Below are 144,179 nucleotides of genomic sequence, written 5' to 3'. Positions count from 1 at the left end.
TATGGAAACACTAGAATTTATACTTTCCAAGTCAATAAAAATATTTTTCATATTTACCACATAATAAAATAATTTTTAGATAAATAAGCATAATAATGACAGTACTGTTTGCTTTCACATAAAATCAATTCTTTTAAGAGTTTATTCCCATTTACATCTTCATAAGATGGTTGGTTTTCATTTGTTATAAAACTATTTATGGTAATGTAGCAGATAACACTAGAACCTCTTGAGACTGGGAACTCTCAAAGAATTTAACAAAACTCAGTTTCTTGGCTTCCTACCTAGGTACAATAACCAAATTTTGATCAAGCAGTTAATCATGCTAAGATTAAACAATACTTTTCTGGGAAACATTTGTAAAGCACCTAAAATGATTGCTAAATCCAGCATCTCTACTGTAAATTCCCACATCAGCACCTTTCTTATCCTACAATGTGATCCTTTGTCTTTCAATCTATTCTCTTTCGCCATTTTCCTTACCTTTCTTGTGGTTTTCTCCTAGATTATATTCCTACTCCTCTTTCAAAGATTTTGCTGACCTTGGCCAGTTCTTTCTCTACATTCCAACTCTCCGTTTCCCTGACTACACCCCGTGAAAGCCTTTCTCACATGCTATTTCACAGATGTGCTGCAATAGCAGATGATGAGACCTAGATGTTCTAGGACCTGAATAATTGCTTAAATGGATGAATGAGTAATTTATGAGTGAAATAAATTGTTTTCAATTCTGACAAATTACTCCAAATTCGCTAGTAGTTCTCCATCTTCAAGTTTCTTGTAGCTTTGACATCCACTGTTGGCTTCTCCTCCTTGATATACTGGATTTTCTTTAATCTCTTCTCTTTAGTCACATTAATGCATTTCTATCAAGCTGCCGCCTTCTTAAGGTTTTTCGTATTGATTATAGTGACCCCTTAATGCTTTCCTTTCCATTTTTCTCCTCAACTCATCCAGTGTCCGGGTTCAGATTCTTCTGGGAACAAGACCTCCTGCAACCACATAAATGCACAGGAGACAGAACTTCTGACTCAACACAGAACAAAATAGAAGCTGCTTTTGTGAAAATTTCAAATATCCACTCCTTTCTAGAGCTAACAGGGGTGTACAAACTATGTCTACAAGCTCGGGAAATGGCTGCAAATTTTGTTTCTAGCCAGGACACCAAATTTTCACTATCTAGAGAGTTTTCTCTAAGGAAGTGGTTTTCAACCTGTGGGGCACGACCTCTTTGGGGAGGTTATATATCAGATATCCTGCATATCAGTTATTTATATTACAATTCATGACAGTAGAAAAATTACAGTTGTAGAGTGGCAATGAAATAATTTAATGGTTGGGGTCACCCCAACATGAGGAACTGTATTAAAGAAGAGTCACATCACTAGAAAGGTTGAGAACCACCGAGTTTAAGGTTGGGACCTTAGATTCTAAGGTCATGTAAAATTGATGAGTAAAAATGAAAATGAAAGTTAATTCTCCTTATCCAAATTCCATCATATTTCATATGTCAATAGCTCCTCAGTTTATCAAACACAGACCTTTCTTCTGCATATTTGAATGTCTTTCTTATTTTGATTTATTTTTGAAATAGGATCTTATATAGCCCAAGTCAGTCTCAAATGGAATTGCTGATCTTCCTGCCTTCATTTCTCAAGTGCTGTGATTACAGGCATGCCCCCACATGCCTGTATCATATCTAATTTCTTCTACATATCTTCCACTATACAGAGGAAAGACCTTATATTCTGATAACTTCATTATTTCAGTAGGTTCTTAGTGGTTTCTAGTTGGGGATATTTATCTTATTAGTCTTCCAGCTTGATGACACTCTGAATTTCTAAATGGGATTCATTGAAAGCTTGCAAGTCTTTGTATGATCTAGCTCCCAAATCTTCTCTCTAACCTTCAAATGAAAATTAGTCTCCCTGACATCTCATAAACCCTGTGCTTTCCACTTGACAGTCTGTCACCACTATAATTAAGCAATTATTTATTTGCAAAATGATCTGTTTTATATTTGCATCTGCCAGAATTACATTCACCTATGGAAGAGAGGACTGTGTCATTTTATTTGACCTTTTTATATATAGAACATATTGCATTATTTGGTATACAGGAAGCAACAGATATTTGTCAAGAAATATATGCAAACACCACCAGAGCCATTTTAGAAACTAAATGGATCTGGTTAAATATAGGTGGTATTGAAAAGGCCAGGAATAATGGACTTCAAATTCTTCCATGTAAACAGAAGATGAAATAACCATTAATTATTCTCATAATTTTATAGAGGCCTGTGTCCTCCACAAACATCATCTATCATTACCACTGGTACAAATCTGTTTGTCATTATTTCCAAAGGATAATATTCCCTGTTACTTACCAATTTGTAGCAAAATCTTAACTAGCCCATTTCATTCTGCTAATGGGACCTAGCATTGACTCAAACAGCTAGGGGAAGAAAGAATTTTTAAAGACAAAATATGAGTTTTATCCCTCTCTGTATTTTAAAAAGTGACATGACAGAAATGGTAAAATAAATACACCTGATCAAAATATAGTGGAATTTATGGAGACCGATGGAAAAAATCTTTATGTTGATTTTTTTTTGCCATGTATATGAAACAGTCATGACAGAGTTAAGGGTATTGTAACTATCCCAAGTTAAGCAGACCTCTGCCATGCCATTTCCATTCCATCCTTTAGTCAGTATTTATATACTTCTTCACTACTTCCTAGGGAACCATTAATCATAAGACAGCTGTGCTTCAATTTCTTCACCTGTGAAAGTGGGACAATACTATTCTTTTACCCATTGTGTATGAAATAAGATATTTATCTTGCCTGGCGGTGGTGGTGCATGCCTTTAATCCCAGCACTCGGGAGGCAGAGCCAGGCGGATCTCTGTGAGTTCGAGGCCAGCCTGGGCTACAGAGTGAGTTCCAGGAAAAGGCGCAAAGCTACACAGAGAAACCCTGTCTCGAAAAACCAAAAAAAAAAAAAAGATATTTATCTTACTGATAATCACATAGAATCAGTATCAACAAGAGCTATCAATAGCTATCTATCAACAATACCTATCAACAATAAATATCAACAATAATAATAGCTATCACTGTTTTGTTAATGTATAATATGTACAAATGGAGACTTAATAAAACAAGTGCAGAAGAGAGTGTAAAGAGGAGTGAATTCAAAAATGTCACATGTTGCAAAAAGTTTAAGGCTTAAGAGGGAAAACAGCAATTGAACAACTGAACTTGGCTAGTGGGATGTTAGTGAATTCAGAGAAAGTTGTGAGAGTAATTGAAGCCAGACAAAATTCCAGTGTTGGTAACCAGTTCTATCAGAAATTCTCCCTTTGTTTAAACATAAAACAGGTATCTACTAGAAGTAAAGCAAAGGATAACCAGACAAAAACCCACAACTCCAGAGAAGCTAGCTAACAAGGAAGACCCAAAGAGGGAGGCATGGATCGCCCTGGGAAGGGGAAATAGATGAGATCTCCATGAGTGAACTGGGGCTGAGGGGTGGTCAATGGAGGGCAGGGGATAGGGGATGAGAACATAAGGGAATGAGATGGCTGAACTGGAACAGGGATGGAGTGGGAAAGCAATGAGAGAGATACCATGATGGAGGGAGATATCATGGGAATAAAGAGAAACCCAGTGCTAGAGAAGTTGCCAGGAATCCCCAAAGATGATCCCAGCTTGGACTACTAGAAATAGTGGAGAGGGTACCTGAACTGAACTGGCTTGCCCCAGTGATCAGATCAGTGAATACCCTAACTGTCATCACAGAGCTTTTCTCCAATGACTGATGAAGGCAGATGCAGAGATCCACAGGCAAACACCAGGAAAACATCAGTTAGAGAGAAAGAGGAGGGATTCTATGAGCAAGTACATCAGGATCATGATGGAGAAACCTGCAGAGATGACCAAACCAAACTAGTGGGAACTTATGAAAGTTAGATCAATGGCTGTGGAGCCTTCATGGGACTGGACTAGGCCCTCTGCATGGCAAGACAGTTGTGTAGCTTGATCTGCTTGGGGCCCCCGGCGGTAGAATCAGAATCCATCCCTGGTGCATGAGAGGGCTTTTTGGAGCCCACTATGATGGGACACCTCATGCAGCCTTGAGGCAGGGGGAAGGGCTTGGACTTGCCTCTACTAGATGTGCCTCCCCATGGGAGACCTTACCTTCTTGTGGTGGATAGTGGGGAGTGGGTTGGGGGAGGAGGCTGGTGGGTGGGAGAAGGGAAGAGGGGGATCTTTGATTGCTATGTAAAATGAATGAAAATTTTTTCTTAATAAAAAAAACAGGTATTTATAGGTTAATCTCACCAGAACAATTTGCAGAAGCACCATGAACTCCCATTTATTATAGTCACTGCCCCTTGTGAAGAAGGTCTTTGCTCAATGATTTACCCAATTACCTGGACTTCAGCTACAGCCCACTTTTTTTGTTTGCTTTCTATTGCTGTAATAAATATCAAGACCAAGACCAAAAGCAGTTTAAGAAGGAAGGTGTTTATTTCATCTTCCAACTCCCAGGTCACAATCTATCACTGAGAAAAATCAGGACAAGAACTCAGGGATGGAACATGGAATAAGAAACTGAAACAGAGACCACAGATGAATGTTGTTTACTGGCTTGCTTCTCATAACTTGTTCATCCTACTTTCTTATGGCACCAGGGACCATTTACTCTGGGAGCGCACTCTCTTACATCAATCATTAATCAATAAAACATCCCACAGACTTGCCTATGGGTAGTCTGATGGAGGCAATCCCTCAAGTAAGATTCCGTGTTCACAGATAACTCTAGCTTATGTCAAATTGAAAAACAAACAAACAAATCCAAAAGACAAATCAACAACAACAACCACTACAAAAACAACACTAACAAGCATGCCCACTAATTTGTTGGTTATATACTGTGCTACTTTAAGCTCTCCACATTTGTAACCTGAATGTGACTTAACACCTGAATGACACATATGGCAAGCTGATATTTGTCATCAGGACAGCATGTGTTTCTTCTCATACTTATTTGGAATAGAACACAATTCATCAATAATATAATATGTGGGCAAATTCTATACAGAACACTCTTTATCACAAAAGTTTCCACTCTTGCTTGTTTGCCATTTTCCTCAACATCATGGACACATGTAAAGTATTATGGACTATTTCCTCTGTTCATATAATTTTCAAAGTACATCCATGACCAAGCACTAAGCAGGCTGTACAAGAGAGAATGATGTCCACCTCACCTACAGACGTGGTATCTCAACTATTCTAGCATAAATGGGAAAACTCATCATCATGGGCCCATAAAGATGATCTGACATGCATGGCTAAGTCTTTCTTCAATAACCATTCATATAGTCCCATTCCATAGCAGAGGATGCTCTAAAATGAGGAACACAAGTAAAACCCATCATTGAAGAAGCAAGGGGTTCTTGACAGCTCCAAGACTCCTCCAGGGACTAGGTTGATTTGGAATAATGAAGGTCAGCAGTTCCTTAGGACATAGTAAGACATAATTTTTCTAAAGTAAACCCCAGAAGAAAATTTGGTAGAAAAATAGAAGTGTCTTCATTTAGAGTCCTTGAGACAACACATCTTATCCCAAAACATGACAGCAGCGAGTTGTGACAGTCCAGGTGTACTGTTTACAGTGTTTGGCTAAATTCTCTTCAGCTCTTGTATTTTCTAACTTTCTAACCCTTTTGAATTCTAACTTTGGCTTCCAATAGTCACCTGGGAAGGCCTTGTCACAGGAATCCACTTCAGAAACTGGCTAGGAACTCTGCATCTTTCTGTTGTGACTTATTTTGGCAATTTTCAAATACTACTTATGGAAGAGATATTTCTGCTTTTCTCTCCAGGTTCAGAAGCTCTAGGCCTCGACGGCCCTCCAAAGCCACTCAAAGGGATTCTGTGAGCCTTCTACATATTGAAGTAGAGGTTTACATGTTACAAGCTCAATAGTCTTATCACTCACATAAAATTTTAATAAATATGGCAGCAACATAAGAAACAAAACAAACCTGTAAGTGGAGTAAAGCATACACTTTCTTACTTTTTAAAGAGACTTGGAGCAATTACCACATCATTACTTCTCAACCAATTGTCTTCAAGTTTAACAGATCTAAATTCTTCTCATATAAATTTAATCTAAAATAAATTATTTTTCTCCTAGGTATTTCTTTACAGCCTTATTTTTGTTTTTAATGTATTATTTCCCCATTTCATATATATATATATATATATATATATATATATATAACATACTTTTATCATATTCTATCCATTATTCTCCCTTATCTTCCTCCACCCACTGAACCCCTTCTTCTTCCTAACTAGTTCTCCTCCTACTTCCATTTGTGCAGATGAGAGAGAGAAAGAGTATGTGTTATGCTGCATATAATTAGAGTTGCTTGCATGAGCATGAGTGCTGGGTCATTTCCTTGAAAAGGGGCAACTTAAAACAATAGCTAAACAACTGAGGAATATAATTCTTCCTTTTCCTTCAGGTAATAACTGTGGAATAGATCCTTGGTGAAGGGTGGCCTCTTGAATCTCTCCCCCATTTTTGATGTAATGTTGATGGATCCAATTTTGCAAAGATCTTGTGAAGGTAGCCACTGCTGTTGTAAGTTCATGGGTGCAATAGCCATGTCATGCCCAGAAAGTAGCATATCACAGAGCTCCTTCCCATTCTCTGGCTCGTAAATTCTTTCCACTCTTTCTTCTGCCATTCTCTCTGAGTCTTGGAAAGGATAATATAGATGTCCCATTTATAGTTGAGCATTCAATAGTCATTCATTCTTAGGACTTTTACCAGTTATAAGTTTTGAAGCAACTGTTGCTCATTGCAAAAAATACAACAACAACAACAATAATAATAATAAATTTTAAAAGCTTTGCTGACCAAGGCTGAGAGTAGCACTAATCTATGGGTATAAACATAAACAGTTAGAAGGCAGTTAGATACTATCTCCATTTAGCAAAACAATTCTGGTAGGTTACTCCCTAGGGCCTGTAACATCCCTTGTCCATGGGCTCTTAATCTGATTTACAATACAAGGCATACATTCTTCCTATGGCCTCAAATCCAATCAGAAGTTAGTTGGTTACTCCCATAACCATGGGCCCACTGTTGTACCTGTGAACATATCTTGCCTGACAGATCACTATTATAACTTGCAGGGTCCACACCCACAAGTCTACATAGTAACTTAGGCAATATGAAAGCTAGCTAGCTGGGAGATTGCTTCCAGCTTAGTCAAGCTTGATTTCCCTGAGTTTTGCTATCAAAATGTGTGGTGTCTTAAGCAGCAGAGTCATATCATCTAGGTCTGATGAGAAACCAAGAGCAATTACAGCATTATATATTTTTATTTCCACTGTAATGACATATGATCTGGAGTTACATAATATTAGAAGGCTTGAGGGTTATAGACTGTCTTTCTGCTATCTCATTTCTTGCCCTAAATAATCAATTGCTTTCAATTATCTTTATTCTTAACACTAAATAGGAAGTATATTCTTTGTTTTTCAGTTTTAGATATTTTTTTATGATTTTCAATTAAAAATTACTTAGTGTCCAATGTCTGATCATTAAAACAATAACTTCTTTATAAGGAATTCCTTACAGTCATTTCCAGTATAAATCTTGGTAATACATTTTAATCGTTTCTCTCTTGTTGAATATCTAACTCATTTTCTCAGAAGATAAGTGGACGAATATAAAGCAAAACTTACATAATTCTGTTTCAGAAATCCAGGCAGCAAGATAACATTAACATCCTTGCAGAATGACATTTAACCTAGGAGTGACAATTCCTCTCTCTCTCTCTCTCTCTCTCTCTCTCTCTCTCTCTCTCTCTCTCTCTCTCTCTCGATCTATCTATCTCTATCTCTATCTCTCCTTCTCTCTCTTTCCCTGCTGCCTATAAATCAGGATGTAAGCTTTCAGCTCCTGTTCCCGCACCACGCCTCCCAGTCTGCTGCCATGCTTCCTGCCATGATGATTGTAAACTGTAAGCAAGCCCTCAATTAAATGTTTTAGTTGGCCATTGTATCTCTTCACAGCAATAGAACAATGACTAACACACCACTGCAGAGAGAATGAATGCCTCCAGTTGCTGCCTGTCTTGATATTAGGAATCTGAGGGTTTTAAAGAGAAGAGAGGAGTGATGAAGAGGAAGCATCGATCTCACCACACATCCTAGAGAATGGCGGGAAGAGTCAAGCAAGATGCTGCGGCTGAAGGGACAAAAATATGACAGCTTTTGAGTTCACAGTGATTTCTACACTTTCTCCTTTAATTAAAACAATCTGTATTAATTTTTTTATTTTTCAAGATTATTTTTATTTATGTGTAGGTATGCTTGTGTGAGTGTATGCCACACATATATGTATATGAGTATACGTATATGAGTGTTGCTTCAAAGGTGAGGAAAGGGTTCTGAGCCCTTGCGGCTGAAGATTCGGGCAGCTGTGGGCATCTGACTGATGCTCAGAACCAAACTCCAGCCCTCTGGAAGAGCAGCAAGGGCTCTTAACTATTGATCCATCTCTTCAGACCCTTAAAAGTGCCCCTTATGCTAAAGTTTTAAATTGCTGGCATTTTGATATTTAGAACTGCTTTCAGTTTATTAGTTAAAGATTAAAACACGGACCATGATGATAAACCACTCTAACCCCAGGTCTCAGAAAGCTAAGGCAGGAGGATTACAATTCATAAGCTTAACTGGACCTTATAATGAGACATTTTCCAAAAATAAACCAACCAATAAACAAAATTACAGTTCTAGATGCCATAGTAACAACAGTGTTGACATTAAACAGGACATACATGAGGTGTTTTAAGGCTCTAGCCTTTGCTTACACAGTGCTGTCCCATTATATCCTCTCAGCTTCCCCCACCATACCCTTTCCCAGTGAACCACAGAAATACTTAACGAAAGACTGGAGTAGTTTTCTCCTCCACAGACCAATTCTCCTCTGCTTATTCTTCTGGTAGTAGCTGTTCTATCCCTCCCTCCAGACTCACAAAGGATATTTTGCCTGTATTTCCACCCTCAGCTGTCCTAACTTACAGGTGTTCCAAGAGCCTTGTCTTTGACTCAACAAGCTCCTCCTAGGCCATGTTAGTTTCTTATACAACCTGTAGAGTTGATGCCGGAGAGAACTAGATAGTTAGAGGAGGTCAAGTGGGATGCCCACTATGACACATTCTAAAGGGAAGACAAGAAGAACAAGTGTCCTTTCTGAGTAATTCAGAATTGTTGAGGTTGCCTACTTCTGTGACTGGGAAGATAACTCATTTGATAAATGTGCTGATCATGAAAGCGTGAGGACTTGAGTTTAATCCTTAGAACCTTTGGTTGGGGGCACAGTGGCATGGCCTTGTAATCCCAACACTAGAGAGGAAAACACAAGAGGATCTCAGGGATCCCTGGTCAGCCAGCCTAGTCTACCTGGTGATTTTCAGGCCAGGGAGAGACTCTTATCTCAAAAACAGGGTGGATGGCACCTGAGGAACATGAGGTTGATCTCTAGCCTCCACACACACAAATTAACAAAGACATGCACACACATACATACGTAAACACACACACACACACACACACACACACACACACACACACACATCAATATAAAAAAAGGAGTCTATTGCCATTTCTGCACACTAACTTCTCACACTGGTCATAATGGAGAGCAGAGACTGCCCTTTCTCAAAGCTGTGAAACATCACACCAAGAAAATTCTAATAGAATACTATAACTCAAATAAGATGTACACTTTTTATTTTCTTCATTTAGGTTCTGTGTGGGAAGCTGAGACAGGAATTAAAACCAGAAGGTGCTTTATTGGGACAGAGAGAAGAGGTAATGGAGCAAAAAAAAGTGAGAAAGAGAAGAGTGACCAACTGGAGATGAATCGTCAGTGTAAAGCACAGGCACAGGAGTGTTTCCTGAGCAGGCCAAGCAGCTGGCTGGGACCATGTGTTTATACATTAATTCCAATCAGTAGTTTGTTAAAAGTTGTCTGTCAGGGGAGATGATAAACTCACATTTCATCACTCTGAGCCTGCTCTGGTGACTTAGGGTGATAAACTAGACTAAAGTATCAAGAGAGACAAATATACCTGGAGATGAGAGCTAGCAACTGGGCTAGGATGCACTGATGTGCTAAGTAGAACAGTATAGGCAGAGCACTAGCAGTACTGACCCCATTTATCGTGCCACACATGTTACATTGTGTACTGTGTGTCCATTATAGCCAAAACATCAGTTAAGTGCAAGATTACTATACATCAACAGTGTGATCTGTGGTGGTTTGAATAAGAATGGCCCCCATAGGTTCGCATATTTGAATTCTTGGTCATCAAGGAGTAGCATTACTTGAGAGGGATTAGGAGGTGCAGCCTTGTTGAAGGAAGTGTGTCACTGGAGGTGTGCTTTCGCATGACAAATGCTCAAGCCAAATTCAGTCTCTCTCTCTCTCTCTCTCTCTCTCTCTCTCTCTCTCTCTCTCTCTCTCTCCCTATTGCCTGCAGATCTGGATGCAGAATTTTCAACTATTTCTCTAGCACCATGTCTGCCTATGTGCTGCCATACTTCCCCCCATGATGACAATGAACTAAACCTCTAAAACTGTAAGCAAGTTCCAGTTAAATGTTTTCCTTTCTAGGAGTTGTTATGGTCATTCTGTCTCTTTACAGTAATAAAACACTGACTAAGACAGAAGTTGGTACCAGGGAGCAGAGTATTACTGTGACAGGTCTGACCACACTGCTTACTGGCAGAATGTGGACTTTGGGACTTTGGATTCAGAAATACTTTAACTGGGGCTTAATCAGCCATCCTATTGGGAGCATGGAAAATAGTGTTGAGGGCAATTTGAACTGTGGGGGCCCAGCACAAGAAGTTTCAGAGGGAACAATATTAGTAATGGCCTAGAGACCATTCTCATGATATTTTGGCAAAGAATGTAGCTGCTTTCTGCCCTTGCCTAAAATAATCTGCGTGAGGCTACATTAAAGAGTTTTTGGATTAATGGAGTTGGCAGAGGAGATTTCAATTCATCCTGATATTGACTATGTCGTGTGATTATTAATGGCCACTCCTAAGAAGATCTATAATGAAAAGGAGCAAGCCAGTAAGCAGCATCCCTTCACGACCTCTGCATCAATCAGCTCCTGCCTCCAGATTCCAACTCTGCTTGAATTCCTGTCCTGACTTCTTTCAGTGATGGACTGTGATGGGGAAGTATAAGTCAAATTAACCCTCTCTGCCCCAACTTGCTTTTTATCATGGTATTTAATCACAGCAATAGTAAACCTGACTAAGACATGATCCTTCATAATCTTTCTCCTTGTCTCCGTTATATTATATTATTCAGTTTAGAATTACTTCACCAGATGTTTTCAATAAAGATATTTCTAGGTATAGAACAGAGATGGCAATGGTTTAACTAAATGAGAGTATTACCCAGTAAATAAGTAGAAATCTAAATCACCTATGTCTGGGAAGTGGCTTGAATGTATCAGAGTAAAGCTTTTAACTTGGTATCTTCTAACATCTCATTTGACAACCTCTACACATGGGATGACATTTTAAAGAGAGGAAATTGAATCATTTATTCATGAATTTTTGAAGGATTGGCAGCTAGTAGCAATTTCCTCTGATGGCCAAGAATTCTTTCTTAATTTTTTTTTTCCATTTGTGAGTCTTCTGAGCCCTTACCCTTGGCTTTCAAATCTTAAAATGATCCAGATCACATAGATAGCCTGATTATACTAGCACCTATGTATCATAATTGTATTTAATGTTTCAACAACCCTTCACTTGTCAAAGTGATGCTCACTGGATAGTGCCTCTGTCAATGCAGTGCACTCACATCTTTCCAAGATGGAGTAGAAGGTCCACTCAGGTGGAAGCTGACAGTTCATATCCTGTCCTAGACTTACTCAAAATACACAGTGCCAAAAGGTACAAGACATTACGTTTTCAGAGTGAATTTGAGATTAGTCTTTAACAAACAAAACAAACCAAAACTTTCGAAGTTCTTCTTTCCTCTTTCCGGATACTCCAGAATATAGTTTCATGGAATCACTGCAAACATACTGTCTGCATGGATCAGTTCACACAATACATACAGGATAGACTTTTTTACCTAAGAAGGAGTGATGTTTATTCAAACAAAAGGGATCAGGTGAAATGAAAAATGGAGGGAAGTCTCAGAACATGATTCTGTTAGTCAATAGAAGTCTCTCCAGGAAGTCGGTCTACTTTGTTCTTTAGACAGAGTCGCCAAATTTACTTTAGATGGGTGATTACTTTGATTGTTAACCTCTTTAATGTCATAATGCATTTATTATTTGACTTTTGAAAAACACTTTGCTTCTTAGAAGTAGCACGTTGGCATTCTGTTCACAAGTATTCTATTTGCTTTGATACTCCATTTTGATTCACTCACTAATAACTGGTAGTTGCTTGTTGGGTATATTCATCAGTGTTAACTATCATAACAAAATGTCAGCAGCTAAAAGAAAGCTTTAAATGGCGTCAGTTTGTCTCTCCCAGTTCTGAAAGCTAGCAAGTCCAGGATAAGGGCAACAGTGCCAGTTCTTCAGTGAGGGAACACTTCCTGACCTGCAGGTGGCTGTCTTCTAGCTACATCTACATAATTTGTGGATGTAGTTTCTCTGGTCCCTCTGTGTTGTATGATTTTTTTTTCCAGGGCAATGTGAACAAATGTCTTACAGTGCATTGACAAGGTAACAAAGTTAAAGATTCCATCAAAGTCCAACTTGACAAAGCAATTGTTTATTGGAGTTACTTACAGGAATATGGGTAAAGGAATACTCACAGGAGAATGGATGACTCCAAGGTAGTGAGTTGCATCACCCAAAATCCAACTAATCATGGCTGACATATCATGAAATCACTGTCCTTAGAATTCACTGCGTGACTTGCAGGTTGTTCACCTGGTCAGAAGTCTCCTCTCCCTAGTATTGTTCACACAACTTTGAAGACAGGTCTTGTGAATTTTCTAAATTTCAATAAACTACCAACTTGTGAATTGTTTACTTCCTATGCCTTGTAAGTTTTGCTTTCTGAGTCTGAATGAGACCCCCTTCAGGGTTGAGTGTTTCAATTTGGAAGAAATTGCTACATTAACACACTCCCATTAAGATGCTTCCCTCGTGGACCCCTTCCCCTTAGAAACTCTCTTAAATTAACTATCCTGCAAAGGATACATTTCCAAATGCCATCACTTTGCATCTCTGACACATGAATCCAGATTTTGAACAGATGACACACACATTTAGTTCAAAACAGTGAAACTAAGAATAAACAGTATGATTCATGGGTTATATGTTTTCAAGGTCTTCATGTACTATATATCCAAAAATCAATAACATAAACATCACAGAAAGCTAAGGGAAAGATAGGCTGTTGTGTCCAATTTCTGTTTACTAGGTAGAAAGGGAATATAATAATTTCATGACTATTATAATTACATCTGTCCCAGATTTTCTTACAGTATGAAAACATAATTTGAGACTCTGTGAAAGAGAGGAGTATGTGCATTTATCCTTGAACTGTGGGGCTGTTGCTGCACTCTTTGGGTTTTATTCAGAATAGTGTCCTAATCAACCCAGCATTGCCGCCACAGAGTCTGAGTTGTCTGGCAGCTCACTTAAGCAACCAAGACTGTCGTGAAGCACAGGAGACACAGTCCTTTGCTTTGTAAAGGCTGAACTCAAGTGAAAAAAGGCATTAACTCCTCAGGAAACTATAGTGCAAGTGAAACACAGACTGGATGTTGTGAGAATATATGAGACACCAACATATCACCCAGTTGTTCTGCTGCAGGGAAGGCTAGCAGTTACCCCTGAGATGTGGAGGAGGTAAAAGTATATTCTAGTCAAAGGCACTGAGGAAAGAAAAATAATAATAACCTTCAAGTTGTTGGAAATGGCCCTTGTGAGTTACAGCATGATAAACAAGGACTATGACAACAAAGACAGTCACAACAGATGGGGCCAGCAAGGTAAGGGCCTTACAGGTCATGTTTAAGAATGGAACATTCTCTGAATTCACTATTGGGACCTAGAGAAGAAAATGGCACATTCTGAGTCACCTCCATATGTTCACGCTGGCAGTACTATGGAAATCATTCTTGGAAAATGTAAAGCTTGAAAAAACCCATATGAATATTCACGGACTGACTCCTTCACTTCTTCCTCCTCTCCTCCAAATCCAACTCCCCAGTTCTATCCCCAGCTTGGCGGCAGATCACAGGGCTGCAGCTTCTTCCTCCTCCACCCCATCTCCAGGGAATCACAGAGATCTTCCCCTCCAAACTTCCTCCAGACAGCTCATTGCTTTATCCCAGTCCCCAACTCTAGCAGGCACTCCCTGGGAACCCACCATCCACTAAGTCAGGGAAGCAGGTATGCTAAGGGCAGATCTTCACCTTTCCCTTCATTCCAACAGATCCAGTCCTCAGTCACATCCCCAGCTCTATAGCAGAACGCCTGTGGCAGTTTCCTCTTCCTCTCTGACCCCCACCTCCAACAAATCACAGAACGTCTCCAAACTTCCTTACCCCAACTCTTCCCCTTATCCCTGCCTCCAACACCAGCAGGCATTCCTTGGGAACATGCCAGCCTCAAAGGTCAGAGAAATAGGCTGACTACAGAGCTTCACCTCTCTCTCCTACCCTCTGAATCCACCTCCCGTGCCCCCAGTTGCATCCTCAAATTTGTAGCATACCACTTGCTGTGTGCGACCTCCCCTCCCTCCTGCCCCCATCTCCAGTGGACCACACAGATCTTCCCTAACAACCTTTCTTCCCTTAATTCATCACTTTATCTCAGTCTCCAACTCCAGCAGGCATTGCCAGAGTGGCCGAAGCTGGTAGCCTAACTGTGGATCTTCATATTTCCCTCCGCCCCTCCAAATCCAATCCCTCAGCCTCACTCCCATCTCTGTAGCTGACTAGTGGCTGAGGCCACCCCTCCTGTCTGCGCCCATCTCCATTGGATCATGCAGATCTCCTCCAACTTTCCTCCCCACTCTGATATCCTTGCTCCAACTCCCTCAGGCTTTCTGGGAACTCACAAGCCAAGCCTACCAGAGGAGCAAGCAGGCCAGTGAAGCAGGTAGGTGAGCATCAGATCCTCACTCTTCCTTCTCTCCTCCATGTTGAATTCCCTCCAATTGCCTACTCCAATTATCATCAGAGAGGCTTCATCCACCAATTAATGGAAACAGATACAGAGACCCACAGTCAAATATTAGGCAGAGCTTGAGGAGGGGAAACTGAGATCAGGATATAAATAATAACGATGATGATAGTAGTAGTAATAATAATAACAATAAATCTTTTTAAAAAGTAATACATGAGCTGCAGTGGTGGCCCACGCCTTTAATCCCAGCACTCTGAGGCAGAGGCAGGCAGATCTTTGTGAGTTCAAGGCCAACCTGGTCTACAGAGTGAGTTCCAGGAAAGGCACAAAACTACACAGAGAAAACCTGCCTCAAAAAACTAAAAAAAAAAAAAAAAAAGAAAGAAAGAAAGAAATATATGAAAACTCAAACAGTCAAAGGAAATGAATAAAACAGTTGAAAACCTGAAAGTAGAAATAGACTCAAAGAAAACCCAAACTGAGGGAAATCTAGAAAAGAAAAATTTAGGAACTCATAAAAGAACCTCAGAGGCAAGCCTCACCAACAGAACACAAGAGACAGAAGAGTCTCAGGCACTGAAGATAGATAAAATGGATACCTCGATCAAAGAAAATGTTAAATCTTAAAAAACAAAAAATCTAGCACAAAACATCCAGGAAATCTGGGACACTATGAAAAAGCCAAATCTAAGAATAACAGGAATAGAAGGAAAAGAAACCCAGGTCAAAGCACAGAAAATATTTTCAAAAATATCATAGAGGAAAAATTTTCTAATCTGAAAAAGGAGAAGTCTATCGCGGTACAAGAACACCAAATAGACTGGACAGAAAAGAAATTGTCCGATGGCATATAACAATAGAAACACTAAATGTACAGAACAAAGAAAGAACATTAAAAGCTGCAAGGGGAAAGCCCAAGTAACATAAAGGCAGACTTATTAGAATAATACCTAACACAAAACACAAAAAAAAACCCAGGATAGCTAAAATAATCCTGAATAAGAACTGCTGGAGGCATCACCATGCCCAATTTCATTTGAACTACAGAGTTATGCATATTAAAACATCATGGTTTTGGCACAAAACAGACATGCTGATTGATGAAATCCTATTGAGACCCAGACATAAATCCACATACCTGTGGACACCAGATTCTGCATAAAAAGCCCAGAAGTACACACTGGGGGGAAAAGGCAGCATCATGGTGGTGGTCTGTAGCTGGATGGCTATCTGTAGAAGAATGCAAAGAGATCCATACTTAGCACCTTGATGGTGAAACTCAACTCCAGATGGATCAAAGACTTCAACACAAAAACAGATACATTGAACCTAACAGAAGAGAAAGTGGGGGATAGCCTTGAACTCATTGGCACAGGAAAAGACTTTCTGAAAAGAACACTGTTGACACAGGCACTCATGTCAACAATAAATGTGACCTCATGAAACCGAAAAGCTGCTGCACAGCAAAGGGCACTGTCATTTGAACAAAGTGTCAGCCTACCCAACAGGAAAAGACATTCACCAACTACACGTATGATAGAGCACTAATACCCAAAATATAAAAAGAACCCAAAAAACTAAACATCAAGAGAACAAATAACCTAGTTAAAAAATGGTATACAGCTCTAAAGAGAATTCTCAAAAGAGGAAACCTAAAAAGCTGAGAAACACTTGAAGTAACGTTCAACATCCTTAGTCATCGGGGGAATTCAAATCAAAACTATTTTGAGATTTTATCTTACACCTGTCAGAATGGCTAAGATCAATAAAGGATGTGGAGCAGGAGGAACACTCATCCATTGCTGGTAGGAGTGCAAACTGGTGCAGCCACTATGGAAATCAGTGTGGTGGTTTCTCAGGAAGATGGGAATCATTCTACCTCAAGATCCAGATGCAGCTGTACCACTCTTGGACATATACTCAAAGGACATGTCATCCTGCCACAGAGACACTTGCTAAATGATATTCATTGCTGCTCTATTCTAATAGCCAGAAAGTGGAAACAACCTCGGTGTCCCTCAACAGAAGAACTGATAAAGGAAATGTAGACTTGCACAATGGAGTATTATTTGGCTGTTAAAAAGAATGAAATCATGAAATTCACAAGTACATGGATGAAACTAGAAAAAGTCATCCTGAGTGAGGTAAACTAGATCCAGAAAGACAAATATGGTATGTATTCAATTAAATGTGGATATTAACTTTTAAGTCAATGATAACCAAGCTACAATCCATAAAATCACAGAGGTTAGGTAGAGTAAGGGACTAGCAGGGATAGATAGATCTCCCTAGAAAAGGAAAATCAAATAGGTAGTTATGGATGGGTGGAGGGGGTGAGACTAGGATCAGAGGATCAATGGAGAAGGGTAAGGAAGAAGGGGACAGGGAGAGAATATGGGGAAAAACAGCTAAAATTAAGGAGCATTTGAGGGATTGTATGGAAACCTAATAAAGTAGAAACTTGCTAAAACATATACATATACAAAGGCAATCTAAATGAAATCAGCAAGTAGCGGGGAAGACCAAGCCCCAAGTGGCCATCTCTTGTCCCCAAATGAAGCTTCCAGTACTGCAATTAGGTTACATTTAATTGAGTTGTTAGCCGAAGAGGCCCCACGAGAACCCCCAAACAGCCTAGGCTGTTGCCAAAGCTGTAGGTTGCTCTCCATGAACTGAGAGCTAGCCTCCATTGCTTTATACAATACATACACAACTCCCACAACATGGATAACTTGAGTCGGTGCCTATCAAGAGCCTTTACCCCATAGTGCTATCATCTTTGGTACCAGAAGGTACTCAGCGTGATACCAAAGGAGAAATGTAAACACTAACCCAACCACAAAACCTTTATTCTACAATGGCGCCTTGTCTACAAGATATACTAGTGCAACGGTACTACAAAGTGTCAGTGGTGGCTAAAAGGAATGGAGGACACCAAAAAAGACAAAAACAAACAAACAAAAACCAAGGCTCTCTAAATCTAGAGGATCAAGCCATATATGAACTCACAGAGACTGAAGCAGCATGCTAAGGGCCTGAATGGGTCTGCACCAGATAGTGTTCTAGAACTGGAAAGAGAAGTAGACACCTGCCTATATTCCTAACCCTGAAGTAATCTCCAATGATAACCACTTGCAAATGAAAATTTACTTTCATCCAAAGGAGTCTCACTAGAGAAACAAACTACTTTTAAGGGTAGGGTACATGCCCAGCAGTAAATGGACAACAGAAAACAAACTCAATAGCATATTTGGAGGTTCCTTGTCTCATAATGTCACGTCAGGGCTTTTCATTTTTAAAAAGAAAAAAATTATCTTATTATTTTATTTTATTTCTATTTTTTAAAGATTTGTTTGTTTGTTTGTTTGTTTGTTTGTTTTATGTATATGGGTCCTCTATCTACACATACGCCTTGGTGCCCAAAGAGAGCATCAGGACCCATTATAGATGATTGTGAGCCACCATGTGGTTGCTGGTAATTGAACTCAGCTCCTCTGGAAGAGCAGCCAGTGTAGTGGGTAGCCATTCCAGCTTTGATCTGGAAGTTCCAACCCCCATTGAGACTTCGGCAACTGTCACGCCTACCAGGTGGGGCCAAGGGAGGCGCCTGGGGACCCGAGAGCTGGACCGGCGGTGGGGCGCTCTCTGTTGCGGGACCCTGGATAGTGGAGGTGGACCGAGCAGAGCTCCAGAGAACACCGCTGGACTGTGATACACCTTCCCCAGACTCCGCGACCTACCTATTCCTTAATTTGTAAGTTACGCCATTAAATAAATCTCCTTTTAACTACGTGGAGTGGCCTTGATAATTTCACCAATAAGCCAGTGCTCTTAACTGCTGAGATGTCTCTCCATTTCTATATTTTTATTCTCTATTTTTACTTTACAGGTCCTTTGTAATATTATAGCTTCCATTTTAGTAATTTTATGTGATTCCTAAGTGTATGAATGAGTACATCTCTGTTTTTTATGTCTTCCCTTTGACTCTTTTCCTGTTGCTTGTTTGTTTTACCCAATGTGATGTGTTATTTTTGATTATCATATTATAATTATCTCTCAGAATCCTGTTTGTTTTCTAATGGGAGTTATGAAGAGGGTGGATCTGAATGGGAGAGGAGGTGGGGAGGCACTGAGAGGAGTAGACAGACAGATAACTGTAATCAGGATATATTATATGAGAAAAAATATGCTTTCAATAAAAGTGAAAAATGAATATTCGAGTAATAACTGAGATGAAAGACAGGGGGCTGATAGTGTAGTGGTGATGGATGCCATGAGAAACTGGCATATGAGAAATGGTCACAAAGCAGGCTTTCCTAGCCCTGGTGACTGGCTGGATGGTAGTAGGAAGGAAGAGATATTCAGGACTCCAGCCCCCAGGAAACTGGACAAGTGTTACACCATTTACTAATGACTGGAAGACAGGTGTGGTGGCATGTATGTATAACTCTAGCTATTTGGATAGCTGAGTCAGAAATATCGTTTGTGTGTGTGTTGCAGAAGGGGGGTGGCCATGGTCTTTGCAACCACCATGGCCAGCAGAGTGTCGATCCATGTGAGGCAAGAAGAAAAATCAATTGAACATGACTCAGTAGCTGAACATTGTTTTGGTCTAGAGTCTGATACCAGAGAGTTTATTTTAGATGTATTTAGGGAGAGCACAATTTTGGAAAAAAGTTTCCTGAGATAATTAGCTCAGTCCTGTGTGTACAATAAAGCTTAAGACAAGATTCCTTTGAAACTCTTTTCAAAGTACACAGAGTACATATGATCTCTTCCATAAAGATGGGTTCTGTTGACTGAGAAACAACACTCAAGATAAGGATATAGGGAGAATGACTGAGATAAACATAAGATTCTGGGAGAGCCAGGTATGGTCTGGCCATACAGATAGATAGTGCAGAGTCATCAGGCTATCAACCACCTCTGCTTCATTTGTAAGGTACATGTGATATCTCCCATAAAGATTGGTTTTATTGACTAAGAAATGATGATCATGATAAAAAGTCTAGGGAGGAAGAGTCTGGGATAAACTTAAGAGTCTGGGAGTCAGGTGTGGCATGACCCTACAGATAGCATAGGTCACCACGCTATTGACTACATCTATTCCCAGCCTTCTTGGTGGAAATCAGGTTATACATATCCTCCTTTGGTGAGACAACCCCTGGTTTTTCCTAGTACTTATCTGTGAGCATAAAGACCTTTTGGCTTATACAAGGCTGGTCCATGCAACAAGATTCTTCCATATATCCCCCTCCTAAAAAATAAATAAATAAAATAAAATAAATTTTAAAAAATAAAAAAAACAGAATTTGAGAAGTGAGATGTAGGGTTTGTATATATAAATTGCTCCCAAGAAGTGGAATTAATATTCATATAATAATGACATTTATATTATCTCAACATCCTCTATGTTGCCACAAATTTCATACAATATTTGTGTGAATATTTATAGGGAAAAAAATCAAGGCTCAAATAAATTTTAAAAAATGCACCTAAGACCAAAAATGACAATAAATGATGGCACCAGCATCTGAGGCAGACGTGACATCTCTCACACCATTCTTACTGCACTCTGTCCCTCTCTCCTAGAAGCCACATTACCTCTTAGGAGAGGTAATCTCTTTAGCAGTAATGTCAGTGATTTCCTGAATGGTGTTCTGACAACCAGCAGGGTAATTTCAATCCCCTAGAGCTTGCTGTCTTCACTGACATTGCTGTTTCTAAAAGAACCCTGAAATAGCTCGCATAGCTTTCCTTTCAAAATATTCCACAAGTTGGAAACATAAACATATTTCAAAGGGAAACATTTAAGCACTCAGAAGCAAGCCCTCTTCAGATGACTAAATTATTTTGTTCTTGTGCTATGTTCATGACAAGATTGTCATAAAGTCTGTTTTCTAAGTATAGGTAAATCATTTGCCATGGGCAGGTCTAATGGTCTACTAATCTCCTGAACTCATTTTCTCTGTATTACTGTCCTAGCACTGTGACTTTTTGAGAGTATTATCAACTCTGCTATGCACACAGAAATCAAGTGAGATCCACTTTCTCAATTTGCAAAATAATAATGACTAATAGATATAATCTTCTCCATATCCATTTTCTTCTGTGTATTATTATTAAAAGTTTGTGTTGATTTAAAATCTACTTCAGAATCTAGTGCAGGAGATTCTGCAAAGACAGTTAGCTCTCACATGAAAGCTAACAGCCCCAACCTAGAATGAACCCTGACTTGTCGAATGATGTAGTATGCTCATGAACCTTGAAGTTCAATCAGGTAAAGACAAGCTACCTATGGCACCAGAAGAAAAAATATAGAACGTAGTGGTACGAAGTCCAGGTAATGTAAATATCACATAACTATAGAGGGATGAAAATGGGAAGAGCACCTACAGAAAACAGTGTAACTGTTATCATCAGTAATAATGGTAGTGATAGTATTGTTATTTTAGGACAGAATGTGGAGGGAATGCATTATAAATGATTACTCAAAGTTCACTATTCACCGTGTTTTTGAGAATTGAGAAATAGAAATAATTCAGATGAGGTCATATGGGCAACCTATGATCAGTATTATGAATGATAAAATCATTATGAAAAAAATGGTGAATTTTGTCTGTAAAAGTGAACTATGCTCTTTCATGGATGCAGTGAAATGGAAGGGAAAAATGGTTAATTATAGTTTTTTATTACAAAGAATTTCAAATTTTTTTTAAAGTAAGACAAATCTGAATTTCTAAGTATTCACGGTGGGGTGACAGGAGTATAAACAAAGCACAGTTATTACTTTAAGAGCAGGGATATTGCAGGGATAATGATGGCTCTGGAGACACTGAATATAAGAAGGGACTTGCAATATAGCAAATTTCCAGCTTTAACCTGTTGGTGATTGCAAAGAAGTTCACCTTTAATATTTCAACAAGCTAGCCATCTATTTGTGAAGTCTCCTATGTCTATATTTTATTTTTAAATGAAAAGTTTTTAAATTTTTCACTGCAACATAATTTATCTAAGATATAAAATAATTTTGTTATAATTATTTGAATAATTTCTATAATGAAGCCACAAGCCATATGATGCTTGGCATCTGGACTCTAGCTTTGAGGTGATCCATTTTCTAATATCGATGCACCACTTTAGTGAGGGAGGAATTTGCTCCTGCAGTGATAGCCTGCTTCGTGGCAATAATCAGAGACTGTTTAACAAGACTTGTGATGGCTGCTTTTCTGACTCCTCATTTGATCTCACATCTTGAACTACCCTTTTGAAGCAGACACTTGCTCATTCGCCATCATTCATACAGGAAGACCGCTGTAGTGGAAGGAAGCAAGTCCTGCAATCCCACGACTGATCTGTAGACAACTGATTTTAAGACTCTGGGATACAATAGTAATAATGACTGGAAATATCTTTTAAGATTCTGTAAAGTAGGAAAAAGCAATCAAGGTTTCGTGGAAAATAATGTAATGTTATGGTTACTTAATCTGACGATCAAGTCTTGGGAGCAATCTTAGTTATAGATTCATTTTAAATTATGACCTGAGAACTATACAGTAACTTCCTCTAGGGTTATTAGCTGTCCTCAGCATGCCTTTGTCTCTCCTTTGTTCATCCTCTTTAGAAGTCTGGCTTCATTTCTCAAAGTTCAAAACTGCATTTGGGTCTGTTTTAAAGGAAAGCTATTTTGGGCTCTTATATTTTTTACTTCACAAACCCATTATCTTTGTCTTAACGCAGAGAACTCCGGAGTAATCCAACTATCTAAAAGTTACTTAGCCTTAATATTTTTTCCCTCTGGGAATTCAAGACTATTTTGTTACATGGCCTAGATGAATCCAGGTAGTCTCTCTGATCAATTCTAATTTGCTGTTCTAGCACTGTGTGTTACTAAACTTGTAAAACCTACAACTTTTTTTTTAGAAATAGCTTGACAAATTTCAAAAATATAAATGTATTTTAAATTTTACAATCCTATTTGTTGCTATTCTTGAGTGCTAATTTTGCCAGGAATATCATGTTTTTGTACCCTGGTGTCTGATATTACAGAGTATTACAGAATCCCATAAAGCCCTGTTCAGAACAGGCAACACATTTATTAAGATTGCCTTTAGTAGCCTAGAAGCTCTTAATTTTATTCTGTGATGACAACTTGAGAGATGTGTGCAGTTTCTAAATACAAGAATGATGTGCATATGAAAGATATATTTACTTTAATATATGGCATCATGACAATAATGTGATGGGTGAATCAATTTTCTATACAGGTTGACAATAATATCTGTTATGATTTAGATATTGTTCATCCCCTTTGAAAATCATGTTGATATTTAGTGTACATAATACTGATTATTAAGAGGTAGGACCTCTAATCATGGCTTTACTTTCACACATGGACTAATCACTCACATGAATAATGAGTTAGTGAATTTTCCCATGGTGGATCTGCTATGAAAACTGATGCTTATGCCTTCCCTGTGCTTCTTGTGTCTATGTGATACCTTCTGCTTTCTGAGGTCTCTGCCAGCAACAAGTCCATCACTAGTTGTTGGCAATTGACTACAAAACAGAACCATGAAACAAAATAAACTTTTCTTCTTCAAAACATACCCAAGCTAGCACTGTATAATTCCCACAGAAAACAGACTGAGACAACGTTCAATTGGAAAATCAGAGGGTCTGGCTTGCCAACACAAATACATGCAATGATCAGGGAAAAGGAGTGCTATAAGTAACGTCTACTTGGAAAGAGCATTTAGAACACTGACAGACGTAACAAGCAGAAACCGTTTCCAGGTGCCTATGTGTAGAAATCCACAGAGTTTTCCTAGTGAGACCTTACTCAGGGTATGAGAATCTGAGCTTGCTTTATCACACAGGGCTGCATAAGGGGATGGTTGGACCACGGGCGTAGTTACCAGGTGTTTCAAAGGGTCTACAGTCAGCTGTACGGTGTGCTTTGATCTTGCAAGGGGGAGGTCTTTTGCCCCGCCCCTTGGCAATGTTACAAAAAGCCCTTTTGAAGAGGCAGAAGGTACTGTTGGGTTTTGATCCACGTCCTCCCGAAGCTATCCTGTGTTTCTGTCTTTCTCCTCTTTGCTATCTTTCTATCTAAAAGCTTCTTATCCCTCTCTCCTCCTCATAGGAGCCCTTTTAATAGGTGGGAGCTGGTCTCCCACACCTACACGCACCTTATTGACACGGGACTCTGAACAAATGTGCAAGGTAAAAAGGAGAAGAGGACTAAACCCTCCCTGTTTACCCAAACTGAACCCTGGCATGAGACAACTTACCCTAACATTCTAGCTGACAGCCTGGGGGCTCCCCCACAGGGCTGTACTCATCAGACGAATGTTGCTTTCTATGTTACAGAGGTCTTGAACAGACCATAAATGGACCTACTTCACCTCTACCCTAGAACTATTGAATAAAAATACATACCACTGTGATCCATCATTTTGTATGAAGTCACTGGCATTTCCTAATAGCTCCCATGGCTTCTCTACAGCACTATTTCTTCTATATCACTTTACCAACCCATGAAATTTTAATTTTGGCTGTGAAGGATGTTTATAATTCAAGCTGACATACTTGCAAGCACTCTCCACTATTACTCTGAAGATCTGCCACTTTGGCTGTCCCTTTCAGTATCTTCTGAGGTATATTCAAGGAGGACAAAATTGAGTCTTCCCTGCATTGTGCCACAATGCCAAGAAATGCCAAGCATAGATGATAGCATGGATTTGGGAAATATTTCTAAAGAAATATAAGTATGCTAAGTCGATGGTTGGGCATAAGTTGAATGAATAAATATGTGTAGCTGAACCAGACATTCTGTTAAACTGAATCATCCTCATAATGCATGGGTTAAATTCATACAATACAAATCAACCCTACCTTAAATATCAAAATAGGTATATCATGAAAAAAAGAATGGATTTCAAAATAAATGGGTCATTTTGAGATTGTGAAGGAACATATTACACCACAGTATAGAGAAATTATAACACCAAGATCAGTGGGCAAGAGGAAATGAGTGAGAATAACCTGAAAAACACTTTTAGATGAGGAGCATGTGAGGAACATTTTATTTAAACGTTCTCAAATTTGCTAAAATTCTCAAGATTGCTCCTTCAGAAACAACAGCAAAGCAAAGAGGTGGAAAGAAAAATGTAATGTCAGTTGATTTACTAAGCTATGAAAACAAGAAATTAGATTTATGCTTGATGTTATTTAATAGTAGTCAGCAGCAATGACCATAATGAAGCTTGCATATGAACATAGCCTTCATAAGGTGGAAAAATAAGACTTAGTCAAAACAACAACACGAGAAAAACCAATCATTTATAGCCAGACCTTTAAATTTTCCCGATTTTAGCCAGAACCACCTATATTTCACTAATCTAATTCATTTCTCCCTTCAAAGTGAGTTTATTTATGTACACAAAAGGCATGCAGCAAGTGCCTAGTGGTTGACTACACAGCAAACACAAGGTCTGTGTTAATTCCTGGTCACTGTCTTAATTAGCTTGGTTGGTATTGCAAACCAGTACTCAGGCATTATTAATCTTTCAAATGTGAGAGGAAGAAAACATTATCCTTTATGGGGAAGCAGAGGCAGAGGAACAAGAGTGTGAGGTTTGCTGTGTTTGGAAATATAAAAGGAAGAAAATAAAAGAAGATGGAAGAATAGAGGGAGGAGGAGGTGATAGTGGAGGGGGAGGAGAAGGAGACTGCTTTCTGTCATCTTAGATTATGGTTCTATGACTCTGTTCTTTTAAGATGCTGGTCATGCTAAGAAGCCATATGATAGATTTTCAAAATGTAAGCTCATTAATCTCCCTAAAATGCTCATTTGCTGCTCATTCCCTTAAACCATAATTTAGGTGATTTGTCTTAAAACATTTTTTTCTTGCTCTTTCTCTAATTCACCCCCTCTCTATCTAGTTTACTGTAATACTTTGGTATCTATGCACCTTCTGGAAATCATATGCATTGACCCCAGAACTAGGCAGAGCACCCCTCATGTTTCCACTTCCATCTTCATCTGACTGAGCTTTGGAAACCTACCCCTAGCATCATTTTCCTTTCCAGGCCACTGAGTCTCTTGCTCCATTCTCCCTTCATCCTCTTTCCTGAAGCTCCACTTAACTCCCTTCTTCATTCAGCTGAACAGAACAAGCGAAACACACACAACTGTAGCCTTCTCAGATTTGACAGGACAAGTGGGCAGTCAGCACACTGTTCAGCCGTCTTGCTGCATTCTCCTACAAAATTAGCTTTCTTCCTCACTTAGAAAACCAATTCACACCTTCTTTCTTCTGCTCAAATTTCCATTATCTCCTTGCCCCTTTCCCACTTTGTCCTAATTACCTTGCCTCACATTTCACTGAGAAACCACGAGCAAAAAAAGGTGGGGGAAGGAGGAGACACACACACAAAAACCTCTTCCAGCTTCAAACACCAGATCTGCCAAACTCCTCCTGTGCCTACAGATTCTGCCTCCTCCCCATCTAGTACAAATTCTTGACCTTTTGTGTCAGGAGTCTGTGGATCTATGATTCTTCTCGAGAATAGTTTTCTTAATACATAAGGTAAAATGTCTAAGAATACAGAGGAAATATTTACATTTAAGTCAGATGTAAAAATATTTTTAAACTTTTAATATGGGGATAAACATTTCTTTAACAATGTGCACAGGTCCTCTAATATCTATTTTATATACTGAAGAGAATCAGTCACATTCAAAGATAGTTTCAACAATTGTTGAAATTGTCAGAATTGCCAATTCTGCCTTGCTGGCTGCATTTATTATTAAAGGAAATGTTAATTAAAATACAGATATTTTCTTCTATCCACTCAAGTTCACAAATTCTATTAATTCTCTCTACAGAATACTTAGAAGTCCATAGACACCATGCACCTAGGACACAGAGCCCCGAGGAACCAAGCTCAATCCAACTTGAAAGTCTCTGAGGGGAGCAACCAAGGGTCTTACCCAGTTATACCTATGAAACACAGCAACCACTATCAAGGCACAGTAACCCTGACGGTGCCCTAGTAGCATGCATACCTCATGGTAACCAACAACTCTCTAATTATACTTAAGGTACATTCAACAAGAGGAAAGCCATGCCTGGTATTGAAAGCCTAGCAAACTACCTAGGACTAGTAAAGTCATAGATCTTGGAAGGCAGCTTATAACTACTACTTTACTAAACTGGCATCATCCATGACTAACATTCCAAATATTTGTCCTTATATCAACAGATCAGTGTAGTTCCCATCTTTCAACAAGAAAATTTCTCTTTGCAACAAATGGAGACCTATTGGTGGAAATATTAAGGCAACTCTATGTAGTTAAAAGGGAGGTTTATTTGGGGGGTAACTTACAAGTAAATGGATAGGTTACAGAGTCCAGGAGAGGTGAAGTGCAGTCCAGTGGTGTTCTCTGGAGAACTCTCCTCAGTCTACACCCAGCATACAGGATCCAGGAACCAAGAGAGCCCACACATCCCAATCCCAGGTCTTAAGGGCTCCTGTCTCAGCCCCACCTCATAGGTGTGACAGTTACTGGAAGCCTCAATGGGGGTAGTACTTCCAGGTCAAAGCTGGAACAGCTACTCCCTGCAGAGACCATTGCAGAAAAATACAACCAATCAAAATTCATAATTGTAGAACCCAATCCCAGCTGATACATCCATAACACAACTCCCGAAACTAAGGCTCAGGGATCATTGTGGAAGAGGAGACAGAAATATTCTGAGAGCCAGAGGATCAGGGAGTTTGCTGTGACATTGAGTCTTTTAGTAACATCAGAAGTTATGCCCATGAAGTCTCACCAACAGGACTGCCTAAATAAGACCTGAACAAGGATGACCCCAATAGACATGCTAATGTGGAAAGAGGAAGTCTTATACGGCCTCAATCTTAGACAAAGAACTGCAGGTGACTAAGGAATGTGAAGTAGGGGAGAAATAGTCTTTCCCAGGGAAAAGCACACCAAGAAGATAATCAGCTCTGTAAATATACACTTACAACTAACATTAAATGGACTGAGCAGTTTGTATTATATATATAACAACAAATAAGGAAAAAGAAGTCATGAATTTGAAAGATATAAAGCAGGATGAAGAGATACATTAGAGGGTTTGGAGAGAGGAAAGGGAAGAGAAAATGATCCAATTATATTATAATCTCAAAAATTCTTTTTGAATATTTAAAAGAAAACAAAGTATTTGTCAAATATGTTCAAAGAAAGACTATTTTTTAATCCCATACTAAGAAGTTATATGATCTAATTTTTGATATATAAACAGGAAAATGTTTATAACCAAGCTGTATGGAAAAAAAAGATATATTCAGGAGTTCTATAGTTTGGTTTATGATGTCCTCAACAGCCTTAGCCTCTCATTTGACACTTTTTAAAGTGACCAGCATAAAACTTGAAAAATTTCAGGTCTTAAGAAATCAAAAGCCATCTTAAAGAAAGATTTAAAAGGATTGTGACAGGTCAAGACAGTATAGAGTTTCCTCCATCTTGTATTCTTGCTGAGGCCATTTTATATTTAACTAAAATTTGATCTCCTTGATGGAGAATCGCGTGGGAAGTCACTCTATTCTAGGAACCCAAGGTCTAGATGCCCCAGCTAAGTTATCTTAGCTTCTGTTAAACTGCTTGCTTGCACAAAACCTATCACTGAAGCTGCCAAAGATACCAGAATATGCTTGTTCTGTTGCTTTCAAAAAAAAAAAAAAAAAAAAAAAAAAAAAACCTTACCCTAAACACTCAATGCTACACTTGGGTCCCAAATACCTGAGTGTAGCCCCAGGCAGCTGGAATAAAAATTTTCAGTTGGCTATAAACTGTGTCTAATAAGTCATCTCCCAGTAACAGGAGAATGCCTGGAATTTTTTTTCTAAAAATAACTAATTATAGCAAACCAAACAAAAACTAAATCCTGAACAGTAATTTTTAAAAAAGTACATAATATTGTTCTGAAACTACAGGGAAAAAAAAATTTAAAAAGTAAGAATATTATATTTGAAATAGACTTTCTAAGCAACTGAGATGGACTCCAGACACTGTTAAAGGTTCTGTGCTGGAGTGGAGGGGCAGGTATGTTGGGGGTGTGGGGTGGGAATCACACCAGATTGTAAACCATTGATACAAAAAATAGTAAGAACAGACTGAAATGGATTTCTCAACAAAATAATGAAATCTGCAAGACAATGGAATATGTAACAGAAATGTAACCAAGGCTTTAATTTCTTTAGCATAAAGTATAAGGAATGAGTTAAACAATTTCACAGACAAATCTAAAAAAAAAAGTGGGATGTTCAATAAGTAGTTCTGTCTCTTAAAAATTCACATGATAAAAGAACAGTAAGTGTGAGAGACTTGTTTTAAATTTTAAGGATGAAAGGCATAGAACATCCAAATATAGTAAGGAAGTCAGGGTAATAATCGAATTCTAATTTTTAAAAAAATAAGCTGTCATTTAAGATTTGGGGACCTGGGCAAAATTTGAATATATGCTAGACATACACTTATGCTAGACATTTGGAACATAACTTAGTCTCGGCCTAGGGAGATGGCTCAGAGGTTAAGAGCACTGGCTGCCCTTCCACAGGTCCTGAGTTCAATTCCCAGCAACCACATGGTGGCTCACAACTGTCTGTAATGAGATCTGGTGCCCTCTTCTGGTATGCAGGCATACATAGGATACATAAAAAAATAAATAAATCTTTAAAAAAACAACTTAGTCTTAATATTGTGTTTAAGTAAGAAATTATCTTTATTTAGGGATGAAGTGGCATGGTGTCTGCAACTGTTATTTTGAAGTTAACTGAGATTTTTTTTCTTGCTTGCACTTTTTTTTCCATGAAACATTCAGTTTATGGTGGTAGGAAATAATTTTATTCAAAGAATTATACATACTGTATAGAAGTTCAATGAGATGTATAGAATCTTGATCTGGTTAATTTTGGTGTGTGACGTTTATTTTATTTGCAACTTTTTTAATATTGAGTTGAAATTTTTTTAAGGAGTTGTACATTTTCTTGTCACATATCTTAGTCTGAATTCAGAAATGACATTGTGATCCACTCTGTACAAGTAAACTATTTATGGGAAAATACTTTAATTAACCTACACACAAAAGCCAATAAACAAGCATTTTGCTGTTGTTTCGCAGAAATCTTAAGTCTTGTGTCTTGTGATTCAAAACAATTAAATAACTAAAGTTCCACTAATCACACATTTCCAAAGTGTGGCTACATTTCAGGAGGTCTCTAGCATTTGAAATTTCAAAATACCTGCATACCCTAAATATCCCTTTCACTAAGTTTCATGAGCACTTCTTGTTCTGTGTGTAAGAAAAATGAGGCAGAGAAGCAGACAGACTAGATCTCACTGGTTTGAAGCTGCTTTGTTGGAGCAGCAAGGTGTGGCAGCCTTTCTGCTGGATGAAGATTGAGCACACTCAGAGGGACATGCATATATACACAAGTAGCCACCAGCAAGTTAATGCTGTTTTTTGTGGTTTAACTGGGAGCAGAGTGGGTTGTTGTCAATTTCTGGGCATATTGTTTCTTCGGGTAGAGAAGAATGATTATGCTAGGGCTACACCACTGTTTATGCCTAGGAGCTAGTGCCCAAAACAGCCTGACTCAGTTCGTCATGGCCTGGGGCCGCTGTTTTGAATGGAAGCCTCCTCTGGCATCAGAGTCTGTCACAGCAGCCCTTCAGTCCACTTCATAAGTTTCTTAAATGTCATCCTTAGTTCACACTGAAACAGGGACCAGAAGGACCAGATTTGGAGGCTGCTTTGGTGAGAGGCACGGCAAAGACATCCTCTGACTCCTGTTGGTGTATAGCTATAGTGGCGGCCTCCATACTTTTCCCATGCACCTTCGGTGCAGTGGGCCAAGGTTAAGTAAGCTCTGTCTTGGGATTAGTGATCTGTGACTTGTCCCGAATGCTTGTTGCAGCTCAATTCTCAATGCTGGTGCACCTGTACCACTTAGGATCACTGAATCAAGTTGGCTGGGAAACTTAATTACAAATTAATCACGGGAAAATTCCAAACAGGGCAGGTCTGAATGGAGGCGCCAATGGTGGGCATATTGTGGAGTAGATGGAAGATGAGTTAGAAGGAAGACTGGGTTGGCGGGAATCCTTGAGGGAGAAAGCCAGGCAGCAAGACTGGAGATTGGGACTGAGGAGGTCCAGGAGATCACCCAGGTGATAGTCTTGGCCTGGTAAAGAGCCCCTCAGATTCCTGACATTCCAGGTTTTCAGGAATCCCTATAGGTTGTCTAGACAGAAGCCTCTAGGCAGTTCATAAAGCTGTAAAAGTACTACAGAAGATGATTCAGCAGCCTGTGGTCCTGGCATTGGAAGGTGCTTGTGTCTTGGAAGGAGTGAGAGAATGGGGTAAAACTCCAGCTGCTGCTGTGAAGGAGAGGCAGATCCCCATCAGAATGAGAATCCCCCTCACGCAACTTTGTTGACCTCAGACTCATCACAGTCATCGTCACTCTCATCCTCTGAAAAGCCCTCAACTTCCTGACCCTCATGGGATATGTCCAGACTTGCCATTCAAAGCATCATGGCTCGAGGTTGAGAAGTCAGCTCCTTCACACTCTTTATCTTCTTGATTTTTCCGGGTATACCAGATCATTCACTCAGACCTGCCTTTCATCTTCAAGGCTGTCTTGCTCACTGTCATCATTATGCATAAATTCATCCCCCTCACTGGCTTCATCTCATCTGTCACTGTCATTGTCATCAATAGCACCGTCCATGACCTGAGGAGGACCATCTTCTTCACTGATGCTAGAAACAACATCATCATGACTGTATCAAGCAAGTCTGGGGCTAGAAAACTTGTCTTTTTCTGGCCTGTGAGGAGGAAGACCTAGAGCATAGCTCCATCTATGACCATGCATTTTCAGCTCAGGTGGAGGAAAGGAGGTTTTCTACTAGAGGGCCAACCATATTCTAGAACAGGAGAATAAGGACTGTTCTTGTTAGAGCTCTCTATGCTGTGATTTTTTTAAAAGCCCGGGGTGACTAGGTACCAGGAAGTGGAACGACCTGCATCAAGATGTCAGCAGGAGCATTCACAAGATACAAAACATTGTCTTCGTTCCTTGAATTTTTCATTAGACTTGTTTTTGGTCATTCCTTTCACACTTTTCTATATTCTAATTTTGTCTTTTAAAGAATGTCATGTACCTCTTTGTTTCTAGACACATCTCATAAAAAGAATAATGGTGTTTCTAAAATATTTCAGAAACTCATTACAACAGTAATTTATCATAAGAATTTCTGGTGACCTCATATTCTAGCCATAATTTTAAGTATAAATCTTATGCACACAAAGTCTAAAGCAGACAAAATACAGCCCTGATAAAAATATACATATAAAAAGAAATGTTAACGTCACTTATATAGTCTTCTATGTGCTAGACATTTACTGAAAATATACTTTACACATGCATCAACTCATTTCCTTTCCAATGATTAGAGATACATTTGCATGTAATAACTCATTTAATTCAACAAAATTCTAAGGATAATTTTATCATAGTCTTACACAAAGTATTATGCCTGGGATTACTAGACGGCAGGGACAGAATTCAAACTAGCAAGTTGGTTCTGTCATCCACGCACTTGATAAACACAGAATACAATGGTCAACTTTAATAAGCTGAACCATTGAGACCCAGAAATGGACAGACCTAGTCATACACTCATGTATACAAATCAACAAATTATAATAATTTTATCATACCATATGGAAAGCAACACTCAGCTCATCCTGTCAAAATGCTTCACTTTATCACCGAGTACGTGGAGATTTAGAGAAAAAGAATTTTCCCAACAACTCTAGGCTAATTTATGGCTGACTTCTCTCACACTTTTCCACAATATCCTTAATCACCTTAAAGTACATATTCCACCCTGGCTGCCTGGCCTGTACAAAGCTGCCTTTTGAAATTCCCCCAGCAACTCCTCACAGACATTCTCTAAAGCACTGGTATATCTTATACATGGCTGACAGTACTTTACTTTATATGACCTTACTAGTCTAGTGTCTTTGCACAACTAAAAGTGGCTGGAAGAGCTACATTCTATAAAGATACTCTCCACAGAGGGATAACTAGAATATCCAAAACAACCATCAAACTCCCCAGATGACTTCAAGTCGCAACCACCAAGTAACATGATCATAGGAAAAGCAAAAGGCAGAAGCCATGAAGCATCACCTTGCACAAGTCTGTCAAGGACTTGAGATTGAAAAGGAGAGCTGGTATTAAGAATATGGAGACCAAGTTGAAGGATCCAAGTGGCTACTCAAGACGGCCCCAGGACAGCACAGTAGATTTCAAACTAAAGTTGGGGGCCCAGATGGGGGTCAGTCTAGGGGCTTCAGAACTCCTTAGGAATTTATTAGAAATGAAAATTCTCAGCACCAACCGAGAGTAAGAGATTCTAAGTTGGGGTAGAGTCCAGTCAACTGTATTTATAATAATCACCACAGGAGATTCTGATGCTTACAGCCAAGTGGAGAGCTGAATGGCATTCCAGGAGTACTGCACAGAGGGTTACTCTCTTCCTTTACCCCACCCCACCCCACCCCCAGTCCTAAGCAGTAATATCCTATGTCCCGGAGTAGCCTAGAATTTCCATTCCTATGCTAATCTATTACCACCCTGCTTCCAGGGTTGAAGAATGCCATCTAGTTGATTTCAGTGAATTGTTTGAAATGTAGTTATTTAAATCTTATGATTTTTTTTGTGTACTTGGGTTTCTTTTTCTTTTATTCAATCATTAATTCAATATTACTTATTAACTCCTTGTTTTATGTTGCTGAAGGCACTTAGTTGTGAATATTCAAAACTTCTTATCCTGGTGGAACTTAGATATTGGTGAGAGTAAAAAGGCAAAAAAAAAAAAAGAGGCAAATTAATAAGAAGTACATAAATGCTTTGGTAAAACTTAAACACAGGAAATGGTAGGGTGGATGGAGCAGCATTTTCTGATTTTAACTGCGGTGGTTAGAAAGAATCTATATATCCATCATTTGAACAAAAGACTGAATGCTTTGTGGGAACAACCCTGTGTCTACCTGTGGAGAGAGGATCTGGAAGAAGCAGAAGCAGCCAGGAGGCCAGTGTGGCTGGAGAGCACTAGGCATTGAGCCAGAGAGGCCAGTGGGAGCCAGGTAGTGCAAAAATGTATGAATGACAGTAAAGACTCGGATTTCAGTTCAATAGCTTTGCAAAGAATGGTTATTTAAAGTCTTGGTCACATAAATTTTGGAATTCTTTATGAAATTAAATAAACCACCTAGCTTTTTAAGCATCATGTCCCCCAGAATGGTGGTCTGAGCTCGTATCTTTACAAGCACAATTCTAGGACAGCCCTCAAAAGAGAAAGAGTGTCCAAACAGTACCCTCAATAACCCTGACTACTTGAAAGAGAGAATCAAGAGGTAAATCTCTCGTCTGGTCCTCTGCAGATATACAAATTCTAGGCAGCATTTCACATAAAGGGACTTTATCCAAAGTGAAAGGGGCACAGAGGAAACAATTCTTCAAACAGAATGTATCACTGTGCTCAGAGGACTTAAAAGTTACAGTGTGAAGGTCTCTTGTTACAAGGAAGCTTCATGAAAATGTCCAGCTTGATCCAGCACTGAGACCTGAGTTCATCCCAGTGCCTGTGTTGGGAGGCAGGAGTGATCCTAAGAGCCTAAGCCTTTATTGGAATGGGGAGTCAGGACTGAAAACAGCAGTGGCATGCCCTTCCTGGGAGCTGAAATTACAGGACAGTGCAAACAGCACAGCTTGGGGTCTGTGAGCTGTGAGTGGTGTGGAAATGCCAGCACAGCACAGAGTGGATGGCAATAGGTACGGCTTTCCTGTAGTCAGTTATTTGGTCAGTGAAGCCCTTCCTGAGAAGGAGACACAGTTAAGTTAAAACCTAAACAATGAGAGGAAGCCAGCCTTGCAAACAGCTGGAATTCAGAAAAGAAAATAAACAAATCATTTATGATCCACAATAACTCAGGATTTGCATCATGACCTGTGGTTTTTTCACATCTAGTTCATGTAAATTGATTTTTAAAAGCCCTCACACTAGTGCTGTGGAAAGCATAGAGGAGATATTAGAGAAACTGGGTGTCAGGGAGGTTTTAAGTCTTGCCAAACACAGAATTTGCAGCAGTAGGCTCCCTGGACAGGCCTTCCTTATTGACTGATCTTTTGGTTACTATGATTTCAAAGAAAATTAATATTCTCAAGTCAAGAAACATCAGTGTCACACACAAGATTTAAACAAGAAAAAATAGATCTCAGTTACTTAAAGAATTCACCTTTAATTTTAAACTATGTTTTTAACTACTCTTGGCTTGTTTTTTGTTTTTTGTTGTTTTTATTTAAAATTTCTGGTTTGGATCACCTGTATGGGAAGATAGATGTTTATTGCTTTCTTATACTAATTATTGATTTGTGCTTTCTTCTAATTCCTTCTAATTTAAATAATAATACATCTCTAAATATTTACTGACTATCAAAGGATTTAATGGGCTGAGCTTTGGTGAGTTTTGTTTTAATTTGTGGGGTGTGTGTGTGTGTGTGTGTGTAAGTGTTTGGGATCAAAGCTGTAACTTCACATAAGCACATATGCTCAGAGAGCATTTAACACTATATCTATATCTATATCTATCTATCTATATCTATCTATCTATCTATCTATCTATCTATCTATCTATCTATATATATATATATATATATATATATATCCCCTTCCCTGGAAATTTTTAAAAAGAGGTATAGCCTATACAAATTTCCACTATAGTTTAGGCTTACATATTTTCCTTATGCTTGGATTTTTAAAATAAATATGTACAGCTTCCTAAATCTTGGATTACCTACAGTGAAAATATGCTTAATGATGAGTCAAAATTCTTCCATCCTTTCTTTGAGATGGGGTCTTGCTATGTGCCTATGTTGACCTTGAATTCCTAAGCTCAGTGATCCCACCTTAGACTCCTGATTAGCTGGGACCACAGGCATGATCACAATACTCAACTGTCATCCAACACTGATATCAGGACATCGTTCAAAGCTTGTTTGGTTTTTTTTTTTCCAATTTTTAAAGGCCAATAATACAGAGGGATATGTTTGCCAAGGCTTCTTTTATTCTCTGACATTTTCACAACATTGACTATTTAAATGAGGGTTCCTTTATCATTTAAAATGATTTATTTCTGGGAACAAATTTTAAGAGATAATCTTGTCATCCTTTACCAAATGAGAAATTATTTCTTTGTCTCATGGTTCTTAGAAAACTACACTAATATATTCAACTACTCTCCATCACAACTATGTGGGCTGTATTTATAAAATGCACTGGAACATAATATTTTGAAAGTATGGGATAAAATGTTTTCCAACTTAATATTGAAGCTGATGTTTTTGGCACAGTGTATAGCAGCATCCAGGAAAGCTTATGTTTCTTGGGCTTTATGAAAGCAAATCCCAGTCCATCACAGCAAGACCAGGAAAAATGAGGGACTGGGTGCTTACTACACAAAAACACATTGTCGTGTGTTTCTCTGACATTTTATAGGTCAAGGTATGAACTAATCATACATGTTTACTTTTTTTCTCACAAAACCTAAAAAACGCAATATGTAAAGAAGACATGTCTTCCTAAAGAACCTGCCCATTATCACTGACTTCAGTAATTCATGCTGGGACACAAAGCTACAAAATGTGATACTGGTATTGTCTTAAAAGGATATAGTCATATCCCATGGAAGCCAATTAGTGTTAAGACAGAAATTTTCTAAGCTATGAATTCTCTGGGCTGCAAGAAGATTGGTCTAGAGAATTTAATGGTCCAGAAAAAACTCATCTAATATTTGGAGAAAAATAGCAGAGAGCAAGGACATCATCTCTGAGTGTCTCCTCCAACACCTGAAAGTGTGATCTTAAGAAATATGCATTAAAAGAGACCTATACAGTCCCAAAATAAAACCCAGAATCATAAGGACATTTGTGAAATTTGTCATGCTCTTATTAACACAATTAAATACAACAGCCACCATCCAAGGACCAGCTCCCATTTACTTCTGGTTCAATATATTGTAGCTTGGAATTTAAGTGTTGCCTCAAAGATGTATGTAAGATAAGCTTAGTCCTTAGCCTTTTGCCTATGTAGTTGAAGAATTAGCCTGTGGGAGATGGTGGCATAATGAGAGGTTTTTAGGTCATTTGTAGCATGCTCTCAATGGGATTACTTGGATGCTCTTTCACTTCCCAACTGCAGTTTTGCTCAACTGCACATCTACCACAATATGCCACTATAGACCCAAAGCATGTGGCCAAACCAATCATCAACAAAACTTGAAAAATCTGAACTAAAATAAACATTTCCTTTTCTTAATTTATTGTTTCATATATTGGTTAAAGTAACAGAAAACGGAGTAGCACAGGAGTCTATGTCAATCCCATAGGACTCATTCACAGATCTTTTTGTCCCTTCACGTAAGAAAGGGCATGAGTTGCTGTCTCTCCAGAGAAACATACAAACTCTGAGCACTCAAGTGGTGGGGTGCTTACTGACTCCTTGTCTGGGGACAAAAAAAGAGTTGCAGATGACTTCCCAGAGCTGTTAGCGACAGGACTGAAGACTTGGCTGACGGTAGAACGCAAAACCAAGAAGAAAGAACTTAAAGAGAAACTATCTTAACTCAAAGCTAGAGTCATGTTGAAAACCTTCCAGTTGCTGAGCATCTGGGTAGTGACAGGAGAGTGGAAGAGCTACAGCTATGAATGCAGAGCAAGCGCAAAGTAGAGGAAGCTAGAGAGCAAGGCCAGGGGTGATGCCAGAGGGTGGGTATTCAGCTTCTTCCCTGAGCAGCCGAGACCTTCCAAGCAAGGAAAGGATGCCAAAAATATTCCACATAGAGAAGCAATAAGAACTTCCTCCAAATTGAATATATTTCTCAAGTAATTTTACCAGTGAGTTTGACAGAGGAGGGGACAAATGTTAGACTGTTTTGCATGCAGTTTCCTGTATGTAAAAGATAGCATGGTACTGTTTTGTTTATCTTTCAGGGTTAGTTAACGGGGTAAATCCATGGAGTCTATTTAATGATCAAAGGAATTTATTTGGGGGTAAACTCACAACCATGGGAGATTTATCGTAGGGTTCAGGAAAGCTGAGCTATGTCCCATGCTGAACGGCTTGATTCAAGATCTCAGCATCCAGAACCATGAGATAACAGAGGGCATATGTGCATCCCCAGTCTTAAGGGTCCAGGGTGGCCCTGCCCCAGGGGCAGTACCTCAAGGTCATAGAAAAGTGTAACAGCTACAGCTGCCTCACTTGGGGTGGTGTTTCAGGGCATGGTTCAAACAGTTATCCACTACAGTTAGTGTTGTCTTTTTTTATATTTATTTATTTATTTATTAAAATTATTAAAATTAAAATATTCCCTTACCTCTTTCCAACACTTCTCAGTTACCCCATTAATCTCATGCCCTCCATTTCTTTAACTGTTGTTATAGACACACACACACACTACACACACACACACACACACACACACACACACACTTGTGTGCTGTATGTTTGTGTACTATATATATAGGTCAGCTCTGGAATCAAATACATACAAGTAACATTATATGGGCTGTGTAGGTCATATTCATGATTTTTTTAAAAATATCTTTTCATGTATGGTTTTGGTAATGTTTGGAATTATAGCATTTAAAAGGGAACAACCTTAAAACAGTTTCCTTGCGCCGAGCGGTGGTAGCGCTCGCCTTTAATCCCAGCACTCGGGAGGAAGAGCCAGGCGGATCTCTGTGAGCTCGAGGCCAGCCTGGGCTACCAAGTGAGTTCCAGGAAAGGCGCAAAGCTACACAGAGAAACCCTGCCTCGAAAAAAACCAAAAAAAAAAAAAAAAAAAAACCAGTTTCCTTGGACAAGTAAGCCAGCCTCCCAAGTTCCTCCATTGTGAGTCTGGAAGTAAACCACCAAAGCACCGTGGATGGAGGCTGGCAGCCAGAGTTCAGCTTCACACCTCAATATCATCAGTATTCTGGAAAGAAATGCCATTGGGGGGCATTAAAAAAAATCAATAGGTTGGCCTTCCAGAAACTGTCTGTGACTATGGGACCATAAATTAGAGTAATGGAATAAATGTTAACTTTGAGCACTTATACTCTTGGCACTCAGTGCGGATGATTATTCTCATTTTCTCTCTCTCTCTCTCTCTCTCTCTCTCTCTCTCTCTCTCTCTCTCTCTCTCTCTCTGTCTCTCTCTCTCTGTCTCTCCTTTCTTTCTTTCTTTCTTTCTTTCTTCCTTCCTTCCTTTCCTTTCGTCCCTCCCTCCCTCCTTTCTTTCTTTCCTTCCTTCTTCCTTCCTTTCTTCCTTTCCTTCTGTCCCTCCCTCCCCCTCCCTCCCTTTCTTTCTTTCTTTCTTTCTTTCTTTCTTTCTTTCTTTCTTTCTTTCTTTCTTTCTTCCTTCCTTCCTTCCTTTCTTCCTTCCCACCTGTCCCTCCTTCCCTCCCTTCTTTCTTTTTCTTTCTTTCTTTCTTTCTTTCTTTCTTTCTTTCTTTCTTTCTTTCTTTCTTTCTTTCTTTCTTTCTTGTTTTGTTGTTGTTGTTGTTAGAGAAAGTATCACTGTGTAGTCCTAGCTGACCTGGAACCCCCTATGTAGACCAGGCTAGCCTTGAATTCACAGTGGTCTGACTGCCTCTGCTTCTGAGTGCTGGGATCAAAGGAGTGAGCTACCATCTATACCCTGATTGCAACCGTTTTGTTTTGCTTTTTAATTAAAAAAAAATGTATTTCCCATTTGAAAGATGATGTGTCAGAGGTGCAAGAGGCAGAGTCACCCAGGGAATCTGACCCTCTGTTTCTTGTCACCATACACAATGGCACCTACTCTGCTGCATGCTCAATGGCCTGTAAAACAGTATCATCTGAAAGAATCGTGCATCTAATGTGAAAGTCCATCAATGTAAGTTTATGATGTTTGAGGCCCCCATTTAATCAACAGTTTTACTGACATAAACTACTTTTGATTGAAGTTATAATCTTTCAAAGATCAATGACAGCTTTTCCCTTACAGACAAGGCATCAGTGCCACAGATTGCTTTGATAATGCACACAGGTCTGAATGTGTCTCTGAATGTAGCATTTCCTTCAATTATCTTTAGATATCTTCCTGTAAAAAGGAGACTGAAAGATTCCAATAACACAGAATTTAATTAGCATGCAATGATTTATAGACATGTCAGCATTTTCACCCACACCGTTTCTGTGTGAATGTTTTCTGTTGGAGTCTGAAAAAAACAAATGAAAGGTGAAGATGAACCTTCCAAAAGTGAACATAGGAAGGATAAAGTCTTCAGGAAGGTAGTCATGCATGCTGTGACAAGAAATCTGTGAAGAAAATGACTCATTAAAATATGCTGTTTATTAAAGACATGACTGTTTTTAGGAACGTGGATATATTTTCCCTATTTAATTCATCCTCAAAAAAGGTTAGCACTGTGGAATTCTGTATACTTTCTTTCATTTATACATTGAGATGTCCAGAGAAATTCTTTTAAAGTGGATCTGTCTGATTCCTTCCGAATGAAATTCTCTTTAGTCTTATAATCCAACTTTCACAACCTGCTTTATCATTTTCATAAATTTGAAGTGCAAGAAATAAGGATGACTTAATAACCTTAATAACAAGTATATGTATATGCCATAGAGAATTCCTTAATGAACTTTCAGGGTAAACTCACAATATTAAGCACAAATTATTAAACAACTGCATTATTGGCCCTTTTGCATACATTACCAAATAATACATGTAATGTAAATTATTACCTCTATTTTACAGATGAGGAATCCAAGTAACATTTCAGGGCTACTAAATAAAAATTCAAATTATCTTTTTTTACTTACTTTCCCTCATATATAAAATATTTCATCAACAAGAAATGCTTCTATCAAGCAGATATGCAGGACTTGGTGCTAAATTGATAATAAGTTCAAATGAATGACAATGACTGTAAAATATTGGTGTTGCTTAAATATTTCCTATGTACCAAACAGTATATCTAGCAATTTATGTGAATTGTCTCCTTTAACAATAAATATTAAGTGCAACAGCATGCTCCTATCCAATGTTATAAATTGGTAAAGACCAAAAACATTAAAACTTTGTCTTATTCCAAAGTTAAATATTTGGACTACAACACTATGCTACTTTCCCAAGATAAAACATGAAAATATCTGGAGAAAATTTGTCAAATTTAATTTTGTATTCTATTTTATAAACCTGTTAAAATTGTACCACAGACTCTTACATAACAACAGGAAAAACGTTTATGCTATAATAGAGTTAACAGTTTGGGGGCTGGGTCAGATGGCTCACCAGGTAAGAGCTTGTACCGCACTTGCAAAGGACAAGAGCTTGCTTCTCCATGCTCACGTCAGGCAGTTCACAACCACCTCTAAGTCTGGCTCCAGGAGATTTGATGTCCTTTCCTGTCCTCCCTGGACACCTACCTTCACTGAAAACCACCAGTACTCATCATTTCACAATTTCTGGGTCAGAATTCTAGATCTCCTGGCTCAGCCTTTCTCTCAATAGAGCTACAAAGAGGAGACTGAATGCCATCCTAAAAGTGGAGTGACATTTGAGCTAAGTCCCGAAAACTAAATACATGTCCACAAGAAGGGGAAGAGCTTGGCTGTAGATCTCTGTATCTGCTTCCATCAGTTACTGTATGAAGGCTCTATGATGACAGTTAGGGTATTCACTGATCTGATTACTAGGGTAAGCCAGTACCAACATCCTCTCCACTAGTGCTAGTAGTCTAAGCTGAGGTTATCCTTGTGGATTTCTGGGAACTTCCCTAGCACTTGGTCTCTCCCTATCCAGAAGTCCAGTTGAAGAGAGAGAAGAGGGATTCTATGAGCAAGGGGCAGCAAGATCATGATGGGGAAACCTACAGAGACAACCAAGCCAAACTAGTAGGAACTCATGAGCTTTAGACCAACAGCTGTGGAACCTCCATGGAACTAGACTAAGCACTCTGTACGAGTGAGACAGTTGTGTGGCTTGATCTGCTTAAGGGGCCCCCTGGCAGTAGAATCAGGATCCATGCCTGGTGCATGAGCTGGCTTTTTGGAGCCCAGTACCTGTGGTAGGACTCCTTGCACAGCCTTGATGCAAGGGGAGGGGCTTGGACTTGCCCCAGCTGAATGTACCAGGCTCTTCTGACTCCCCATGGGAGGCCTTACCTTGTTAGAGGAGGAAATGGAGGAGTGGGCCAGGGAGGAGAAGGCTGGGAGGTGAAAGGAGGGAAGAGAGGGGGATCTGTGGTTGGTACGTAAAATGAAAAGTAAAATAAAATGAAATGTTCCAAGAAAAGAAGGGGAAAAAGCATTCCAGATCATGAAAAAGGTATAGACAGAAAGGCACAATATATTTAAATAAACCGGGAAGGCTGGGGTGTTTATTTAACACTAAATAAATCTAAAAGTAGGTGTAGATTTTCAAATATGAAACTGAATAAAACAAACAAAAATTAGCATGAAAATGTAGAAGAGGCACCTAGGTGCAGACACACAAGATGCAGTTTTTTGTATTGTTGTTCCTTGCTATGTTTGAAAGATATAGACTTTGGCATTGTGTGTTAACCTTGTGTTAATTGAAATTGTAAGAATAGGTTGACTCACTTGGACAAAATAGCTAGGATATTTAAAGAGAGGCCTCTGTTTGGAACCTTATAAAACCAGTGTACAGAACATCTTAGAAACTAGGAGACTAAAGAAGTTTAAGAAGAAAAGAAAAGATAAAGGTGACAAAATAAAAACACAGGGGCAAATAAGAACAACCAACTACTCACGGCTGATGAAGTCATGGAACTTACAGGGGAATCACCAACTGCCAGTTTCCTAAATCAGCATAATCAAACCTGCATCCCAAATACTTATCCTCAAGCACACAGTTGAGTGTAGAAGATTCTTTTTGCAGCAGACATTACAGAAAGCCACAACCGGTCAAAATGTAGAGAAAAACTAACTGTGGGGCACCCAACCCCAACTGATAAATCTACAATGCGACTCTACACCTAAGACTCAGGGAACATGACAAGAGGGAAGGAAAGATCATAGGAACCAAAGGACGAAGAAGTCTGCTGGAAGACTGTGTTTCCTAGATATGACAGGGAAGGGAAGCCATACACATAAAATCTCATCGGTATAGTCATCTAAGCAAGACCCAAACAATCACACCACCAAGTGACATGCCAGTGTGCATGGGGAAATCACATGGGGCTCCATCCTAGATGGAGATATATAGTCAATTGATGCCTACTGAGAGAGGATGGGAATTAGCTTTCTTTAGGGAAAGCCCCCAACTGGCTGTCTAATCCCAAGTGGTCATCCCTAAGAGTATATACATACAAGTAACATTAAATGGACTCTATTTGTATATTTACTCATATATATGTAATACAATAATTAAATAAAAAAAGGCTCTGAAAAAAAGAGAGGGAAGGGTAAAGGATACAACTATATTTTAATTTTTAAAATATATATATGTATGTAACAACAATGACTGATAAAAGAGGTCTCGAATTTGAAAGAGAGAAAGGGGTTGTATGAAATGGTTTGGAAGGAGGAAAGAGAAGAAGGAAATGATGCAAGTATATTATAATCCCCAAAACTAAAAGAGATGATTTTTTTTTTTTTTTGGTTTTTTTCGAGACAGGGTTTCTCTGTGTAGCTTTGCGCCTGTCCTGGAACTCACTTGGTAGGCTGGCCTCGAGCTCACAGAGATCCGCCTGGCTCTGCCTCCCGAGTGCTGGGATTAAAGGCGTGCGCCACCACCGCCCGGCTAAAAGAGATGATTTTTAAACATTAAAAAACACAACCATGTAAGGTAATAACATCAAAAAATCAACTTTATAAGCAAGAAGGAAAAGATTAACACTAAAATTCCTGTCAATCAGCCCATTGTCAATATACGTATGGTCAGTCCAAATGCACTCCATGAGCAAAGTTAAGCAGTTTGTCAAATAAGTGGTAGAACCAAAATTTGAATTGCTGTTTATAAATAAATGTTTTTGACAATGTTGAATGTTTTCTTCTAAATTTCAATAGTTCACAAAAGTGCTCAACTATGTTTTTTAAAATCTATTCTAACAAAACTCTTTTAGGGGAGAAAGTTACTTTATTCAACAGTGTTGAGATCTTCTAGCTTCATGTATAACTGACTGTAGTTGGGACGTATGCTAACAGTCTAGATTAAGAAGCACATAGGATGCCCAATTGAACTATTCTCTAGGTAAGCAAGCCTAAACTTACTCAAGAGCAGTAACATCCATAGTGAGTGGGGAGTGGCACTTAGGGAAAGCTCTGCAGCGTGGTTTTGCTTTACATGATGATACAGGCAATGATAAATACCTCCTACTAGTGCAGTGATCGACACTGTAGTAGAAGGTCGACCGTTAGCAGCAGAGTCTGAGTTGCTGCTCTTCTTTTAAAACTGGTGGATAACTGGATGCTTTTTGTTTAGATTCCTTTTTTTTTCAATGCATTAAAATTTATCCTTTAAAAATATCCAGTTACACAGTACTAGTCCAAGTGTGGTATCTTTCTTCTTTAAAAACAAAACAAAAATGACAATAACAAAAACAGGTGCAATCATTGGAAGCACCTTTTGGGTGAACTCTCTATTGTCAAATCATACTACTGACAAAGATCCAAAGTATTTTCTAGGAGAAAGAGAGAGTGAAGTTCTACTACACTATTATTATGGAGAGGCTTCTGGATGAGAAGTAAGGTGGGACACCCCACTCTTTATGTAAGCAACCTAGGCAGAGATGGAGGCAAACTTCCATTAGGCAGCACAACTCAGAGCCGGATAAACTCCCTGCAGAGAGTTAGTCCCACACAGCGCAGACTGAGAGGGGAAAAGTTGGCCAAAGCACTGAGTTTAGAAAGAGAGCTAAACACAGGAAGAAGACAGACAAGGATAGTCTGAAAAGGCTCTAGTAGGTAGAGCCAGGGGCCATGTGTGACATTACCTATCGATACAAATAGAGCCCTTCTACAAAGGTGTCAGATCAGCTCAAGAACACAGTTGGCAGAGGCTACTCTCTTGCAGCAGTTCACTTCCCAAAGTGAATTTAAAGAACTTCTGTTGTTTCTTCATCAAATATTCGTTAGCTCCTGTGTTGAGGATTATCTAGTGACTGATTTTGACAAGTCGCTTCAAGAGAATACTGAAACTTTCATCCCCTTAAAACAGAATTCATTCAAAACATACAAAATGGTCTAGAATATTATTTCTTGTCACAACAAAAGGTTAGAAAGTTATGCCAAGTCACCTGGTGTTATGAAAAGGATTCAGGGGCTATTTTTAAAAGGCTCTCACTAATAAAAGATGTAAAACTTTATGTCAATAAAATATATAATTGTAACTTATAGGAAAATATTAAAATACTTATATTCATATGTTCATTAAATACTTTAAAATATAGGGGAATCAATCCATTTAGAAAGCTGGTAAACAAAGAGAAAGATTGAAGAATTTATCTGCTGTTTCAAAATGTGCTAGACTTCATGGTAATCCAGTAATTGATGTCTCTCACTTTATAATACTATCCAAGTAATGAACGAAGATGACAGGTAAAATATCACACTTTGAAGCCTCTATTGAGTTGATGGATCTAGGCAGTGGTCACCAATGGTCACAGATGTTATCAACAGGATACCTGCGAGACCATTTGAAAATAAGTGTACTGAAAAGGCTGAACTCCTGCTAGAAGTATGATATTTGAGATACTGCCAGATGCTCTACTCTCCACTTCCTGCCTTCACCCTGACTAATAAAATTTGTTCTCAATAGTGAGAAATATCTATATGTTCTAAATACTCAGTTCTCACAAAAAACCCTATGAGATCTCTTCAGCTCTGATATTCTTTCTACAGAACTAAGGGAAAAAATGAAGAAATAATAGGAATACAGCGCTAGAGCTGTATTCTTCCTTTGGGTTACACTGTCTCTCTGATGTGAATGTGAACACAGGGGAAGAAAGATGAATATAGAATAATGAAAATAAAAGGTAACTTCAGATTGTGCTAAAATGGGGTATTTTCCCAACAGAAAAGACAAGGGGTAGAAAACACTGGGGCAGCATTAGACTAATCCCCTGATGTCAGACAAAACCACTCATAGTAATACCATTAGCACAGATGACAGTTAGTTCAGGAATGAACATTTAAGACAATTTGGGCCAGTATTATATGATTAAATTTTAATTGTGAGATTTTTTTAAAGGGCATTCTGTGGTCTTCTAAAGGAAACTTCATTTTCCTGCATTCAGATGTTATCTTGCAGTGCCGACTTGGAGTCACCGTCATCCAGAGATTAGCCAGTCCTGGACCTTGTGTCAGTCACCTCATCTTTCTGAGGCTCAGCTTCCCTCTCTCTAAAATAAGACATTGGCTAATGACTCCAAAGTCCTTTTCTTTTTTTTTTTTTTTTTTTTTTTTTGAGGTAAACATTATCTTTATTTTTCAAATCAAGGAAATTAAGAGTACAGCTTAGCAAGAAAAGGAAACATCCTATCTGGCCTTCTGAAAGTTCAACTGTTTCGTTACCACATCTCAGTATATTATAGCTATTTTTAAAACACAAATCACAGGCTTTTTTTTTTTTTTGCACTTTTTTTCTTTTAATTTATTTTAATTTATTTTGCAATACAATTCAGTTCTACATATCAGCCATGGATTCCCTTGTTCTCCCCCCCTCCCGTCCCCCTCACCTTCCCCCCAACCCCCCCCCCATTCCCATCTCCTCCAGGGCAAAGCCTTCCCCACAGACTGAGGTCAACCTGGTAGACTCAGTCCAGGTAGGTCTAGTCCCCTCCTCCCAGGCCGAGCCAAACAATCCTGCATAGGCCCCAGGTTTCAAACAGCCAACTCATGCAATGAGCACAAGATCTGGTCCCACTGCCTGGATGCCTCCCAAACAGACAGCTTATAAACACCTTCAGCAACATAGCAGGATACAAGATCAACTCAAAAAAATCAGTAGCCCTCCTATATACAATGGACAAAGAAGTGGAGAAGGAAATCAGAGATACATCACCCTTTACTATAGCCACAAATGACATAAAATACCTTGGGGTAACACTAACCAAGCAAGTGAAGGACCTATATGACAAGAACTTTAAGTCCCTGAAAAAAGAAATTGAAGAAGATGTCAGAAAATGGAAAGATCTCCCATGCTCATGGATAGGCAGGACTAACATAGTAAAAATGGCAATCTTACCAAAAGCAATCTACAGATTCAATGCAATCCCCATCAAAATACCAACACAATTCTTCACAGACCTGGAAAGAATAATACTCAACTTCATATGGAAAAACAAAAAACCCAGGATAGCCAAAGGAATCCTGTACAATAACACAACTTCTGAAGGCATCACGATCCCTGACTTCAAGCTCTACTATAGAGCTACAGTAATAAAAACAGCTTGGTACTGGCATAAAAACCGACATGTGGGCCGGGTGGTGGTGGCGCATGCCTTTAATCCCAGCACTCGGGAGGCAGAGGCAGGCGGATCTCTGTGAGTTCGAGGCCAGCCTGGTCTACAGCGCGAGATCCAGGAAAGGCGCAAAGCTACACAGAGAAACCCTGTCTCGAAAAACCAAAAAAAAAAAAAAAAAAAACCGACATGTGGACCAATGGAATCGAATTGAAGACCCTGACATTAATCCGCACACCTATGAACATATAATTTTTGACAAAGAAGCCAAAAGTGCACAATGGAAAAAAGAAAGCATCTTCAACAAATGGTGCTGGCAAAACTGGATATCAACATGTAGAAGGCTGCAAATAGATCCATATCTATCACCGTGCACAAAACTTAAGTCCAAGTGGATCAAGGACCTCAACATAAATCCAGCTACTCTGAACCTGCTAGAAGAGAAAGTAGGAAGTAGTCTTGAACGCATTGGCATAGGAGACCACTTCCTAAATAGAACACCAGTAGCACAGACTCTGAGAGAAACAATCAATCAATGGGACCTCTTGAAACTGAGAAGCTTTTGTAGAGCAAAGGATACGGTCAACAAGGCAAAGCGACAGCCTACAGAATGGGAAAAGATCTTCACCAACCCCACATCTGACAGAGGACTGATATCCAGAATATATAAGGAATTCAAGAAATTAGACATCAAAATGCCCAACAGTCCAGTTAAGAAATGGGCTATAGAACTAAACAGAGAATTCTCAACAGAGGAAACTCAAATGGCCGAAAGACATTTAAGGAATTGCTCAACATCCCTAATCATCAGGGAAATGCAAATCAAAACAACTCTGAGATACCACCTTACGCCTGTCAGAATGGCTAAGATCAAAAACACTGAAGACACCTTATGCTGGAGAGGATGTGGAGCTAGGGGAACTCTCCTCCACTGCTGGTGGGAATGCAAGCTTGTACAACCACTTTGGAAATCAATATGGCGCTTTCTTAGAAAATTGGGAATCAATCTCCCCCAAGATCCAGCTATACCACTCTTGGGCATATACCCAAGAAATGCTCAACCACACCACAAAGTCCTTTTCTATCTCAGCAACAAGTTTATTTTGACAGCAAACGGGGAAAGTACACTCTTTCAAGGGCAAATAAAAGGACTTCTTGTTAATTTACTGAACCTTTGCAGAGGTCCCACAACTCCCTTTGTATTCAATAACTTTTAAACTTTACTTGGTGTCTCAGACAGAGGATAGTGCTCAGTTTAGGACAATTACCATAATATACAGCTTAATGTACCAGGTCAAATTTATTTTCAAATTTGATTGCTCATAATTCTATAATCTCGAGATGCTATGAAAATCAACAGTTTCTAAAGAGCCAATAAAAAATATTTTAAATACTATGAATGTCAATTTGTTCATGAAAATTTTATGAGTAAAGTTTTAAAAGGCTTCACCCTAGGCCTGGTAAAATGGACAGGTAGATGGTAAAATACTTTCTTTGTAAACATGAGGATCTGAGTGGGATCCTTAGCACCCATATTAAAAAGCCAGGTATGAAAGAGAAAGCCTGTGGTAGCAGTGTTGCAGAGGCAGAGATAAGCATTGCCCTGAAGCTGATTGGCTAGCCAATTCCAAAGAGTGGCTGGTTCCAAGTTCAGGGAGAGACCCTGTCTCACAAAACAATGTGGAGAGAACATAATGAAGAGACCTCACATTTACCTCTGGCCTCTTTACACATAAATGATACAGACCAACACACACACACACACACACACACACACACACACACACACACACACACACACAGCTTCACTCATCATCTTGGTTATTATAACACTTTAGACATGAAAAAACAAAAACAAAAATCTCAGCAACTAACTCTGGGGTAGTTAGAAAAAAAACTAAAGGAATCACAATTTTTCTTTTGTATTAGAGTGCATCTTGTACATATATATGTACTTATGTATATGTACATACGTACAATATATATTTGTTTATGTATGTATATTTGTGTCGACTTTGTTTTAAATAGTGGAAGCATTTATCTATGTTTAATTGAGTGTCTCACTCAAACTCTGCAAAAAGACATCATTTTCTTGATTATTTACTCATTAGACTCTTTATGTTCCATCCCTGATCTTTCTTAAATGAAAGTTAGGTTGGCACAGAAACTCATCCTATTGTGTTTTATGATAGTTTCTCCATTAGACTTCCAAGGTCTTGAGGGACACTTCCAAAGCACAGGCATGCCTCCAGATCTCCTTAAACAATTACTCATAGTCTACCTATTCCTGGGGCTGAAAAAGGCCCGGTCTCAGAACCACAAAATGGAGGCAGAACTGACTGTTCATTTTTCTAACTCCTCAAGGAATATTTTTCAAATTTCCAAGATCTCCAAAGCCCTATAAAACAAGATGTTTCTGTCAACATGAACTTCACGTAAACACTCTAAAAAAGTGAAATTCATTTCTAGAAACTGAAAGCCAATTTGGTTTCACAACAGTTGGTGTTGGCCATTCCCAATGCAAAATTCATTAGGTTAAATATGTCCAAGCAACACCAAAGGTTAATATCATAAATTAATTTATTAAAAAGTTTTCTCAACTTACAAATGGCTCTTGTGCATATTAACGAAACCCCCAGCTAGTGAATGAATTTAGCCGACTAGAGCGCCTCCGTCTCCACAACAAACCACATGCAGTAGCACACAGCTGAAAGCACTGGCACTTTAAAGGCTGTGGCAGCAGGCTCTTTGGTTTGAGTCCAGCCTTGGTGACATTATGAATTCTTGGCCAGGCTCAGAAAAAAAAAAAAGAAAGAAAAAAGAAAAAATCTAACTCAATTAGTCTATTTCTGTTACATTTCTGGTGTTAATTACTTGTGATTCTCATAAATTCATAAAACATTATTTTTTCTTCAAAAATAGCCTCTGAGTGGGTAACACCTGCCTAGCCCTGACTAACAAATCCAAAGGAGAAGTCTCATGCTTGGCACTGGGGTTTTGGCAGATAGCCTACATATGTTGGGGAAAGCATGATCACCCTTGTGTGACATGACTTCATTTAAACTATATATACATAGAAACACTTATATATGCTTGTATTTTCAGTAAGGTTATAAAATGTTTTCCTGTAGCTTTTTTCATGTTATTTTTCTCCTTCCTCTATCTCCCTCTGTATTGTGCCCCTCTTCCCTGACTCAATTAAATCCCCTGGGCATAAGAACACCACTGATTAACATGTTAATGTGGATAGGGAAAACTTAGCAAGCTCCCACCTGTGGATGGAGAGCTACAAACAATCAATGGCTGCAGAGAGGGAGGTTCAGTTTTCTCCAGGGTGAATACCCCGATTGTTTTTCTAATTCAAAGTGGTCAGTCCTCAAGACCATATGAGCCACATTAAATGGACTCAGCAGGTTACATATATGTGTGTTTATAACAACAACAATCAACTGAGAGAAGGACATGAATTTGAGAGAGAGTGGAAAAAAGGGCATAGGAGAAGTTGGAACGGGGAGAGAAAGGGATGATATAAATATACTACTCATGCATAAAATTGTCAAAAAATTTAAAACAAATGGTGATGTTAAATGAAATGGTTGCATGTTTAAAATGCAAATAGATCCATATTTATTGCCCTGCACAAAACTCAAGTCTTAAGTGGATCAAAGACCTCAACATAAAACCAGATACACTCAACTTCATAGAAAGTGAGGAATAACCCTGAATGAATTGGCACAGGAGACAATTTTCTAAACTCAACACTGGTAGCAGAGGCACTAAGATCAACAATTAATAATTGGGACCTCATGAAACTGAGAAGCTTCTGTAAGGCAAAGGACACCATGAATAGGACAAAATGGCAGCCTACAGGATGGGAAAAGGTTTTTACCAACTCAACTTCCTGAAGAGGACTAATATTCAAAATATATAAATAACTCAAGAAACTGCATATAAAAAAAAACAAATAATCCAGTTTAAAAATGGGGTACAGATCTAAACAGGGAATTCTCAATAGAGGAATCTCACATGGCTGAGAAACACAAAAGAAATGTTCAACATCTTTAGACATCAGGAAATGCAAATCAAAACTACTTTGAAATTCCATCTTGCACTTGTCAGAATGGCTAAGATCAATAACACAAGTGACAGCTCATGGTGGCAAGGACATGGAACAAGGGGAGCACTTCCTCATTGCTGGTGGGAATGCAAATTTTTACAGCCATTCTGGAAACCAATATGGCAGTTCCTCAGAAAATTAACAATTGATCTACCTCAAGATCCAGATATACCATTCTTGTGCATATACTCAAAGGACATTCCATCCTATCACAAGTATACTTATTCAACCATGTTCACTGCAGCTTTATTTGTAGTAGCCAGAAACAGGAAACAACCTAGATGTCACTCAGCTAAGGAATGAATAAAGAAAACATGGTATATTTACACAATGGAGTATTTCTCAGCTGTTAACAATATGGCATCATGAAATTTTCAGGCAAATGAATGCAACTAGAAAAAAAATCATCCTGACCTAGACCCAGACCCAGAAAGACAAATACGATATGTATTCATTTATAAGTGGATACTGGCCATTAAGTAAATGATAACCAAGCTACAATTCAGAGAGTCAGAGAGGTTAGGTAAAGAAAAGGGGTCTGGATGGGGTACATGGACCACCCTAGGAAGGGGAAATAGAATAGATTTTGTGGGTGGACAAGGGGTAGATGGGGACAGGAGTTGAGGTGTCAGGTTAAGTGGGGGAGGGTGGGATAGAGGGAGAGAGTGTGAATATAGGTAGATGGAATGGGGGGGCAGCTTTTGGGAAGGTGTATACCTAGCACAGTGGAAACTTCCTGGAATCTATGAAGATGATTCTAATGAGAAATTCTAGTAGTGGGGGATATGGAGTCTCAGCTGGCCATCTCTTATAGCCAGGCAAGGCTCTCAGTGGTAGGACTGGGTTGCATTTGCATGATTTGTTGGCTGTGGATATCCCCCAAGCAACCTAGGGTGACAATAGGGCAGAGGGTTGCTCTCTGTAAGCTGATGAGAGGCAGGGGAATTGTCAAGGATAACATCCACGCAGCTCACTGAATTGCAGAGAGGTTGGGCTGGTGCTGTATGAGGAGAAAAGATTGTGGGAGTCAGAGGGGATGTAGGACACCAGACGAACATGGTCCACTGAATTAACTAAGCAGGGCACATATGGGCTCACAGAGACTGAAGCTGCAAACCTGGGGCCTGCAGGAGTCTGCACCAGGTCTTTTGAGTGTATGTTGTGGCTGTTATCTTGGTGTTTTGTGGGACTCCTAACTTGGGGAGCATGTGTCTCTGACTCTTTTGCTTACTCTTAGGACTCTTTTTCTCCTTTTGGGTTGCCTTGCCCAGCTTTGATGTGAGGGCTTTTGCCTTGTCTTACTGTATTTTGTTTTATTGTGTTTAGCTGTTGTCTGTTAGAGGCCTGCTCTTTCATGATGGGAGACAGAATGGGGTGGTGAAAGGGGAGTTGAGGGAAGCTGGGAGGAGTGAAAGAAGGGGAAACTGTGGTCTAGATATATTGTATGAGAGAAGAATCTAGTTTCAATAAAAATTAATTAATTTAATTAAATGATGTAATTATTTTCCTCATTAAATAAACCAAAAAAAGGTATTGAAAATATCAAAATATTGTCCCACCAAGAAATTAAAGTTAAACTTTTCAAATAATTTTCAGTCTAACTGAAACACAATTTACACAATTTTAAGTGATGACAATGGGAACAGAGTTCACAGTCACTGACATTAACCATAACCAAGAGGAAACTCAAGTTAATAATCAAAACACCAAACATGAAGCTGTTTTCAAGAAACAAACAAATCCTGCTGTGAGTGCCAGGGGTTTGTCAGGGAGGTTGGAATAAGATCCTAAAGGTCAGTCACTCAGTGACAGTTGGTAATAGAAGAGCAAGGTCTAGTTCAAAGGGGAAGGTGCTATACTGGAACTATTTTTCCATTAACAACAGCACATTCACAATGTAAAATATTGTCCTATTTCAGTACATGAAGACTAGTACTTCTGTTCTCACTCCAAATCTAAAGTGACAGGATTCAGCTTACATGAATAAGTAACTTCAAACATCCACACTACTAGACCAAAAAAAAAAAAAAAAAAAAAAAACCAAAAAACAATCAAACATGCAATCTAAGAAACAGATAAAATTTTAACGTAAGTTGAGAAAAATGAGTAAATAGCAAAGCTGGTGCTTCGAATAAAGCAATAAAATTGTATTCAGTCCTATATAATCCAGAAAGAAAAATGTCAAAGCATAAATATAAAAAGAAGAACTTAGAAGTGTAGAAATATCAAACAAAAAATAGAAAAGTTCTCAGAAGATGCTTTTTCCAACTCATGCAAATATATTTGAAGCCCCAGACAGACTGGATCGTCTATATTTTTGACTCCTTTTCCCTTTCATTTCTATACTCCATTTTCTGTTTATTTTATCTAATACACATTGCTTCTATTGCATTTAATGTTTACTCCTCTGTCTGTCTCCTACAATGTGAGTTATTGTTCTGTAGGATGTATTTCCAACACATGCAATATTGTTGTAGTCTGTTATCCTAAAAATTTATTTTTTATGGCTATGGACTTGTCTGCATGTATGCCTGGTGCCCTCAGAGGCCAAAGGAAGGCACAAGATTCCTTAGAACAGAAGTTACAGGTGGTTATGATCCACAATGTGGGTGCTGGGAATTGAACCCCAGTTCTCTAGAAAAGCAATCAGTGCTTTTATATGCTCAGCCAACTCTCCAACCCAATGGTAAGCATTTCCATTTTAAAATATTTTTATACACATATACATATAAAGTTTCTAAAGTCATCTTTATCATTTGGTAAGCAGTCATTAATGATTTTACTGCTACAATGAAGCCATAAAACTAAGGCTATTTTGAAAATCATCTTAAATGTTTACTTATAAATATGTATGAAAACTTCATTTACCTACCAGATTATAGGTATGAAATTAATAAATTAATTTTCTTCATTTCCCAAGAGATACATTTCTAGAACAGCTGCTCCTTCCATATTGTCAATAGCAGTGCAGAAATGTTCCTGTGTTTCCATAGACATGCTAAATCTTGACATGATTGCACCTCCATGAGCTTGTTATTGGTTAAATTTCCATCTTACTTACACTCTTCATATACTTCCTGATTCTTGGAGTAGCTTCTTTGATAAATTGTCTGTTCTTACACTTGCCCCATTTTTCCATTGTGATAGTTGTCCTCTGAATGTTCTTTGGAGCAATTTCTTCAATCAGATACTAATTACATGTTTTTCTTTGGTTCTGAAAATTCCAAAAGCTATTTTCTTTGTTACTTCTCCATAAACATTTTTAGGGGTTATGTCTTTTGAGCAGATACTCTTGATTTTATTATAAAATTTTCAGTTATATATTTATCTTATAATTTGTGTTTCATGATTGTTACTTGTTTCTGATACTCTTTTTTTTAAGTTTGATCTTGTATGACTTGCATTCTTTTTTGTTATCATCCACTGAATATAGATTCCTTGACTCTTTCATTTATGTCACATACACACTGTAACAGTTTCTTTCCCTTACCCCCATGCCTTCTAAATCTTGCTTCTGCTGTCCTCACAGCACTTGCTAGGGCTCCCAGGGATTAATTAAACAAAAATATCAGCAGTGACTATTCTTGTTTATTAGGGAAGTAATTCTTCATGAATCTTTCAAGTTTCTGTATGTTTTGCTAGAAGAGACCTGAATTCCTATTTTTTTAAATTTATTTTCAATGTTATTTATAGAAAAAACAGTTTTAGAAAATAAAGAAACTATTTCCTTCCAAAATAAAGGGCAAGTTGGATGGCAGCCTTGGAAGACATAGTATCTTCCTCTAGAGTAAAAGGCATGTGTACATACTGCCCATTATTTCATTAATGTGCTTGCTTCTCACTATTTTTATTGCCTAAGCTCAGGTTTCCTCTCCTGCAACAACACTGCTATTCGAGTAGGTGAATACATGACCCTTTGCATATGCACTATGGTAACTGAGGCTTGAAAAACAGGTGAAAGAAAATGTCTAATGATATTGTTATCTTGTTTCTGACTCAAGACTCCCATGTCTTCTGTCCAGAAACTTATGATGTTATAAGAAGGGAAAATTTACAAATACTTGTTTGTAATAGCCCCCAAATGGCAACAGCACAGACATGCATATAACATGATATTGGTAAACAAACAGTGAAATGTTAATAAACTTAAATACTGTCAGTAAGGAGAAAGAACAAAGTGCTGTATCAAAGCTATAAATGAACCTCACAAATGCTGTGTTGAATGAATGAAGCCATATACACATCTTATCCTTCCTAGAAAACCTAACCATATACATGTTTGAAATCAGTATAGTGGTTGGGGTGGGGGACAGCAGTGACTGGAAAAGGCACAATGTGGTTTTTGACATACAAGAACTGTGACTTTTCTACAGATACAGGCGGGTTCATCCTGTTTCTTTTTACATAGAACCTATGTACACAGGTGAGAATTTACTGATTTGTGCACTTGCCATTTGACAACTTTCTTACATTCATGCCACACTTCAAATTCACAAAAATTTCACTTCAGGATGGGCATGATAGTACACACCTCAATCCCAGAACTCTCAAATAAATTACTTAATAATACACATTAGAGGCTTGGATAAAAATAAGAACAACCCAATTTCAAATTTGGTAGAATGGAAGAAATAATTAATGTCAGGGCAGGAATTAATAAAATTGGAATAAACAAATACATTAGTTTGTTTGAAAGGATGGATTCACTACTGAATTATCCCAACCTTATTTCTTTGCCTAGGGGACCAGCCTTTGAGCACAGGGTTCAAAGGGAAATCCAAAGTCAGTGTACTGTGACTTTTCTTTATCTGAGGGGGTAAGAGAGAAGACACTCACACACTCTCTTGATGGTTTCCTTCAGACCTTTTCTTTATTCTTCTGTATTCTTCATTATGTGTTCTATATTCTCTTTTCTTATCTCTATCCAGAAATATCCCTTATCTCTCTCTCCCTATGTTTTCCTTTTCCTTTATTTTTATTCTTCTTTGTTCTCTCATTCTAGATGGTTTCCTTCTAACTCTATTTTATGTTTGATGTTTTTCTTCTAATTCTTTCTAACTCTCTTACTCTTGATGTTTTCCTTCTCACTGTATCTTTATTTTTCCTCATTTTCTCATTCTTGATGCTTTCCTTTTCCTCTATCTCTATGTTTTCCCTTACAGCTTATATATCCCAGCAAAATATTTCAGTCACTATAAATATTACAATATGATTACATTCTATTTTTCAAATGAATGATTACAATGAATACAGAAAAAAAAGCATGTTTTCCATATTCCTTAACATGATTAAACATTTTACGTATTACAGACAAAAAACAAGTTGTCCCAAGAATTCACGTACATTCATACCGAAGCAACTTGTTGTAGATTAACAGTGTAGGCAAGCAAGGTATTCTTTTATTGGCAGGCTGCATTTTGTGGTCACAAAAGAAAGAACCAATCACTTTATTACTTATCTTAAAGGATTCACAAACCTAAACTTTTATACATAAAAAAACAGTCAGCCAGCTCTACTTTAAATATTTAGGGTGCATACCCACTCATCAGTAGTTTTTGTTTTTGTTTTTGTTTTATATCAGGAGATGGAGGGCAGAAATGGGTATAAGGAATTAATCATCACCTTTGGTCATTAACTAATTCCAGCAAGAAAGGCACATCAGCTAATGATAATTAGGCTGTTTTGTTCTTGTTCACTGACAAAGAGTTCCTCAACTATGTGCCTTTCTAAAACTTTAGATTATCTTCTTGGGTTTTTCACCTCAATGCTATTTGACAAAACATCTTAGTCCAATTTTATTTTCAAAGCCTTATTTCAGCTATGATGCACTCCAAATCCTATGAACACATCTCCCAAAACTAAGATTAAAAGAATTTAAGCTAGCTGGGCTACTGAGACTCAGTTGTTTTCTTAATCATTAAGCTAAGCCACAGTCTAGATGACTTCTCAATATAAATTCATGTGTTCTAGCTTGTGACACTTCCTTGTTCATATTTTCAATCATCAAAACTCCATTTAAACTAACATCATTATCAATTAGATGGTATAAATCAGGAAGAAATCATTTTCATAATAATCCACAGGTGCCAGGTGGTGGTGGTGCACGCCTTTAATCCCAGCACTCGGGAGGCAGAGGCAGGCAGATCTCTGTGAGTTCAAAGCCTGCCTGGGCTACAGAGTGAGTTTCAGGGAAGGCACAAAGCTACACAGAGAAACCCTGTCTCGAAAAACCAAAATAATAATAATAATAATAATCCACAGGTAAAAATGCCCAGTAGAACAATATATTTCCATGAGATAAGTACACTACATTACAGGCAGTGGGGCTCTCCACATACCCGTTTACCGCATACCATATACCAGAGAAAGATGGCAGCAGCAAACAGGAAGGCACAGCAGAAGCAAAGGACATTCTGGAGTTTGTGGTCTCAGGGCCTAGTCTATCTGAGAGTCACCCATCAGGGATTCGCCTCCTGGTAGGATGACACCCTGAAGTCAACTGCCATCAGCTGCTCCTCTGACATGGCCACCTTGAAAAGAAAACTATCATCAATGCTTCTCAAAATATTTCATAAAATGGAAATGAAGGAATGCTACCTAACTTGTATCTTGATCTATCTGGTTTTTATCCCAAAAAACTCCTGACTTTTTATTGGTAATGGAACAATTTAGATTAATGCTTCAATTCTTCTGATACCAAAACCACAAAGAAAAGAAAACTACAATTATAGAACTGTCTCCATTGGCAGAGCCATATCTGAACGGAATGGCAGAAGTCATAAAGCCAGCACAGCTGCTCAACAAAGATCCAGCAAAGTGAGCCACATGATGGCTGCCATGCTACCTTTGGTTTTCATCTCCACCTGTTACATACTTGGGGCACTTTTAATATTTGTACAATTTGGGGATATTGGATTGATGGAAAATTCCTTATGAATCACTTATTACTTCTCCCAGGAATGCTGCTTCTAAGCTTACCCAGGGAAGTCCTGAACCTACTATTTCCCACACACACACACTTTGAGGGAGATGTCCTTATCTACTTGAAAGTCTTCCTTACACCTTGGAGGTTGTGACACATAAAGAAGCCAGAAGTCTCTTCATGAGGCTATGAGACATTCTTGAAACATCTGTCCTTGCACTTACACAGGAACAAGATATTCAAAACAAAGTAAACTTTAAAATGTCAACATGATTCAGTGGGCTAGAGGAATTGTCCACAGTTCAGATTACAAGCTTCTTCCCACTGTGCACTCAGACAATTACATGGCACACAACTCTGCCCTACATAGAGACATATTGATGAGCAAAGTATGGAGTGGAAAGATGATAAAAGTATGAGGTGTCAGGACCCCTCTCTCTTAGAAAAGTTAGCTCATGTAGAGCCACTATAATGTCATATGTCCAAGGAACAACATAATTCCAGGATTAGACATATAGACAAATTCTATAAAGATATAAATGTGAACATTGATTGTATTATGCCAGAATTTGAATAATAACTGCAGTAGCTTTGGCCTGAGGGTTTTTTCCTGGGCACTATAACTACTAAGAGTTAATAATACACTGCTTGAGACATGGCAAAATGCCCAGGTGGTTGAGGATTTTGTTTTGGTCTAGTGTCCTTGAAGTAACCAAAGCTACCAGCCTGAGAACAGGCTGTTATATGCCTCTAGATTCTCAAAAATTGGGTTATGGGGTTAATGAGTAAGAATGACAACTCTGTTTATTAATGATGTCAAAACTTGAGGGAAAATGATTGGAAATGATAACTCTGTTCTGTCATAGTTTATTAATAATGACTAAAAGATGAGCAAAAGGAAGTGAAACACATGTCCAAAACAAAAAATGATATGATCTATGTTTTGGAACATCATGAATGTATCCCTACTTACTAAATTCTGTATAAATAAACACTCTGGCTGCTAGTCAGTCAGGCTGCAAGATTCTCCTGACCATTATGGCCTGGCTCACTTCCTTTCCCCACAGACTCCTTACACCCTCTGCAGGACCCATCTACTGCTGGGGATGGCTCCCAGCACTCCATGGTTAACACAGGTACCATTCTCAATGATATACTTACAACCAATTCAAGAGTTCATCAAAAAGCTGCATGATTTAATCTTAACACACAAAGGGCAGAAGCAGGCAGATCTCTGTAAGTTCTAGCTTAGCCTGGTTTACAAAGCAAATCCCCAGGCTATACAGTGGGACCTGGTCAAAAGAGTCAGGGGGAGGAAGAGAAAGGAAGGAAGGAAGGAAAGAAGGAAGGAAGGAAGGAAGGAAGGAAGAAGAAAGAGGAAAAAGATACAGAGAGAGAGAGAGAGAGAGAGAGAGAGAGAGAGAGACTCTTTCAGCATGGTCAGGTTGTCTTCATCCCAGAGATGCAGATGGTTCATCAAACAAACCATCAAATAACTCATCATATAAATTGACTCAAAGACAGAAAGAACACAATTGTTGCAATAGATGCAGATAAAGTTTTTGACATGACACAATTCATGATTAAAAACCCCTTTACAACAAAATTCCTTTAAAAAACTGAGAATAGAATGAACATATCTAAATATAATAAAGGCTATATATGATGACAATCTTATAGACAACATCATTTGAAATGGTGAAAAAGTCAAAGTGTTTCCAATATAATTCAGAACAAGATAAAGTTGTCTCCTTTCATCACTCTGTGTAAAGCATGAAAGCTTAAAGGGATAAGACAAGAAATAAAACAGATACAAATAGAAAGAAGTCAATGTGTCCTTATTTATATCTTTGTAAGGGACCCTAAAGACTCTGCCAAACCTCATTAGGTAATTTTCAAGCTGGGGTAGGGTTGGAGTGAGAGAGCAGTGACAGAAATCTTGATAGAGGGAGACATTATGGGGTAAGGGAGAAACCAGGTGCTAGGGAAATTCCCAGGAACCCACAAGGTCGACCCCAGGTTAGACTGCTAGCAACAGTGAAGAGGGTGCCTGAGCTGGCCTACCCCGGTAGTCAGATCGGTGAATACCCTAACTGTCATCATAGAACCTTCATCCAGTGACTGATGGAAGCAGATGCAGAGATCCACAGCCAAGCACCAGGCGAGTCCAGTCGAAGAGAGGGAGGAGAGATTATATGAAGGGGGGGGGGGGGTGTCAAGATCATGATGGGGAAATCTACAAAGACAACTGAAACAAGCTCATAGGAACTCTCGAATATTAGACCGACAGCTGTGGAACCTGCATGGGACCAGACTAGACCCTCTGCATACAGGAGACAGATGTGTAGCTGGATCTGTTTAAGGAGCCCCTGGCAGTGTAATCAGGATCTATCCCTGGTGCATGAGGTGGCTTTCTGGATCCCATTACCTATGGTCGGACACCTTGCTCACCCTTGATAAAGTGGGGAGGTGCTTGGTCCTGCCTCAACTGAATGTACCAGGCTTAGTGGTCCCTCCCCCGATGAGGGGGAGCAGAAGGAGGAATGAGAGGGGGATCTGTGGTTGGTATGTAAAATGAATTTTTAAGAATTTAAAATAAATAAATAAAATAAAAGACCCTGCCAGAAAACTCTTAGATCTCGTAAACACTTTCAGAGGAATGGCAAGATACAAATTAACAAAGAAAGGCCAGTAGTCTTACAAACCAGTAAAAAACACACTGGGAAAGAAATCAGGGAAATAATCTTTCTTACAAACTGCCTTAAAAGCTACCTTGGAAATACAGGCAGGTCATTAAAGGCTTTCTCCTCTTTCTCTTTTTACTCATGGACTCCAACCCATGGGATGGTGCCACCCACATTCAGGATTAATCTTACTTTCTTAGCTGAATTTCTCTAGAAATGGCCTCACAGACATGTCCAAAGGTATGCTTCACTAAGGCCAACATATTTGTTAATATAATCAGCTTGACCATCAAAATTAACCATCATAATGGATATCCAGATTTTCCAAAACCATCTGATACAAAGACTAACCTCTTCCAACTGGGTGGTCTTGGGTATATATAAAAATTATTTTGATATCCCTTTGATAGTTTTTTTTCTAGGCTATTCTATTCCTCTGGTCTATATGTCTATATTAGGCCAACGTTACACTGATAAATCTCTGTGACTTTGTAGCAAGTGTGAGTCCTCCAGCTTGGTCCCTTTTCAAGATTACTTTAACTATTCAGTGTCCCTTGAAAACCCACATGGACTTTCTGATCTGAAATACCACTCTGTTCCTAATTTTGTGTTGAATCTTTGGATCACATTATGTAGTACTGAAATCTTGCCAATATCAGGTCTTCCAATCCATGAGTATGAGATATGTTTCTATTTATATGACTTCTTCAATTTATTTCAGTAATGTTGTGTATTGTTTGTTGTTCATATCTTTCATACTTCATGACAAAAGAAAGGATCAGAAACTTTCTCAGAACAGAATCAAGTCTCTGTTTCTAACATATTAGAAGCTCTTCCCAGAGCAATTAGACAAGTATCTCTGGTTAAGGTAAACATCCAAATATTTTTTTTGGATGTTATTGTGAATTGGGTTTTTCATGTCTTTTTATTTTTATATCGTTGCCTGTTTGTACAGAAATCAAATGATTTTGTGATTTTTGTATAATGATATTTTACTGAGTTATTTTGTTTTAACAGAATTTTGTAGACTCTATACAATGCTGTATATAATATGCTATCTTTGAATAGAGATAGTTTTATTCCTTTCAATTTTTAGGGATTTGGTTTATTTCTTTGCCTAATTCTCGGAGTACAGCTTCTATTATTGTATTAAACAGAAGTGATACATGGAAAGTCTTTGAGTCTTTTAGCATGTAATATGATGTTTGTTGTGGAGTGTGTGTGTGAGCACATGCATGCATGTGCATGCCTGTATGTATGTGAGAGAGAGAGAGTGTGTGTCTGTGTCCTCATAGGCCTGGTTTGCTGTATTTATATTAATTTTTTAAAGATAAAAGGGTACTGAATTTTGCCAAGTAATTTTTTGAATAAACTGTTAAAACTAGGTATTTCTCCCCTTTAATCTTTCAATGTATTGTATTATATGGGGTGATTTTCAAAGAATAAATTGCTCTTGTGCTCCAGGAAGAAATTCTACTAGAGCATGTAGTGTGACACTTTTATTATGCTGATTATTTCACTTTACTAGTATCTTCCTGAATTTTTCTTTTTTAAAATCAATGTTCTGTAGTTTGTTTTCCCTCCTTGATATCTTTGCTATCAGGGTAATGTTAGTTTACTGAAACTTCAGCTGAACATGTTCTTATCCTGAAGAAGGTACCATGTGCCCTTGAGAAGCAGTACATGGTACTGTTATTGAGTTAAGTGTTTTGTTTATCTGTCATGGAATTCTATGTCCTGTTTCCCTATTTATCCTCTATCTGAATTTTTATCCATTGTTGACAGTGGTGTGTTAAAGTCTACAACTGAAGTTTCTTCTAATTCTGTCATGCTGTAGAATATTATTTTAAGATGTGTTATATTTGTTTATGCAGTGGAACACTTGTTTTAATGATGCAAAGATGTGTTTCATTCTTTTATGTTGCATTTATTTAACTCTGTGAGTCTGTGATACTTTGCCTGTCTAAAACATCTGATTGGTCTAATAAAGAGCCGAACGCCTGACAGCTGGGCAGAGAAAAAGGCTAGGTGGGGCTGGCAGGTGGAGAGAATAAATGGAAGGAGAAATCAAGAGGATGGAGAAGCGAGAAGAAGGAGAAGGAGCAAGAACAAGAAGAGGAGGACACTAGGGGCCAGCCACCCAGGCACCCAGCCACCCCACAGCCAGCCACAGAGTAAGAGTGAAAGTGAAACATTCAGAAGTAAGAGAAAGAGAAAAGCCCAGAGGCAAGAGGTAGATGGGATAATTTAAGAAAAGCTAGCTACAAATAAGCGAAACTAAGGCTAGGCATTTCTAAGAAAGAATAAGCCTCCGTGTGTTATTTATTTGGGAGCTGGGTGGAGGGTCCCCAAAGAACAAAGAGTAAAACAGCCAACAACACTTTCAGTTTTGCTTCATGTGTTTGCACGGTTTGCTATTTGTATAAACGTCTGTTCTTGTTACATTTTCTTGCAGATTTAACCTTTTAGCAGCACGTAGGTACCTTTTTGTTGTTGTTTGTTTCTTGTAAAGTCCTTTTGCATTTAAAGTGTATTTTGTCTGACACTAGAGTAGCTGTCCCTATTCTCTTTGGCCTCTAATTTCATGCAACATCTTTTTTAGCACCTTTTTTTTTTTATTAATTGTACCTATCATAAAACAAAACTTCTAAGAACACAGGGATAGGGTGCAAATGCAAATTGTATTACAATTCTCTAAAGATAAGGCAATGACTTTAAATAGACATGTCTTGATTTTCCCAAGTACTTCTTCAAGAAAGCATTGAATCTGCCATCCACTAAAGACTATTCTTTTGCAGTCAGAAATATAAAGAAAAATAATCAGCACAGTGATTTAAACAACAAATCCTGTCGGCAGCTGTCACCTGCGTATGAGGCCTCACGTTCAGTTTCCAGTATCAAAAGACAGTAATAATTCTCTCTTAGTAATTCCCCATCGATTTGTCATCTCTCCTTTGTGATCAAATGATATAATGATGAGATTGCTATGAAAAAATAGCATAAGCTCCAGCAGCTTTTACCATCAAAATATGGTTGTTTACAGTAATACAAAATTAGCCTCAGACATTTCTCCATGGGTTAAGGTTGTCATTTGAGATTAACATACCAAAAAATAGTTCCAAAGTTTTAAAGACCTTAATCAGAATCAAAATGAGTGATGACTGTCTGACCTTGAACTGACTAAGCAGGCCCAGCTGGACTTAAATTTATAGTCCCAAGTGTCTTGATTCTGACACCTAGCCCAGCTCTCATTCAGGATTTTAAAAGTCCTTCATGAATAATCACTTCACTGCATATATATCCCAAGCCCTGTGGTATTTGTACACAGTACATAGGCAAGAGACAGTTAGGCTACTGCCTGATAGATAAGGAATGGAAAAATGGAGGGCAGTTGCTTTCGTTTTGAACCCTGTTGCTGAATTGTAGCCCTACCTTCAACAAGTGCTTTTGTTGTTCTGTGCTCTAACTTCTTAGCTGTAAAGACCGGAAGAAACCTTAATTCCCCCAGTGAAGCAAGAGTTACTGAAGTAATTTCTATCAACTCTCTAAAGCTCCATGACACTGAATAAAAATACTCCAGGAGGCCATCGGCAATATTCCGACTGATGTAGGATGGATGAAATGTGTGCTGTCTCAGGAAGTTCTTCCCTAGCAATACCTCTGAGTTACTGCGCCTGACAGCATGTTTGCACAGCCAAGAAATCTAGAAAATAGGGAAAAAAATAAAGCTCACAATTTATCATCTCTATAAGCCTGGGTTCTGTCTCTGTAGAATCAGGTTCCAGTCCTAATTCCATCACCTATTGGCTATGTGCCTTTCTCTCTGCCTCAGTACCTTTGTGGAGAAAAACTAAACTTGATATTCATATGATAAGACTGTGAAATTCAACTCTTGAATGTATGTTATATATTTCAGAAGAATGCCTGCCATCATAATTACTATTGCCAGTGATATTAACAGTTATTTATGATTTAGATGTAAGTATAATCTATAATTGTTTCATTTATGTTGATAATAGATAAAGGGAGAAGAGTTATACCCAAATTTGCAAATGACTCAAAGATTTTACCAACTGGAAATAGACTGACGTTAAAATGATTGTCTTTCTTATAAACCTCATACAAACATTTATTTTTCTGGAAAGTACTGTGTAGTTAAGCTTTTGTTTGGCTTTCTAGTTCACAGTATCTTTCATAACTACTCATTACTCTGTTCTGTCTTTTGAATGAAAGCAGCCATTAACAGATACAAATGGATCGTGTGGTTGTGTTGCCTTTAAAGTCTACTTCAACTGCTTTGACAATCGAGTACCCTGAGGAAGTAAGTGCACATTCCTCTCACTCTTTATGTCTCAAATACTTTTATAATAATCTTTTAAAAATTATTTGTGAAATATAGTATCTCACCTGGTATGTTTCTGATGATAAATAATACTAATTCTTGTTTTAGCGCTTACAAATAAAGACATTATGTTATTTCATTTCGTCATGTTATTTTGTTGTGACAGTTTGCTTACTCTAAACTGTACCCTATTCAAAACCAGTTTCCATGTCTTAAACACTCAAGTGCTTTCATTGTCTTTATACAAATGTCTCTCTCTCTCTCTCTCTCTCTCTCTCTCTCTATATATATATATATATATATATATATATATATATTCCTCACTATTCAGTATGTGTATAAAACAAAACATTTAGTATTTAAACTGAACTTCAACTCATTTTCCTCTAGCTAAGATACCCAAAGATTTGGCCTAACTTTTCTTATATAAATTATACAAAAGATACCTCTCCCTAGTAACAACATTCATTATATTTTGTACCTTGAGTATGATTTTTTTATTTAATTAGTATCTAAAAAGTCTTATAGTACAATTACCCAGGACTAAAAATATTAATTGAGCAATATTTATATTTTACTAATAAAAGAATACAATTACATGGTTACTCCTTCCAGAGTACCATTCAGGTTTCTAACATTTAAATGTAAAAATCATAGAGTACATAGAGTAGAGTTAATTATAAATATAGCAGAAACATACAATCTAGGTTGTTTGAAAATATGTAAACAGTGGTTAAAGTACATGTTTCCTTCATCTGTAGCCTTCACTCCATTAGGCCAAAAAAACGTTCTTGATTATTTTAATCTTAGGTCTAGCAATTGTATTATGTGCTGTATGTGATGTAAAGGTTATGTCAAATGCCAAGGAAACAAGAAAAAAAGTCAAATACAGATAATGATGCTAGTAGTTTTGATATAATCTAGGAGGAGTTTTTTTCTTTACCAGCTATTTTTCTCTTGCCAACTGCTCAACCTCCTGTACATCATAGTCCTAGGAATGAGCTTCCTAGCTAGAGGAACCTTATATTTAATAAATAATATGTGCTCTCCATGCACAAAATATGATGCTTGGACAACAGGTGGGGCTGTGAACAAGAAATCCTAGGAGGGAGCAGTCTTCAGAGGCTGCTGTAGAACAATTATCCAGAATTAAAAATCAGCTGACTAATTAGAACTGCAGTGATGTGGTATGGTTGGAATGTTGCAGGTCCAGAGGTTAATTAGGCTATCTCAGGCTAGCTTTGTCCCCATGAATGGCCATTCCTGGCTCACCTTTCTGTTAGAACTATCATGCTTTGACTAATAGCTTAAAAACTTTTGGAATCTATTAAGTTAGCAGCCAGCTAGCTTCCACCAACTCAAAAGCTAGGAATATCACCAGATAGATAGCATCAGAGACCTATAGAAAAGAGTCTTCCATTTTGTTTTAACCACCTCTCTGATGAACCCAACAACGTGTTTTAAACATGCATTGTTTTATGACATTCTCTAATTTCTAAAGCTATAAAACTTTATAAAATTGTCACCATGTCACTGAGCCAAGGTCACTCAAATATGGCTGTGTAATAAATTCTCTTATTCTCCTTAAAAAAAAGTCTGCTTAGGAAGAAGTCAATAGTTTGCCAGTCTCCAAAATAAAATCAAGAAATCTTTCAAAGTAATTGTTATTTTTAATCTAGTGAGGAAAGATGTGAAGATGTGGCTTTAATTTAAAAAATTACTCTTCCAACCAAAAAAAATCCAATTACCATATTCCTCAGGACTAAAGGATGCTGCGCCTTGAAGATGGAAGATAGAGTGTCAACTAGGCAACAAAGCCATCATTCTGAGCATAAAGATAAGCTATGCCAGAGTGGAGAGTGGCACCCCCAGGGTGATGAGTGGCATCCATTCTGTGAAGGAAAAAAGAACACTTATCTCTGAGAACATGCTTAATGAAGTTTTAGTCGTTAAAACTGATGGCTTACAAATGTAGACACTTAAAGGTGTTTTAAACTCTTTTGTATAAAGGGAAGCAGTATCCAGAATGCCCCAGTGTGGGCAAGAACAACGGGCAGGAATATCACCTACGAAAGGACAACGTGAAAAGGGAAGCGAAAACTTCACCAGACTGGAATGAAGCCCTACTCACCTAGTTGACTACGAGTGTTTACAGCTCCCAAATGAAAAGATAAAAACCTAAAAATTAATATCAGAGCTTCTCTGTGTATCATTTGTGATAATGGCATTTAGTTTACAATATTATTCTGTTCTTCAGATTTGGACATGCTGAGATAATATCTCTGAAAGTTTATAGTTTAAATGGACCGTGTGAAAATAAAGTGCAAGGATCTCCGCGCCTTACACATGTCTTTGTTTAGTATCAAAATGTTATCATCTCAATCCTTAGACGTTTATTGTGTTGACTTCTGTATTATCCAGGATTCTTCAAAAGAACAGAACCAATAGAATGTATATCTAATAAAGGGTGGGGGGCATTTATTGGATTGGCATCAGTGATACAAACTGAACAGTCCAACAACACTGCCCACACACTAGAAAGGCAGAAAGCCCATTAACTGCCCAGACCGCAGAGCTGAATGCCCAAGTAGTTCCAATCTTGTGCTAAATGCCTGAAGGATTCCCAGAGAGCCACTGGTCTTCAGTCCACATTGAAAACTGAAAGAAGCCAGTTCCAATGTCAGTAGCAGCAGTAGCAGCAACATGATAGACGCCTTCATCATCAAGATGTGAACATGGGTAAGTAAAACAGCAGTGGTCTTTCAGTCCTGGGGGACAGTCTTCTCCCTTCACTTAAACCTTCCAAGAAAGGTCTTCCCAGACCAGCCTTGAGGTACCTCCTAATCCAGTCAACTTGAGAGTCATGAGTAACCATCATAAATGCATGGAGGCCAGAGATTATTATAAAGTTAGGAACTTGAATCTGATAGCTTGAAAACTGGCTGCAAGATTGACAAGGGCAGGCACTATAATGTTCTGTTTACAGAATGCATTATCTCTGAACAGAACTTGAATAATGAATTAATGTTTGTGATACATAATTCTAGTTAAAATAAATACACGTTATTTAAATCTTTATACTATAGAATAGATTCAGTCACACTCTTCATCTATTCAATGGCTTCACACAGCTCTCTATAAAAATGCTCCTACAGGGACAAGAAAGATGGCTCAGCGTTTAAGAGCACTGGCTGCAATTCTAGAGAACCTGGATTTAACTTCCAACACCACATGGCAGCTCACCTCACGTCATCTGTAACTTCAGTTCTAGGGGATCTGACCTCTTCTAACCTCATGGGCATCGCACATATGCACAGAAATACAAACACTCATACAAATAATAATAGTAATAATAATAATAATAATAATAATAATATAATAACAAACACTTCTCCAGGGCCTGAGAGACTACTTAGTGGTTAAAACACTTGTACTAAAGCCTGATGACGTAAGTCATCTGATCCACAATCAGGAAGAAAGAACTGACTCCCGTAAGCTTCCTCTAACCCCCACATATGCACCATGATGTACATGCCTCTCCTCCACACAACACAAATAAATATGATTTTAATAGAAAACACTGAGGATGGAGCAGTGACTCCGTGATTAAGGAGTCATGCTGCCCTTTCATGGGCTCTGCATTTGTTTCCCAGCACCCACATTGACCAGCTCACCACTACATATAAATTCAATATCAGGGGATCTGATCCTCTGATCCCTGAGAACACGTAACCTCATACACTTATACCCACACACAGATAAACATCCACATATATAATTAAAAATAAGGTAATTATTTTTGAAAAGCAACAAAGTTAACCCTCCTCCAGATAATTATATTTGCTATGTAGACAGGTGAAAAATCACACGACCATGGATAGGATCTGTGTCCAGAATTAACAGTGAATACTGATAGCTAAATCTTTTCTGTCTACCTTTTTACATTTATATATACACATATATATATATGAATATATATACACACATATATATATGTGTGTGTGTGCATATATGTATGTATGTATTCATTTTATATATGCATACATGTAAGTAAAAATGTACATAATAGAAATGGCTATACAGAAGAATTAGTTTATGTAGAGGAGATGCAGCTATTATCCTCTGTGGGTAACTGGGTGAGTAACTTGGGGAAAAAAAAGAGAGAGAGCATGGGATAGAGATGTTGGTCTGATGTTTCTTAGAGCTGACAGGATACAAGAAAATCAGTGTGCCAAAAAGCCAAAAACTAGGAATCTTGGGAAAGGGACAGATATTAAAGAGATAAGGCAGAAGTGATGCCCAGTTCACCAGGCAAGACAGAGCTCTATTCCCAAGAGAGTTAAGGAAATTGATTCAAAAGGGACCGTGGAAGTGAGATGGAGCTGTAGTGATTTTGATAGGATACGATCTTTGTGATGTAGGAGAGTTTGGTAGGCCTGAAAGGAAAGAAGAAAACAGACTATAGGTCGAAGTTACTCGAAAACCAATGTGGCAACATTTGTGTTTTGCTGGAGTTCCTAGGGAAGAAATTGATAGAAAGCTAAATGCTTTGCTTGTAACTTTTCGATAGGATTTAAAGCCTGACCAGTAATTCACTAAAGGATTTTTAAAAAGGAGTGGAAGATGGGGATGTACAAGTGGTCTCCTTCTGCTATGGAGGAAGGAGCTCCTGGGGTAGCAACTACCCCAGATGTTCTCTGTCAGAGTGGCCAAGGTTGCCTACAAGTGAGGGTGATCAGAGGCTTCATGTCAAATTACAGATTGATTGCCCCTCTATTAGTGTAGAAATTACTTGGGCCCATGGTGGCTCCAAATGTACCTTAATTCATGGTAACTCCTAAAAGCACCAGGAACAATGGGCTGCAGTAGATGGATATGGAGATAAAATAGTACAGTTAAGAAGGACAAAGGTTGTCCTAGGTATGGACAATAATCCCCTCAGAGTAAACTGTGTACACTGTTTCCTGGAAAAAAAGAAAGAAAGAGAAGGGGAGAGAGAAGAAACATCAGGGTTGGAGAGATGACTCAGCAGTTAAGAGCACTGTTTTTCTTCCAGAGGACCCAGGTTCAATTCCTAGTACCTACAAGGTGGTTCACAATCAGTTCTGGGGATCTGATACCTCCTTCTTACAATGTTTGTGAGGACTAGGTATGCACATAGTACACATAAATCATACATGCAGGCAAAAACAATAGTACACATAAAATTAATAAATCTAAAAAATATGTGTGTGAATGTGTGTGTGTGTGTTTGTGTGTGTGTGTGTGTGTGTGTGTGTGTGATGTGTGTGTGTGTGTGTGTGTGTGTTTGATCATTTAGCCTGAGGTACTTCTGAGGGAGAGAGAAATAGGCAATGAGAATGGCTATGGGGTTCAGGTGAAGAGTCTGCCAGACACTGGATAGAAGGTAACCAGTCAGACAGGTTCATATACTAAACCAAATGGCTTAAATCAGTCCCACCAAGTCCGTGGCACTGAGTAAATATATAGAGGCCCCATGAAGACTCCCCAGGATGAGGAACCCAGACAGTTGATAGAACTGATGGAATCTTTTCCTACAGTATCAGACTTCGCTAGTTAATATCTTTAATTTTGCCAAATATGAATAGATTAGATATTGCTTGATAACTGTTTTGTTATATGTAATTTTAAAGTTAAAACCTTCTTTTTTGATTTGACAGAAAAGGAGAAGTGCTGTGGAATGTCTTTCTGTATGCTGTGAATATGTGTTGCTCCCATGAACTAATAAATAAAGCTGCATTGGCCTAGGGCAGGGCAGAATGGAGCTAGGCGGGAAAATCCAAGAGAGATAGTGAGAGAAGAAAGGAACGGGGGTGGGGGGAGAGACACCAACCCACCATCCAAGGAGCAACATGTAATGGAACACAGGCAAAGCCACAGAACACGGGGCAATACATAGAATAATAGTAATGGATTGAATTAAGTCATACGAGCTAGCTAGCAAAAAGTCTGAGCCACAGGCCATACAGTTTGTAATTAATATTAAGCCTCTGAGTGATTATTTTATAAGCAGCTGCAGGACCTCAGGGCTGAGTGGGACCAGAGACTCTTCTGGCTACAAATGTCTCTAACAATCTCAAACCTGTTTCAAAGTCCAAAGTCTCTTTGGAGACTCAAGGCAATCTCTTAACTGTAGCCCCCATAACATCAAAATAAAAAAGCAGATAACGTATTTCCAACATACATGGCACAGGATATACATTACCATTCCAAAAGGGAGGAAAGGGAGCATAGTGAGGAAATACTGGAGCAAAGCAAGACCAAAAACAAGCTGGACAAAGTCCAAACTGAATGTCAAAACTCTCTTCAGATCATCAACTCCTTTCAGCTTTATTGACTGCAACACACTTCTTTCTCCTGGACTGGTTCCACTCCCTTTTAGCAACTTTCCTTGGCAGGTATCCCATGGCTCTGGGGTCTCCAATATCTTGGAGTCTCCAAGTTAATCCAGGTTGCCCCTTCACAGATTCATACAATGGCTTGTATTCTTGTATCCTTGACTCTAAGGCCAGAACCACGTGGCCAAAGCTGCCAAGTTCTGTTGCTTGCTGGGGCTGGACCATGGCCTTCTTGTTCAAATATATTTTTACCAGCTTTCTGTTTTCAATGATTTCCTTCACTGCCTGAGTTTAGCTGTTCTAGAACTTGCTCTGCAGACCCAACTGGCCTTAAACTCAGAGATCTGCCAGCCTCTGCCATCCAAGTGCTGAGATTAAAGGTGTGACCACCATGCCTGGCCCTAAGCTTTTTTAGACAAGGGCAGAAAGCAGATACATTCATCACCAAAATATCACAAGAACTATCTCTAGGCCATATATTAATATTCTTCTCCTCTGAAACATCTTAAACTGGGCCCCCAATTCAAACCACCCTTTCCATCACTGTCTTCCATACTCCTACTTAGTATGGCCCATTAAGGCCTGCTTACGGTGTCCAATTGCTTTACTAGTCCAAAGTCCAAAAGTGTTTCATATTCTTCTGAACAAAAGCATGATCTGGCCTATCAACAGCAGTACCCTACACTTTTGTACCAACTTCAATCTTAGGGTTTCTATTGCTGTGAAGAGACACTGTAGCCACTGTAACGCTTATAAAAGAAAGCATTTAATTGGGGCTGTCTTACAGTTTAGTCCATTATCATCATGGCAGGAAGCATGGTGGCATTCAGGCAGACATGGTGCTGGAGAGGTAGCTGAGAGTTCTACATCTATATCAGTAGGCAGCAGGAAGAGACAGTGAGTCACTAGGCCTGGCTTTGGCCACTCCCTATGAGTCTGTGAGGGCAATTTTCATTCAAACCACCACAGAGGGGTAGTCATGTCACAAACAGTGATTTGCAGAACTGGAGTAAAGACAACCAGGTACAATGGTATGTCTACCTAACATACAACCATCCTGGGGCCTGGTTAATTGAAAGAAAGAATGGACTGTTAAAACAACAGTTGATAAAATGGACATAGTATCAAGCTGCCCTCTAAATCTGTTTCTCTTTCATCATGGATAGTGCAGTTTTCAGACCTCATTAGATAAGTTTCTCAGTGCAGTGGATGGCAGTTAATACAGAAACTCACAGTGGGTTAAAGTTCAGAGAATAAGTGTGTTTGGTGTGCTCAGTCACAAATGGGACAAGTGTATCATGCCCATCACTGAAGGAGGAGCAGAAAGACTCACAGAAGCCAGGACTGAACATAACAGGACCACTGTAGTCCTGAACTCACAGCAGCTGTGGTTATATGCACAAGATCCCAACAAGAACAAGCCAATCAACATTCCAGCATGGAGGGGAAGGGACTCAGAGTCCTCAACTCTAGCTGAGGCAGTATTGACAGTTGGTGATTTCTGGGGAAGGGAATGTCAGCTTTTTAAATGGTGGGGCCCCTGGTAGGTGAACTGCACCCCAGTGGATGTTCCCATATGTATGAGTGTATGAGCAGCACTGGCTGCAGCAAGTTAACAAAAAATGAAAGGACACGAGGAGGTCATCAAGAGGTAGAAAGTTGATTTAGGAGGAATGGGGGATGGATATCATAAAATACACTGAATGCAAGCATAAAATTCTCAAAGAATTAATTTAAAATACTATATAGATTTTAAAAGATAAACAGCTGAGGTGCTTAAGTACAGAGGGCACCCTGCACTAGTGGGAAAGGGCACTCCTAGAGGCCATAAGCGTGTTAAATGAAAATCCTAGTGCCTAAGATACGTTACTTTTTACAGGTTGCTGACCAAGTAGGCCCCGAGGGCCCACAAATCATAAATGCTATTGTCATTGCTGTTAGTTGCATGCCAGAACTAGATAGGAAGATCCTATTACTGAAGACACAACACACTTTGGTTGCAGGACATGGAGAAATCAAGCTGGGACTGAGCTACAAGCTCCCTCCTTACAGGCTTATAGTGCCAGAAGGTACTATTCAGGCTGCTGGGAGAGCATTGTCACCAATACTACTGCTTGGCTATGGATTCTATGTGCTACAGTACAAAAACAAAACAAAACAAACAAACAAACAAAAAACCTAGACATATGTCTGGTTGTGCTGTAATAGTACAACTATCCTAGGAACAATAAACAGTTTGGGGCCTCACATCTGTCATGTCTAGGGAGGTCATAGGCCCCAGTGGAGAAGCAACTGCTACTATTTTATTAAAAAGATGTGACGTGCCCATCACACGGTCATCTAAACCTTTGTGCTTATGCCCATAGGTCGCTGTTGCTTTCAGTGGAAATCTACCATCAAAGGAAACTTCCTTTTGCAATACATGGTGTATCTCCAGAGACTCATAACCACTATCCAAAGTCCTAAGTGACTGTTAATGTGGCATAGTGGCCCATGCTTAGTCATAGACTAAAGAGATGGAGTGTTGCATAGCTGTATATTGGATCCCTCAGAATTGAAACATTCCCTCAGGAGGGAGGCACATGAAACTCTGGTGGTAATCAAACTTCTACACATCTAAGAAAGCTGAAACTTGCAAGATTCATGTGGACCCCTCCTTACCATAACAGGAGAAGGAAACGATTGCTGGAGAGGAGAATCTGGGCAGGTGGGCTGCCTGGAGAAGATTCTCAAACATGTCAAGCTGCCTGTAAGCTGTGAAGAGAGGATCAGAGCAGCTCTGTACTGGTCACCAGTGTTGGGGTGGGCTTTTCAATGATGCAGCTGCTTTGGAGCCATCCCTGTTCCCGTAAGTAACCCCAGCAGACACTCATTAGTTAACCAAGTTGGACTTTGGTGCAATCATTAGTTTGGCCTGCTGTGGGTTCCCTGACTGGGGTGGAGTAGACATGCATGTGTCGGATCTCTCCAGGGAGAACCTTTCTCACAACGGAAGCCTAGATAAAGAATGGGGATTTCAGCTATTGGCATAGCTTAAACCTCTTGGTGGTGATTTCCATAGTTCACATCAAGCAACAGCAAGTATTTGGACTAGTTTTGTACGCCAAAATCAAAAGGCGCTGTTTCTTGTTTCATATAAGCCATGCTGAGAAGAGAAGCTACAAATCATTTTGTTCCAACACTGAACTCTCCCCTTCTCCCCTGCTTCTCTCCTGCTTGCAGCTGACTCCTCCTTCCTGCAGAGCTCCCAGGATCACAGGCTGATTAAAGAACACAAAGGTTTGGTGGGAGCCTGAACACAGGCTCCCTATGACTGGCTGGCTCTGGTTCTCTCTCTCTCTCTCTCTCTCTCTCTCTCTCCTCTCTCTCTCTCTCTCTCTCTCTCTCTCTTCTCTCTCTCTCTCTCTCTCTCTCTCTCTCTCTCCTCCTCTCTCTCCTCTCTCTCCTCTCTCTTCTCCTCTCTCTCTCTCTCTCTCTCTCTCCAGCTGAGCTGAAACCTACCTGACAACCTCTGCCTTTGAATCCAGCTCTGAAAACAGATGCATCATTTTATTGTTCTCCCAAGTGATATCGCATCAGGCTAGAGATGCACCCACAGCATCCAGGCATGGGGACTTTGCAATCTGCCTGAGGAGTTTCTGCTTTCTTGCCTGAAATTTGGCGGTGGAAGGAAGTTTTTCGTTGATTTGTTTACTTAAAATATTGAAAAGTTTCTTACGGATGCCTGAAATGGATCCCAGTTTTAAAAATAGGGGTGTGTGTCAGATCTTTCTGAGACACGTCTGACCATTTCCTGCTGGACCAACCCATGGAACATCCAGAGAAACTTGGCAGGAGAAATGACATCTGATTTGCAACTCTCACGCTCTGAAAAAAATCATCAGACTGGTTGAAGAGGGAAATTAAAATATTTAAGGACAATGTCTTTCCTCCTCAGCAACTTAACCAATGACTCTAACCTGTGGAAAGTAAGTCATAATTCTACGGACCTTGTGAATTCGACAGCAACTCTGACCCTTTCTCTTTTTGCCTGATCTGTTTAATGACTCTCGCAGCTCTGGTGGGCAGCATTTTCTCACTGTTTTCCCTGCTGACCATGCAACACAGAACTGTTGTGTCCATGCTTGTGGCTTCCTGGTCTGTGGATGATCTCTTGAGTGTCTTGTCAGTGGCCATCTTCATGTTTTTGCAGTGGCCCAAAGAGGCTTCCGGGCTACTTTCAGTCTCTGTGCACCACCTCTGCCTTACTGTATTTGTGCCAGGGCCTCTCCAGCAACTTGAAGGCGACTCTTATAGTCTTCTACAACTTTTATACGATGCACAGGACAGTGGCAAGTCAGTCGGCCCTCCTTGCGATCAGGACAGGTGCTTGGTGTGGCTTTGACTGTGTGGGCAGTCAGCCTGCTGCTGGCCGCGCTCCCGCTGTGTGGCTGGGGCTTCTTCCGTGCGCACGCCCTGGGGCTGCTTGACCGACTGCTCCAGTCCCTATGTGCTGCTCCTCTTCGCGGTGTACGCTTCCGCCTTTGGGCTCCTGGCTGTTCTCTCTGTCCCTCTCACTCACCAGCTGCTGTGTTCCGAGGAGCCGCCAAGACTCCACGCCAACTACCAGGAAATTTCCCGCGGCACCTCCACTCCTGGGACCCCTGCTGCTGGGGGAAGAGTGCTCTGTACGTCGCCAGAGGATGTTGCTATCCCTGCTCTGCGATGCGCTGGGGGATGCTCCCCGAGCTCCGACATGGTGTTTGGCCCAGGTCAGTCTGCTGCCTCGGGCTCTGGAGCCAGCAGGCGAGAGAATCCCGGGACTCCCCATGGCACCAGCAGCTTCCCTGTGAGCCTGGCACAGAAGCGCTTTGCTTTGATCCTAGCGCTGACAAAAGTCATCCTTTGGCTGCCCATGATGGTGAGTACATTTATCACGCGCGGGTGTGTGTTCTGAGCCCAGATGCCGGTTTAGGGAGTCACCCAAAGATGCGCGGATAAGTCCGCTTCCAAACACATCTGTTGGAGCTGAAGACACGCCTGGAGGAAAGCAGTTCACCTGGGAACTAGTTAGCCACCAATCCTTGGCTGCTAAGTATTTCTCAATCTGAGAAGGGTGGAGAGCCTTTTCGATCACAGGAGACTTGGTTTTCCTTGATCATGGTCAAAGATGTTCTCTCTTAAGGCAAAATCTGGGCGTATTCAGAAAGAGGGGGAGGAACTGAAAGGGTTTTTCTTTCAACCTTCTCTGGCCCAGTTTTATCCCTTGTTTCCTCCTGCCTGGTCAGGACACCGCCCACATCCAGCACCAAGAGGCAGAGAGGTGTGATCCAACGTTGTGGGGGGGGGGGGGGGGGGGGGCGGGGAGGGAGGGAGAAAGGAAGGAAGGAAATTAGCTTTTGTTCCCGGCGTCTTGGAGTAAGATGGGAGGAGAGGTGACAGCAGCGCTTGCTGTGACCAGCGCAGCACCAGGGTGGAGAACTGGAAACAAGAAGTAACAAGTCCTTTGGAGTTTCTAGTACAGGTCCTACCGGTTCCTGCCCCCTTCCCTGAGTAGTATCTCTAGGTTACAGATTGCCTGACTCCCGGGCTAGAGATTTCAAAGGGCAGCAGGTGTAGTCCGAGCATTCAGAAAGGAAACCACTAAACCCTGTCTGCACCGGTACCCAGAGGTGTGACCTGTCCATTCCCAGGATCCTGCCTCCAAAGCCCCGCAGTACAGCCCAGAAGCAGAGCTCCTATTGATCAAAAAAGGGGACTTGGATAGAGGTCATCAACAGAGTGAGGGCTGGGAGAAGGGCTTCGAAAGTGGAAAAGAGGAATGATTTAAGTCTGAAGTTCTTTGCCTTTCAGATCCACATGGTGGTAAAACACGTGGTGGGGTTTCAGAGCCTTCCGGTCGATATGCTCAGCTTTCTACTAACCCTGCTGGCCAGCATTGTAACCCCAGTGTTTGTCTTGTCCAAACGCTGGTCCTACTTGCCTTGTGGCTGCATCATCAACTGCCAGCCAGATGCCTACTCCGTTGCATTCGATGGGAAAAAGTGTAAGTCATCCACAGTGGCAGAGGGGGTACTCTATCTACACTCAAATACAGCAAAGTGGCCTATTGAGAAAGTTAGGAGGGCAGGAAGTGAGGATCCTAGGACAGATGTACATGGTAAATAATGAGAAGAAATGATAAAAATTTTCCCTTAGTGTTGGAGTAGGTTTTAAACAACCCTAAGAGGTATTTATTCATTCGTGACTTCTTTTAGGTAAGAAAAGGGGTTTGAGGCAGGCCCATTCAACTCAGTCCTTTGATGTCAACATAGATCTTTATGTTACCACCTTCCTCACTTTTAGCCTAGAGCAGAAAATCAATCCCTCTTCCTAAATCTACATATGAGGAGCAGCATTGCTGAGCAGCCTGTGTTTGAAAAGAGATAAACTCCCCAAAGAGCTTAAAACTCCCTCCCTGAGCTACAACCCATTCTTATTCAGTAGAACAGTAAGAAGGATGGTTTCATTATTTTGATGCCTATTTTCTCCTAAGATACTAGAAAATGTTTGTAGCATGTAAAACCTTGGCTGAAAATAGTCCCCCAGTAAATGTTTACATTGTTCCCCAGCTGTTAGAAACACCTAACATCCCTAACACCCATCAATGAGTAAAAATCCCCAAGCTTAAAAAGGGGTGGGGGTTTCTGGTTGCCCTTGTTTTGCACCTGAGAGTCTGCCCATGCTGTTCACTTTAAGAAGTTGTTTATGTTACTAGAAGAGAGGAGAAAGGGCAGTTGTTGCTGTATTCAGAGGTGGCAGGATTAGATAGAGTTGGCCTGACCATACCATCTGATTAAAAGAAAACAGTAGGATTCCCACTCCTCTCAATGAAAAGATGGCATGGGTGGAAAACAGGACAAGACCTAGAATGAGCTGTATCTTTTGATCTACTAAAAATGAAAGGACATTTTTGTCATTCTAGACGAAAGATATGCAGTAGACTGAATAAACCAAATGATTCATTAGTGTTTGATCAATTAACTTCTGCTAATTGTCCCTCACTGAATAAGCAAGTATATTTCCTTTAACTGAAAAGAAAGATTACATCAAAACAGTTCATTTCAGACTACTTTAGGGTTGTAAATATTAGAGAATATCAAAGTGTTTTTCTGCAGCCAATTGAATAACAAGGTTATCTTTATAAATATTAATTACTGACCAATTTCATGTATTGATTATATTTAAACTGTAGAAGATCTAGATATTTTCCAGTTAATGAATATGTTTCCATTGGTAAAAATATCTTTTTTTGTTTTATTGGTAATAGATGTCAAATTTATCTGTCTTTAAAATAACTATATATCATAATAATGATGTGTTTATAGAGATTAAAAACTAGAGTAATGACCACAGAAACAATGGTAATAAATTATATGCACAATTTACAAAGGTATATAACAGTAAGAAATTACTTACATGTCGGTTCTAACAGCTAACAAAGGTTATCACTGTGTTATTACATTAGTATATGATTCTGTCTTATAAAATTGAAGATTGTGAGGGAGGTAAGCTCATGCCAGCAGAGATGAAGTCTCTGTGAAGTGGGTTAGGCAAACATTAAAAAAAAAAAACTGGGAAGCACCCATATCAGAACCAACTAATGTCAAAGCAATATTACCAGCCTCTCTCATTCAAGAAACCATTGCATCATCCACACTACACATGCTGGAAGAGCCTAGGGCCAGGTTAGCAGAATCAATAGTCACATTAGTACCAAACTGGATATGAAAACAAGACTTTCAAGATCAAAATAATCACTTTCCCCTAAAAAATCTGTTACTTTTGTTAACATTTATTTTAACATATAGTACAGTATTTTATTAATTCTTTGAGAACTTCATACAATATATTTTTATCTTGTTTCCCTTCTCATCCCTCTAACTCCTCCTAGATCTACTCCCACCTTCATAACCTCCCTCAACTTAATGCCCTCTTTTTTTTTAATAACCCATTGAGTCCAAGTTGCAATACTCATATACTCGTGAGTGTAGAGCATCCACTGGATTATGGTTTATCTGTCAGAGACCATATCCTTAAAGAAAACTAACTCTCTCTCTCCTTGAGAAGCCATTGGCTTGAAACATCACTTCTGATCCATTTTAAATAGTTTAAAAAATAGTTTTAGTTAAATGCCAGAATCTTAAGATTGGGATATTTCCTATCAAATATGTGCATCTGGCTTGATCTTGAAAATTATAAATAGCTGGCAGTGCTGCTCCCCAGCAAGTGGCTAGAACTGAGGAGCCTGAATGAGATTCAGAGTGCTCCCATTACCTTATTGCACCAGATAATCGATTATTAACATTGCCTAACTGACTCCTATGGACATTCAACTTTTTCTCTTTTATTCATAATTTTAAAAAGACGTAAGTAATTAAGGAAACTAAAGGTGATATATTTTGACTTTGATGCTAACATTTCAGTCAACATAATTTTGATTAACTGTTTTTTCATGTGTGTGTGTGCGCATGTGCATGTTTTTTCTGTGTGCATATGAAGATGTAGGTGTGTAGGTCTGTGTATGAGCATGTAGAGGTCAGAGGTTGACTTCTGATGTCTTCTTTATTGCTCTTTATTTTACATTTTGAGACAAGGTCTCTCACTGGACTCAGAGATCACTGCTTTGACTAGACTGGGTAGCCAGGAAGCTCTACAGATTAAAAACTCCAGTGCTGGGATTTTAGACAAGCATCACTGGTACCCAGGTATCACATGGATCTGAACTCAGCTCCTAGTACTTAAGCAACAAATACTTTACCCTCAAAACCATTTCTCCAGCCCCTTGATTGTTTTTAACTCAAACACTGTCAACTGTTCAGTATTTTTGTAATCAATCACGTCCATCAGTTACCTCAGTCAGTGTTAAGGAAAGTCATTAAAAACAAAAATTCAGTAATTGCAAAACATTTTCATTGGTTTTAATTTATGTACAGACTCTGACCTAGAAATGTCATGCCATGCCTTTCTGCTTCCATTACTGCGTTTCTTTCACAAGTTTGAGCAACAGTAAAGTAATTCCACATGTAGGAAATCACTTGAATTCTGTAACCAGTTAATTTTAAATTCAAATCATTCTATAAGATAAGTAATCAAAGATAGCTTTTCCTATTGATCTCAGCTTTCTCTACAAAAGAGGATGAATAGCACTTCTATTATGTAGATCTACCATGAAACAATATGGTTGATCTACCACCTTGTAATGACTATGACAACCTTAATTTCTTTCTTAAATATGTATCTTTATTATTGTGTGTGTAATATCTAATTTATATGTGATTGCATGTCTGAGAGTATAGAGGTAAGAGAATAACTTTTAGGAGATAGTTCTCTCCTTCTACTGTGTGAGTGAGGGCGTGAACTCAGGTCATCAGACTTGAATGGCAAATATCTCTATCTACTAAGTGAGCCATTTCACTGGTCCCTGCTTTTCTTGTCACCTCAGACTTCCTTGTGTGCTCCTAACTTGGAAGCAGATGTTCCAATAGCACATTCTGATCATGCCTTTAAATATGTTACACATTTTTACTCTCTGTATCTCAGTTTCCATATACAGCTAACACTATACAGCAAAGTATTAATCATAAAATTGGTGTTTTATGACCACCCTTATTTTCTGAATTTGCCACTTTATATCTCTTTTGGAAAAGTAGAACCTGTCAATAATTATGTCATCCTTGTATTTCCTCAGCTTTCAGTCTTAAAGTAGCTTAAAAGTTATAATTTAACTTTACTGGACTATATTACTGGAAAAGTGAATTAGAACTATAAAAGTCACAGAATACAGAATACAGTAATCTGCTTCTACTTTTCAGTTTTTTGATATAAATTTTCTTATTTGTGTTCTGGCTCACACAAAAATGAATGATATTGATAAATTCTATTTTTCGGGAAGCAGAACTGAGCTGTAAATCTTTGGCTCTGGGAACATTTCAGTAATAGAATGAGCATCTGAACGCCACTGGAGTGTGTTGCAAAGTGAATCAAATTTTATGTATTATTCCCATAAAAAACTTTATAGCTTTTCATAATTTTTCCATCAAAGATAGCTAAAAGCCTAACTGTAAAGCACTGCGCTATCTAAGTAGGAAGTTTTCTTGAAATAAACCATGTTTTAAAAGATGAAAAACAAAACATCAAACTGCATTTGACTACTGCTTTGATATAACTTGATTCTTAACATATGAAAATTATCTATTATTGACCGACATTCATACACAAAAATTGTATCATTTTCTGCCATACTCTCTTCCAAGACTTTGAGCCATATCCACTAATTAATAGTATGATACTTGGAATACCTGCTCTTTTGACTGTTTAAATAATAAAATTTATACATCCTTGTTAAACTTAACTTGTAATTATTCAGATTTATGAATACTCTATAATGCATCCATTTACAGAATTATACATACATTCATTTTTCAAAACAAATGTATTCTGAGTTTATTTGTATGAGAAATGTACATGTTGCCAAATATAGTAACTCACACCTATAGCCCCAAAATTGAAACAGAAAGGTGGAGAGTTCAAGGCTAGCCTGTGCTACCTAAAAAATTCAACACTAGCCTTATCTCATAGTGACAATTGGAGAGAAAGGATTTATTTATTTATTTAAGTTTAAAAGCTACATGGCAAACCATGGTCTAATTTTTAAGGTGTACATTTGTAGTCATAAATGTCACAAGTAGTATAGATAAAAATGTTTGAAGTGGTTATGTCTTCAAAGTAGATCATAATATGAAGGCTATTTTGTCATCAATTTCTAGGGCAGTAGATAATATAGTGCTTTCCAAAGTAAAGAAATTTATAAAATTGGTGAACTAAGGATCTGGAGAGGTGGCTCAGTGGATAAGAGTACTGGCTATTCTTCCAGAGGACCTGGATTTGATTCCCAGCATGATGTATCACAACTGTCTGTAACTCCAATTCCAGGGGTCTGACACCTTTACACCGATGCCCATAAAATAAACTTAAATAAATTATTAAAAAATGATAAACTGAAAAAACTAAAACTGAATGTATTTGAGAGCTTTCTAATTTACAGTTAAGTTTCAGTGGTATGAAATTACCTTAAAGTCTAAGTCTTTTAGATTGCCTGCTTTTCAAGCCACTCACTGTGTAAGAGAAATTAGGCTCAGAGTAATAAGACAATTGAATTTTGTAAGACACGTGGCTTTGTGTACGTAACAATAAGTAACTGAAGGTATTTTAACTAAGAGTAATTCAGGTAAATGTAGTGTCTGTTCATGCTCACTATTTACACCCAATGCTGTTTAAATCTACTGGACTAACATTGGAATTTTGTTATTTTCATTCAGCAAAGAGGAAAGGCTTTGAATTCAATCTATCATTCCAACAAAGTTATGGAATCTATAAAATATCACATACAGATTACTATGAGGATGATGAAAATTCCATATCCTATCACAACCTGAAGAACTGTGAGTGTGAAGCTACAAAAGAGCCTGGGGGAGACAACCACAATGTCCTCCATGCCATAACAGTAGAAATCAGCACCACGCCACCGTTGGACAGCACCACACTGTCAGGCATCAACAAGTACACCAACACTGATACCCCCGAGGCCAAACAGGGTTTGAATGGAGAAAAGAGTGCTTTTTCAGTTAAAACAGAAAGCGATATTAACTATGGAGAAACCGCCACTTTTGAAGGTCCAGAAAGAAGACTGTCTCATGAGGAGAATCAGAAACCAGATCTTTCAGACTGGGAGTGGTGCAGGAGTAAGTCAGAACGAACCCCTCGCCAGGTAAGGTAACCTAAAAAAGAGCCATGTGAAAAGATGATGAGCTTATTCCTCCATTTAATCAAGCCCAATGGTGATTTCACTTGTCTCCATTGGTTTCCACAATATCTCATTTTTACTCCAAGGCCTTTGAAATACTCCATTTATTTCTTCATCTTAGCTTTGCATTTCCAGTCAAACTCTATATATTTTGGAGTCAGTAGACATACATGGAATCTTTGAGAAGTATAAGACATTTTATTTTAACCTCAAGTAATCTGGTTAAATTCCAACTGCACTCCAGAGCTCAAGCTCCTGAGTCCATTGGTTAAATAAGTTAACATGTGTATTTTAATTTTTCACACACACACACACACACACACACACACACACACACACACACGCACACGCATGCACACGCGCGCGCGCACACACACACACACACACACACACACACACACACACGTGACTTATTTCAGGATAATTCTTGTGAGCCATTCCAAGCCTTGCCAAATATCCCATTTCTTTAAGTATGAAAAGATGTGGTTTGATGATGATTTAAAAACTAAAAGAAATTGCATGTGAATATTCTCCCACTTTCGCCTGATTCCTGCCTTCTGTAGGTGATAAGGAGTGTTATTCTTGTTTCAGTGCTATGTTGTTATGAGCTCATTGTTTCCAAACCCTCATATTTGATAAAGTTACTCTTGTTTAGGAGGGCTATAAAGTTACTGGGGAGAAAGAGGCTTCTTTAGCATGATGTGATAGAAATCTTATCACTTGTCTTAATCTCTGGAATCAAAAGCTGAACTCCAGGAATGTTCTACTAGGAGTAATGCATTCATTGATTAAATGTATCACCACATAACACAAGTATGAATCTGCATTGTCATGTATGAATAATATATTTTCCTATTATCATTCTCATATCACTATTAAAAAAGTAGTAGACTATCAAAATGAGAATATAAAACATTGGGGGAAATATGCACATTGGTTTAGAATTTAGGTATCTCAGAAAAAGTTAAATATTTGCCACAAATTTAATAATGCAGATAAAAGTAGAGGTCACAGAAAAAAAACACTCCACATTTTAAGAACAGTAAGACTCACTGGCTAGCAGGGTACTTCTCAGTCATCATCAGTTTGTTTCTGAATCATATGAACCTTTGATTTTCTTGAACTTGAAAATCAGTAATTATCATGACGAAGTGTGTGTATGTGTGTGTGTGTGTGTGTGTGTGTGTGTGTGTGTGTGTGTGTGTTTGTGTAGAACATACCACTACCTCATGTGCTCTTCTGTTATTCTTCCTCCCAGCTTGACCCTTAAAGATAGTGTCTCCGTGCTATTTAGTTTTTATTGTGAAACTGACACTACCCAGAGTCTTCTGGAAAGAAGGAACATGAATGGAAGAATTTCCTGGATTATACTGGTTTGTGGCTGTGTGTGTAGGATCATTTTCTTGATTGAAAATTGATGTAGGAAAGCCCAGCCCACTTTGGGCAGTACCATCCATAGGCAGATGATCCCAGCTTATGTAAGAAAGTTAGCCAAACTTGAGCCAAAGAACAAGGATGTAAGCAATATTCCTCCATTGTTTTTGCTTTAACTCCTGCCTGAGTGCCTCCCCTGTCCTGTGATGAATGCTACCTGGAAGTGTAAGCCAAAGAGACCCTTTCCCTCCCAAGTTTTGGTCATGGTGGTTATCACAAGAGAAAAACATGCTAGGACAGTCCGTCATGGATCTTACTCATTCTTTTTTGTCATCTTATTTGATCACAAATGTGCCTTTCCAATACAATATGGTATTTATTTTTTGTAAGTCTAGCTAGGCTTTCTCAAGACAATATGACATTATACACAGTTTTCTGAGAGCTTATTTTCAGGGAACATAAAATTCGTTTTCTAAATTACTTTTTGTCAAAATATTAAGAATTATCTCAAATATCACAATTTACAGCCATTATTTACAAGGTTTTGTTGTAGGAATTTCAAGTGTCTAAGCACACCTAGAAAGAAAATGAAAGACCTAACCTATTTGCACATATGTTCCTGTTCATAGCCCCCTTTAAATAAAAAGTAAAATTATACATGGAAATGTGATCAATCTAGGGTAATATTGTCATAAACTTTAAAATACCAAGAACTATTCACGCTGTAGATTGATGTGTTGGTATGACCTTATACTCACAAAATTATTTATGATTTTCAAGATTAGTATTAGGTAAAATTATAAAATATTCATTTTTTAATTTTGTAAAGCATTTTAAATTTTTTATTCTAAATATCAACAAAATACAAGTGGAGCTGGATAACTTAATAGCTTACACAGTAATGTATTGAGTTTTAGAAGACAACACAGTTGCTATATGAGAACCTTACCTATTGAAACATTTAGACTTGATTCAGTTGACATCTAATGGTATTATATTAAATACTGTCTGTTTGCTGCTGAGAGTTTAGAGCAGTAGATTTGATTTAAAATATATTTCATGATCTCCAGGTTTCCCTTATGTCTTGTTTAATTTATTATTATGTTATTATTTATACTAGCAAGTGAATTTTCAGTATATTTTATTAGAACTTCAAAGCATAGTAGTTAAGATAGATTTAGTAGACTTAAATACAATTGAATGTAAACCATGAATTCAGGATATTTGTAAGACTGAAATTAGTGTTAAAATTGAGTTGAAAATTGCTTCATTTTGAACTTCTATGTAAATCTTCTGTGGTTCACTGTTCATGTGTTTGGAAAAGATAGTCAGAGATATCTGAATCATTCAGTTAGAAAGTTTAAATGTGATGACCATGGCATGACTTTGTTTCTGAACAAAATGATAGCCTGTCCAAACATAAAATTCCATCATTTATGAATTATGAAAAGTGAATGGAAAAATCATTTAGCAGATGTGTCATCTCCCTGAATATTAAGCTCATAAAAATTACCCATGATTCCACTTTTCTTTGTTCTGATTTTTTTATAGTTCTATACTTATTCATTTGTTCTTATAAATCAGAAACAATGATATCCTATAGATATGCCACATGTAATGTTTTCACCACAGAATCTGGAAGTATTTTCTTATGCTGGGAAAATACAAAAAGCACATTCTGAAACAATCCTGAAAGGATGGACAAAAAGGAAGGGTTACTTGTGTTTGAATTTACCACACAACCATGTAGCCTTAGGGGAATTAAAGCTGATAAGAACTTATTTTAATGTCACTTGAGAATCAGTCAAAAATCTATTCTTGTTTTGAGGAAGGTTGTAGCTTTCAAGGAAAAAAATATATTTTGTCATTTAGACACAGAACTCAGAATTGGCATGTGTGCCTATAATATTTCAATATTAGTTAAGTAATTTTCATAGACCATACAGAAGATGCTTTTTAAGTTTTGAAGGCCAGAGTGTCCATGTACAAGTGGGATCCTTCTAAGAGAGAAATTGAGATTGAGTAGGTTTAAAAGGGAGCCCGAGATATTGAGATGCTACTAGACTTCTATGTGGTTTCTCTGCAAATCATGGTCACGGTTCTGTCATACAAAATCTAACTCCCAAGTTGCTCAAATGTACAGTGAATAAAAAAGGAAGAGGAGGAGAGCTTTATCCAGGCATGGTAGAGTGCACATTTGGAATCCCAGCATTTGAAATACATAGGCAAGAAGATTGTCAGAAGTTTGTGGCCAGCCTGTTCTACTTAGTTTCCAGACCTGCCAGGGCCACATAGCAACCTCCTATAAGAAATAAAAAGATAAATTAAATGACTACAAATAATATTTTAAAAATTAGAATATGTAAGTACCACTGCTTGGGCTCTAATTACTGAAGAATGAATCTAATCTTAAAGATCAGGACAAAATTAATCCTTCCATTTAATGAATGATCTATTAATACTATAGGAAAATATCCTGATGCCATATTTTTCCTACTCCTAAAGAAGTACAACTGTTCACATTTTAAAATAAACTATTAAAAAGTTTTATGCCAGTGTTTGCTGTAACACTGTCAGTTTAATAACTCCAGAAGCTAAAACTCATCGAAGAATAACTATTGATATTTCTAACTAAAATTACAAGAGTAAAAAAAAATCCACTTATACCTCTATCTGGAGCCTCTACTGAGTCATCTCAGTACAGATGACTTCGGGGAGTTTATATATATATATATTTTTTAACTACTTTTATTCATTTGAAGTGGTTAGTTCATCACTCAGAGGTCAGAGACCTGAAAGTCTAATACACTAATAAAGACTGCTTTATTGTCATAAAAGAAATGTGGAATTATTACATATGACATAGAAAATAAGATAAGCAAAGAAAATGCACCACCCAGACTTAAGCAGTTCATATTTTGTCCTACAAACATTGAGCTTTTTACCTAGAATATAGTTTTACTTTTGACAAACATGCCACATATGCTATTATGGAATCTACCAGTCCTATTCACCAGAATAATATTCACCCCAAGTTTCTAGCTATTATGAATAAAGCAGCTATGAACATTGATGAGCCAGTTTCCTTGTGGTAGAATGGAACTGCCTTTGGGTATATGCCCAGGAATGGTATAGCTGAATCATGAGGTAGATTGATTCCCAATTTTCTGAGGAAACACCATATTGGTTTCTATAGTGGCTATACAAGTTTTCACTCCCACCAGCAATGGGAAAGTGTTCCCCTTGCTCCACATCCTCCCTAGCATGAGCTGTTACTTGTGTTTTTTATCTTAGCCTCTCTGACATGTATAAGATAAGATCTCAAAGAAGTTTTGATTTGCATCTCCTTGATGGGTAAGGATGTTAAACATTTCTTTAAGAGTTTCTTGGCTATTTGAGATTCATCTGTTGAGAATTCTGTTTAGATCTGAACCTGATTTTCAAAGATTGGGTTATTTGAATTGTTGACATCTGGTTTTTTGAGTTTCTTATATACATTTATTGACTTCTTTTCTTTTAAAAAAAGATTTATTTATTATTATTAATTAATTAATTAATTAATTTATGTATATGTGCTCTACTTGCATGTATGCCTGCATGACAGAAGAGGGCATTGGATCCCACTATAGATAGTTGTGAACCACCATGTGGCGGTTGGAAATTGAACTCAGGATTGAACTGGAAGAGCAGTCAGTGCTTAAACACTGAGCCATCTCTCCAGTCCCCAACTGATTTTCTTATTTTGAACCATACCTGCATCTCTTGGATGAAACCTACTTGATAATGGTGGATGATCTTCTTGATGTATTCTTGGATTCAGTTTGCTAGTATTTTTATATCTTTGTTCATGAGGGAAATTGGTCTGTAATTCTCTTTCTTTTTGAATCTTTGTGTGGTTTAGGTATCAGCATTACTGTGGCCTCATAATATGAATTTAGTAATGTTCTTTCTGTTTCTATTTTGTGGAATAATTTGAGGAGTATTGGCATCAGCTCTTCTTTGAAAGTTTTGGAGAATTTGGTACTAAACCCTTCTGGCCCTGGGCTTTTTAATTAATTTATTTATTTATTAACTTATTTACTTACTTATTGTTGGGAGATTGTTTATGACTGCTTTTATAGTATTATGGGATTATGGATCTATTTAAATTGTTTATCTAAGCTTGATTTAACTTCTATAAGTGGTATTTATCAAGAAATTTGTCCATTGCTTTTAGATTTTTCAGTTTTGTGGAGTACTTGTGTTTTTAAAGTATGACCTAATGATTCTTTGGTGTCTGTTGTTATGTCCCCATTTTCATTTGTGATTTTGTTAATTTTGATATTCTCTCTCCATCATTTAGTTCTTCTGGATAAGGGTTTGTCCATCTTGTTAATTTTCTCTATGAACCAACTCTTTGTTTCCCTGATTTTTTGTATTGTTCTCTTTCTTTCTATTTTATTAATTTCTGCCCTTGGATTGATTATTTCCCATGTCTATTCCTCTTGGGTGTGCTTGCTTCTTTTGTTCTAGGGCTTTTAGGTGTGCTGTTAAGTTGCAAGTTTCAGACTTCTTTAATTTTTTTGTTTGCTTGTTTTTTGAGACAAGGTTTCTCCGTGTAGTTTTGGTGCCTGTCCTGGATCTCACTCTGTAGACCAGGTTGGCCTCTAACTCACAGAGATCTTCCTGGCTCTGCCTCCCAAGTGCTGGGATTAAAGGCATGCACCACTGTCGCCTGGCTGAGACCTGTCCAATTTTTTATGTAAGTACTTAGTGCTAGAACTTTCCTCTTAGCACTGCTTTCATGGTGTCTCATAAGTTTGGGTATGTTGTGCATTCATTTTCATTGAATTCTAGGAAGTCCTTAGTTTCATTTTCTTTCTACCTTGATGCAGTGGTCATTCAGTAGAGAGTTGTTCAGTTTCCATGAGTTTGTAGGCTTTCTGTTGTTGTTGAAATTCAATTTTAATCATGATGGTATGATAGGTTGCAGGGGTTTATTTCAATTTTCTTGTATCTCTTGAAACTTGCTTTGTGAAGTACATGGTCAATTTTGAAGAAAGTTCCATGAGGTGCTGAGAAGAAGTTATATTCTTTTGTATTTGGGTGAAATGTTCTGTAGATATCTGTTAGGTCCATTTGGTTCATAATGTCTGTTAGCTCCAATATTTCTCTATTTAGTTTTTGTCTGGATGACATATCCATTGATGAGAATGGGGTATTGAAGTCTCCCACTATCAGTGTGTTAGGATCAATGGGTACACTTTAGTAGTGTTCTCTATACAAATGTGGGTATCTGTGTGTTTGGGGGTATAAATGTTAAGGACTGAAAGATCATCTTGGTAGGTCTTTCCTTTGATAAGCATGAAGTGTCCTTCCATGTCCCCTTTGATTATTTTTGTTTTGTAGTCTGTTTTGTTAGATATTAGAATGGCTATACCATCTTGTTTTGTTAAGTGATTCATTAATTTCCTCTTTAAGGATCTTTATCCTCTTCATAAAGTTAGTTTTCAGGTCTTTTTCTTGTGCTTCAGCTGTGTTGGAATATTTAGGGCTTGTAGTAGTAGGATTGCTGGGCTCTCTTGGTGACATTGACTTGGCTATTGCTGATTATGCTGGTGTGTCGGCATCTGGGTTGGGGGTAATTATAGGTCTAAGTACAGATTTCTGAGTTTGTCTTTGTTGGATGGGTGTTTTGTTCCTTGGTTTCTGTTTCTTTTCTTGTCTTCTGGCCAGAGTGGCCTATGGTTGAGTAAAGGGTCTCTACTCAAGTTGAGGGCTGGAGTTCTGGTGGACTATATGGCCTCTGATCCAGCTGTGGGTCCTCTGCAGGAGTTAGGCTCTGAGATATAGTGATAGGTGGCATGGGGTATTGGAGGTAGGCTTTGTGGGCACTGAGTGGGGACAGTGCTAGGGCAGGGTGGGCTAGCTATAGCTCTGGTGACTAGAGGCATGTCCTCTGGTCCAGCAGGGTATCTCTGCTAGAACTGGAGGCTGGGATATGTTGAGTAGGAGGGGAGGGCCAGTTGAGAGTGGGCCAGGCAAAACTTGTGCTTGCTTTTTATTACAATTATTTAAATTATATTTTATTGCAATAGAATATCATTGTCTTGGCTAATTTTGTGTCAGTTTGACACAAGCTAGAATTAATGAGAAGGGGAGCCACAGTTGAGATAATGCCTCCGTAAAATCGTCTTGTAGGCAAGTCTATGGGGTATCATCTTGATTACTGTTTGGTGTGGGAGGGTCTACCCCATAGGGCATGGTGCCACTCTTAGACAAATAGTCCTGGTTACTATAAGAAAGCAGGCTGATAAACCCATGAGGAGCAAGCCAGTAGCATCCAGTCAGAATCTCACTCCACGTTCCTGCCTTACTTGAGTTTCTGCCCAGACTTCCCTTAGTGATAAACTGTTACCTGGAAATTTAAGCAAAATACGACCTTTCTTCCCTAGGTTGCTTTTGGTCATGGTGCTGTATCACAGCAACAGAAACACTAAGACATAATAGATCCTAGATCCTAGTCCATTCATAGGGATCCTTCTTCTATAATATGTAGCTGCATTAATAATCTATTATAGATTTGACAGTTGATTCCACAAATCTCTTTAGGCTGTGTTTAGTATTTTTGCGATGAAAAGCAATACTACAATGAAAACGTGTGTGTGTGTGTGTGTGTGTGTGTGTGTGTGTGTGTGTGTGTGTGTAGTCTTGTTGAAAAAATGTCTTCAGGATAAGTTCCTAAAATTAAGATTTCAGGGTCAAAGAGTAATTACAGTTTTGTTAGGAACTGCCAAGTTGCCCTCTATTTAAGTATCATAAAAGTTGACATTCTCAGCACCAACAACTTATGTAAGGAGGTACTTTTCTCACTACCCTGCTAAGAAAATCTAGTGTCACACTTTTAATGGTCTATCAGTGTAACAGAGAAATGATAAGCCTAGTGTGTTGAAATTCCATTTATCAAGCCCTAAATAAATTTGAATAGTTTTCATATATTTGAGGGCTTTTTATTTTAATTTTTATTTTAGTTTTAGTCCTTTATTTTTCCATTATTTATTTATTCATACTTTTTCAAGGCAGAGTTTTTTTTATTTAACTCTGGCTGTGCTGAAACTCGCTCTGTAGACCAGCCTGGCCTCAAACTCACAGAGATCTGCTTGCCTCTGCCTCCTGAGTACTGGGATTAAAGGTGTGCACCACTACCACCCAGCTTATTTTTCCATTTTAAGAGATAGATAACAGTCCTGGAGACACTAGAGATAACAGTCTTCTGTCCATGATATATATTGTAAATTTTTTAAATCATTTAATCATGGTATACAGTGTATATGGTACATGTATGTGAGTGTGTAGTTATTCCTGCCTAGTGCTTGAGACTATGCATGCAGAGACCTGAGCAAGACATCAGGGGTCTTCCTTTATTGCTCTTTGCATTATTGCCTTGAGACAGGGTCTCAGAACTAGAAAATCACTTTTTACCTGGGTCAGCTGACTAATGAACTCCTGAAATCCATCTATGTCTGCTCCCTAGTGTAGGATTACAGTATGCATAGCCATGCCGGGGTTTTTGTTTGAGTTTTACAGATTCAAACTCAGGTCTTCATGCTTACAGGGAAAGTTCTCTTACCCATTGAGTCATCATTCCATGGTTTTTTAAAATCTGTTATTATCATGCAGACCCACAGAGTGGCCAAAATTAAGTAGTATAATGAGAATGTGGAAAAGTAAAGACTCATATAAACTACTGGTGGGGCTGGATAGATGGCTCAATGGTTAGGAACACCTGTTACTCTTTCAGAGGACCAGGGTTCACTTCTCAACATCCACATCAGGCAGTTTACAGCTGCCTGTAATTTAGCTCCTGGGGATATGACACCTGCTTCTGGTCTCCTAGGGCACCTGCACTCACATATGTACATACCCACACAGATAAACACATACACATATACTAATTTAAAGTAACAAAAATGAATCTTAAAGAAATTGAACTCTTGCTGAGAGAAATTCTTGAACTCCTTTGAAAAAAGAGGTTGGTGATATCTCCAAAAATGAGTTAAACCCATGTCTCCTACTTCAGCAGCTGCTCTTTCCTATATAGCTTAGAATTTTACTGTTTCCTGTAGCTAATAATCAAATGTGGTTTTTAAAATATGAAATGGTTTATTTTTTAAATTTTATATCTATTTCCTCAGTTACACTAGCTGCAACTCAATGCTCACTATCCAAATATGGCTGCCGGGACAACGTTGAAACACTCAACTTCAAGGCATTTGCATTGCTGTATTTCTGTTAAACTGTGTTACCCTAGAACAAGTGTGTGTTTCTGGCAGCTTTGTTTTAATAGCACTAGCACTTGAAACACACATAAGAATGAATGAACTGAAGTTTTGAGTGCAAGAGCTGCATATAGAAGTGTATTTCCCACGAATCCAGGTTAGCTTGGACTTCAGGCCGTGTGCTTGTTTTGATCTCTTTAGGGATGCACAGGATCCTCAAACTATATTCACACAGCATACAGTTTTATAAAATTAATTGAGGTGATGTCTGTATTATTTATCCTAAAGAATACAACTTGTATAAGCTTCCAGCTCTTCAAACTCTGCTTCTAGTCCTGATTCAAAAAGCAATGAAACTTAAAGCTACACAAATGAAATGAGTTTTGCAAATATAACTTAAAAACACACACACATAATGAACATGGACTCTGTGATATTTAGCGATGCTTGAAAGCAGACACAATAAATTAAATGGTTTGAGGATACACGGGAAAGTGATGAAAGTGTGATGGAAAGCTGGAGGTGATTATCAAAGAGCTCTGTGAAACGTTTGTTTGTAGGAATGGTCTGTGACCCAGAAAGCACACCTGTGATCCCCAGAGATGTTGACACTATCCACTCTCTCATCTTAAGGAATGACTGTGCTCTCACAGACTGCATGTTTATGCTTAATTCTCCCCTGCTTGTGTGTTAAAGTTCACAATATTTTAAAGATTTTATTATCTCTCTCTCTCTTTCTCTCTCTCTTTCCCCTCTCCCCCTCTCTCATTCATGTGTGTTTGTGTGTGTGTGTGTGTGTGTGTGTGTGTGTGTGTGTGTGTGTGTGTGTGTGTATGTGTGTGTATGCCTGTGGAGGCCAGAGAAGATGTTAGATGCCCTGGAGCTGAAGTACAGCTGTCTATATGAAGTTGCAAGCCTCCTGCCCTCCAGTTGCCCACACTGCATGATGAGTGTGGGCAGTAGACTTGCATGCAAATAGCTGCATCTGAGTGAGAAAAGGAGTGTGGAAAATGAAGATAAGGCACTGTAGACTCAGGAGATGGGAAAATTGAGCCAGTAGCCTTGATGAAGTGTCTTCTAAGACACAGCTGTCATGAGCTCACACTGTGCCCTCCTCCTAAAGCTCTATACTCTTGTCTTTCAAATTCTTTTTATCTGTGGAGCTTGGAACCATTCCAAAAATTGTGAGTATCACTTGTCTCATTTGCAATGTTCCCTTCTTTCCATGCAAAACATTTCTACATTTTGAATATGCAATCTCTCTCCTACTTCCCTTAAGGGTATCTACAACTCTGTTAACAGCAGCTTTTCACATCTGAATGTGACCATCTAGGAGATGTTGGGATCTCTCACACTAGCAATGCTCTCCTTTATGACTTCTTGTGTGAATTTGGACACTTTTATTTTCATAAATATTTTCTTGACATTTAAAAAATTTCCCTCAAGAATAAAGAAGCAACCAGTAGCTGAAAATACCATCTTTTTCCATGTCGTTCCTAGACTCAATAAGACTAATGTCAATAGTGGACCTGTTTCTTCTGTGACCTTCTGATGTGAACATCTGCTCCAACGACCCTTTTTTTTTCTTATTGCCTTGGTAGCTTTCCAAGCTGTGCTTTCTCTGACTTAGTTTTCCTGAGAACAATTTTACTGTCTTCACTTAGGTCCTCCTTAAGCCTGAACTGATCTACCAGAAATTTTAAAACACATATTCCTTCACTATGTAACTGGATCACTATGATTATACCAGAATCACAATCTTGAACACCAAGGAAGGAGTCTGTTCTTTCTTTTCCCAAATTTGCGTTTTGAAAAGTTATAGGTACCTTATTTCCTGTGGCCAACATTGCAATCCAGAGATTGTGCAGCCTAGAAATAAGTACTCATTTTCCTCCTTAGGTGTCCAACCATTTCAACTTTGCCTGCCTCCTCCTCCTCACTGGTCAGGTAATAAACTGTTCTTTTTGTTTCCTTCACTCTGATGATAGACAAAACTGCAAGGAAGGTGAAACTATACCAGATGATCTGCTTGTAGTTGAATATGCCTTCAAGCAGAATCATTTGGGAGTGCTGCCTTGCCTCTGGGCAAACAGATTCTTCTGTATTCAGAACCAGATCTCTGTTCAAGAGCCATCCTCCCCACACTGTAAACTTGACCTAGAGATCTACACTCCACTGAGTGGCAATATGCTAAGCCAGAAGCCTATCTAAACACCCAGAAAAGCAATGTCACCGACCAACAATTACTATGCTTCACGATAAAACCCAAGAGTTTTATGCAGTTATATAAAATAAAAGAGAATTTTAGAGAATACTATTGGACATTTTATCATTTGGAAAAAAATAATATTTGAACCAGTTCTTTCCTGGCATAGATCACGCAACTTTGTGGTGAAATCAAAATGGAAACAAAGTTATCATGATCCTATGAAACAGAGCAGCTACATTATTTTAATGTGTCCAATATATGTCTTACCAGTGTCCATTTATTTGGGAATAAACATTAAACAAAGTAGATTGATTTATTATGGCAACTTAGCTGCTCATCACTGTGACAAATTTTCTAAGAGAAACTGACTTAAAGAAGGAAAGATTTTGGGTCATGCCTTTAGAAGTTTTAATCCATGATCAGCTGGCACCATTGCTGTGGGTTTACAGTATTGGAACAGCCATCAATGTAATAGGAAATGGTGATTAAGTTACTAACTTTATGGCAATCAGGAAGCAGAGAAGCAGAAGAAAGAAAGGCAAAGACATACGTTCTCTAACCACTCTATCTTCTAATTTCTACCAACACCTAGTAGAATGCCAATAAATTATGAAGCTCTTTAATAATAAACAATTAACAATAAAATGTCATTGATAATGTCAGAGCCCTCATGATCCAGTTACCATTTAGTGGTTGAATTTACAAACAACACAAGCCAGGGATTAAGCCTACAACACATGAGCCTTCTAGGGAATACCTTGTATCCAAATCATAACAAATGTATCTTCAAAATCAGTGGTTATTCTGCATTTTCACTTTAGTAGTGACCAGTGTAATGGGACATTTCAGGCAGAGCATTGGCTTTAGAAACAAGCAAATCTGAGTTCTCTCTTGGCTCCTCTTCTCTGTATTCCTGAATTTTCATTGAATATATATATATATATATATATATATATATATATATATATATTGATTTGATTAAGTTATATAACCCAACACAGATCAAACAATACAACATACAGTGCATAGCAAACTCACCATGTTTATTATTATTTCAGTCACTCTTGTACTAATCAGGTATTCACCATGTACACTATTGGGCAGTGTGCTTGGTGCTAGTGGTAGAACAGTTGATAAAATGGACATTTTTTCTGCCCTCATGGAGTTAATTTATAACACAAAAGAGAAATTTAAAGACATGAATTTTTTACAGATATATCATACAGTCTGATAGGAAACTTAAAAAAGACTTCCAAGTATATAAAGTATTGAATTTGAACCTCAATGATAAGTAAGATTTAGTAAGAACAAATTCTTGAAGAGATTTCAGGCTCCAAAGCTTAACCATTTTGTACAATTCCTTCATCTCCAAATGTTAGAACAATGGAAAGAAGACAGGCATCCTACGCATGTTTCCTCAAATTGCTAATGAGTTCAGTTTCTCTGAGTACTTCAAGACTGCCTGTAAATCTACTTACCAGTTACATATGACTTAATACTATGACCTTAGGAAGGCAGCTTTGTAGCTATTGATTCGTTGAAGTAAACAATGAGGCAGAAATCATGTGGAAATAATGTCCTTATTTCAACAGAGTATAGTAATGTGCCCTCAAGAATGACTACAGAATTTATACATAGAGATCAAAATGACAGTTTTGCAGAAGAGATGCCAAATTGAATTACCTTATAGTAGTTTGTATTAAAGGCTCACTGGTGTCCACTGGAGAGCATGTTCATTGAAGTGTCTCTGAGAGCATCAGGGAAGCATATTGAAGAGGATACTTAAAGGCCACCCCAAGTTGTGCCTCGGTCAGCCACAGTATATAACAAAACATCAACTGAGGAAACAACAACTTTTCTAACATTTGTTAAACTCATGGGACTACTATAAGGATATGTTACTGAGATATAATTTATTTTAAATATAGACAACTATTAATACAAAAATTATACATATAGGAGAATCAGGAGGAAAACCTTAAGTATGTATATGGATATCATAGGTGAGAGTTCTATTGAGTGAATGAATAAATGATAGTCAAAGCAACTGCATTTTATGCTCAAATATAGAGGTGACTTAGATGTTAACAACTGAGTTGCTTCTCTGCTGTTCGCTTTTTAAAAAAAAAAAAAACCCTCAGGGTGTCAAATACACTATCAATGATTTCTCAATAATAGGACTTCAATAATAACTCACATCATTCCTTCAAATGTTTCTAACAGGCTTAGCAAATAAGTGAATCATTACTCTATGTAGCAATGGAAAGCTGCCAATAGCCAAGAAGCACTATGAACTCTGAGTGGGTTTTGGTTTAGTATGGGGATGATAGTTCCAGAACTTTAGTTTCAAGAAAAGATCTAGGGCTGGTTGTGGTGGTGCATGCTGATAGGATTTGCTGAAGGAGGCGGAGGCAGGAGGATCACGAGTTTGAGGCCAGCCTGGGCTACACATTTTAGAATTATAGTAAAAAAAAAAAAAAAAAAAAAAAAAAAAAAAGATCTAGGATGATCAGAAATGAGGATTCAGGTATAGTCTAAGAATGAAGCTGCTATTCATTTCACCAAGTGGTGATAGACAATTTTTAAATGTTTTTGAGAAAGGATAAGTCCTGCCTGGTAATTTTATCTTCAAATATTAATTTTACAGAAAAGTTCCTTTGCTTTTTAATGTTTTTAAGCTCAACTAGTACATGCAAATTAGTGTTATTTATTAATTTCCTTTTTATAAAAGTGGCAAAGAAATCACTATACCCCAAGTCTTTGATGAGAAATTCAATTTATGCCTAAGCTCTCCGACTTGTATTTTACAAGCCTGATCTCTGAAGTTCCTGCTAAACTGAAATAATCTTACTGTCCAGCTAATGGCTTTATCCACATCCACGAAATAAAATTGAACAAGATAATATAAAAATAAGATAAACTCCAGGGCCACTTCAAACTAAACAATTGCTACTCTTGGCACATCAGCTCTAGCATTTGATGCTTTTTATAAATAATTGCTCCCAATGAGATGCCCAAGTTGAATATCACTAGTCCATATTTTATAAACCAACATTGTAAAATAATGAAAAAGAAAACTAACTTTAGCTATATCCCTTCCTTCGCTGCTTATTTTTATTTCAGTCACATTGAGCTCTGTGACTAGTTTAAGATGTCCCCTATTTTAATCTGATCAAATGGTGAAAACTAAGTGAGGCTGACTTCATCTGATCTCCCTTAGCTCCACTAAGTCAACCCAGCAGTGATAATTATGATAGTCCATGAACAAATACTATTGCTTCCTCTGAGTTATTTTCCACATTGATGAGATGAATCACAATATCTGGATAATTTATGAGTCAGGGGTAAATATAGGAAGAGTTGGTCCTTGGACTTTGAGCCAGATTTCAATCCTAATAATTATTCTGTCTACCTCACCTCCCCATGGCATTACACAGTTGTTGATGCTTCTTTGTTTTTAAGCAGTATTGAAGCTTCTTCCTGTTCTTAGCCTTATGTACTAGGAGATCATATCTGTACAATTCAAATTGAGACAGAGTCAATGATTCTGTATAATCTATCTGAAAGCTTAAGAAAAAGATCGTTTAATGTAAGCAAGGAAATACCAGGTTGATAAATTCCACATAATTTTATTGGCTCTATAAAGCAACTTTTTCTCCAATGAATCTTTTTAAGAATTAAGGTTCTTTCCTATTAAAACATGGAAGACAACATGGATGAGAAGAAAAACAGTTTCTTAATCAATTTGTTAGTTGTTTAATGCTTAATAGTACATAAACATTTCATATGCACTACCTAATCTTATCCTTTATCTAATTAGTGACTGATGATACTTTTGGCCTAAAGAGATAAATAAATTGAACTATGATCATCAACCCAAAGTGTTGACAATCAGATCTGTGATAAAATATATATGTTCATATATGAAAGGTACATTACCTACAACTGGTATTAAAGTAGATATCACTTTTTATTGTAAACTCCATATTAGCACTTGATTTCCATGAATACTTTGATTAATTTTTACCAAAATCTCATGCCCAGGCAATACAATTGCAATTTACAATCTGAGTTCTTGTTAATGTTTTCAGTTACCAGTGAGTAAAATGAAAATTAATCAACAAAGACACATGTGAAACTCATTTTTCATTGATATAATTTTCTTATTGAATCAAATAATAGCTTTTGAAAACTCAATTTTCCATGTTGTTCATGATATAATGGCTACCCACAGAGCATACTTTTCACTTGACATATATTAATAACACATTACTTTCTAAAGTCTAGATAGTCAATAAAACAGTAAATGGGCTCTGACTTACACTGTTTCCAGAATTTCTTGGCATAAATACTGTAACTCTAGTTAGTTTCACAGTCCCAGTGAGAAGTTACTGAATAATGGGTTGAGAGATATGTATCAACACATATCCTAACATGGAGATACAATAGGATAAATATCTTAAGATGACAGATAATCATGAAATATTATGGAATAGATCAGAAGGGGTGAGTTTTGAGAATTATTTTGTTTTATTTCACTATCACTCATTAAATTGTAATACTGTATATTATAAATCATTATGATTTCAAAATATAGGTCCAGCAAGATGCATTGGTGGGTAAAAATGCTTCCTGTCAAGTCAGCTGACCTGAGTTCAAACTCAAGAACCCACACAGTAGAAGGAAATAACCAATTCCTTCAAGTTGTCCTCTGACTTCTATTTATGTGCCTACATATATATATATATATATATATATATATACATATATTAGAGTTAATGAGGTTATATAATTTTAAGGTTATATGATTCTGAGGTTATATTTAATTTTAAATAACTAGCTCATGAGAATCCTAAAACTTTTCATAAATAAGAAAGAATGAGCTTGAAGCATACTACTTGGATACTCTATTCTTTAAAAAGATCCAGCATAAAATGCATGCAGTAATAATTTAGTTTCTGACCCCAAGAGCCATAACATCAGCCTTCTCTGAGTATCACTTTTTCTTGTCATATCTCAGACTCAGATTCTTGTTTGACAATCAATTAGCTGTTCGATTTCCTCTCTTAGTGTCTGTTACCTGCTTAATAGAATAAGAACAGTAATATTCATGTAACACTAAGCATATCAATTCTTAGAGCTGTCACTCATCATATTCTTAAAGTCAGTGTCTCATCTTTAAGGTGTTTTGGTTTCCTAGATGATTAGGGTCCCAGAACTCACATTTCTTTCTACAACATTCCAAGTTCTTCTCACAGTTTTCAATCTACATTGACCATAAACTTTCTTTTCTAAGACAATGTCTTTCAGCTCTGTATTCTGTAAGAAAAGAATTACCAACTTTATTAAACCAGAACAGACAAATTCACTTGGACAGTAAGTATGAGACAGCGCTACTACATTGGACTGCAAGTTGGAAGACAGTTATCATCAGGCTTCCTGCCGCTTCCCCATTGGGACTGTCAGTCAGCACTTGCGTATTTGTGTGATACAGTGCTCAAAACATTTGAATTTGGGTTTGAGTCAAGTACTGTGTAGAACTTTCTTCCTGTTATAGTCCAGAGTAATCTATAGGTATTCGCTTAAATTGGACATTTTATTTCAGTTTTCTGGAACCCAGGCTTCTATAACTATATCTAATAATACAGCCACTAAATACATGGAGCTGGGCTGGAGAGATGGCTCAGAGGTTAAGAGCACTGGCTGTTCTTCCAAAGGTCCTGAGTTCAATTCCCAGCAACCACATGGTGGCTGAAAACCATCTGTAATGCGATCTGGTTCCCTCTTTGGGCCTGCAGGGTTATACATATATAACCCTGTATACATAATAAATAAATAAATAAACCTTAATAAAAAATACATGGAGCTTTTCAAATGTAAAGTTTAACAAAATTAAATAACACTTACAATGAGTCTTATAGTATTGCCAGCAACATTTTAGATACTTATAGCCACGTGAGTCTGGGGGCTACCCCTCTCAATAGCGAAGACACAGAATGTGTTCTTCATCACAAGTCCTGTTGGATATTTGATGAACAGCTTCTCTATTTTAAAGCTCATTTAAATGCCTTAAGAACAAACAAACAGATAGTTGATTTTAGTCTCCTTTGCAATAGCCAACAGTTGGTGATCATAAAGAAAAACCATAGAAAACACCAAGAATTCAAATTTTAAAATGTGTACATCCATCTGAAGATTAACACCGACCCAAACCTGGGGGCTTCAGTGTGCATGAAGTACTAACAGGGAGGTGTGCCTTATATGTAATAATGCTAGCATCCTCTGTGTTACCCTTGTTCATCTACAGCCTGAAAAAGTCGTAGAAAATAAGGTCATATTCAAAGTAATCCTTTGGACATACTTCCCAGGTGATTTTGCTAAGTCTGGATACACACATCCAGAAGTGATTGGCTTTTCTCCTGTGCTCTTTTCATTGATCATGGATGAGTTTACTCCTTGGTTCCTGCTTCTTGAACTACATGCTTTTCTTAATCCCAATGCCCAGCAAATCATATTACAATACTATTAAATCATATTTTGAAATCAGGAAGGTGTGATGCTTCTAACTTTGCTATTCAATGTCCTTTATTATTCCATATGAATCTAAGAAGTGGTTTTCCTATAACTGGAAAAAGCTTTTGAAAAAGATCATATTGAGACAGCACATTGCTTTATACTGACATTTCAACAATTTTACTTCTTCCAATCCATGAAAGTGGGATATATTCCCATATGTCTGGATATTCTTTAATTACTTCCATCAGTGTTTTATAGGGTCTAACATAGTGTTCAGTTTAACATCCTTAATTATACTTATTCACAAGTATTTTATTTTTTGATGCTCTGGTAAATGGACTTTTTCTGAATTTCTTTTCAGATAGTTGATTGTTAGTGTTGAGAAACGTAACTTTTTTTGTATATTGACTTTGCGTCTTGCAATACAGCACAGTTCCTTGCAACACAGTCACAGTCCTTCATTACATATAAGAACAGAAGCAAGTTTACTTCCTCATTTTATTTCCATTTCTTGTCTAGTTATTCTGGCCAGGAATTCCTACTTCTATCTTCAACAGAATTGGGAGGAGTAGGCACCCTGGCCTCATTGATGACCTTAGAGGAAGATCTTTGAAAAAATGTGTCCATTAAATGTAGTGTAAGCAATGAGCTCTTTCATTTGCCTTTCCTAGTTTGTTAAGAGTTCTTATTACAAAAGAATGTTGAAACCGTGCCACTTTTTCTCTATCAATCAAAATGACGTTGTGATGTTTATCCTTCCTGTAGTTAATGTGTGATATAGTACCTCACTTGATTTTCGTATTGAGCAGTGTTTGCTTCCCAGAACTAACTCACACTTGGTCATCATGTGTTATCTGTTTAGTGAGCTGTTGTTTTTTTTATTTTTCCAGTTGTTTGTTTGTTTGTTTTAGGACTCACACTGTAGACCCAATGACCTCAAACTCATGACACTGCTCTCACTACTGCCCCAAGTGCTGGGATTGCAGGCATGAGCCACCATGCCCAATACTTGGTTCATTTTTGCTCCTATAATAAAATACCCTAATGAAGAACAACTAAAAGGAAGCAATGAGGGTGGGGGTTAGCTTACTATTCTAGGCTAATGTCTGGCAAGTACCCAAAGCAGCTATTCACATCACAGTTAAGGGCAATGAGAAATGGATGCATGCACATTGGTACTCAGCTCACTCTTTCTTCTCTTATACAGCCCAGAGCCCAAAACCAAGCAATGATGCCACACACCTTCCAACTGGGTCTTCTCACATCATTTAAGGCAATCAAGAAACTCTCCCACAGACATTCCCACAAGACAACCTGATCTAAACAATTCCTTATTGAAACTTTCTTCCCAAGTTGTGTTTCTTATGTTGTATCAAGTTAAAAATTAAAATGAACCATCACACAGAGCCTGCATTTTTTAAATCTGTTTTTATTAGAAAATTGGCTTATAGTTCTCTTTTTTTGTGGTGTCTTGGTCTGGCTTTATTGGCATAGCAATACTAGCTTCATAAAAATTAGTTTCAAAACATTTCATCCTCTTCAGTGTTTTAGAAAAGATTGAGAAGAGCTGCCTTAGTTCTTTGCGTGCATCTGGGCTTTCTTTGATGGATTACTTTGATTACTAATTCAGTCTCAATTAATTATGACTTTGTTCAGATTGTGTATTTTTCATAATCATGGTAGGATGCTAACTTCTGGAATTTTACTCCTTTCTTCTGTGCCTTCTAATTTAATGGTATAAAATATTTATTGTAGTTCCTTACCATAAGTTTTTATTCTCTTTTCTTTACTCTTAGCCTACCTAATGGTTTCTCTATTCCCCTCTCTCTGTCTCTGTCTCTCTCTCACTTTTTCTCTCTCTCTCACCCCTCTTTATACATTCAAACACTAAACTCTCAGGGAGCTAGGAGTGTAACTCAGTGGTAGAGCTCTTGCATGTCATGCCCATTCCCCAGAAGAGAGAAATAAATAGATAGATAGATAGATAGATAGATAGATAGATAGATAGATAATCAGTTTTGTTGTTTTTTTCTAGTTTTCTATTCTCTATTTCATCCATCACTAATCTTTATTATTTTTTTCCTCTTTTGACTTTCGGGTTTGCTTCATTCTCTTTTTTTCAGTAACTTGAGGCATACAGCTGTGCTATTTCAGAGCACAAACATTTATTTTAATATTGCTTTGCTGTAGTCAATAAGTTCGGTAATATGATGATTTGCATTTTCATCTGTTTCAAGGTGTCTTGTGGTTTCATTCTGGATTTCATTTCTGACTCATTAGTTGCTTGAAAGTATGTTTAATTGCCACATTATGTGAGTTTTCCAACCTTTGTTACTCATTTCTAGTTTTATTCCACTATGATTTAACTTTGAAGTCATTTGGTTTGACTTCAGTTTGTTTGAATTTAAGACTTGTTTTTTCATTTAAAATGTGATTTATACTAAAGAACATCCTGTGTGTGCTTAAGAGGAATGTATATTCTGTTGTTGAGGGAGTGCTGTGAATAGTTCTATCAGGCCCATTTGGTCTATAGCATTGTTCAAAGCATCTGTTTTTTTTTAATTGGTATTTTGTACAAACACTTTACCTATCATTAGATATTGAAGTTTCCCATCTTCATCATTGGCATCAATTTCTTACTGAGTCCTGTTAGTGCTTACATGTTTAAGGGTGTGAAACCATGAGTGGGGACTAACATTGTTCAGTAAGGTAAGCCTCACATCATTACTTTTCTTCTTCAGGGCAAGCACTGCTCCAACTGTCTGTGATAATCACTTCTCAGCTCCCTTCTGAAGCTTTTACCATTTTTGCATATATCCCAAGGGGATTTAATTTAGTCGCATCTGTTCTCAAAGCATATTAAATATAATAATAGCTCATCCATTTGAATCACAGGTAGAGAAAAAGAATTCCAAGTTTTGTTTCAGCTCTTTCTTCTCAGGGTAGATTTATCAATACTCTGAAAAGTGCCTGAAGCGAGCTTTGCTATTCTGATGGCATATTCTAAGAAACTCTAGTTCTTTAGATGTGTCTCATTCTTTCTCACATTGGTATGAGGTAGGAAACAGCCTGCTTTTTTGAAATTTAATAAGATACCCAGATATAGTGATGGTTAGTTGAGGGGGGGGATAATTTAAGCTCACTGACTCAAATTCTTTACAAGATCTTGCATATCTTTCATAGATACAATTTATTTATATGCAATGAACAGGCTTTCCAAGGCATGTCCTAATGGAACCAGAGAGAAAAGGGGTCTCTTTCCTGCGGTCAGATGCATGTTGCCTATGGGAACTGGTTTACACTACAAAAGGTATCCTGTACAATAGGGAGCTGAATGGAGGGTTGGCTTGGAATTCAGCTCTCTTTTAAAATAAATATTTAAAAAAATTTGTGTGAGGATAATGGAATTATGCTGTGAAATACCAGCACTCACTTCCTGATAGTATGCCCTTGAGTTTGGACCTGAGTCTTTGTGTATCTGTGGCAGGTTGTCAGACTGATCTTAGCTTGGATCTTCATAAGAGATATCTCTGTTTGCCATTGTGAGTGTTGTAATTTGGGGTCTTTGGGCACTTTAAAGCTGGAATTTTCCCCTTCTGATCCACCGCTACATGTTTGACCCTTTCTTGTCCCCCAGTTCCCAAAACTGAAAAAGACTGAAAGAACACTTAGAGGAAACATGCTAAAATTAAGATTTTTCAAACACTAGGTCTTTGTTATTAAGAATATAAGCATTTGTACACAGACAGTTAACATTTCTGTGAGCCGTTAGTTACCCCCTTTCCCTCTACTAGAAGAGTGAGTTACTGAAATTTTTCTGTGTTATTGTGTTAGACAATGGAGATTTTGGAATTTATGCCTGCCCCTTAATGAGCTCCTAGGAACAGAGTTTGTGTGTAGACTTGAGGAGAGCCTGAAGACAGCGTGGTCAAATTCTACTCAGTGTCTGACTCTAAGTTTAGCTTTCTATTGTGCACGCCCTACTAGTTCTCTGAAAATAGCTTTGCCCAGACTCAACAGTAGTCAATGATGATTGGTGTAATGAAATCATACAAAGACATTGTGCCCAAGGGTATTATGCCACTAGCTGAGTTCCTCTTTTAAGTTGTAAGCTTTTTAGTGCTCACAAGGATGAGAAGTATGAAAACTCCCTTTAGAGTTTTTATCTCGGAAAAGTTCCAGGAATTGTGAATCATAATCATTCAGAATAATCCCAAAATTCACCAACCCTGCCTTTGGCCTATAGCAGGATACTGTATTTCTCTTTAGCAAGTGGTAACACTAGCTAAGGATTTCTAAGAACTAAGTGATGAAGATACAACTCATGAACCAAAATACATACTAAGCAAGTGCACCCTTTAGTAAAGATATTTGCACCATTAATAAGATCTCTCTCTCTCAAGTAGAGAGATGCACTCAACCACATTCACAAATTAGAGAACACCTCTTTGAGGCCCCAATCTATGTATATACCCTTTTAGAGTATGTCCATTGAAGTTGCCAGAAGGGAACTAGAAAAAGAGAAAGCAGTGATTCACATATAATCCTTTGCTACTCAGAACAAACATGGACAATTCTTCTACAGTTGTTCAATAGACAAAATGAGTGGCTGTCTTGAACACACAAATACAACCACAGACACTAAATTAACTGTCACCTGGCACAGTTGACATTGCACCAAGGCACAGAAGCCCTGAAACTTCAAATGGCTTCTCTGTTGCCTTGAAGAATTTGGACTGTATCTGGATCTGGGTCAGATTAAATATGTGATAATATGGCAGGTTCTTTGCCTTTGTTTTCTTATTCAAAAATTGGGATATTTGAGAAGAGAAAGGAAGTTTGGAATGGTTAATCCCGGGTCTTTCCTACGTTAACATAGTTTGATCTTTGCTTCATGCATCACACACTCTCCAGATCCTACTTCAAGAATCTTTTCAGTGAATAAAGATTTTTCCACTCTGGTTAAATAAGCCTACATTTTAACCTTTAATGCAGCTATATAACTCCTACATTTGGTATTTATTATTTAAATTGCTTCTTTCTGTTTCAGAGCTGTGTACCTGGGGTAGTTATTGATGAGGCGAATAGATTTTAGTTTTAAATAATTATTCTTATATTTGAAGTGTTCCTAAGTGATTTATAAAATTAAAGAGTCCAATGCAGTGGAGAAATGATTTTATCATTGCTTAACTAGTAACAGTTATTTACAACCTTACCTTTGATGTTTAATCTCACCAGTGGCTTTCAGGACACACCTGCAATCTTTTCTCAGTCACAGTACTCAGTACCCTCCACCATCCAGAATTTCAACACTTAAAGTGCTCCTGAAGGACACTTGGGTATGAATTAAAGACTGTTGCCTTATCTAACATCACTTAGGTGGCTTCCTTTCCTCCTGTCTCAGCCTGCCTGAGTTGCTGTAACAAAATACCACAAATAAAGTAAATTTATTTCTCAGTTGTAGAATCTTGGAAGTCCAACTTAGATACCTTCAGATTCAGCATCTGACAAAGCCTTGCTTTTGGCATACAGACAACTCGTTTCTTGCTGTTTCCATATATGGTGGAAGGGTCAATCCAGTTTCTTTGGGCCTACCTATGGTGGTTATCCCCTTCATTTGAGGCCTCTCCTCAAATCTTTCATCTCCTAACACAATCATCCAAGTGGTTAGGATTTCAGCATACAAATAAAAAAGGGCAAACATTGAGACCGTACACAGCATCTCCTCAGGGATCAAGGCATGACTGTAGTACTACCAGTGTGACATGAGACCCTGAAAACTGGTGAGCTACCCCATACAAAGCAAAAATCAGGACTTTGTCAGGAGAGAGTGAACACATGATTCAATAAGAGTTTTTAACAGCCCACATAAGTATGTAAAGTCAAAACATGCTTAAAGCTGTTTCATTACTGAACACTGTGGTCCATAGTCACTGTGAGGGATTCAGCCCAAATCAGAATAATAAACACTGCTTCTTCTCTACAAAAGAAATCTATGTACTAACAGGTGCCTGACGTCGGGAGCTGTAAGCAAAGACTACTTACTCTGTGGTCTATGGTGGTTTGGTATGTTCTTCTCCGTGCAACTTCTCAGCCCCAATGTTAGTTTCAGTCTCTGCCTTCCCCAGTTCTCCCAAGCTTGGTCTCATTTCCTCTTCTGGAAATCTAGTCTAGCTGCTTTTATAGTCATTTGGGCTCTAGCTAGATAGAAATACGAGGAGGCACAGACTCAATCTTCCATCACCCATAATTATTATAGGATCCCTTTTCTACAGGTTGGCCCCAAATATGGAGCATAGGCATTATGTCCTGAGTTGCTGCCTTAGGGTTTTATTGCTGTGAAGAGATATCATGACCATGGCAGCTCCTATAAAGGAAAACATTTAGTTGGGGCTGGCTTACGGTTCAGAGGTTTGGTCTGCTACCATCATGGTGGGAAACATGGCAGCATGCAGGCAGGCCCCCTTAGGCCCATACATACTTATGTGGGCTGTTAAAAACTCTAGCACAGAGAGGCAGCTGAGCATTCCGCATCTGAATCCACCACAGGCAGCAGGAAGAGACAGTGAGCCACTAAGGCTGGCTTGAGATTCTGAGACCTCAAAGCCTACCTCCAGTGACACACTTTCTCCAATAATGACACACCTACTCCAACAAGGCCACACCTCCTAATAGTGCCACTCCCTATGGGCCTAAGGGGGCCATTTTTATTCAAACTACCACGGTTACCCTAGCTCAACCCAAATTAGAACCATTCTGTACAGAATTTGCCATTACAATTCTCTGTTCTGTCCACATAAAAGACAGAGTAGTTCATCTAAAATGAATTCCCTGAAGGAACAATTTTTAATAGGTTAATTACTGAACTTAATAAATACACCATCAATTTATTTTAAAGAATATTACTTTTAAATGTTTTAAATTATCTTGGATATGTTAGAAATTAAGAGTATACGCAAGGATATATTTTTGCTTAAGTGTGATCAAGAAAATATGCTTCTGGGTATATTAAATTAGCATAAATAATTTTTATGAAACTTAAGCTGAAGAACATACTCAAAAGAAGATGAACTGGCCTTACTTTGGCATTTGATAAATAGATGATTATTACTAACACAGAGAGAGAAAAGTATGATCATTAATGGAATGCATTCCAGACTATCCATCAGGACTCGGATTTTTATTTTCTTGGATCATTTACCAAACTACCTTTTTTTTCTTTTTCTTTCCCCCAGTTCCTCCCCACTCTCTACTCACCCAATTTTATGTTCTTTTTCTCTCTATTTCCTTTTCAAAAAAAAAGAAAGAAAAGAAAAACAAAAAAAGGAAAAGGAACAAAAATAACCCACAAAAAATGAAAATTAAAACATAGGACCAATAAGGCAAAAAATGCCCAAACAAAGCAAAATGAAACAAAAAAATCAACAACAAATAAAAATACCATTGAGTTCATTTTGTGTTGGCCAACTAACTACCCATGGGCATGCTGCCTGTCCTAGAGTGTAGCTGATACATTAAATGAGACTCCATTGGAGAACACTGATTTTCTATTCGCCAGTGGGTACTAAGTGCAGATAGGTATAGCAGTATCAGGAGTCATTTTATTGCTGTGCTCCTTCAGCAGAATAATAGTACTAGGTTTTCCCTAGGCCCATGCACTATTTAGTCTCAGGTTCTTGGTCCCTCTAGCAGTGTCAAGTCTGGGTTCTGTCTCATGGAGTAGGCCTTAAATCCAATCCAAAGTGGTTGGCTACTCCCATAACACTGTGCTATTATTACACCAGTATATCCCGCAGGCAGATAACTGCTGTAGGTCACAGGCAAAATGACTTCTTAATGAACTCACTTTCCATAAAGTGACTTTTGGCAAAGTAATCTGAAGCTTTTGGGAGTCTGTGCTCTGATCTTGGTGCTTAGCCTTCTATACTTTTGTCTGCTCAGTTTTCTGTTCTGTCTGTCCTGATCCACAGGGTCCACATCCATAGACTCAACAATTTGAAGACTGAAAACATTTGGAAAGTCATTATATCTGTATTGAAGAATCCTTGTCTATATTCCCTAAAAGTACAGTACAACCATTTGCATAAAATTTACATGGTATTATGTACTATGTAGGATATAAAGATCATTTGATGCGTATAAGAGCATGAATTTAATCTATATACAAATTCTAATCTTATAGAAAGGACTTGAACATCTGTGGATTTTGGCAAGCACAGGGATTCCTGGAATCAATTCCATACAGATACTAAGATGCTATATTTCTCCACCACTTGCCATTGTCTGAGTTCTGTTTCATGTGGCTGCCTGTTATTGACTAAAACCCTCTCTGAAGCAGCTCAGACTTACCTATGTGGCTGAAACCCCACTGCTGGCCATCCTGTCCTATACAAATGGGGCCATATGAAGCTCAGAGTCCCAATACTTGCTTCCCATACTCTTCCCACAGTCTCACTGGTAAAACTCACTTTGCAAAAGAGCCAAAAGGTTGTACTCCTCTACTTACAAGACCCATTTTTAGTTGTTTCTTTGTCTCTCATAATAGTGCTAAAGTTATAAGAAATCTTGAAGACTCACTCCTACGAAGCTATATTGTGATTCACTTTCTTTGTTGAGAAGAATTTTTCTGGCTTTCAGCAGTGTATTAGTCACTTTTATATTGTAGTGATAAAACACGATGCTCAAGACAACTTGTAGAAGAAAGAGTTGATTTGGACTTACAGTCTCTTTTGCATAAAAGGAGTTGAGAAAGAAAGTAGATAATTTTAGTGTACATTTGATCCATTTGTTTTGGCAATAATTTCCCTCACTTATATGGACAAATACTTATTCTTAAGTGGTTTTTCTACAAAGTGCAATCTATTGTACCAAACTCAACTTTGAATATTATGTCTTAGTAACAAACTTTCGTATTGCTTTCATTGATGGAATTTATTATCACCATTTCTTCAATTAAACATAGTGAAGTTGATGTCTTTCCTACCTTGAATCTATGGTCTGCTCTTTATTTTTGGGTCTTCACTCTTGATGAGTTTTATACCAAATAAAGCAATTAGACATTCCTGTTATGGCCTAGGACACTTTAAAATAACCATTCCTTGTAAGATAATGTAAACTCCATGTACTTGGAGAACAACAGAGGTGAACTAATTTGTAAATATAGTAGAACAATTAGTAAAACCCTATTTTGTGAAAGTGCTGTCTAAAAAAGCAAAAACTGTCAGATTAAAGTTGTTATGCCCAGATCATGGGGAACCCCCAAAAGACCACCATGGAGACTGAATCCCACATGTAAAAGCAAAGAGCCTTTATTCTCTTCAAGCTCCGAGCTTGGTCTCTCTGTCTGTCCGATGCAGCGGTGAGAGCAGAGAGCCCTGAGCCCAGGCAGGGTTGGGATTTTTATCGTAGCAGAGGTTGGGATGAGAGGATTTCCAGGGTCCCGGACCCTGATTGGCTAACAATTATAAAACAAACACAAGTGTGTGCTAGACTCAGGGACATCTGGCCACCTTATCTAATGGTTGGAATGTTTGGGATGTCAGGTACTTCCCCATCCCTGGGTAGATCTCGGGATGGTGTCAGCTTAAGGCTTTTCCTAGATCTGGGTGTTGCCTGCCAGTAAGCCTATCATAGAAGCTATTTCTAGGCCCCTAAGCCTGTCATGGCAGCTGTGTGGTCAAGCTGTTTTGGGGCCCCTCCACAAAGTGATAGAGCACTTGTTGATTGACAACATTTATAATGCTCAGTCATCTGAGAATGACGATGCAAAGACTAACAGGAGCATGTCCACTCTTCTGCCTGTTTTCAGTTACATTGTGGCAGAGTGGGACCAGCTCCTGAGAACTGCAATTGGGCTGGAGCCCAGTGCTCACCAGGGTGCTCTGTGCCAGAGTGGGGGTGGGGGGAGGGGGAGGCCAAAAGGGGGAAGAAAAAGGGATGAGGGAAGGAAAGAGAGGGGAAGGGGACAGAAGGGGAGGGGACAGAAGGGGAGGGAAGGAGAGGGGTGGGGAGGAGTAGGAGGGGAGGGGAGGACCGACAGGGAATTTTCTTTTGATCTCTGCCCCTAGAGCCTGTTCACTGGCTTTTCCTGTTTTTTGTTTGTTTGGTTGGTTGATTGGTTGGTTGGTTGTTTTGTTTTGTTTTGGTTTGGTTTGGTTTTTTGTTTGTTGTTGTTTTTTTTGATTTTGGTTTTTCCAGACAGGATTTCTGTGTTTGTAGCTCTGGCTGTCCTGGAACTCACTCTGTAGACCATGTTGGCCTGGAACTCATAAAGATCCGCCTGCCTCTGTCTCCCAAGTGCTGGTATTAAAGGCATGTGCCACCATCACCTGGTTGTTCCTGTTTTTAAATCTCATCTCTGACATTGACTTAGCTCAAAAGTTGCTGAGCTTGGGTTTGCTGGAAATTTATTTCGATGGCTGCCTAAGAACAAGTGTTTAATCTAATAACCTTCTTTCCAAAAAGAAAACACACATAAGAAAACCATCCCACCCATCAAAAAAACCCAAAAACTTTAAAAACTCTACATGATTAATCTAACTAATAAATACTTTTGCTTTTTAGAATCAGATATTGGCCATTTGAATACAGTTTATTTAGATGATGACTTTTACTAATTTTAAAAGTACTTGTACAAAGTCTGAGGTGTCATTGAGGCACTAGAACAGAGTTCATTTTAGTTGATTCTCCACCAGCCTCTTGTCTGCGCTTCTTCCTTTCCCTGCCCCACCTTGTGTCCTCCCCACCCCGGGCTCTGCCTTCACTTTACATGTGCACATAGCAATTTGGACCTTAAAGTAATCAATTTATGTTAAATACACATTCAGAATTTTAAATTTATAATGCACCTTTCTAAAACTCAGACGGGTAAGGAAGTGGTTGATCCAGGGAGGTGGTAAAGGACTTTTTGCTGAATACGAGATCCCAACTGTAGAAACACGTGATGACAGAACATTTTCCCAAGCCAGATTAGGCTTCAGGATTCTCACCAGTACAAATGTTTAGTTTAGTTTTATCTTTCATGAATGACTATCTCTACACTCTAGTTAAGGTATAGGATAACTACCGAGTGCTATAAGATTCAGCAATAATTTACCTGAATTCCTGGGACACCTGGCTTTAATAATAAAGACAGGACAGGTGTGGTAGTGCATACCTTTAATCTCAAGGCTCTGAGTTCCAGGTCAGCCTGGTCTTTATAGTGAGTTCCAGACCAGCTAACACTAAATAGTGAGACCTTGTCTCAAAAAAGAATAGTAATAACAATAATAGTAATGCTAGTTTAGTAATAGTGACAGCATCTAGATAATGAAACTGTTCTCTGTTTTTGTGAGTAACATTCTGGGCTCCCTGTGTTCTATATATATTCTGTGAGGGCACTGTATTTGTGGTGTGTGATTCCTGATACCATCCTAACATGGTATTTAGGGGTGGCACTTTGGAGTGAGAGATAAGAAGAATATAATCATAAAGCCCATGAAGATATTATGTTATTTCTGTTATTTCTGTGATATGAAAACTAAATGTTGCCTTATCATTAGTGGTTCTCAACCTTCCTAATGACAACCCTTTAATACAGGTCCTCATGTTGTAGTGACCCTAACCATAAAATTATTTCATTGCTACTTCATAACTATAATTTTGCTACTGTTATGAATCCTAATGTAAATATCTGAGATGCAGGATATCTGATATGCAACACCCAAAGGGGTCTCAACCTACAGATTGAGAACCACTGCCTTAGGTGAAATTATATTGATTTATTTTGACAATCCACAGGTGTAATATAATGTGATGGCATAAATGTAGGAATAAGCCATGTAGATACACTTCTGTTGCAAACCATGGTTTGTCTTTTCCCTAATGATTTTGTTTTCTTCCCTGTTTATGCTAAGTGACTGTGACAACAGTGAAGATCTGGCATTCATTCTATGATAGAGAAAACTTGGCCATAAACGAGTAACTTCACAATTCTTTGGTACCTGTGCATGTAGTTATCTCTGCAGAAGAATTCTAACAATTAAAGTTTGGTTCCAGAAAGAACAGGGTACCACTGATATCTGCAAGTTGAATTGGAAACCTCACCCTCCACATGTATTTTATCAGCTGCATTAGTGAACAAAAGCTAACGAATATAAAGCTGTGTACTGAATAAAAAGTACTTGTGTCCACTCACTATTTGTATCTAATTCTCAGTCTTCTAGACAATAGAAGTAGGATGGAGTAATTTTGTTTTTTATTGTTTCTTTTTATTCATTTCTACAAAAGATAAAGTACTCATGCATGCACATACATGCATGCTATGATTTAGTCTGTGTCGAAACTTTGTATTTTTAATGAAAAAACATAAATCACAGCACAAATGAAACAGAGTTGCATAACTTAAACTATCAAATTTGAAAATTCATGGTAAAGACATAGTACCTTTAAGACAGGTATAAGAACAGACAGATTCACTATAGGCATTGCTTCACCCTCTATGACAAACCAGGAAGTCCCAGGAGACGTCACTTGTGTGGTGGAGAACCCAGTCAGCCTGTAGTGTCGTTAGACACCTGAAATCTTGAAAAGCAGAAAAGCCAGCTGCTATGAGCCCCAACCTGAGCTCCAGATCCTTAGCACTGGCCCAAGAGGGTCAGTCCCTGTTCAAGCTCAAAGACTAGAAGAACAGGAGTATGGTATCTGAGGGAAGGGATTCAGGTGTTCCATCAAAACCAGGAAACAAACCTGTGTGTTTTCAGTCTCTCTCCTCTTCAGTTCCTCAGGCTCTGGTGTTGGTGAGGGTAACAGTTCTTTACATACTGCTTCATATGTTAACCTCTCCCAGAAACACCACTAGCAGCTGTCTAAGCATTCCTTACTCTAGACAAGTTCGCACCTATAGTTAACTATATACACCTTTTGACAATCAGGAATATAAACATTGTCCATGTTCAACATAGTTAATCAGGTATGAAATTTAAGCCTGGTTAGGAATATGAATTATGATAAAATACAATTTAACTCATGATAACTTGAAGCATTGTGATCCATTCAACATCTTAAAAGCTAATATTCTGGTATGTCTAGCCTTCCAGTGAAAATAATGTTCTAGTTTATGGTTCACAAAATAGCGTAAAACACCCTGGGCTGGAATTTATACAGATTTAATATGGACAGAAATGCCCTTTGGTAAACTGTAATTATGGCCTTGAGTCAGTTTAATGGGAGGAGACAAACTCTTGTGAATAAAAAAAAAAAGGATGAAAGCATTTGAAAAATACAATATTTACAAAATTTAATGTTTTACTATAGAATTATTGAGAAGACATTCTCAAATATTATTAAATATTTAAAGTCACATCTCCTACTTATCTCAAATAAAATTTCATATTAAAACAACACTGTTCCTTACTAAGAAAACAAGAGGGAAAAAAGCAGTATTAGAGAGTGGCTCTTAGGTGAACATTTGAGTTAACATTTTATATTAGCTATTTCCTAAGAAACACATGACATCTGAATTTTAAGAAACAAACCGCTATCAAAGTTGTTATTTACCTGGGCGGTGCACACCTTTAATCCCAGCACTTGGAAGGCAGAGCCAGGTGGATCTCTGTGAGTTCTAGGCCAGCCTGGTCTACAGAGCAAGTTCCAGGACAGGCTCCAAAGCTACACAGAGAAACCCTGTCTTGAAAAAAAAAAAAGTTGTTATTTAGCTAAAACCAGATATTTATCATTGCTTAAGCTCAGTAACAGCGTATAGCCTGAAAGTCTCAGCAGAGCAGCCAGCTCCTATCACGACATAGCAGACTGCAGCAGATGAGGGGGTTGTCAGAGAAGCCCTCTGAGGACACAAACTCACTTCTCCAATGGTGGCTTGACAACGGTGTGCTGAGGGCTGGTGCTTACCACTCTTCAGCCTTCCCCTACTTCCAGTTTTCTAGCAAGGATTTTACTTGACCTTTGAGATCACAATACCAATCCAAACTATTCGATATACCTGCATTCATTTTCCTTTAAATCTAGGGTTTATTTTTTATCTATAGATTCCTTCAAGGACTCATTTACCCTTCAGCAGTGTGTTGTATAATCTCCCACGATTCTGTGTATGCTCTAGGGTTACTTTTGTTGTTGATTGGTATTCTTTCCACTGTAATCAGGCGGGGTAAATGGAATCATTCCAATTTTCATGTATTGTTAAGACTTGCTTTATAGTGCAATATATAGTCTAATTTAGAGACCGTTCCTGGCCTGCTGAGGAGAATGTGTATTTGTAGCTTTTGGATGGAATATTCCTTAGATCCTGTTAAGCACATTTGATCTACGATATCATTAATTTGCATATTTCTGTTTATGTTTGGTTGGGAAGAACTGTAAATCAGAGAAAGTGAGATATTGCAGTCAGCCACTGCTATTACATTAGGGTTAATCTATGTTTTTTATATATAATAGTATTTATTTTATGAAATTGGGTGCACCTGTACTCAGCATTCCTGTTTCGAACTGCAACATCCGCTTGCTGAATTGCTCACTCCACCAGTGTGAAGTGTCTTCTTGTCTCCTATCACCCATTTTCGCCTGAAGTTGACTTTGTCAGATATTAGAAGAATGGCACCTGCTTATTTCCTCTACCCACTTCCTTGAAACATCTAGTTGCATTCTTTCACTGTAAGGTAATATCTGTCTCTTTTATGCATCTTTGCATCTTGATGAGGTACATTTCTTGGAGGCAAGAACTAGATGGATCCTGATTTTTAATCTAATCTATTCATCTATGTCTTCTTACTGAGGAATTGAAACCATTAATATTCAGAGAAACTGAAGGTTTTTGTTGATTCCTTTCACTTTGTTGATTTCGTATTGTTGTTTCTCCTCTCCTACCAGTGTATTCTGGCATTGTTCGTTCTTTCTTTGGCCTCAAGATGAATGTTTTCCTCTTCAGTCCAATGGATACCTTCAGGTATCTCCTGTGGAACTGGTTTAGTGGTCATGAACTCCTTTTTCTGTTTTGGTTCTGGAAAACTTTTAGTTTTCCTTCAGTTATATAGATAGCTTTGCTGAGTATAGAATTCTGGGTTGGGAGTTGTTGTCTTTCAGAACTTGAAATACATCATTCCAAACCCTTCTGGCTTTAAAGTTTCAGTTGAATGAACTGCTGTTATTCTGATGGTCCTGCTTTATATGTGACTTGGTGTTTCTCTCTTGCCACTTGGAATACATTTAGTGTTTTAATTGTAGTATGATGATGAGACCTCCTTTATCTTCTCATCTATTAAATGCCTTCTGTATCTGGAGTGTCATTTCTTTTTCTAACTCCAGAAAATTTTATGATTCTTTTAAAAATACTTTCATTGCCTTTAGAATGAGAGTTTTCTTTTTCTTTTTTTATTAAGAAAAAAATTATTCATTTTTACATATCAAAGATTCCCCTCTTCCCTCCTCCTGCCCTCCCAACCTCCCCCTCCCAACCCCCCCCCCATTCCCTCCTACAAGAAGGTAAGGCCTCCCATGGGGAGGTACATTTAGTAGAGGTGGGTCCAAGCTCTTTCCCTTGCCCCAAGGATGTGTGAAGTGTCCCATTATAGAAGTGGGCTCCAAAAGGCCTGCTCATGCACTGGGGATAGACTCTGATCCTACTGTCAGCGCCCCCACCCAAGCAGATCATGCTACACAACTGTCTCGCTATGCAGAGGGCCTAGTCCAGTCCCATGGAGGCTCCATAGCTATTGATCTAAATTTCATGAGTTCCCACTAGTTTGGTTTGGTTGTCTCTGTAGGTTTCCCATCATGATCTTGATGCCCCTTGCTCACAGAGTCCCTCTTCTCTCTCTTTGACTGGACTCCTGGAGCTCAGCCCATTGCCTGGCTGTAGATCTCTGCTTCTACTTCTATCAGTTACTGGAGAAAGGCTCTATGATGACAGGGTACATATACACAATAGAGTACTACTCAGCAGTGAAAAACAATGACATCGTGAAATTTGCAGGCAAATGGATGGAACTAGAAAAAAATCATCATGAGTGAGGTAACCCAGACTCAGAAGGACAAACATGGTATGTACTCACTCATAAGTGGATACTAGATGTAAAGCAAATGATAACCAGACTACAACATACAGCTCTAGAGAAGCTAGCTAACAAGGAGGACCCAAAGACAGACAAATGGATCAGCCTGGGAAGGGGAAATAGATGATATCTCCATAAGTAAACTGGGCATGAGGGGTGGGTAATAGAGGGTAGGGGATGGGGGATTAGAACATAAGGGATTCTTTTTTTCTATACCTTTACCTTGATAAGGAAATTTGGTGTTTTCAGTGTGTCACATATATCATGGAATTCCCATTAGTACCTTTATTTTATCTTTGTCTTTGTGTGATTGTTTGGGTTCCTTTACCTGGTCTTCAAGCTCAAATATTCTGTCTCTCCTTGATTCATTTTATTGGTGAGACTTTTTGTTAATGAATGCTCTTTATTTGGCCTATTATCTTTTTCACTTCCATCATTTGAAATTGGTTTTTCTTCAGTATTTCTGTCTCTTTGTTGCATTCCTCTTTCATATCCTGCATTGCCTTATTTCTTTTGGCTGTTTATGTTCTTGGTAAGGGACTTTATTACCTTTGATTTCTTTGAACATACTCAGAATCATGCTCTGAGTTCTCTATCTGGGATTTTATCTAACTCTCTCACTAGATGCTATTACTGTGGGATTAGTATTTTTTAGATTAATCATTTAATTAGTAAGTTTAGAGGAGTTATATTTTCTTTATTTTTCATATTTCTTATGTTACTGCTTTGAAGTTTATACATCTTGGGTAATTTTGTTGCTTGGGATTTTTTCTTATCAGTTGTAGTCTTTCAGTTGAAGTGTTTGCAATTGTAGATGGTATTTGCATGTTATAGAATTGAGGTGCATAATTCAGAAACTATTTCCTTAGTCCATGAGCTCAGGATGCAGACCCTATATTATTTTCTGAGTATAATGTTAATTGTGAGAACTACCATAGCTTCTTCATATTGTCACTGTACAAATGCCATGCTAATAAAAATAGTGGCCCTTCTGACTTAAAAAGAAAAACTGATAGAAAATAAGCAATCACAGATAGTATGAAATATATTGAAGTTTTAGTTAATAAGATTATGACTGGGAAGGAAGTGTATGAGGATAGGAATAAATACTAGATTAAAAGTATTAAACTCAAGGTGAGTTAAGTAGCTAAAGGGGGAAAGTTAGGATATCATTAGGAAACACAAACCTTAGAGATTGTAAAGCCTGTGAAGATTATAATTAAAAGGTACCAAGAAGAGAGATAAAGATGAGAGGAAGAGGGAAAGGCATAAGAATAGAAGCAGGGGCTGGAGAGATGGCTCAGAGGTTAAGAGCACTGGCTGCTCTTCCAGAGGTCCTGAGTTCAATTCCCAGCAACCACATGGTGGCTCACAACCATCTGTAATGAGAAATGGTGCCCTCTTCTGGCCTGCAGGCAATCATGCAGACAGAACACTGTATACATAATAAATAAATAAATAAATACATACATACATACATACATACATACATACATACATAAATACATAAATAAAATTAAAAAATAAGAGCAGATTATTTGAAATATGGGTGAGAGGTATGGGAAAGAGTTCCTTGTAGCAGATTTAGTAGAGAAACATGTACAGCAACCCTAAGATGTAGCTGAGAAATATGCAGACAAATATAAAACCACTATGAGACATACCTATGGAATGAACTGTTTATAGAACTGCACAACCTCTGGTTCTACCAGGCTCCAAGTGTTGTAGTGGTGGGAAGGGCCACTAATCTCTGCAGCTTCAGTGTTCCATCTTGCTCTGGCATTTGGAAAGGGAATGTTTTAAATCCCTTTTCTTGTAGTTCACCAAGATCTTGGCCCTCTATTGCGGCCTGTTCTAGTCCGGCATGGAGAGCATATATAAGGAACAGTACTTCCCTTACGGTTATTACTGCTGTCCCCTAGAAAGCTTAATTCAGTCAAATGGTGCCAATTTGAGAGGGCTTATAGCTGGACTCTCATTCTTAGCTCTCCTTTCCCGCAGAAATCACTCCTGGCTTGTACTTTATGTACACACCCTGTCTCTTGGAGGATAAAAATGTATTGACTGTTTTCTTTCATTGAGTTTCAGTGGTGAGGCTTCTAGTCTGCCTTTTACCCAGAAGTCCTAGATTTAGTAAAGGAACAAGAACAATTTTCTATTCCTGACATTATAAGGAGTGTGTATGCAATTCTCTTCTCAGAAATAAGCCAATACAGTGATCCTCTGTAAAGGTTAATATTGATTGTTAACAGGGCTTAGAACCCCTTAGGAGACAAGCTTTTAGCCATCCCTGTGAAAGGGTATCTAGGTTACATTAGTCTTTGAGTATATTTGTGTATTGGTTACTTTTCATTTGCTATGATAAAACTCCACAATCAAAGAAACTTATAGAAGAAAGAGTTTATTTGGGCTGACCTTTCCAGAGAGATAATAGTCCATAATGGCAGAGTGAAGGCCTGGCAGCAGGAGCAGGGGGCTGAGAGCTCAGGTCTTCAAATCACAAGCAGGAAGCACAAAGCAAACGATAACCAGCATGAATCTTTTATTCTCAAAATCACCTCCTCCTAAGCCATACCTCCTAAGCCTCCCAAGCATCATTAATTGGGGACTGAAAACTCAAATGCCTGACATTATGCAGTCATTTCTCATTCAAACCGTTACAGTCTGTAAAGGATTACCTACATACCATTCAAGGAAGTGGGAAAACTCACTTTAACTGTGAGTGGCAAGGTTAGGAATTCCCTGGGCTGGAGTCCTGGACTGAATAAAAATGAGAAAGGAAGATGAACACTAGCATCCGTTGCTCTAGCTTTCTGCCTGAGAATGTGTGAGTTGCCTCAGTCTGCAGGGACGGACTGTAACCTTGAACTGTGAGCAAAGGCTAGCCCTTCTTTCCTTAAGCTGCTTTGTCAGATAGTTTGTTGGAACCATGAGGCAAGTAATGATTTGCTTTCCAGAGTTGCAGTTACTATTAGTCAAGTACAGTCTAAAAACATTAAACGAAAAAGTTCAAAATAATGAAAATTTAAAAAGAAAAAAATCGTTTTTGAGTAAGTGATGAAATTTAGTCTGTCCCTCCCAGGCTGTTAATCATCCTTCTATACATTCTTTTATATATGGTTAGTTACTTTGTAGCCCTCTCTGTTATCAGGTCTTCTGTTGTGATTTAACAGTCCTTGTGTTCAAGTAATCCTTTCTTTACTGAATGATAACCCAAATACAAAAGTAGTGATGTTAATGAAAAGAAGAATGTTTTCAATTGAATAAAGAAAAGTGTTTGTTTTGGGGGGGCGGATATTGAGATTGCTAAAGATCTATGGGAAGAATAAATTTCCTGTCTGTGAAATTAGGAAGGAAAAAAAAAAAGAGGACATTTATGCCAATTTTACTCTCATGTCTCCAGCTACAAACATTATGGCCGTGATCAGTAAGTGCTTAAGATAGAAGGCATTCAATTTGCATATCTATCTGTAGGGGGAAAGAATGGCATTTCAGACTCAGCACTCTCTGTGGGATCAAACATCCAGTGAAGATCCACGGATAGGGAGCAACTACTGCAGTTGGAGTATTTCATTGTTGCATAGCTCAAAGAAGTCAGTGCTTAAGTTTTAAAGACTGAGCATGTGGATGATGTTTTATGGATAACTTCATCATTAATATACACCTTTTATGAGATCTGATGTCAGTACATTTTTCATTAAATTTTTCTAAAGAATCTTTGTTATAAGTTTTAATTGTTCCAATATTTGCCCAGTTGGAAAGATTCTGCAGACTTTGTCTTCTAAATCAGTTTTAGTTTTAGAAAACAATTTCCATGTATCACACAGTCCACAGCTGTGCAAGCAGTGGGAGAAAAAAAAAAAACAGTTCAGGAGTGAGAGGAAAGGGGCTTTTCATGCTCTTTGACTCAAGAGCTGAATTTTACATTTCATCTTTTGTTCAAAAGCAAAATGATCTGCATTTAGTTTTGTCTTGAGAATAATGACTTTATTTTTTTGCATAACAATAGTGCATCTTCATTATTTTTTAAAATTCAAGCAATACAGGGAAGTACTAAGAAAAGAAAAAAAGAGTGAACTAAAATGACACACCCAGAAAGAACTACAGATTGATCTGTGTGTAGATTATGGCAGGTGGACAAATGTGTAGTTATTTTATGGCTTCAGGCATGGAAATAGATGCTCAATTAAAATATAAGATAATGAGTCGTATTGTATGGTTTCTTTCCCCAGAGCCATCTGTCAGATTTTAATCCTGATTCTCCCACTTGCTGTCTGAAAAGGTGTCCTGGTTTTCTCCTCTGAAGAATAGAGATAATAGTGTTCTCTGTTATCAAAGGCATTTTTCTAGTATGTGGGTGTGTCCTCAGAAGCCAGAAAAGGGTGTCAGATGGAAATAGAAGTCATCCTTAATGTCTTTAACAAAGCAATGCTTGCTGCATATTCCTAGTCCTCAAATTATTATTTAATGTTACTCTTTAAGAGTCAAGAATAATAAATCAGGATTTTCATGTATTCTTAGAGTCTTCAAAATTATGATATTTTAAACATACTTTTAACCATCTGGTGCATTATCTATGAATCTCAAAGAGCAGCATTTCAGAAATTTGAAAACTTGTTTTTTTACTATATGTTATAATTCTAAATTGCATCATTGTTGGTGAATAAGCATATTTTGTTTTTAAATTAAAATTATTTAAATTAAAATAAGTAATATATTATTTTATCAGAAAAAGGGAATTACAAATTAGCTAGATATGCTATCATATAAGAACAAGTATGTAATAAACATACACATGCTTATATAGTCCCATATATGTAGGATTCCATGTGGTCTTTTACTGCTATGCAGTGCTTAATAAGTGTTTTTTTCAAAGATTTATTTATTTATTACATATACAATGTTCTGTCTGCATGTATACTTACAGGCCAGAGCAGGGCACCAGATCTCATTATAGATGATTGTGAGTCATCATGTGGTTGCGGGGGAATTGAACTCAGGACCTCTGGAAGAACACCCAGTGCTCTTAACCTCTGAGCCATCTCTCCAGTCCAAGTATTTCTTTTTTTAAAAAAAAATGATTTATTTATTTTATTTACACATATGTTTTATCTGTATGTATATATGTATGTGCACTACATGTGTGCCTGATGACCATTAAGATCCAAAGATATTTGGTTTCTTTGAGTTTCTTTTCCATTATCCATTTAGAAGTATGTATATATAAGATTTATATCTTAATATTTAACTATGAGATGTAGCAAGACTCTTAACAGTTCTTATTAATAAAATCAAACCTGAGCCAGGTAATGGGGTGAACACTGGAAGGTCAGAGAGACAGAACACAGCTAACCTCACCTGGCCAACTTCTCGGCTGGTCTTGTTTCCTCAGACTGGAAGCCTCTGTGTCCTCATATCTGAATGGCTCTCAGCTGAACTGCTGCTAGAAAGTCTGAAAGCTTAACCAGCCAAATGCTTAACCAGCCAAATGCTTAACCAGCCAAATGCCTCTAGTTTCTGGTCCTCACACCTTATAAACCTTTCTGCTTTCTGCCACCACTCCCTGGGATTAAAGGCTGCTTTCTGGGATTAAAGGCATGAGTCACCATGCCTGGCTGTTTCCAATGCAGCCTTGAACTCACAGAGATCCAGAGGGATTTCCGTCTCTGGAATGCTAGGATTAAAGGCGTGAGTGCCACCATTTTCTAGCCTCTGTATCTAGTGGCTATCTGTTCTCTGACCCCAGATAAGTTTATTAAGGTACACAATATTTTGGGGAACACAATACCACCACAATGAGCAATTGTACATGCTAGTGTATTTTCAGGTTTTTTTGGGGGGCACATATCCATTGTCAATATAAAAAAAAAAAACAACGATTTTGGGCATTTACCTTCTAGCTTATAATCTTATTTAGATCTATGTTTAGTCTTGAGTTTTTTGTGATGCCCAGGGATTTTCTCTATGAACTAATCATGTTACCTACAAATAGCTACAGTTTTATGTCTTCCTTTCTGATCATATCATTTTTGTTTCTCTTTCTTCACTTTAAGCTGTGCTAAAATTGTGCTGAGCAGAACAGTAAGCACCTTTGTCCTTACCTTGCTCCAGCTCTTGGAAGAAGAGTGCCTTTCTCTATTGAATGCACTGAGCTACACAGCTCTGATTGGTACTCTACCAAAGTGAGGAGAGTTTCTTTCATCCCTCCTTTCATATTGTTTAATCATAAATGAATATTTGATTTTGAAACCTGATTTTTTTTTCTGCATCAGTTAATATGATCATTGTTTTAGTTAGGGTTTCTATAGTTGCAATGAAACATCATGACCAAAAGTCAAGTTGTGGAGAAAAGGGTTGATTTGACTTACACTTTCACATGGTAGTATATCACTAAAGGAAGTCAGGACAGGAACTCAAGGAGGGCTGGAACCTGGAGGCAGGAGCTGATGCAGAGGCCATGGAGAGGTGCTACTTACCAGCTTGCTCCTTGTGGCTTGCTCAGGCGACTTTCTTATAGAACCCATGACCGTGCCCAGTGGTGGCACCACCCACAATGGGTTGAGAACTCCCCTATCCTGATCTTATGCAGGAATTTTCTCAATTGAGGCTCCCTCTTCTCAGATGACTTTAGTTTGTGTCAGTTTGACATAAAACTAGCCAGCACAATCATGGAATTTTTCTGTCTTAGCTGTGGTAGATCACATTAATCAGTTTTTGAGTTCTAAACCAGCCTGACATTTCTGTAGGAAATGTCACTTAGCCATAATGTGTAATTATTTTATTGATGGCTGAATTCTACTTATAAATATTTGTTCAAGATATTTATATCTGTATTTATGAGTGCTATCAATCTTTAAGGTTTTCTGATACTAGCAACATAATTTGGGTATTAGAGAAAATCAAGTCTTTGAAATAAAGTGTTCCCTTACTCTTTAGTTCCTTCAAGAAAGTGGATTTTTATTAGTTCAACTCTAAGCTGGTAGATTTCTCCAGTGAAACTATCTAGGCCTTAGGCTATTTCTCCTTTGGTATTTTCAAATTATGGTTTCAAATGCTTTGGTAGTTTCAGTGAATTACAATCCCTGTTTGATTTTAGATGCGCTGTGGTAATTTTTGTGCTTTCAGGGAGTCAGTACGTTTCATTTAAGTTGTTGAATTCAACTGTGTGATTTGTATATCATGGCTCATCATCTTCCCAGCATCCATGGTCATCGCCTCTTCCTTTCTGATGCAGGTCATCTGTATCTTCTCCTTTTCCTTTGTCAGTGCTCCTAGAGTTTGTCAATGTTATCGGTCTGTTAAAAACCAACATTCTTGCATTGGTTTTTCTCTATTGCTTTCATTTACATGATTTCTGTTCTCTTATTTTCTCCTTCATTGCTGCTTTGACATATTTTGTTTTTGCTTTTCTAAACATAAATCTTGGTAAAAGCTTAGACTCAAGATTGCTTCTGTATTCTAATACATGGATTTAGTGCTTTCAATTCCTCCCAGTGCGGCTTTAGCACAGATTCTGATATGCTGATTTATTTTAATTCAGCTCAATGTGCTTTTATTTCCCTCAACATTCTTCTTTGAGTCATGGACCATCTCATAGTGTTTACTTAGTTTTTAAGAGTTTGGAAATGTTCTTATTGTATTCTGGTTACCCTGATTCCACAGAGAGAACAATATTCTATATAATTTCATTCTTTTTAATGTATTTCAGTTTCTTTTGAGTCATGTAACAAATTAAAGATAATCTCAGAGAGTACTAAAATGCGTCCATATCACATTAAGAAATGAAAACAAAGCCACTTCCTCTTGGATTAATTTGACCAAGAGTGAGCCCATGTTTCAGTTCTCTAATCTACCTATGCCCTGATCAGTCTACAGTTCATGGTAACCGAGCTACCTGTGAGCTCTCTGTTGTGTAATTCTGTTCTGTCCTTGTGCCTGTCTCTGCATGTCTGAATCTGTGCCTATCCCCGTGTCTGTCCATGAGAAGGACTTTGCTCTGTTTTTATTTAATAGCACAGAAAACATAGCATCGGAAAGGGATGAGGAATTCTTTACAGAAATCCTTAGTAGAGTTTTACAATGGAAGAAACTTTACTAATCCTGAAGGGTTTAAACTTTCCCACTTTTACAACTGAATTTAGGTTTCAGTTCTCTGAGAGGGACAAACAGGTGTCTCTCCCAACAAAGGGCCATTTATCAACAAATTACATTCAGGGACGAAGGGGAGAGCATGAACAAGGCCTGAGTCAGCCCTACAGTGTCTTCAGGACAGTTCCTGCAACCCCCTTGAAACTTACTCAAGTATGTCCAAAGATAAAAACTCAGCCAATTAAAAGTATACTAACGTAACTGCTGCTTCCTTAACCAATTATGTTTGAGATGACCTAACCATGCCTGAAGTTCCTCTAGCTGTGCTTAAAAGGAGCCTGCATACTCCTCTCAAGGGCATCGCCATTTTGTACAGGTGCTGACCCCGCATGCATGGTGGAATATTAATAAACACTCTTTGCTTTTATGTACTATTTGAGTCTGGGTTCTCCTTCACCATTTCTGGACCCTACAACCCCATCTGACTCAGAATAGCAGACAACCCTGCAAGCAGATGTTATTAAGCTATATCTATGTTGTTTGTAACACTTATGGTGGATATTTGCTTTAAAATTGCTTCAACCTGCTGACTGTTTCAGCTAATAATTACCATAGCACATACATACATTATTCTGGGTCAGGGTCAAAGAGGAGTACATAATTTAAGATAAAAGCTATGCATTTATCTTAGGTTTAAAAGCTTGATTGTATGGGAAATCCAAGTCATGTTGGCTACATTGTTCTCTTAAAGGTAGGTTAAATTTAAACAGGCTGAGCACACAATAGGAGAGCCAGTTAAGTGCTTAGTCTTAAAAGATCTTAAGGAGCATTATCAATTTTGCTGGGAGGTCTACCAAAAGTTGTCTGGAGGGGGGGAATTCAAAAAATATTTTCATAAAAACCTTATCACTATATTGTTCTATGATCTAGATATTATTTTCATACTAAATGCACTAACATTGGAAGAAAATATGTATTCTGCTATTGATGGATGGAACTTTCTTTAAATCTTCTACAGATTGATTAGATTCCATTGATTGATGATGTGCTTTCTTATTCTTGATGATTTCCGGCTCAGTTCTCAGTTGCTGATACAGTGTTGACATCTCCAGCTGTATGGAGAACTTTTTCTTCCTGTGTTATCAGTCTTGCTTCACGCATTGCACTGCTCTGTGGTTTGCTGTGGACATTTTGGGACTGCTATGTCTTCTTGGTGGATTGATCCCTTTGTCACCATGGAATACTCTTTCCTGTCACTGGAAGTTTTCTTCACTCCAAAGTCTATACTTGCTTTTTTCTTAAAGATTCATTATTTATAGGTATATGTCTGTTCCTATATGTGTGTATGCATATCACATGAATACAAGAGCTTTGGAGGCCAAAAGAGGACATTAGAAATCCCAGAACTAGAGGTACTGAGAGTTGTGAGCAACCACATAGATGCTGGGAACTGAAAGTAGGTCCTCTACAAAAGCATTAAGCACTCTTAACCATGGAACCACCTCTCTAGCCCCAAAGCATATACTTTTCACTATTAATACAGCCACTCTTGTTTTTCCTTGTTTTTGTATGGTGTGTATTTTTTTTATTCATCTGTTTCTATCTATTCATCCCATTATAGCTGATATTTCAAAAAGACATTGCATAAAATTACTTTTAATCCACTAGTCATTCTCTCGCTTTCTAACTGGCTTATTTAGTTCCTCCACACAGAATACTGTGAGGGAAGAGTCTCATATGGAGATAAAATGTAGAAGAACCATTAAACTATCTACATCTTCCTAAGCTCCATTTCTCAAGTCTTGATAAGGGACACAGAGGACAGAAACCTCCAAAACATCTTGGACTCCACTCTATGTCCCTCAATGGCCAGTATACAGGAGGCACTTCCTATATGTGAAGCATCCTACCCATCACTTCCTGTGAACTAATTTATGTAATGTTTGTGTTTTCAAATGGCAAGTCTAACAGGCAGAGAAGTGAAGGTTACAGAGATTGTGACTCCACTGGGTTCAAAGCCAGGTGTGCATGACTGGGCAGCAGAACTTCAGTATAAGCATCCACAGAACTGCAAGTTTTGTCTTGGAAGTATCTCTGTATCCTTCAGTCCCTTGTCTGCCACTTCCTGCATGAGCACTCAAGTTCAGGTCCTCTTTCCCTTGCACATATGATTTAAAAACACCTCCAGCCGGGCGGTGGTGGCGCACGCCTTTAATCCCAGCACTTGGGAGGCAGAGCCAGGCGGATCTCTGTGAGTTCGAGGCCAGCCTGGACTACCAAGTGAGTTCCAGGAAAGGCGCAAAGCTACACAGAGAAACCCTGTCTCGAAAAACCAAAAAAAAAAAAAAACACCTCCTGTTTGTTTTCCCTGGCACCTCACTCAACTTCTTTCAATCCGCCTTTCACAGGCTTCTTGGGTATCTTCCTAGACCTAAGTAGCAAAGTGGAGAGGATCTGGAATCTGAACTGAGTTTAGAGTGCAATCCCACCTTCCTATGTCGCCTGGGCAAGTTGATTGAGCTCCTCAGATCTTGATGTTAATTATTTCACTATTTTCATGGTTATCCTAAATTAAATTTCACCCATAAGGAGCCAGGTACTGTGTCTGCACAGTAGATATTCTCCATATCTTCATTCTCTTTTCCTTCATAGTGGTAGAAATAAAATCAGAATTTCCTCCTTGCCTATAGGGCACAAAACTAAAAAGCTCACCTTGGTGTTCAGGGCTATCAGCCCTGAATGTAACCTCTGTCAGCTCAGTTTCTTCTGCTCATGACCCTGTGCTCCCACCTGTTTGTTACACCCCTAGAACACATTTTCCCATTTTATCCCTATTAAATAATCAATCCCTGTAAGCCCCATTTAAAAACCTTTGTGTTAAAGTTGCTTCTCTAAATACTCTGTTAGTTCCTAACATGAAGAAATCCTTTTTCCCTCCATGTTTCCCTAGAACACTGTAGATTATGCCCAAATTAGGAGAGTGAAATGTTAGTTTGATTTATGTCAGGGCTACAAGGAAATAGGCAGTCACATGTTCCACTATGTCTTGGAGCAGCAGAAGCTGAGAAGAAAAGGCGTGACACAGGTGATCTTGGACTTGGATTTGACTGTGATTTGCACTTACTTGTGCTATGTCCCACAGCTCAATGACATTATCTGTATGTTTTGGATAACTAGGGCCTTCATTTTATCAGATTAACACAAATATTAAGTGTGGAGCTGAAAGTACCCACCGGGAAATGTGGCTTGAGCTCAGCAGGATCAGTTTTTGTCGTAGTGAACATCAGTCTTCATGGTTAGACTTTCACCAGTGGAAAAGGCCTTGGATAAGGAGAAGGCTCAGTGGTTAAAAATTCTTGCTGTGCAAGCCTGAAACCTGAGTATGGAAACCCAGAACCCACACAAAAAGCTGTACACAATGGCATTTGTCATCCCCAGTGTTCTGAGGCATGATTCCTGTGGCCAGCCAATGTAGCCAAAATGGTGAGGCTTCAATCCTGTCTCAAAAAAAAAAAAATGGAAAAGTGATTTGAGAAAGGTCCACCCACCTCTGGCCTGCACATGTACCCACATAGACAAATGAACCTGCCTATGCCACACAGCCACACACATAGACATCAAATTAAAAGAAAAAGAAATGACATAAGGCACAGGCTGGAGGTTCAGACTTTGCCACACATTTTTTCACATGAAAGTCTTTTATGAAAGGTCTTTATCTTCTTTTCCTAACTTTTCCTTGTTTTGGTCAGTTCTTGTGTGTCATCATACTTAGGTTCACTAATTATACAAAAAGGACATGGTGGGACAAAGGATTTGAAGAGCTGAATGTGTGAAAATATGTAACCTTTATGATGACTGAATTTTCCAAAAGCAAATTTTAAAGATTTTAATTTCCTCATGATTTTCTTTTTTTCTTTGGTTTTTGCTTCCTTCCTGGTCTGTCTATTCCATCTTCCCCAACTGCTCTAAGTCTTGCTCGACTTACGCTCCTCAATGTATATACTGTTAAAGGCCAAAAGTCACTGAAAGGTCATCAGAATGAAATTTAAAAAAAATTATTAAATTTGCCAATCACTTTGAATATTCATGGGGGTAACGATACATTCCAGCCTCCAATTCAGAGACTGTGGCCTTGGGTAAAGTGTTGAGCCTTCCTGCTGTAATATGCCTTGCTTAAGCTGAATAATTCAGACAAGCAACAGAAAGTTCACCTTGTTAGGATAATCACCTAGAGACACTCTTTTTATATTATAATTTCACCCCGAATTCACCTAGCAGCTTACTGTGCAAAAATAAAAGGCATTCACTATACCCAAGGTCATCAAGTTTGAATCAATTATCACGGAAGATTATTTGTGCTAATGTGTTTACATGGCAGGCTCTCTTCTCCTGAAGTATTTGTGAGGTTCAGAAATGCTTTTCATTTCTAAATTAAACAAAACAAAACAAAACCTCCCAGCCACCCACACTCCCAAGTATACTGCAGTAATGGGCTATCATTATTCCCAGGCAAATGCTAATTCGTTAACTTTAAAATGGAAAGAAAGCACAGACTATGAAATGAATAGTCCCAGGTTATTTCAATAGATTACTCTGATCATGCAATACAGTTGATGTCTAATTAAGTCCCATACATTTCAGTTTTATCAAAGAAAATGCTGAGAAGATCTTCCCATGCATTTACAACTGGCACCACTTACACAACACTGTCAAAACACAAAAATACATACTGGAAAATCATACTATTTTGCTTTTAAAATGTAAGTACCCCACATTTCATTATTGCTGCTGCTAGTCTGTAGCTGTTTTGAGCCAGGGTCTTGCTTTGTTACCCAGACTGGCCTCATAGTCAAGACCTTCCTTCCTCTACCTTCTGAATGCTGAGATTACAGATCTGTGTCACCAGGCCCAGCTACCTCACTTATTTTGAAGTGGCATCTTCACCAGATACTGTATCTGGTTTCCTGACTGTCCATGAACATTAGGATGAATTACTATAGCTTTAATATTTGGAAATTTACCACACTAGCATGTTTCCCTATTTTCTTGCTTACCCACAAGCGTATGAAATGTTCACATTACGAAGGATAATTTCATTTGGATTTTCATTTTAAAGATATATAAATCAATAAATATAAGAAAATGATTGGATTGGTAATACATCTTCCCCAAAGAAAATATTACTTTTCTTGTCTTCTGTTGGTCTTTGCTGTTTTTTATTATAGCAGTGTTGTCTTATTAGGTTTCACAACAGAGCTCACAGAGCTTCTTTACTTTAAAGGGTGTTTTAAAGGATTTATATGTCTGAACGTTTGGCTTGATGTATGTCTGCGCTCCATGTACATGCCTGGTGCCCATCCATGGAGGCCAGAAGATGCCATCAAATCAGGTCCCCTGGAACTGGAGTTATAGATAGTTGTGGGCCACTATGCAGATGTTGGGAACCAAACCTGGGTCCTCTGTAAGAACAGCAAGTGCTCTTAACCACTGAGTCATTTCTCCAGACTCTAGAATGGGAGCTTTTAAAAACATGTTTAGATTGGCAACAGCTACCAGGTTCTTAGTTTTACTTAGATTTGTCCACCTTACTGGATTCTGTCGTTAGTTCTCTCTTAATTTTTTTCTCTAGAATTTCTAGGTGGGAAACACTTGCACCCATCAGCTGCTTGTTCTTGTTTCTTCTTGCTTAGTGCTTATACTTGTTTCTCTGGATCGCCACCCAGCTAAGACCTTTAGAGCAGTGCTGAATCATCAATGCCAGAGATTCCCACCATCTTTGAAGATGTAGTCCTCCTTTGGGAAGGTTCTAGAGTCTCTCTTTCCCTTGCTTGAACCTAGGCTAAGTGTCCTTTCCCCATGAAAGCCCTGAGTTGCTGTACTTGCTTTGGAGACTGAGCAGCTTTGTGGTTTGTGGGCTCTTTAAGTATGGGAACATCTTTGCTCCACTGTTGGGGACCAGCCAGCCTACTCTTCACTCGTATTTGTGACTCACTTAGTCCTTGTTCTCTATTCTGTCAATAGCGGTAGACAAATTGTTGTGATTTTATCGAATCTGTCGGTTCCTCTTTTCTATCTCTTTCAATATCAAAGTTCTTTGTTCAAGATTCAATTTTCTTTAGCCTGGAACTGTTTTCTCTAACTTAAACAATACACAAATCCTTTCTAAAGAGAACAAATAATTCTATCAATGATGCCAGATTTTTTATGATTTTACTTAAAGGAGTACAAATAAAGTACAGCAAACTCAAAGTTGACTTACACCTGTAAACCTAGCCCAAGGGAGGCATGGGCAGGAAGGTATGCTGCCAAGGTAAGCTTGATTTTAAACCATATCTATAAAATATACGCAAAATATACCACCTTAGTTATCTTTAAATGATGTCTGCTCATCAATATTCATATACTTAATATGTGATAATTCTAGTTATTTTTTACTTTTGGAGAAATTGTTCTGTTTTCCATGGCATCTGCATTGTTTTACTTTCACACAAAGAATAGGTTTCCATTTTTTAATGCATCCTCCTCAATAATGTGCTCGTCTGTTCTTTCATAGTAGCCCCCAATGAGTATTGAGTGGAATCTCATTGGAGTTTTGATTTGTGGTCCTGTATGAGTGATGCTGAGCATCTTGCCATGTGTGTTCTGGTCACCAGTGCGTCTTTTTTTTTGTTTGTTTGTTTGTTTGTTTGTTTGTGAAATCCTATCCAGGTTCTTTGCACATTACTCAGGTTGGCTTTTGCTCCCATCTCTGCTTTTGCTCCTGTAGCTCTTGAATGTAGACTACCCATTAAAATGGGCATGTTTGAAAAAATTCTTTTAATAACCCAGTACTTTGTTTGCTATTTCAGAAAAAAATCAGTCTTCATATTTAGCCAGACTCTAGCAATACGTAATTCTCAAATGCTAGTTTGAATGAGCTATCCTCTGCTAACTCAGTAACGACTGTTCATTTGGTGGTGCCATTCATGTGGGGAAGCTTTAGACATCTGCAGTATGTGGACCTGTCAAAGCAAATGAAGAAAAGCTCCCAATCTCGTTCACTTTAAACATTTTTGAAGATTTATTTTTATTTCATGCGGATGAGTGTTTTCATGCATGTATGCATACATACCAAATGTATCACTGGTACCTGTGAAGGCCAGAAGAAAGTGTTAGAGCCCCTGGAACTGCAGTTAAAGGTATTTTTGAACCTCCATGTACCAAACCCGGGTCCTCTTCGAGAGCAGCAAGTGTTCTTAATCTCTTTAACTTTTATGTACTGACTTTGGAGGTTGGGTGGCATGCACTTACAGCATGGCTTGTGTATGGAAGTCAGAGGATAACTTAAGGAGGACTGTGTTTTTTCCTTCCACTACTTTGGTTCCAGGGACCAAACACAGGTCACCAGGCCTGCTTGGCTAATGCCTTTACCTGCTGAGCCATCAGTCCCTCATCTGCTTTATATGAACTGCTATCAGTGGTAGCATTTTTGCAAAAGAAGACATAGTTCACTGTCTCTTTTGATAGGCAAGTCTATACCAATTTTATCTGTTTGTTAACTCAATTTTCTCATGACTTTTTTTTGTTTTCTGTTTGTATACTACACAGCATTTTGTTCGTACATGTAAAATGTCAAAGAACAAAACCTTAGAACTGATTTATCAAACTAATAAGGTAGACCATTTTTCTTATAATAAATCATAATGTAAGGGAATTCAGCTTTCAGGTGAGCTACTTCTTAGAATACAGAAGGAAGAAAGAAAGCCATGTTTACAATTCACATTATTGGACAACATTCAGAATGTTTTTTGTGTGTGTGCTTCTGGGTATGCCTATGTGTCCGTGTGCTTGTGAGGGTACACTCACACACGCAGGTGTGTGTGGAGGCCAGAGATTAACCTCGAGATGCCTTCCTCAATTGCTGTCCATGTTTATTGCTTGAGACAGGGTCTTTCACTTAGACTCACCATTTTGGTTCAATTCCAGTGAGCCCCAGGAATCCTCCTGTCTCTATCCCCCCAAAGCTGAGGTAACAGATGCATGTTACCACACACAGCTTTTTACTTGAGTACTGGGGGGGTCAGAAGTCAATTCTTCATACTTACACAACAAACTTTACCACTGAACCATCTCCCCAGCCCTGACAGTCAGATTTCCTGACTGTGTAATGCTTTAGGCAATTTTGTAGTAAAAATTCATAAATCTCTGTCTTTGATAAGAAAAACATTTTTTTCAGGATAGGGAGATTTTTGGATGAACTTCAATTTTTTATTTATTTACTTATTATTTTTTAAACATAATTCTTTATTGGTTCTTTGGAAATTTTACATCATGCACCCCAATACCACTCACCTCCCAGCCCCTCCATATCCTCCTCTGACCCCTGCAACATCCCCACAGAGAACTCCCCTCCCAAAAATCAATTAAAAACAAAACAAAACACACACAAAAACACCTCCCTTCTCTGTCTTTCCAACACCTCTTCATGCATCCTAGTAGCATTGGGTGCTTCAGAGTGTCAGCCTTTTTGTCCAATCAGCCCCACCCACAAAATGTTCATTGCAATGAGTCATTGGTCTGGTTCAGGTCCTCTGGCACACCATCATCACTGGACTCTCACCGAAACTCCTCTCAGACATCCTGTTAGTGCCTCAAGTTATGGAGATCCTGTGGCTAACGTTCTGCAGGACCAGTCCCTTTAGGCTCTCCAGCAAGTCTTACATGTGGTACATGTTAGGGTGGGCCAATGGAAGGCCCAGGATGTGGGTCTGTGTGGTAGCTGAGTTGATGGGTCCTGGCCACTGGAACCACAGGTTGTGGCCTAGACCCTGGGCATCCATGTGGCCTTTGGTGTCACCATGGGCCACAGACATCAATACATACCCTGGCTATGGTAAGACCACGGACCTAGATTTAGTCCTCAGCAGCAGCAGCCTGGGCCTGGATGTCACCATGGATTGGCATCACCCCACAGCAGTGTGGCCCTAAGAAACCAATGTGGTCCCAAGTGATGGACCAGACCCCCCAGCACACTGCCCTTGATGGCACCAGGAGCCATGGATATCAATGCAGACCCTGACTGAGATATGGCCACGGACCAAGACATGACCTTCAGCAGCAGCAGCCCTGGCCTAGATGACACCTTGGCTCCAGGTGTCAGTGCAGACCACCTAGACCAGTGTTGTCACAGAGGCAGCACAGTCCTTGGGCACCAACATGGCCACAGGTTATGGCCTAGACCCTGGGCATCCGGGTTTTTGGTGGCATCACAGGCTACAGATACCAACATAGAACCTGACTGTGGGAGGACCACAGACTCAGACATGCCCTCAGCAGCAGCCCGGGGTCGGATGTCACCATGGTCCCAGGTGGCAGCTCAGGTCACTCGGGTCGGCATTTCCCCAGCTGCAGGATAGCCCTAGGGCCCCATCTAAACTCCAGGTGGGGGTCCCAACCAGGGCATCCACATGACCCCCAATGATAACAGGCACCATGGACATCAACACACACCCTGGCTATAGTAGGGCCATAGACCTGGACATGGCCTTTGGCAGCAGCTTGGGCTTGTCAATACCATGGTTACTGGTGGCAGTATAGTCCACCCAGATTGTCATGGCCTAGGCCATGGCACAACCCTTAGTTGCCACCATGGCCACAGTTGGTGACCCAGAACCCGGGCATCAATGTGGATAGGATGAACGTTTAACTCATGATTTTCCAAGATAAAAAAATTGCAAGGCTTGATAACAAGGATGATAGCACTAATGCTGATGTCACTGCAAAGAGTGGATGCAGCTTAGTTTTGGTGTGATACAACAAACTTTCTTTGTTATCATATGGAAAACAATGTGTATATGAAAAACTAATCTGGTTTAATCTAATGCTATTTTACATTAGAAAAAAGAAAGAATTTTAAATATATAAAGATGTTCTTAACTTTTAAGACTAATCTGAAATGCCATCCCTATATAAACTATCCCCATCAGAAGTAGTTACTCCTTGAACCCTAGAGCACTTGGTTCCTATGTCAATTACAACAGTTAGAGTGAAATATTCATTTCTTCACTCCGTTCTAGCTTAAACACTTTAAAGATCTTGGGACTGAAGAGAGGAGAGCTGTACTCTCAATGTCAGCTTGATTCTTGTACAGAGTGTACATTTACCAAAATGTTTACTGAATAGGTAGAGAAATAAAAGCTGTTTTCCCTTTGCGGAAAATTGCCACTATTAAAACAACATTCTAATAGACCCAAAGTGTGCCCTGCTTCCTTTTCTACTTTGACCAATAGCATACCTGTAGAGTTGAGGAAGTTCTTTGCCTCCATAGATAGCTAAACTCTATAGTGCAACTTTTCAAGATCCTTGGCCCACTAGAGTGCAGATCCCTGAAGTTAGCATCCCAGGTACCCTTATGCAGAAACAGAATTCAAGATCTCTCCAAAAGGAGTAACTTAGACGTATCTCACATAGCCCAGGCTTTATTTTTCATGATCCTTAAATTCAAGGAAAAATGGAGTATTAAACAACTCCAATGTCAGGGGCTTTGGGGTCTACCACTTACTGAACTACCGGCAACTAACAGATGTGTAACAGATTGTTACAGTTACTAACTGTAACAATGTGGCATTGTATACAATTGTGTACCCACTGAATGAATAGTTCCAAACCCACAGTCACACAGATGGCCCTCAACTCTGCAGGACACAAAACAAAAGTCATGAATATGGGAAAGAGATTTGTGCAGAATAAAAGAGACTAGCAAAGTTGGGAAGGAAGAAAGAGAGAGGGAAAGTCACAAAATACATTATATGTATGTATGAAATTGTTAAAGAACAAAATGTATTAATTAAAAATAAACTAAAAATCAGAACACAGTTCCCATAAAGTTTATTGTTCATTCTCATTAAAAATTCTTTAACTATGGGCTAGAGAGTTAGCTCATTTGTTAGGAACACTTGCTGTTCTTACAGAGGAGTAGAGTACAGTTCCTAGCACCCACAAAGCTCACACCAGGTGTAATGCTAGTTCTAGAGGATCTGACACCCTCTTCTGGCCTATTCAGATACCAGACATTCATATGGTGTACATACTCATGTGCAAGCAAACACTCACAAGATCAAAAATTGAATATTAAAAAAACACTGAAAAATACTAAGCTATTTGAAATATTTTGCTGAGATTTGAAGAGAATCTATATCATTCTCCAAGAGTGGGAATCCAGTCCTGGGCTCCCTCTACTTATTCTCATTGGGACCAGATGCCTAATGTCCAGGCCTCATTCCCTCATAACAATTTTCCTGGAAATGAAAATTCCCCTTAGATGTGGGATTTTCAATGCTATAACTGAGATGAGCTCAGGAAAACTAGGAAGTTTGATCATCTTGAACTAGTAAAGCACATATAGGCAAACCCAGTAATCCGGCAAGTTAACTCAAGACTTCTTTCAGTCATAGGTGAATGTATAAAAGTATCTGCCAATTAACCCTTTCTGTAACTAGAGTTTTCCTGCCTTGCCCACAGTCAGGACAAATCTCTGACACCCGCCAGTCCCACAGCCGCTCAGACCCGACCAAGTAAACACAGAGACTTATATTGCTTACAAACTGTATGGCCATGGCAGGCTTCTTGCTAACTGTTCTTATAGCTTAAATTAATCCAGTTCCATAAATCTATACCTTGCCATGTGGCTTGTGGCTTACCGGCATCTTCACATGCTGCTTGTCATGGCGGTGGCTGGCAGTGACTCCTCCCACCTTCCTTTTCTCTCAATTCTCCTCTCTGTTAGTCCCGCCTATACTTCCTGCCTGGTCACTGGCCAATCAGTGTTTTATTTATTGACCAATCAGAGCATTTGACATACAGACCATCCCACAGCACTTCCCCTTTTCTTTCTTTCTTTTTTTTTTTTTTAAAAGGAAGGTTTTAACCTTTACACATCTCCAAAGCCAGCTTGGTATATTTGGGAATTTGGGTGTAGCTTCTCTTACTACTTCCTGCTGGAAGGGGGAGCTGTATCTTATGGGGAGATAAAGAAAATTTTAGGATTATGGAGTAGTCCATGAGGGTGTATCTTCTGAGCCAGTTGCCTTGAAATGGTTCTGGATGTTGGATCATCTGGGCCATGGTGTCATCAGAGACCTTTCAGGGAGTCTTGACTGGTCAAACCTGATGTATCTTAATCTGGAACAAATCCATAGCCTCTGGCTTTCTGTGGAAACAAAAGCAGAGACTCTTTTCCAAATCAACATATCCTTACATCTAAATTTTGAAGTCAAGGTACCTTTAAAATATACATTTTGGCATAACTCAACGGCTTTTGCAATCAAATGTTTTTCTTCAGTTATGAATATCAAAGAGAACATAATCCAGATTCTCTGTGTGGCAGCCATCTTTACGTGGCTTGTTTTTTATATTACCTTGAGCCTATTGCTTTAAACTGCAGCCTTCTAAGCCTGAAATGGCACTGTCGCTACTGGCTCTGCCCACTTCAGCTTCCCAACATGGTAGTGGTACGTTTTCCGCCAGCTCTGGGAGCCATCAACTCTCAGAAATAGTGGGTCTATGCTTCTATCAAAGCAGCTTGCAGCCCAGAAACCTCTTTTTTTTGTTTTGTACTAGCAAAGGCTAAATTCACCACGCAGCTTAATGTGCCACTTGCAGAGGCCTCATTCCCGACAAACTGCAGGTAGAGCGCACATGCCAGGAACCCGCCATAGTAGCTCAAACACGCAGGCTGCCGCTAACTTGAAAGAGACAGCTAGGAACTGTTTTTAGCTCCATTTTAGAATCTTTTTTCTCAGGTTTTAGGTGGAAACTATTGCCAAAATGTTGGGCGCCATTTCTAACTGGTGCTATTTTATTTGTACTGAAATGTGATTTTATTTGTATGTTAATAAATAAAGTTGCTTGGGGGTCAGAGCTAATAGCAAGCCATAGCAGAGCTAGGCATTGGTGGCGCTAGGTAGATCTCTGTGTAGTCAAGGATACAGCCAGCATTGGAGACACACGCCTTTAATCTCAATACCAACCATAGAAGATCTGGAGGTCTGTACAAACAGGCAGTGACGAGGCGGTCATGTGGTTGGGTTTACAACCAATGAGAAGGCAGAACAGAAAGTCTATATAAGACAAACACTCAAGAAGTAGGTCTCTCTTGGCTGAAGAGGCTAGCTGCAGCAGACGGGTAAGGCTCTTAGCTCTGATCTCTTGGCTTTGTTCTTTGCATTGGTTCTGTGTTTCTTATTTAATAAGACGGTTGGTTATATCTACACCCCTCCTCTTATTTTTTATGGACTAGAACATGTTTTAATTAGAGCAATGCATTTCAAACTTTATCATACAGTAGATTCAACATGGGCCTTATTAAGTGAGTTTTCCCTTGGTTAGCTCCAGGGTAGAGTTACAAGTTTCCAGATAATGCTGATGTGATCTGTTGTAGAGAACTCTGAGTATTTATATATTACCATGTTCTTTCATCACTAACATGTAAGCAGAAAAGGGGTCAGTAGAAAGTATGAAAGTGCAATAAAGATTATAGACTTTTATAAGAATCAGTTTTATTTTCTTTTTTATTTCTTAAGTATCTCTCAATGCAGCTTCATAAAAAGAGGTTTAAACTTTGGGGAGGCTATTTCCAGAGCCATGGAGTTCTCTATAATTGGGTTTACCTTAATGACTGTCTTCTTGATGGAAAAGTAAACTAACTGGTGACATTTGGTTCCTCTTAGGAACTAACAGCTGAAATATCCTCTACACTTAATTTGCATCATAGCTTTGCAAATACCATTTTCTCTGTTAGGAACACTAATGAGAAGAAACACTGCATGCTGATAACATCTACATTTCCTACTATCTATGTATGCTTTTAAATGTAAATGAATATGTAGCAGAAATATAAAAGCAATTCCACATTGTAAATATGCATTTAATTTATGCCCAAATTCTACACTTGAAAGGAACATCATCTTATTGCTTCCTATCAGTACACTCATTTCTCTTTCAAATCTGGAAATATCTCTTGCCTTCTCTTAAGTTACTGCACTTCTTTAGGTATATGTGACTTGGGAGAAACTCAGCTATAGAAGCAGAATCTCATTATCTGTAAGTAGTTTCAGGGAAAATGGATCCAAAGTACAAAGCTTACCATTTTGTTGTGTAAAATGAATTTCTATGTGTCGATTTCAATAATATAACCATTTTGTTTCTGTCCCCAGCGTTCCAGTGGGCTGGCTATTCCCTTATGTGCATTCCAGGGAACCGTGTCTCTCCAAGCACCTACCGGGAAAACTCTCTCTCTTTCTACTTATGAGGTCAGTGCAGAAGGACAAAAGATAACCCCTGCCTCTAAGAAAATAGAAGTCTATCGATCAAAAAGTGTTGGCCATGAACCAAACTCAGAGGAGTCTCCCTCTACATTTGCAGACACCAGCGTGAAAATACACTTGGAGGTTCTTGAAATTTGTGACAATGATGAGGCTTTGGACACTGTGTCAATTATCAGCAACATCAGCCAGTCCTCCACCAAAGTCAGGTCTCCTTCTTTGCGCTACTCAAGGAAGGAAAACAGATTCGTCTCATGCGATTTAGGAGAAACTGCCTCATACTCCCTCTTCTTACCCACAAGTGATCCTGATGGCGATATCAACATCTCCATCCCAGACACTGTGGAAGCACACAGACAGAACAGTAAGCGGCAGCGTCAGGACAGAGAAGGTTACCAGGAAGAGATCCAGTTGTTAAACAAAGCCTACAGGAAAAGGGAAGCAGAAAGCGAGGGTAGTTAGGGAGTGCCGGGTCGAACAGGGCCAGAACAGCTCTGCAACCTTGGACTGCAAAACTTGCTCTAGTGCTAAGACTCATTTCCCTCTTCCTTCTAATCATAGGCCTACATAAGCTTTCCTGGTTATTATTTTTGGGGGTTGACTTGCCATAATGCATACATAAAGTGCATTTCATGTACTACTTAAAGATCATACACTGTGGTGATTGAGCAACTTTGTGTCTGGTTTCTAAAACCTTTCTAAACCAAATCTTGACCTAGTTTGCTAATATTTTGCCATTTATGAAAAGAACACACTGTTTTCATGCATGAGTTTCTGCACACATGCTGCTTTTTACTGCAAGAGGGAAAAGAGATGTTGTGGAAATGGAAAAAAAAATTGTACCAAAACTCTGAGTTGTATTTGAATACATATTTGCCTAGTCTAGCCAAACAAGCTTATTTCAGTGACTGCTTTAGCCTTTCAGTGGTCTAGGAAGTTTGTTTTTGTGTAATTAGCTTCTAACATGGAAATTTAGAAATATGTATAGCCCTAGTCTACTGTTATTTCATTTGTTATTATAAAATTCAAGTAGTTTAGTGAGTGGTTCTGTTTGTCTCTCTTGAATATATCTTTCCCTTTTCAGTGTGTCAAGATCACTCTTAAATACTTGGTATATTGCAAGTGGCATTAGAAGTAATCTTTAACTCAAACCTCTCTGGAAAAAACTTGTTGTTAGATTTCTCTCCCTCTAACAAATACCTGGGATATGCTTTATTTGGATTCATGTGATGTAGAATTTTAATTGAAAATGTGTTACATTTGTTTATACTGTGGAGCGTTTGTTTAATGATGCAAAGGTGTGTTGCATTCTTTTATGTTGCATTTTTTAACTCTGTGAAGCTTTGTTACTTTGTCTCTCTAAAACACCCGGTTGGTCTAATAAAGAGCTGAATAGTCAATAGCAAGGCAGGAGAAGGGATAGGCAGGACTGGCAGGCAGAGTGTATAAATAGGAGAAATCTGGAAAGAGAAGATCAAGGAGCAAGAAAAGAAGGAGAAAGAGAGGAGGACTCCAGCTGCCAGCCACCCAGCTACACAGCAAGTCACAGAGTCAGAAGTAAAAAAAAGGCAGATAGCCAGCCTGCTCCACAAAGCTAGTTCCAGGACAGTTAGGGCTCTTACACAGAGAAACCCTGTATCAAAACAAAACAAAACAAACAAACAAATGAAAAAAAGGCATATAGAAAGGTAAAAGCCCAAAGGCAAAAGATAGACGGGATAATTTAAGTTAAGAAAAGTTGGCTAAAAACAAGCCAAGCTAAGGTCAGACATTCATAAGTAATAGTAACTCTCCATGTGTGATTACTTAAGAGCTGGATGGCAAGCCCCCCAAAGAGTAAAAAGAGTAAAAAACAAAACAAAACAAAAAACAACAATCATGATCTGTCTACTCTGTTGCTTCTGTGGCTGTGGCAAGGTGGCACATGGTGGAATGAGTACAGGGCAGAACAAAACCTCTCATCTTATGTGAGCAAATAAAAGAGACCACGGTGTTCCATAACCCCTTCTAGAACATGTGTCCATGGCATAAAGACATCCCACTAGGCCCCACCTCCATGTTCCCCTCTTCTAAAAGTACTTTCCTGGGGAACTATGACTCTTGACATTAACCTGCAGGGTCCAAATTATAACAAGCTATAACCATATCACCATCCAACAACTACTCTGTTTCTTTAAATGGAGATTGGGAGATAATCCTGTCACATTAAGTCCTGAGAGGTACACCACACTAGGGTAACAAGTTTCTGGCTAAAGAAGAAAACCACTGAGTCTAACAAAAGAATCTGCTCCTGTGCTGAAGATTTCTAAGATTTGCTTTGCATTCTTGAAGCCTAAAAAATTTACTTCAAATATTATTTCTAGAATTAAGAACCTTAAGATTTCTTCCCTAAAGACAATGTATTATCTCAAACAATGAACCAATTCAATATGTATTTCATTAAGTGATTGCAATGAATACATGACAAGATTAATTTTTTAAATACTTTATCAGAACACCAATAATGTATATTTCAAAAACTCTGTTCTTTTAAAATTATTTTATTTTAATTTTTCTATAAACATACCAAATATGTTGCCTAGATATTTATTTACAAAAGTCATTGTTGTTTCATGTATTCTTAGATTGTGTATACCTGTATTGCAGGCATATATGTTATTCACAGATTAAATTAATTATATTTAGAACAGTTCATTTTGGTTTCTGCTTCATTATACTGAGTCAAAACTCTTAAAATTATTTCACATGAGCTTTTACATTGTTATGTTCTCCAGAGAGTATTTGTCATCAAGAAAAGACACTTTGAAAATGAGTACCTCAAAATAAGTAAATAAATAAATCAATGAATGCATAAATAAATGGTAGTTGTGATGGCTCATGCCTAAATTTCCAGCACTTGGGAGAAACCAGAGGAGAGATGCAAGTTTGAGCAAGCCTGGACTCTACAGTGAGTTTCAGGCACCTAGACTACCAAGCAAGATCCTGCCTAAAAACAAACATAAAATATTGCAAGAACAACAATAAAATTCTAATAAATGACCTCAATGAAATTTTTCCATCTCTCATAACTACTCAATATCTCATTATCTAAATTTAAGAAAAGGTAATGTCACTATTAATGTTTTTAAAAGCAAACCTATAATAAGGCATAGCATATAAATTTAAACTTATAGGAATTCTCATTATATATATATATATATATATATATATATATATATATATATATATATATATATGCTGTGGGATGGTCTGTATGTCAAATGTGTTGCTGATTGGTCAATGAATAAATCACTGATTGGCAGTGGCCAGGCAGGAAGTATAG

The 144,179-nt window shown here is 38.4% G+C and overlaps 1 protein-coding gene across 1 annotated transcript; it reads left to right on the top strand.

Moving 5' to 3' along the window:
• The first annotated feature begins 75,834 nt into the window (after positions 1 to 75,834).
• On the top strand, positions 75,835 to 143,717 carry Gpr149 (G protein-coupled receptor 149). Its single transcript, XM_052730150.1, is given in 9 exon segments — positions 75,835 to 76,265; positions 76,268 to 76,455; positions 76,457 to 76,591; positions 76,593 to 76,688; positions 76,690 to 77,145; positions 78,078 to 78,270; positions 83,585 to 84,033; positions 95,601 to 95,648; positions 140,750 to 143,717. Coding segments are annotated over 9 exon segments (2,235 nt in total). The 5' UTR covers positions 75,835 to 76,165; the 3' UTR covers positions 141,320 to 143,717.
• Positions 143,718 to 144,179: the final 462 nt, after the last annotated feature.

The sequence above is a fragment of the Peromyscus californicus genome, unplaced genomic scaffold (assembly GCF_007827085.1).
Source record: "Peromyscus californicus insignis strain IS unplaced genomic scaffold, ASM782708v3 Scaffold_9__1_contigs__length_137607984, whole genome shotgun sequence".
NCBI classification, from domain to species: domain Eukaryota; kingdom Metazoa; phylum Chordata; class Mammalia; order Rodentia; family Cricetidae; genus Peromyscus; species Peromyscus californicus.
Note: the sequence above shows the minus strand (reverse complement) of the source record. Positions and strands in the feature narration are given on the sequence as shown.